Source organism: Ochotona princeps, chromosome 7 (genome assembly GCF_030435755.1).
Source record: "Ochotona princeps isolate mOchPri1 chromosome 7, mOchPri1.hap1, whole genome shotgun sequence".
Lineage (NCBI taxonomy): Eukaryota > Metazoa > Chordata > Mammalia > Lagomorpha > Ochotonidae > Ochotona > Ochotona princeps.
Genome location: NC_080838.1, coordinates 42,197,664 through 42,341,842, shown reverse-complemented (window position 1 = coordinate 42,341,842; position 144,179 = coordinate 42,197,664). Strand labels below are relative to the sequence as shown.

General features: G+C 36.9%; 1 protein-coding gene and 1 non-coding gene across 2 annotated transcripts; one reads left to right on the top strand and one right to left on the bottom strand.

The window, feature by feature from the left end:
* Positions 1-35,770: 35,770 nt before the first annotated feature.
* On the bottom strand, positions 35,771-129,770 carry DKK2 (dickkopf WNT signaling pathway inhibitor 2). Its single transcript, XM_004594272.2, has 4 exons — positions 128,910-129,770; positions 39,748-39,898; positions 38,509-38,664; positions 35,771-36,849 (listed from the first exon to the last, which is right to left on the bottom strand). The coding sequence occupies exons 1-4, from the start codon at positions 129,117-129,119 to the stop codon at positions 36,599-36,601; spliced, it is 768 nt and encodes a 255-aa protein (XP_004594329.1). The 5' UTR covers positions 129,120-129,770; the 3' UTR covers positions 35,771-36,598.
* Positions 82,779-82,894, top strand: LOC118759024 (U5 spliceosomal RNA). The gene has a single exon (XR_004995932.2). It is a non-coding gene; the product is annotated as a U5 spliceosomal RNA (small nuclear RNA).
* Positions 129,771-144,179: the final 14,409 nt, after the last annotated feature.

Genomic DNA, 144,179 nt, shown 5'->3' with positions numbered 1-144,179 from the left:
ACCGCTGACTCTCTATCAACTTTATTATTACAACCAGGAGCTGTTAACTCCATCCTGGTCTCCCACATGCATGTCACGTGTGCAAGTACTTAGACCACCATTTTCTACCTTCTCATGCACATTAGCAGGGACTGGATTGGAGATGCATTCACATATGAGAGGCGAGAGTCACAAGTGATGCCTTCACCTGCTGTGCCATGGCATCAGTTCATTCATCAATACAGACACATGATGTTCTGTTCTGTAGTCATGATTGATTTTGATGTCAGTGTGAGATGCATCAATCAAGCTGTTCTATTTTCGACATGTGCCCATTGTCTTACACTTCCTCTTAGCCAAAAGGTCAAGAAGCAATGTGTTCATCATCTTTTAGTAGCTCCTTTTATTCAGACATCATGAGATATTCCAGAATCATCTTATTATTTCTCCCTACTTCAGTCTGGAATATGCTATTTTTCTCCAAGGACTCTTGATCCTTGTATGTGGAAAATAGCTTTTGGAAATAAAAGTTTGTGCTCGTATGTGTTCTTCACTTTTGGGATGTCACTGCTCTCAGATACTTTCTGTAGACTGAGGTAGGAAATAGAAAATAGAAAAGCTTTTGTGCCCACATTTATGTTTTCATATGTATTTCTGTACTGATCTTTGTAGCTCTGTTTATAAAGTAAGAATCCCAGATCTTATTATGCACAATGTATTTACATTTGACCCACCCTCATGTATGTCACTAATCTCCCACTGCCACTATCCCTGACTCTTTTCAAACAGCCTCCTATTCTCAGCATGCTGTCATATGCTGGCCCAGTCCTCTGGTGCTACCTCTTCTACTGTCGGCATGCACATGCTGTTCTACTGTTGCCTCTTCCCCGTATTTTCAAGCATTCACCCATTGAAGGTTAAATCCTCAACACAGCCTAATCCTTGTACAAACATGTGTTCTCTGTACCACAGTGGATGCTGGCCATCCAGGTTGGTTCATCCTCACTCCAGACACTTTCTTTTCTACCTATTTGGTTCCCCAGCATGCTATGCCATGCAGTAGGTATTCCTCTTTAACTCACTACTTCTCTGTCTGCAGGCTTTAATTTCTTGAATCAAGCCTTTTTCCTAGTGGATGATTTTCTCAAACATGCTTGACTTTGACATCAAGCTATGAATAGATCTTCTTGGCAAATTCAGGTTCTGCAACTTATCATTATGCCAACCACCTGCGAGGATGCACTATACACCTGCTTGATTTCTAATACTCTACAGTGGGATGAATATTTTCTTTGGACTTCTTGACCTTCAACATCCAGACCCGGCAGTTTCTTCTGTTCTAAAGCTTCTCACCCTGCTTGCCATAAGTATTTCTATCTGCATCAACTGGATTCATTTATCCCAGTACCAACACCTATGTGTGTCAGGCTCATCTAATGAGTTTGGACTGAATTATTCAAACAAAGCAAGGAATGCTGTAGAAGACAATGTGACAAAAGGTGAAAGGAATAGGAATGTGAATGAGAAAAGGAGAATGAGTCAAAATATCTTTGAGAGGCAGACACAGTGGTGTGACAGCAAGCTAATCCTCTACCTACATCTTCGATATCCCATATGGGTGCAAATTCTGGTCCTGGCTGCTCTATTTCTGATCCAGCTCCACAATAATGGCCAGAAAAAGCAATAGAGGATGGCTTAAATCCCTGGACCTCTGCACCCACATGAGAAACCCAGAGGAGGCCCTTGGCTCCCAGCTTCTGACTGGCCCAACTCTGGCCATTGAGGCCATTGGAAAGTGAACTAGCAGATGGAAGATTTCTCTCTCTCTATCTCAATTGTGATTTTTCAGATAAAATAGATATTTAAAAATAGCAAAGAAAAAAAGTAAAATTATCCTCCTTTCAGATGATATGATTACATAAAAGAGAAAGCATTCCATCAGCAGACGCTTATAACTGATAAATTCTGTAGCATTTCAGACAAGACCAACACATAATGATCAGTAGCATTGTTATACACCATTAGTGAATCCACCAGGAAGTAATTTATAATAGCAATCCTATTCACAGTAGCTACAAAAAAACAAACTAAATACTTGGGAAAATTTTAACCAAGGATGTGAAAAACCTCTACAATAAAAATTATAAACCACTTATGAAAGAAATCAAACGGGACCCAGAATATGAAAAGACCTCCCGTGCTCATGAGTTGGAATAATTAATACTGTTGAAAGATCCATATTACTCAAAACAATTTACAGACTTCCCATAAAAATAACAATAACATTCTTCACAAAACTAGGACAATAATTTTAAGATTCAAATGGAAACACTGAAGACATCAAATAGCCAAAATAATGTGAACAAATGAACAAACATGCAAACACCCATACCACTCTTCAATATATTCTGCAAAGCTATTGTCACCAAAACAGCATGACTACTGGCATAAAAGCAGAGAGAAGAGCCAACTGGATATAACAGATATCCCAGAAACAAGTCGACATCTAGAACCAAGTTAACATTGAGAAATACACCAAAGGCATATCCTGAAGAAAGAACAGTCTCTTACATAAATGGTGCTGGGAAAACTGTGTATAAAACTGTGTATAAAATTGAAACAAGCGGTTGTACTTTTTACTCTGCAGGTATTCACTAAATTGGGTCAAAGATTGCAATGTGAGAGACAAAACCGTGAGGCTACCAAAATAAAACGTTATGGAAATATTGCAAGACTTTGGACAATAACTTTTTAAAGAAGCCATCAGAAAACAGGTTGCTAGAAGAAAAATAGGTAAGTTGGCTTATGTCAAACTAACAGTCTTCTGTACAAACAAAATAATTTATAGAATGAAGAAACAATCAACAGAATGGTAGAACACATTTGAACTTATGACAAATGAGTAATATCTGGGACACACAATTTCAATAAACTTACAACAAAAACCAAACAACACAATGGAGAAATAGGCAAAAAATCTTAACAGATACATCTCAAAATAAAATAGAAAAACAAATGATTAGCACTCCCTTGGCTGTAACCCATAAGTTTTGATATGCTGCATTGATACCTTTATTCATTTCAAGGTTTTTTTTTTTATTTCTGCTTTGATTTCTTCTATAATCACCCTTCATCGAGCAGCATGGTGTTCAGTTACCAAGTATTTACATATTTTCTGGTGTATTTTGACTTGCTGCTCTCCAGCTTCACTCCATGAAGGTCTTAGAAGTTGCCAAGACCTATTTTATTACCTATCATGCAATCAGTACTGCAGTAGGCTCCATGTATCGATGGAAAAAAAACGTGTATTCTGTATCTGTGGGATGAAAGTTTCTATAGATATCAATTATTAAATCTATTTTTGTTCTATTGTATTCGTGAACTCTATTGGTTCCTGGCTGAGTTCCTATCTCCTCAATCTGCCCACTGAAGTTAGTGGCATGTTAAGCTCCTCCCCACTCTTTGCTAGGTGTCTTGGCTTTTGGTACATGCAAATTTATTATCATTATTTCCCCCTTGCTGAATTAACTCCTTAATCAATATGCAGTGTCTTTCTTCATCTCTTCTAATGCTTTCCACACCGAGATCTATATTATCTGCTATAAGAATGGCCACATCAGCTCTTTTCCCCTTTCCATTAGCCTAGAATATTCTTTTGCTTCCTTTCACTTTCAGCTTCTGTGTATCTTTGTTGATAAGATGTGTTCCTTGTAGGCGAAAGACAGATGGGTCTCATTTTTTTTTTCTGTCGTAATTGCACTCATTGAAATGTGTTTCATCCATTTCTCTCAAATAGAAGCTAAAGAATCTTTAAAACATCTTGCTTAACTCACTTCAAAATCAATTAAAATATGCCATTCTTTTTCTGCACAGTCTGATGTGTTTGTTGAAATGTTACATAAGCAAAAGTCTCCACCTTTTAACTAATGTTTTGAAAATAACTGACATTTTACTCTTAAAATTATGTTAGAACATCTATGTCCTAGAAATAAAATAATGGAAAGAATAAAATTATGAAAAACAATAAAGAGGAAATAAAAAATTGTGCAAGAATAACAAAGTTTTACTGGAATAAAGTGGCGCTGACTGTAAATTGGATTTTGGTGGTCAAATGGATTGCAGAATGGATGATGCAATCAATGATAAATGTTATATATATAAGTGTATATATTTACAAATATAATTACTTTCAACATTCAATTTTCTTGTTTCCTTTTTATTAGCTTCATTGAAATATACATTAAGTAGCTTAATTTGTTACGCTATATTATGGCAAAATTCACTGAAATTTGGCTTGTATAAATTTCCAGTAGAAAAATACTACATTTGAAAATTCATTTTTATGTCAAGATTGTTTATAATATCTCAATATTTTTAAGGATTTATTTATTTCTATTAGAAAGTCAGACGTACAGAGAGGAGGAGAGAAAGAGAAGAAGGTTTTGTGTCCACTGATTCACTCCCCATGTGGTCTCAATGGCCGGAGCTAAGCTGTAGGCAGGTGCCAGGACCCTTTTCCGAGTCTCTCACACAGGTGCAGGGTCCCAGGGTTTGGGCTATTCTCAACTTCTTTCAGACCACAGGCAGAGAGCTGGATGGGAAACAGGGTCGATGATACATGAAACAGCGTCCATTTGGGATCCCAGTTCGTGCAAGGCGAAGACTTCAGGCAGTAGGCTACTATGCCAGGTCCTCATCTCTCAATTTTTATTAAATCAAAAATTTCAGTGATAGAATTTAGGCCTATTTTAAATTTCTTCCATATTTTTTAAAGATGTATTTATTTTTACTCGAAAGGCAGATTTACAGAGATGAGGAGAGACAGAAAGGATCTTCCCCTCAATGATCCACTCCCCAAGTGGCCACAAGAGCTGGCGCTGAACCAAACCGAAGCCAGGAGCCCAGAGCTTCTTCCGGGTCTCCCACATGGATGCAGGGTCCTGAGGCCTTAGGCTATCCTTAACTGCTTTCCCAGGCCAAAAGCTGGATGGGAAACAGGGGCACCGGGATGAGAACCGGTGCCCATATGGAATCTTGGCATATGCAAGGTGAGGGCTATAGCCGCTAGGCTACTGCACAAGGCCCAATTTCTTATATTTTTAGATAATATCTAACCTTTCTAAAAATAAAACTGTAATTTAGAGATTATTATTATCGCATCAGGCACTTGTATTACTGTATTATTTTCAGTAGCAATTTGAGGTGAGATGCTATTGTTGTCTTCGAAATTTTTCCAAGGAGAAGCATCAGTTTTAGAACAATCTATACCATACTTCAAAAACCAACAGCATTTCATGCTAAAATCCCTAATAAGAATAGGCATATTCTGCTACACAATCAATACAGTGTGGAAAACACACAATACCAGCATCATACTAACACCTGAAACTGGACAAGGATGCCTACTTTAATTACTGCTATTCCATAGTATCACATTTCCCCACTAGAGCCAAAAAAATTTAAACTGGACACCTGTCCTGGTTGTTCTACTTCTAGTCCAGCTCCCTGCTTATGAGCAGAAGATGGTCATAGCAGAGCGTAGCACAAGGCCTTGCAGCCCTGCACCTATGTGGGAGATCCAGAGGGAGCTTCTGGCTCCTGACTTGAGATTGGCAAAGCTCAGGTTGTTGCAGCCATTTTGGGAGTGAACCACCAGATGGAAGATCAATTTCTGTCTCTCCTGCTCTCTGTAAGTCTGCCATTCAAATACAAGTATGTAAGAGTTTTTAAAAATACAATAGATTATTTTTGTTCACTTTCAACTTTTTGAACTTTGTGTTAACCTCCACAATATGAGAATGAGAAATGGGAATGTTTTCATTTCTAAGTCTGGTTTGCTTAAATTTGCATAATGCTCTCCTGTTCCGTTCACTTTGTTGCAAATGTTAGGATTTCCTTTTTCACTGAGAAGTAACACTCCAGTATTTTATTAATTATCTTTATTTTTAAAAAATCAGCTTTTTGACTAATTTCCCTGACAGTTTTTATAGTTTTGAATTTTAATTTGTTTGCTTTCTTTTAATTTTTATTTCTTACATTAACATGAGGTTTGATTTTTTAATTTGGGTAGTTTATAGAACTGTATTCTTTTCTCTTTTACTTGAAACCTTTCAAATTCCTTTTATAATTATTTACTTATTTAAAGGAAACAAAGTTTTTGTATTTTATATATAGACATTGTAAAAACATAATGATCCTCATAGTCACTTTCACCTTCCATAATGGTCCATGTTTTACACTTCTTTTAACTTTTGCAATGGCATGCTTTTCATTTACTTTATACTCACAAGCTTAATCCTCCACTAAACAATGAATTCAAGAAATAGAATGTAGAAATACTACTAATGTGGAAACACTAACAATCAAATCTCAAAATGACAACTTCACGTATATTTTTATATCATATTTTACATTATTTTTGAAGCTATTTGTCATAGCAAATCAGATAAAACATAGTATGTGTCTTTGGAGACCGGTTTATTTATTTATTTATTTATTTATTTATTTATTTATTTATTTTTATTGATTACATTGCATTATGTGACACAGTTTTATAGGCACTGGGATTGCCCCAATCCCTCCCCAAATCCTCTCTGCATGGTGGATTCCTCCACCTTGTTGCATTACCACAGTTCAAACTCAGTTGAGATTCTTTCATTGCAAGCATTTACCAAACATAAAGTCCAGCATCTTATTGTCCAGATAAGTTTAACGGTTTCTTGGGGAGACCATCTCTGGTAGAGCCGGCAGAGTATCATCCCGATCAATTAAAAGCCCCGACATAGCATCAGTAACAATTTGGGCCCGGCGGCGTGGCCTAGCAGCTAAAGTTCTCGCCTTGAACACGCCGGGATCCCATACTGGCGCCGGTTCTAATACCGGCAGCTCCACTTCCCATCCAGCTCCCTGCTTGTGCCCTGGGAAAGCAGTTGAGGACGGCCCAATGCATTGGGACCCTGCACATGCATGGGAGACCTGGAAGAGGTTCCTGGTTCCCGGCATTGGATCGGCGCGCATCGGCCCGTTGTGGCTCACTTGGGGAGTGAATCATCGGACGGAAGATCTTCCTCTCTGTCTCTCCTCCTCTCTGTATATCTGACTTTGTAATAAAAATAAATCTTTAAAAAAAAATGGATTTTCTCCCTTCTTTGTGCCAACTCAATAAACCCTGTAGCTTTTAAATGCCTTGTATTTCATTATTTACAAACTTTGAAGATATTTATAATGAATTCCATGCTGTACCATGTGTGTCTACCTCTCCACACTCTCTATTCCTGGAATCTTCAACCCCTAGTCCTGACTTAGCTCCTGCTGGGCTCAGAGCTGAGCTGTATGCATGCACCAGCGCCCTCTACTGGATCAATATTTAGCATTCTATTAAAGGACAGGGTCTCATTTTTCCAAGCTCTAAAGTTAAATTTAGGAGTTATGATTATCTCATCAATGATACTTAGCAGCATCTTATAATTATAATTTTGATACTAAGTTATACAGTTTACATCTTTTTATTTATTTCATACAGCAAGTGTTAAATGGTCACATAGCTAGCTGCCTTGTTAGGAATGTTCTTGTATACATGCAATAAGTTTCACCTTGTGGTTACTTGCATTTTTTGACTTTTTTATTTGATTTAGTATACATATTCAAGATTCTACTTTCAGAAATAATAAAAATGTTTAAAGTAATTTCAACTTGAATTAATTCTGTCTCATGCATCAATATGCTTAAAGTATTATTCTTATCTTTTGTTCTTCTTTGTATCCAGTATAGACATTTGTCCAACAATAAAAGTTGGTTTGGGGGGGTGATGTCCAGTGGCTGAAAATTTCCATCCATCTAGGATGCTCCTCCAATCTTAAATTTTCTTCCAAAATCCATCAGTTGCTCACCTAAAGCAACCAAGTCTCTCTTAATCACACTGCATATCAAATAATAGCTAATGGATAATTTGAGATTTGGTAAATCATAACTTCTAAAATGACGAAGTTTTTAATTTTCTAAAGTTATATCTTAAAAATATTTCGGCAACTTACATGAAAGGAAATTTCAAGCCAGGAAATAGCTTTCAGAAAATGTTACTTTGTGTGAAGCATGTAATTATGGATAAAAGTTGCTTACTTGCTGTTATTATTTTGTTGTGTCTTTGACCGTGATTCTAAGGGCTATATAGGATGCATTGTAGAGAAGCACTCCTCTCGCTCCCACACTTAATATGTAATGTCCCTTTTGGTGACATTCCTTAACATAGTTGTTATAGTTCTATTAAGAATCAATTGTAATAAAACAGACAGTTCTGAGCCTGCAGCTTTGTCGCTAGGCCAGGAAATGATTAATGGTCTGGGGTTGGATAGCTTTCTCTTATACATGATCTTCAGTTCTGACTCTTGCAGTCCAAGCACCAGGAAGAAGATCTTGTTAACAACTAAGACAAAGGCAGAAATCCCAGAAGGACTAGAAAAGGGAATGAAATGACAGTATTAGAGCAATTTTATTTAAAAGGGTATAGAGTGGGCAGAGAGGGAACCCTTCTAATGTGACACTAACGAATTAACTAGACAAAATGTGAAGCTCCCCACACTTCCTTTGAAAATAAGGCAAATGTGAAATTAGGATCAATGTGATAGATGACTTCATGGCATAAATTACACCAAGTTCCGTCCAACAGATTTTTTAAAAATCCATATTTAGCTTCATTATGATGAAAGCATCTAAAATGTAGTGTTTACCTATCACAGATTTACAACATACTTCAACATTTCCAGAGTTCTTGGCCAAGATTAAAAAAAAAAAGCCTACTTTAAATTTTCAAGAAACTGGTTTGCATAACTTTAAAGAGAGAGCAGTACAACAGCTGTTTGATATGACCTTTGGTGCTTTAATGGGCACCTCTGGCATGTTGTGTGATGTTGCTTGAGTTTTGTGAAGACAGGGTCCTAAGGGTTAGCTTCCTAATGCAGAATTACCACCTGACACATGAAGTATTTTATTTAATAATTTGAAAGACTTTGTCATGGAAGAAGCACCATCTTTGCTGAAAGAATTCTTTTTAAAAGCATTCCATTTATTTAAGAGTCAGCGATGCATGTGAGACCCAGAGAGAAACAGGGAAACAGAAAAAAAAATATCTCCTACTTGCTGGTTCACTTCCTACGATGTCTGCAATAGCTGGGACTGGACCAGCCTGAAGCTGGGAGTCTGAAACTCAGTCCAGGGATCCTATGTGGGTGCGGGAGCCCAAGAATTGCAGTTGCCACCTGCTGCCTTCCAACATGTGCATTAGCAGGAAGCTTGTGTGTAGAGAGAAGTTGGGACTCCGATCCATGTTCCAATATGAGATGCAGTTTCCCAGGTGTGCCAAACGACTGTTCAGAAGAGACAGCATTCTGATGTTAAGGGTTACCCCAAAAGTCTAACAAGATGCTAGGGATTTATTTGTCCTTGCATTCATACTTGGCCTCCTTAGCACTTTCTTAAATAACAGTGATTCAGTGTGAGGAACCCTTAATCAGATCACCCTTGTTCTATGGGGCAAGCTCGTGCCTAAGCTTTCTATATATGCCCAGTTTTCAGCACATGGAAAATAAGGTCAAACATGTCTTTAATATCCAAATAAGCTCTGCAACATGCAGTGCCTCACACCAGCAAATGTTTAACTTAGATATTTGTTTCCCAGTATCTCCTTTGCTGTATGGATCTAGATTAGAATTGTCTGAAACAGAAATCTCAGCAAAAGTTACAGAGTAGGAGCAAAGAATACATAGGAGCAGGTAGGCATTGACAGAGTTAGAATACATGCCCACAAAGTCCAGTCTATTGTTGCTGCCCTCTGCTTCACAGCCTTCTTTGAGTCATGCCAATGAGCAGAGGTCCAGGACCAACTTCTGATACTTGCCCACAAAAGCTGGAACACCCACAGCTCGGACATACTTTAGCTGCTGCACATATCTGGCTTTTTGCAGAGCAGGTAATTCCCTCTTTAATCCTCAAACTCCATTTTATGGATCTTCATATCCAAGTTACTTCCACAATTGCCTGAAATATAATTATTATAATAAATTTTACATTGTGTCTATTGTCCAGCTGCTTCCTCAACTGAATGCTAACCAAAGCAATGCTTTTTTTCATTTTGGTGTTTTGAAAAATTGGTCCAAATTGGGCCAACTCTTTTCTCATTTTCCCATACATTTCTTCAGAGTTTGACATGAACACTTTTCAATAGTTAACTACATAACACCAAAACAATAAAGTAAAACAAAATAAAAAACATTTATGTACAATCTGATTAAGCTTTTCACTCAAAATGCTTAAAGTAAGAAATTTGTTATTCATCGATGTATATTATACTTGATTAATTTAAACAAACCGTTGAGAGAAGATAGCAAACAACACAGACATGGTCATTAATATTATGAAAATTAAAATCTAATGGTGGATTACCGGCAAATAGACAATAAGATATAATGTGCAGTGTTCCAACAGTGCAGGTATAGAGTAAGAGAAACTTTCAGACCAGTAGAAAGAGAGATAAAAATAGTTCCCAATGAACAGAGCTCTACCCTGTAATTTGAAGGATTAGTGAGCATTAGAGCAAAAATAAAGAAAAAGTTACATATTTTCTAGAGATGAAATGGAATATAGAATATCCCGAGAGAGAAACAATACCTTAGAGAAACTGAAGTGTGTTTAATCAGCTGAGAACATAATCTAAAGGAATGGCAACTTGGAGACGAAATTAGGGACTTTCCAAACTGTGTTACTTTCACAGTAAGGCAGATTTTTTTAAATAGGAGATTTATTAAGGAACCAATGCATTTGTAGTCTCCCATATAAATAACAGTCAACAACAAACATACATGAATCACAAGAAAATTATGAATAGGAATGAAAATAAGGAAAAAGCAGCCAAAGGATCACAAATAGAACCATATAGACAATGATCCAAACTAATACTATTCAAAATTTACAGAAATTCTTAATTCACTGAACATTAGGGATAATAGAAATAAAAGATGACTCCTGAAACAGGGTATAACTTGACAGGAAATGTACAAAGTGTATCTAGTGTTGACAAAGAAAAGAGAGAAGCAATGAACGAGTACAGTATTTTACAGGTTATGGATATGTCCAAGGTTATATCCAAGTGACATTATCTTGAAGACACATAGCATAAAGAAGGAAATCTTAGTAGAAGACAGATTTTGACTGTGTGGTGGACACATCCATTCTTCCGCTTCTTAGCAATACAGTATTTCTTTTATTGAAAGGAAGTACAAATGTTAACAGAATTGACTTGTTGAGCTCAAAAACTGAAAGAGTCCACATGACCCATAGCTGGCCAATCAAAGTCACAGTAGTCACAGTAAATAGTTCGGGATTTAATAACTGGTTCAACAGAAAGCATATCAGAACTTTTAGTCATGCTTTCCACTCAATTACTAATCCAGAAAAATATATATATGAAACTAATGGTGCCCACTTTTTGCCAGATATGTGAAAAACCCACCCACTGATAGTAAAAATCAGAATTCATAAATAGAATCCTGGTGGAGAGGGCAAGTTATTTCTCCTTGTCTTTCTCCATAGTCACAGCAAATCCATTATTCTGACTACTAGAGACAAAGGCATTTATGTTCATTTCACTTCCTTCCATCCTATTACTTTATTTCTTTTGTTAATTCTCCTGAAATTCTCTTCCAAATGCATAGACTTTGAACACTTACCTAAAGACAAAACCCTATTCAGGCCATCACCCTCCCCGTAAAACTTTTAGACTTGCGTTGCTGCTTTTCCCATTGGCTGATCCTCACCAAGGTTCTTACAGAGTTGGCTTTATCCATCGTGAGGAGTTGTCTCAAAGGCTCTGCATGATTCTGCTCTGCGTCTTGAAACACAACCACCATCAGAAAAAGCTCCGGCCAGCACAGGAAGCAGAGCCCTGCTTCTCAGCTCAGATATTCTGAGGCCAGCCTACACTCAGCGGATCCTCCAAAATAGGAGAAGGCTAAGACCGAACGAGCTATCTGGCAGCTAGACACAAATGTATGAGTGGGCTCAACAGCTCAAACCAGGAAAAATAAAACATCTAGATAGCCTGAAGATGCAGAAGTGATAATTAATGGTTGTAGTTTTAAGCTCTTGGGTTTTGGAATGATAAATCCATGCATTGGTCTTCTTGATTCCCTTCTTTTTCTTCTTATTCTAGGCACCAAGATAACCTCATCAAACTGTTCGTTAGATCACAACATTCTTCTACTTACTAAACAGCAATGGTTCCAAAATCAAACAGAATGAGAGCATGGATCTTTTTAGATGCTCAGAGGCCGTAACATGACCTGCCTACTGCCTGACTCTGTTTCTGTATATTACTAATTCTCTCTGTCAGTTTTTCTGCAGTTACCCCAGATTCTTTTCAATTTTCACACTCTAGAGACTTACCTGTATCGAAGACATTTAAGATCAACAACTGGATTTTTAATCAGGGAGGTTTCCTTTGTATAATGCTCTTTCTCCAGCTACCCACACACCTCCTGCTCCAAGTCCTTCCTATCAGGAATAACATAGACCTTTCTCAGGGATCTTTTTCCTGCACTAAGAGTTTAAAATAATAGTGTCTATTGTCTTTCCCTATACTTTTTCCATGCCTTAATTTTCTATCATACATGGACTTCTAGCTTGGAATGCAACTTATGCATCTTTTGTATGCTTTAAAATTACACGATGCCGTTTTTCTTTTTAGTTCACAGTCAGATCCTTTGTCCTTTAGACTAGTACTTGTAGTAGTCCCTCAATAAGATTAAATGAATGAGTAAGTGAATAAGTATTTTTTTCTGCCGTATTTCATTCAAATTAATTTGGATTCCTGCCATTGGCCTCTGACTGATTCCTGACCAAGTCAGGAGTTAGTATCAAGCAGGTGGAATGTAAAGCCAAAGGATTAAACAGAAAATCCCTGGGAGAGTTGCAGAATGAGACCGAAAGATGATGCAGATGCCTGAAGCATATCCCATTTGCCAGGAAGGAGTGTTGCAGAGCAGGAACTTAGGTAGCATGTTGCAATGTTGGAGGTCAAGAGAAGAGAGCATTCCAGCTTAGAGGACATGATAAGCAATGCCAGATTTTATCAGGAAGCCAAATAAGACATGGATTCGAACAGATGAGTTTATTTTCATACTGTACCTTCATATTTAGTATGTGACTTTTCCATTCTACAATAATTTTAACCTTATTTCTGATTGCCCATATCCTTTTTTTAAAAAAAACATTTATTTATATTGGAAAGGTAGATATACAGAGAGGAGGAGCAACAGAGGAAGACTTTCCATCCAATGATTCACTCCCCAAGTGAGCGCAATGGCCGGAGCTGAGCCAATCCAAAGCCAGGAGCCAAGAACTTTTCCTGTGTCTCCCACGTGGATGCAGGATCCCAAGACTTTGGGCCATCCTTGACTGCTTTCCCAGGTCAAAAGCAGGGAGCTGGATGGGACGCAGGGCTGCTGGGATTAGAACCAGCATCTGTATGAGATCTTGGTGAATTCAAAGCAGGGACTTTAGCTGCTAGGCTACTGTGATGGGCCCACTCATATCCTTTTTATACTGAGACTGAATTCCTCTGTGGAGTTTCTGAGCTTTGCACCATTTTCTTTTAGATAATCCATTTATATTGCACTATCAGTAGAATGGTACAATTATGGCAACTAGATCACTTCACCATAACCTAGCTGGATTTTTCACATATTTTTGTAACTTGATCCATAACCAAGAATCATTCACCCCAGCCACTAACAATAACTTTGTGAGCAAAAAAAAAAAAAAAAAAAAAGTAGATTTTCCTTTAGTAATTTTAGAAACCATAGGGACCATGTAAGAATTCTATGGAACAATTTCATGAATTGAAAGAAAGAGGGAAACCACAGAGGGGAGTAGGGAACAGTTAAAAATGGAAAGTATTAGCTTTTTAGGATGAGCAGCTGGGATTTCCATATCAGGCAATCAGAGCCATACCTCTGTGTATTAATGCACTAATGCATTCTAAAGACTTTCAAGAAGTGTTTTAGAGTGGGCTCGGCAGGCTCGCTCACTCTCTGTCTGGGAGTCTTCAGGTGCATAATTTCTAATAAAGATGACTGTGGCTCACTCTTCCTCATGCCCAAAGGAATAGTTCTGCTAAATAAAATTTCTCAGCTTATTCATCACTTCTCCTTGAGGACTCTGATTTGAAAGCTACACATGAAATCATTCTGTCTCTCCAAGTGATAAATTGTACATACCTTTATATTCCTCCCACCCCAATAGCATTACGCCTTGAGAAGAGCTGAGCCTTCTATGACCTCGGGTCAGGGTGAGAAAAGGCTGCTGACCACCACTTCTCCATGGTGACCACCAGAGTCTATTCCACTCATTCAGAGATGAAGTCTGTCAGTAGGAAGGAAAAAATTGTGTCCCCATGGTCTATTTTGACCCTGAGTCTATTTTGATAGAACAAAGGCTGCCATTTGGGCCAAAGTTGAGGTTCTTTAGTTATGTGCTGGGAACTCGAGTTCTCTGGGAATAGTGCCAAGACCACCAGACATATTGAACTCACAGCTTTTTACCATCACATCATTAGAATGAGTTCGAGTCCCTCTGGTCAGTATTGGATTCTAACCAACATAGTCAGGTGAAAGGTTACTGACTTAAAATTATATATATTCTTTTTTTCCAGTCTATTATATCCATTGCCTTAGTAATTAGCTTGTCTTAGTAATTTGTGTTTATTGCTTGCTAGTATAACTTCAAATGTCACTTTATAGTGCTTTCTAGCCTTGATTGATAAATAACTTATATTTATCACTCTCTAGTATAATTTTATTTATCACTTATAGTTGATTCCAAGCTACTGATTGGCAAGTCTATTTATTCCTTAGATTACTATTCAAGCTATAACATTTAGCTTGAAGAATTAATAACCTCATTGAAGATGATATCATTTATGGGGAACTTTATAAATAAGAGCAAAAGGCAACTTTAAAATCTCACTCTTGCTTTGAATGTAAGAAAAATTTCTAATTCTTTCTGTCTTCCCTTTCTGAAAATTAAAGACTAAATGGGTATGGTGGCTTCATTGCTTAGGCTTACTAATGTCAAAAACAGGATGATTTTATAGGACTGGAAAACAGAAGTGAGTTCAACGGTATATATTTAATTCTATAGTGATACCTACATGTGTATGAATAATGATATATCTGAAAAGTACCTTCACAGCAGATGTTATCAATTAATTTTTTGGTAGAATGTAAACTACCCACCTTCTCTGTATTAGTACATTTTTCTGCATAAAATGAGCAAGCATGAGTCACGTAGCAACTTTCTTCATTGTAGTCAACAAATACTTATTGAAGACTGATTTTGAGCTTGGAATCCAGATGAAGAACAGTTTGTTTTTCTTTCCACTCTTTTTCTTTCCCTCCACATGGTGCTGAGCTCAACCCTACTGGTAGAGTGGAAGGGGATAAGGCATGATGTCCTGCTGCATTTAGATTCTGGGGCCAGCATAAATGGGACACACTGAGCTCAGGAGGATCTCCTCAAGTAGCTCCCATGAATAACTAATTCAACTGACAGCAACAAAATGATTCAAAATGACAGGTGAGTTTTGTCTCTCAAGAGGTTATTTAGGTTTGTTGGTGTGTGTGTTTATTTTGTGTTCCTTTTCAGAAGGAGGACATGCTTGGGATTTTCAGGAGAAAGCCTCCTTCTCCTTCAGTCGCTGAGATTCTTTTTCAAAATTTCTTTGACATCACTATCAAAGATGGGCTCTGATAAACTCACAGAGACTCAGCAAAGATCACATCTGCTATGAACTGCTATGTGGGCGAACAGAGGAGGAAAGTCCAACTTGTGGTCCTCTTGACCAAATCCTTGGCGTGTTCCCAGAAAGTCCTTCCTTTTCTGAAAGAAACACTGTCATCTAGTGGGAACAATTAGAAAGTTTCTGTTCCCAGACACACTATCGAATAGCAGAGCAACCCTCTGTGAGTCATCTCCTGTGGTGTTGTAGCGAGGCTTGTTCTTCCACAGGGGAGAAGTGGAATGTAAGGGCGCATGTGCAGTGTCTGCTGGAGAACATCTTGCCTGAAAGAGGTGGTATGCTGTTTGAGAGAGCATGTTATTGCACGATGTCATTGCTTCCAACATACATTCAAATGTCAAAGAAAAATAAAGAGACAGAAAAACGATCAGATAGTGCTTTCTTACAGAGTGATGCCAAGGATTGAAGGAGAGATGCGTAGTTAAGCAGGTGATTATTTTCGTACCACTACGCTCAACTTTTTCGTCATGTCTTCCTGACAAGTGAGCGTTAAAGAATCTTTCCAGCAAGGTGTGATGTACACTGGAAATGTTCAATGAAAGAACCTGGGGAAGTGATTGGGGACCTGGAAATATGGACTTGATTTGAACCGTTGGATGAAAATCCTCTTTCCTGGGTCGTTTCCATGACTTGTAATATTACAGTGATGACATTTGCGTTCTCCAGCCTAGGATTAGCCAGAGGGGAAGGAAGAACTCAGTTTAATGGTTTTAGTGAGCACATCAACGGTGACATCTCCGGAAGGATCGTTCTAATTAAAGCATAGTAAACCCTAAGTCTATTTTCCTCTCGAAGCGGATAGCAGGATTGTACACAAGTGTGATATTTGACTGAATTGAAAGAGGAAAAAGAATTTTTTCTCGTCCCTCTGCATCCTGGTTTTGGGTTGAAAGAAGTCATAATTTTCAGATGGTGATGTCAGATCCAGTCCCACAACAGAGATTAGACAATACCACAAACACAGATTTATGGTTTCATGGGAGAAATCTCCTGTTTTCAAACATTTATCTTTAACAATGGGCTACCAATTGCACATGAAAGATGTGGTATTTTGTTTTCAATGAACAATCCACAGACACAGACGTGGTTGCTTCTGTTTTACCCAGTCCCATTCAAGACCTGCACTCCTCGGACATTTCTAACCATCATGTATTCAGCTGAAGGTTTCTTTGTGTAAGATAATTATCAAAAGGTTCATTGCAGTTAACAAAATATGATGAAACACCTAAATAAACACCTAATATTTCTCCCAAGTACCTCTTAGAAAAATTATTTGTATGTTTGAAGAGTGACAGAGAGCGTGGATGAAGGTTGGGTAAGAGAGAAGACAGAAAGAGACAGACCTTACACCTGTTTATTTACCTCTCAAATGTCCCCAAAGGCTGTACTGGACCAGACTGATGTTGCAAGCCAGAAACCCAGTCCAACACTTCAAAGTAAGTGACTAAACCTCAAGTATTTGAATCCTTATTTGCTTCCTTGCAAGTGCACCATATGACTCTAGATTAGGAGCAGAGCAGAGCAACCGGGACTCAAATCAGGAATTCCTCATGTGTTGTAGGTCTCCCAAGCGGCAGTGTGACTTGCTGAGCCACCATGCATGCACAAAGGTAATTCATACATCAAGTACTGAAGAAAATTTTAAAAATCATGTTTGATAATTGAAGATGGAAAAGCAAAAAATATTATTACTTTAATATATATGCTCCATAAACAAATACAATGATTGTGGAAGGCTGAATAGAGATTCCTCAGAAATCTGAAAACAGATCTATTACATGACCGAGCCAATCCACCCCTGGAAATTTACCAACATGAAATGAAATCAGCATATGTGTGAGTTAATTGTGTCCCCATGTTTAACACAACTCAGTTCACAGCAACTAAGATATGGAATCAATCCAGATGTCCATTAACCGAAGCTATAGAAAATTCTATATATTATAGAATACTACTCAGCCAAAAAAAAAAAAAAGAACTTGTATGATTTGCCACAAAAATGGATGATCAGGAAACCACTATCCAAATGAAATAATGTAGTTCCAAAAAGACAAATATCACATTTTCTCTGATATATGTTAGTTAATACAGAATACCAAAAATTACAAAGGAATGAAATAGCCATCCTGTGATTTGATTTTTTGTTTTTAGTCCCTATTTATATTTCTGTGAAACTGTGGTGTTGCTGCTTTTTAATTGTGAAAATTTATGGTTGGTGGTGCATTAGGCCTGTGGAAAAAATATTCAAATTGTATTTTTTGAAAAAAATTAAAGAAAAAAGACAGGAAAGAAGGAGAGTATTAAGGGAAAAGGTGAAGGATTGAAGTGTGGCTATCTTAGAATTGTGCTTATGAAATATATGCTAGATATCAAATTTCTTTCCTTTTTTTAAAAGATTTATTTATTTTTATTGGGAAGTCAGATATATAGAGAAGAAGAGAGGAGCAGAGACAAAGAGGAGGATCTTCCATCTGACAATTCACTCCCCAAAAGGCCACAATGGCCGGAGCTGCACCCATCCGAAACCAGGAGCCAGGAGCTTTTTCTGGATCTCCCTCATGGGTGTAGGGTCCCAAGGCTTTGGGGGCACAAGCAGGGAGCTGGATGGGAAGTGGGGCCATTGGGACATAAACTGGTGCCCATATGGGATCCTGGCAAGCACAAAGCCAGGACTTTTATTTTCAATGATGAAAACATTAGCCACTAGGCTATTGTGCTGGCCCTGAAATTTTTCTTTTTATAGTACTAAAAATGTTAAAAGGAAAGGATTTAGAAAGAAATTCACAATTCCTCTTAGCTATAAAATTATTATATTATACATTATAGTTTTAACATAATCCATGCTGCAAATTTTCTAATCATAACACTACCTTTAGTAATTCCAGAATTAAGAAACTGTTCTCTGCTTCCAGACATTTCATCCTGATTTAACATCCTCTTTTTATATATGCAAATGTTTAATAGCATTCTAGCTCCAAAAAGGATTTAGGAGAATTTTCTAAATACACACCATATAGTAAGCTAGAATAAAGAAAATAATAAAAGGTAAGATGAAATCATGGATGCCCTGAGTGAGAGTATCAGGGTTGATTGACAATTTGATAAAATTTACTTTGTTTTCAAGAATGGAGCCACAAATATGTATCTCACCTTTCCAAAAGATAAAAATAGATGGTAAAAGAGTACCACATTGTAAATTTAGTTTCTCTTAAGCATTAGTTCTCAAAATATAGTTTGAGAATACACAAAAGTCCTTACACCTTTGTGGAAAGTCGAACCCATTTTTTTTAAAAGATTTATTTTTATAACAAAGTCAGATATACAGAGAGGAGAGACAGAGAGGAAGATCTCCCCTCCAATGATTCACTCCCTAAGTGACCAAAATGGTCAGTGCTGCACCAATCCGAAGCCAGGAGCCAGGTTTCCCACACGGGTGCAGGGTCCCAAGGTTTTGCTCCATTCTCAACTGCTTTCCCAGGCCACAAGCAGGGAGCTGGCATCCAAATGGGATCCCGGCGCGTTCAAGGTAAGGATTTTAGCCACTAGGCCATGGCACCAGGCCCAGTCGAACCTGTTTTTGAATTGATAAGTTTATTTTTGCCCTTTTGTTAGCTCACAATGGTGTTTTCCAGAGGCTTAACAATGTGTAATAGTATTTTGTTCTGAATGCTAATGGAATGCATGCTTCATATGCTTACATTTTGAAATTTCCTGTTTGAGTTCCCAAAATAGTAAATAATAATAAATATAGATCAGATAAAAGCATCTTTAGAGTGTAAAAATGGTCCTGATAGCTGCTTTTCTAAAGTATTATTTGGTGTGCTTTTTTCATCATCCTCATAATGCAACTTCAAAAATTATTTTAGGTAAATGAAATAATCCATTTCACTTGATCATGAGGAAGATGAACAACTTTTAGATTATCGTGATAATCACATGAGTAATTGGTCTGATTTTTAATTTTGTACCTACTGCTCAAAGTCCTTAGAGGCACTCACAACAGCTACAACCATTCTTACTTTAGCATGACATCATACACACAAAAATTTTCAAAGAAGTTCATAATGTTTACCAACAAACACCTTTCATTGTTGGTTTACACTAAAGATTTCTAATTCGCCCATAAGGATGATGAAATATGCAGACATTCTGTTTTCCTATGTCTTGTCTTTTTGAAATTTCTTTAAAACAAAACTTTAAAATTTGAAGCAGGAAAATTTCAGCAAAAAATTTAAAAAGGTAAAATTTTAATTAGACATTGTACTGGCATATTGCAGTATCTTATATTACACCGTAACTCAGTCCACGCCAGAAAGGAATTATTGCTTCTGATCATGTTGTTGTACAGATTTTTTAGACACAAATTTTCTTTCTTTGATCCATAAAATAATAACCTCCATAATACATACACCTTTCTTTAGCTTACTCTAGAATTTTAAAGGTGAAATGTAAAAAAAAATCTCAGAAAAAATGGATTTTTCTCAGAAGAAAAAAAAGTTTCCTTCACATAGAACAGCTTCTATAACACAGTGAACACATACGCAAGAACTTCTGAATTCCAAGAATACCTTCTAAATCCTCTAAGATGTGTTTACTGAGTGTTTCCCAAGGGTTAGACCTTGGTGCCGTAGAAGGTATTTGGGCCGAGACTCAACTAATTTGTAAGATACAATTAATATGTGAAAACAGAATTCATGTATTCAAATACTTCTTGAATAACTGCTCATTACTTCAAGATAATCCCATTGTAAACGGAAAATACTATGAACAGAAAATGCATGTCAGGAGTTTGTGAGGTGGTGTAGAAGGCTAGTCTTCTGTCTATAGTGCTGGTATCACATCTGGGCACCAGTTCATGTCCAACCTGCTCTACTTCCAATCCAGTTCACTGCTTCTAGCCTGGGAAAGCAGCAGAGATGGCTCAAGACCTTGAACCCCTGCACTCACATGGAAGACCTGGAAGAAACTCCAGATTCCTGGTTTCAGATCAACTCAGCTCTGGTCGTTATATCCATTTGGAAAGTGAGCCAGTGGATGAACGAGCTCTCTATCTCTTCTCTCTCTCTCTCTCTCTCTCTCTCTCTCTCTCTCTCTCTCTCTGTCTGTCTGTCTCTTCTCTCTTTGTAAAATATGCCTTTCAAATAAAAATAAATTAATCTTTGAAAGAAAGATAAAATGTATTTCATACACCCAATCTGCCAATCATCAGTTAGCAGCACAGTGCAGTGGCCCACGTGACCATGGGGTTCACTGTGAGCTACTGTGTGAATCTGCTGCTGCCAGCATCTGCAGAGTTATTGTGCCCTCTATTGTTAACGAGAAAAAGTCCAAAATTCAAAGTACCGTTCCTACTGAGTGTGCATGGCTTTAGTACTCAGGAAGCCTGAAGGGTCTAAGTCAGATCACCATGATCTGGAAGCCAGCTACAGATGAGACAGTGCAATGTGCCTAGCACAACAGTAAAAGACAGCTCCAAAGCGAGAAACCTAGGAGGGTGATGGAAATTATCAGCTTTCTGGACTGAACAAATATTTCAGTCTGATCTACTGAATTTGTGTAAAGAAAGTACCTGATACAGAGAGTTAATGAAAATGTAATTGAGTAATGAATTGAAGTACAGGGAAAATGGTGTGTATAGTGTGACCTGTTCTAAGCCAATGATATTACAGCAAAGTTCTGTGGGGAGTGAGGCAGCAAAACGATGCCATATGAATTTTGAAGAGGAAAGGCTCAGTAGGGGACAAGAGGACTTAAGGGAGAGTTTGTGAAGAAGGTAAGTCTTCAGCTGTGGAGCTACTAAGTGGAGTGGGGAGTTATAAAGCTCTAGATACACCATAAATTTAAAATCTAATGGGGGAGAGAGGATCAGCCCCAATATGTGTAAGTACAAATGTCAGAAACATGGAAGGAATGTTGAGGTCACTAGGGATACACATGCAAGTGCTAAAATACAGGCAAGCACACAGGATCAAGAGTGGGTGGGAGTTATTACAATGATCGGAGTGGAGTTAAGTATATTGCAGTACTTATGAAGCCAGCTTGTTCCATTCATTCCCTCCCAAATTTAATTTCACTTTTCTCATAGGAATCTGTAGTGGGTAATGGTTCCAAAGGGAGGATTTGTCTTTTATTTTATTTATTTCTAAGGAAAGCACATCTTACACACATAGAAAACACAAACATACCCTTACCCTGAAAATAAAAATAAAACACTACAATTCCAAGTTTGTGTGTCTTTTTAGATATTTTAGCTTTTTGTCTCTTCATTGAAAAAACTTCAAAAAAAAATTTCAGAAAAGGCCTCCCAGTACAAGCTAATGGAAATATTTTTCTATAGAAATTTCAGTGATGTTCTGAAGTAATAATTTTGCAATTCTTTGCTGATTTCTTTTTAGTGTTCTTGATGGTATATCCTGGCTTTATTAGTGCACTTTTCCTCTTTTCCTGATTAAGAAACCCCATTACACTAATTGAAATAACACCATCTGGGTTTTTTTTTAAAGATTTATTTATTGTTATTGCAAAGTCAGATATATACAGAGAGGAGGAGAGACAGAGAGAAATATCTTCTGTCTGATGATTCACTCCCCAAGTGACCACAATGGCCTGTGCTCACCTATCGGAAGCCAGGAGCCAGGAATCTCCTCCAGGTCTCCCACATGAATGCAGGGTCCCAAGGCTTTGGAGCATCCTCGACTGCTTTCCCAGGCCACAAGCAGGGAGCTAACACCATCTGGTTTTAATACAATAGCTCCTATAACCCTTAATCCCATCATGGAGGCAATACTCACCGTCTGGACCATTGAAAGGTCATCAATGTTTATTCAACTTATGCGTTTGCCAGGGGATGAGGCTAGGAGGCATTGGTGCAAGAGAAAGCAAACAAAACAAAAGGCGGAAATTCCAGATAACAGAGAAACAAGTTATTACTTGTATGAGTCTTAGATTCTCCTATCAAAATGGAGATCTTCAGGCTCTAGAGAAAAAAAAATCCACAAAATGGCAGCCCTCCTTGAAGTAAGGAGGCAAGCTATTTAAAGTTAAGGTGGGAGCATATGAGCATGTGGAAACAAATCTGGAAAAAAAGAGTGAAGAGGGACAAGTCCAGTGGGGAAAAATTTGGAGGGTTCAAGGAACAAAACAAAAATGAGATGAAGAGTGGACGGAGAATGGGAGTGAGAGCAGAAACAGGATGAAGAAGGTGGCCAGACTGCATTGGGTCCAGAGTCTTTTCAGAAGGTAATAGGAGGCTCAACATATCTGGAGTTCAGGAATCATATCTGGAGTTCCTTAATGTTCAAAAAGCCCAAAGCCAATTAAAAATAACAACTATTGCAGAAATATTATCAAGTAGTCAAAACCTGAGTGTGCAAGACCTGCAGTTCTTTCTTAGCATTAGTCAATTGACAAGAAAATATTCTGGTCAAGAATTTTCCTGTGATACAGGGTTTTCCATTTTATGGGTTTTTTTTAAAGATTTATTTATTCTTATTACAAAGCCAGATATACAGAGAAGAGAGACAGAGAGGAAGATCTTCCGTCCGAAGATTCACTCCCCAAGTGAGCCGCAACGGCCAGTGCACCCCGAACCGAAGCCGGGAACCTGGAATCTCTTCCTGGTCTCCCACGCGGGTGCAGGGTCCCAAAGCTTTGGGCCGTCCTCAACTGCTTTCCCAGGCCACAAGCAGGGAGCTGGATGGGAAGTGGAGCTTCCGGGATTAGAACCGGCACCCATATGGGATCCCGGGGCTTTCAAGACGAGGACTTTAGCCGCTAGGCCATGCCGCCAGGCCCATTTTATGGGTTGTTTTTTAAAGAATCTAGAAATCTGCAATACTAGGTAATAAATTCTAATTTTGTAAGCATTTAAAAACAAAAAATATTCTTAGAGTCTATTCAGGAATGCATTTTATACATAAAACTAGGCACAACTGAAAGGCAAATGACACTCCCATCTTGATCATTTAACTTCTTTATGATGTGCAGTTTGACATTCATGGACTGTGAATGGAAGCAGTGAGCAAGAAAGGTGTTAGTCATTGGCCAGCAGAAAACAGATAAACAACAGGCAGATTGAGGAGAAACTGGCAGGAGATGATGATGGTGTCAGCAGGAGTAATAAAAAGAAACAAAGAATTTGAATCACCTGAGCAGAATAAAGATGGCAGAATAGGGTGAGGACACATTTAAACAGGGATAGAATGATTGGCTAGGGTGAAGCAGAGAGGGAACATTCTAGGAAATAGGAGAGGACAGGCTGACAGCATAGGGGCATCTGCAGACTAATGGACACAGGAAAGCAGTAGAGAGTGGAGTGGTGTTGCAGTGAATTGATGCCCTAGCAGCAGTCAGCAAGCAATGAACTGATCTCCACCTGCAACTGGAATCCATCAACAGCCAGGTGGGAAGAGAAGTTCACTGGGAGCTCAACAGGTGAACCCAGTAAAGAACTGCCCATCTCACCGATTTGTTTGATTCAACCAGGAGCAGAGACAAAGCACAAGATCCCAAACAGGTGGAGTGGGAACAGGGTGGATCTCACAGCCTAGACTCCCACCAAAACCTAATTGGATGCCATTTTGTGTAGGTAGGCAAAAACTGTGGGACAGGACTCTGCATGTACTGAGCTGGGAATGAACTCATTTTTGGCTCAGGGTATTTTACTGGTCCTACAGGAAAAATAATACTGTCTTTGGCATCCTATGTGTCATAATAGGGACGGGTGGCCCATAGACGTAATAGCAAGCAGGTTCCAGGAAATTCAGCACCACTAATAACCTAGTTATTAGAATACCAGGTGTATCCCTAGCCCTGGACACTGCTCAAAGTGAAAGTGGGAGAAAGCTTGTGCAGACAATGGCACAACCACAACACAGGATCACAGGAGGTGGGGAGTGGTTCGGAGATAGTGGTGGAAACCTAACACAAGAGCCCAGACCTGAAACTCACTTGAGCGAGTGGCACAAGTGATCGCAAATAAAGAAATGGGGACAAAACACAAGAAGTATAATCATATTGCAGTCCTGTGGGTGACACAGCTTAGAAATTTGCCCTAAGGAGAGGAATCTTTTATGCATAAATATAATTACCAAGAGCAAAAGAAGAGGCAGAAGCACAATGAATATTACTGAAGACTCCGTTGAAAGAAACAAAAGCTTCTGCTGAACTGAAAGTCAACTGAGGAATGCATTGAGGAAACGGGTGATACAGAAATCAGAAAATTTATGATAAAGTTTACTGCCAACAATGAGAAGTGCATACAGCAATTCAAGGAATCTAAGACATATGTCACACATGAAATAGCAACACTGAGAGAAAACCAAGCCGAGTTATTGGGAATGAAGGACACAATAGAGCAGAGTAACAATTCAGTAGAAAGTCTCAATAATAGAATGAAAGAGGCAGAAGAAAAAATCTCAGAATTGGAGGATATTTCTTGTCACAATGGGGAAACAATTAAAAAGCTGGAAGCAGACCTAGGTCAAGCTAAAAAAAAGTACTCAAAAATTAAGACACAGTATTAAAAAGCCAAATATAAGAATTATGGGAGTTCCAGAAGGTGCAGAAAGAGAAGCTGGCTTTAAAGCTGTATTCAATGAAATGATAAAGGAAAACTTCCCTAATCTGGGGAAAGAATTTGGAAACAACATGCAGGAGGGGCTCAGAATTTCCATTAGAATTGGCCAAAAATGATCTTCACCATGACACATGATAATTAAGCTGTCTTCAATTGAAAAAAAGGGAAAGATCCTTAAATGCGCATGAGAAAAAATTGACATATAGAGAAATGGCAGACAGACTGACTCACAGCTGGCCTCTCACAGGAAACTATAGGCCAGGAGAGAATGGAGCGACATATTCCAGATTGTAAAAGCAAAAAACTGTCAGCCCAGAATAACGTTTTCAGCAAAGCTTTCCTTTGTCTTTGAAAATGAAATAGAATTCTTCCACACTAAACAGAAGCTCCAAGAATATGCCTCTTCCAAACCTGCCCTACAAATGATACTTAAAGATGTTTTTTTGACAGAGAAAAGTAATAGCACCCACCAAAACCAAAGGCAAATGTGAAGAACATCCCAGTCAAATAACACCAGAAGACTAAATCAAACAATGAACAGCCAATTGCTAAAATGACAGGACCTAATTATCACCTATTCATATTAGCCCTGAATGTAAATGGCTTAAACTCATTAATCAAATATCATAGATTAGTAGACTAGATCAAAAATAAAACCCATGTATCTGTTGCCCACAGGAGACACAGCTCTCCAAAAAAAGATCAGCAGAAACTGTATCTCATGGGTTTTGATATTTTTGTATTTATTTTCATTTCTTCAAAACAGTTTTTTTTCTCCTAATAAATTCTTCAGTGACTCATAGGTCATTAAGTGGCATCATTTTCTTCAAGAAGGTTCTTGATTTTCTTTTTCATTTCTTCACAATGCATATTCAGTAGCGTGTTATTTGACTTCATGAAATTGTAAATTTCTAGTTTTTTTCTATTGTTGATTTTGTTTTGTGGCTTTTCATTTAAGGGAATGTACAGTAACTGTGTAATGGAGACTATCATATCCAGATGTGAGGATACTATGCACTATGTACTTCTGCTTCCAGATCAGAGATGGACTCCCAATGAAACTGTTTACTATATCTTGACAATAGGATGCTGGACTCTCTGCCACTGTACATATCCACAATAATGGACTTATAACTTTTTATGAAGAACTATACCACAGTAATAATACTGGGGAAATCAGTGAAGGTATGAGAGGAAATTTTTGGAAGTGTTAAGGGGAATTCCAGAGCCTATGGAATTGTATCATAAAATAATAATAATTTTAAAATGGAGAAAAAAGTTGAATCCTCCAAGACGAGGATTAAAAAGATGTACTACCACTACAAAAGCCTAGAGAAGAGTTAGAAAAATGTTTCCCATCTGGGACCAGTGCTCTGGTTCAATAGGCTAATACTGGTGCTGCCATCCCATATGGGTGCCAGTTCACGTCCTTGCTGTTTCACTTCCAACCCAGTCCCCTATTTATGGCCTGGAAAATCAGCAGAGAATGGCCCAAAGCCTTGGGGCCCTGCACCCATGCAAAAAACCCAGAAGCTTCTGGCTGCCAGCTCCTGGATCTGGATTAACTAAGTTCCAGCCACTGTGGCCATTCGGTGAATAAACTAGCAGATGGAAAATGTCTCTCTCTCTCTCTCTTTCTTCTTCCTTCTGTAAGTCTGCCTTTGAAATAAAAATAAATAACTCTTAAGAGAAAAGGATTCCTTGTGTCTTGTGACACAGAAATACATCCACTGTTCATCCTTCCTTGCCAGGTAAGTTCTCAGAGAAGGGATCAATGAGCTCCCTGTTCACGTAATCAGTTTCTCCTTTTGGTAAAACCAAGTCAAGAGCTAAAGATTCAAGGAGCTGTGACATTGAAGAAATTGATGTTGAAAACTCTTGAAGTCAGGACAAAGGGAGACCAACCAACTCAATCAGGTGCCATGTTTCTACAAACATAAAATGTCCAAAGATAAATGTGTGCAATAATTAGCTATGATCGTTCCAGTGTGAGCCATTTTTACAAAAAATAATCATAAACTAAGTTGTGAGAGTCAAAGAGAGAAGTTGCTTATTGCTAATAAATTGAGACCCTAAAGGGTTTTTTTCCTACCTGACTCTGACTTCTCAGGTTGATGTTTTTCTCAAGAAAATTAATTCTTGGGTCTGGCACTGTAGTCTAGCGGCTAGAATTCTTTTCTTGCAAGTGCCAGTATCTCATATGGTCACAAACTCATGTCCTGATGGCCCCACTTCCCATCCAGCTCCCTGCCTGTGGCCTAGGTAATCAGCTGAGAATGGTCCAAGGCCTTGGGACCCTGCACCCAGAGGCTCCTGGCTCCTGGTTTTGGATTGGCTCAGTTTTGGCTGTCACAACCCCTTAGTGAGTAGATCAGTCTACAGAAGATCTTTCTGTCTCTCCTTCTGTCTGTAAGTCTGACTTTCCAATAAAAATAAATAAAATATTTAAAAACTAAATTATTTTCAGGGGAGCATTTTGTAATCTGGTTAAAATTGCTCATCAAAATCCGTTGTTTTAAAGAAAATAAAGCTGAACTGATCTAGCAGTCTTACTTGCCTCTTGAGTCAAATATAATGAATGAATGATGCAAGTGAAGTACTGCTTCAATGTGTAGAAAGTAATGTCCATTCTGCTAGAAGTGGATCAATTGTTTTAGGTTATGCTAGACAGAGAAACAAGGCATAGAATAATATTGCTAAAGAACATATAGGTGAACTTGGCCCACAAATAAATCACAGGTGTGAACTCAAATCATACTAGTTATAGTTCAGGCAAATCTCCAGTTCCTTTGCTCTCTATCCCAGTGAACTTGGCAAATTATTTTGTTCAGTATGTCTTTCAGTCTCCTGGACAGGATGATTGGACATTTTAAAAAGTATGTGCAGTTGAGACCAGTGCTATGGCTCAACAGACTGATACTCTGTCAGCACAGGCATCACATGCAAGTGCCAGTATCAGTCTCAGCTCCTCCTATTCTAACCCAGTTCCTTACTAGCTTTCTGAGAAACAAGCAGGGGATAGCTTATGTCCTTGAACCATCCACCCATGTGGCGGACCTGAAAGAAACTCCAGGCGCCTGGTTTTGGATTAAGTCAACTCTGGCCATTATTGCTATTTGAGGAGTGAACCAGACTCACTCACTCTCTCTCTCTCTCTCTCTCTCTCTCTCTCTCTCTCTCTCTCTCCTCCCCCCTATATTTTTTCAAATATAAATAAATAAATAAATATATGTAGCCAAAGAATGGAGTTTTAACATTTTGCTTATTAAGTATTTATTAAGTCTATGTAGTATCTAAACAGAGATAATGTTTGGATAAGGAATGTAGAGCAGAGCATACATTCAGTGGAATCTCAAACTGGCTGTTCAACAAATGACAGTGTTTTAAGGAAATCATCTTTCTCTGTGTAAAATATTCTCGTAGCAGAATGTGAGGTGGATAATAGGGAGACTCAGTAGCTGTTTAGTGTGTTAGCCATGCTGAAGCTAACTCAGAACAATTTGTCTTATCAGTTCCAAATGTTGATATGTATTGTTTGTGTGCAATTTTTACTTTTTAACTACTTTTCAATCATCTACACATCAAATGAAATAGCATTCACACATCCCACAACCTGCATACCTGCTCGCAAGCCATTGTTAAGGTTAACTGAAATATTGATTGACGATTGAGCTTGTCCCCTGAGAGAAACCAACAAAAAAGATTATCTTTTAGGGGAGAGAGTCATACATTGATTGAAAGCCTATCGTAGTAACTGCTGTGCTTTCGGTGAAAGTTCAGAAGCTGCTTAAGGAAGTAATCAGCAAATTTCACACTGTTGATGTAGGTACCAGAGCTAACCTTTAGCTGCAACTCTGAGGAAGTCTGTAACAGCAGGCAAGACACAAAATCCTCCTGAACCACAAAGTGCTAGTTGTGTTTATGGAGACAGAATAAGTTAATGGCTGGCTGGGAAAGCTCTGATCTTGGCAGTAATGGTCACAAATCCTGACTGCACCTTTCTTAGCTATCACAAATGACATTTAATGATGTTTAAGAAGCCACAAAGGTAGCACCTGGTCCATAACAAATGTGCAAAACTAAGGAGACTTGCAATTTTATTGTAAAGCAATAAAGCATAGGAAAACACTAACTAGCGACTGGAGACAAACTAAGTGTGTAAATGCAAGACTATTATATTTGTATTTCATGAGAGAGCTCTTCGAAATAATCTTTATTGCCAATTGACAATGAGATGAGAGTTGGACTGCTACTAAGATGACCAAAAAGAATCAGAGAAGAAGAGTACCTCAACACATTGGTGACCTGATACCCTACATGGTTGGGTTAGCTCTGAAGTCACCATCCCTGACTTTCAGTTGTCACCCAATTAATCTTAAATCTTTGCCTTATTTCTAAGTTACCAAAACATATTTTCTAAAAAGAACGTTCATGTATCCTTTGCCTGCTGAATATTATCTTAAAAGTTCTCTGTCTGCTTGCCCCTCTTTTTCCAGTGGTTAATCTTTCCACCTATCCCTGATTTAACACTATGTGTGTTTTCCTAGAATCTTACCCCCCATGAAATAAATGATATTTTGAACAGAATCATATTTGTTAAATAAATCTTAAATGCTTTCAAGTTGTGTTTACTTGATTGGTTTTAAGGAAAGACTTGCACATTTCTCCATGGCTAACATTGATTTACAAACTGTAGCCTATCGCTTAACAGGGAAGTCTCTCACCCTAGGGAATCCAAGGGCCCTTGAAATAGCAGCATGGAACTTTGCTATTCATCCTCAGGAATCATGTAAGGCAGCATCACTTAATTTGAATACTGAAAAGATATAAGACATGTGTTAAACATATTGAATGTCACTGTGAGACCCCTGTAGATAATGCTTGGTTTTACTGTAACGTAAATGAGCTTAAAGAATAGCACACAAGTGAGTAAAAAAATCAATGACTACTGAATCAGACACGTGCACAGCTGGAAGGGATGATTGATGAGCCTTGAAAAGAAATGGAAGATGAAACCATCTCAAGTTTAAGATTTGTCAGAAAAGTTTAAGTAAGAGATTATTTTACACGTGCTAACTGATCTGATGTTCTCCATCTGTTACTAGGCTCTGGAGGCTGACTGGTCATTAAACACAGAATGATGACTGGTGTAGCAGGTGCAGTGAAGTGGGAAGGTGTATGGAGCAAATAAAACAAGTCCATGGCATCTAAAAAAGATGTCGACCCACAGGATATTTTAAAAGGTTGTATGCTGTGGTATTCATGACGTATGTGTGTGAAGTATGATGGCAAGTGTATTTCTCAAGAAAGTACTGCAATTACTTGCACATCGTTATTTCTTTAGAATCCCCAGGTCCTACATAATATAATTCTTAACACTCAAAGAGAGAGCTATGACCAGCTTTGGCAAATTGTTCTTTAATGCAATTCATTGGCCTAAAGTCAATGGGAGTGTTGCTTGAGCTACACGCTTTGCTAAAGCAATTTTTTGAAACCAACTGCTGTGAATATGTTATTCCATTCCCGTAAGTTTTCTTTGACACTGTTTGACATCTGTATCAAATTGAAACATCCTTTTATTATTACCTTTTGGGATTGCCAACATTCCACAAGCTACCTCTCCCTCTTGCATTCTTGATGGAAATTCTCAGTTTTTGTGCTTTTGTTCTTCTTTATTCTCTTTTCTTCTTCCCACCCTTAGTCCTTCCATTTGGATGTAATTATTTCTGTGTATACATCTAACAAGGTCTCTCTTGCACAGAATTATTTCACTGCAAGATCTCAAGATGGCAGGCTACAAGAGTTACAAAGGGCAGGTTCCAGAAGAATTGGCAGTGTTATTCTGAGGTCAATTAATATTTTATATGCTAAGTACATTTTACAGGAGAAATATATGCTTAAACTTTTCTTATCAAAGACGTCTCTTCCTGTGTTCCTGGTCATCATGGCAGAACTAAAGACTCCCATCTTTCTCTGACAACACCTACTCAATAGGAGTTCAGTTGCTTGTATCCTCAAAGCACATTATTCCAATGGCTTAGGTTTTTTTTGCCTTGCTCACTAATCCAGACTTTCAGTGTGTTCTGACTGGATGCTCAAAGCCTATTCACACAACACAAGTCAGCTCGTACTCTTGTTGAAAAACTTCTATCAGGTTCATTTCAGATGTGTGTGTGTGTGTGTGTGTGTGTGTGTGTTATCTCAGTCATACAGGTAGACAGATGTCACATGTGTAACAAAAGCTAATGAGTAATATATGACAAAGTTACAATACACGAAGCAGCATTTCCTAAAAGCCCACTTTCTAAAAGGACATAGAATCCACATGTGGATTCTCATCTAAACCTGTCATATTTAATTCTTTATTGGATGTTTCACCTATATAAATTTCAGGTGAGAGGTCCTGTGTTCCACAAACATGGTTCAGATTGGCTGGAAATTTTAGCAAAGAAAAACAAAATATTTTGCCTCATCTATTTTCAATATATACACCTTTCTCAGGGCTTTGAACACTTCAATCCTGCATGTGTTAACAGAATTTGCCAAAGAACTAGAAATTAGTTTATTTTCTAAATGTGTTAGCCCCTTGGCTTACCCTTGTGTGTCCTAAAAACTTACTGGACTTTCTTAAAGGTAAAATCAATCAGAGATTGTTGTTGAACTAACAAATCTCTTATAGATCTTATTATCCTCATATTCAGTGTAGTGTGGAACTGTGAAGGCCATGGCTGAGGAAGCAATTCAGCTCTCTCAGACATCACAACGTCCTTTGGCTAACACAGAGCAGAATATGGAAACAAAGAGAAAACTTTAAATCATCAGCATGGAGATTTTTTTTAATTTTTAATTTTATTATTTTTTACATTTTATGATATATTTGCATAGGGTCTGGAATTTCCCTACCCCCTCCCCAAATTCCCAATCCCCTGGCTGTTTTTCTCCATATTGTTATAATGGTATATTCCTTCATAAGCCATCATATGTCTATCAGTCTGTTATTTAAGTGTGTCTTGACATTGATGGCACAGGATGGATAGTTTAAACATTAATTTCTTTGGACTAATACTAGAAAGAAAGATAGCCAGACCTGCAGCAATAGCCTAGTGGCTAAGTCCTTGCCGTTAATGCTGGTGATCCTGAATGGGCTCTGTTTCATGCCCCATCTGCCCTGATTCCCATCCAGATACCTATTTGTCTCCTGGGAAAGCAGTACAGGACGACCCAAGGCCTTGGGAACCTGCACCTGCATGGGAGGGTTGGCTCCTGGCTTTGGATTGTCTCAGCTCTGGCCATTGTGGCCTCTTGGGGATTGAACTAGAAGATGGAAGATCCTTCTCTGTCTCTCCTTATCTCTGTAAATCTGCCTTTCCAATAAAAATATTTTTTTAAAAAAAAGGAAAGATAAATTTCAGAATAACTCTTTTGACTTCAATTTACTGGAGTGTTAACATCCAAAATGATTAAATTTTATATCTTAGTTTCTCCCTAGAGAATTTCCAATGGAAGATTTATGCTCCAACATGGGGCTTCTATCTCTATTGAGTTTTTTACTGAAATTTATTAATACTTTTTATCAGAAACTCAAAATATCATTTAATTTCATGGGAGATTGTCTGATAAATTGTGTTACATAGTATGTTGGATATAATTATGTAAATGAGTTAATACATAAAACTTTAACATTTATATGTTAAATAACCCTCTTCTATAACCCTTATTGTAAGTTGAATCTGGAATGGAACCATGAATTTCATTTCATTCTATCCTTCACTCACATGTCACATATGGGATGAATTTTCCAGTTTTATAGAAGTGTTAAAAAGATCCCGAGCACAATATGCGTAGTTCTGACCTTCCCATATCCCTTCTTTCGTGCTGCCTGTCAGAATAGTGAATGACATTCTTTCTGCCCATTATGGTTTAAGTTCTACATGGCATTCCACAAGGTAAAACTGGTGTAATCTAGGGCTGCCTATGATTAAGGTTGAGATTTGTCTATTCCTGGTGTTTAGTGCTGAGATATTTTATGGGTCACAGACATATGCTGTATTCCCCCATATTACTTGTATCAACCACAGGGTAATGTGTCATATGATATTATTTTTTGAAACTTTTTTCTAAATTGACCTGAATATGAATGAAGAAAAAAGTGTCACTGAGTATGTTCCCAGAAATCCTATTTTTATTTCTTAGCTTTTTAAAAAGGGAAGTCAAAACAATTTATCACATCTCAAAGCATGTCATTGAACATTATGGAAAGGAAAGACATCACCAATATGACTGTTACAGTCTAAAACTACACTAAGCTAGAACATATAAATTTCATTATCTATTTCATCTGGATAACTACTTAATAGTACCTCAAATAAAAGTTTCTTTGAAGTTTACCTCTAGCAATGAGTCTGTTTTAGCTTCATTAAATTGCCAAAGCTACACTTAACTATATTTCACTATGTCACACAATGTATTTCTTCTACATTTCCAGGTGATTAGGATTTTCTTTTATTCTATCTTCCCAGAATTCATAGCTGATGAATTTTGTTTGTCACATGCTCATGATATCCTTGGTTTCAAGAACAAAAGAAAAGTTTCACATCCTGTTTAATAAATTTGAGTTATTCAGGGCCAGGTAATTTAGTCTATCTCCATGTACAAATAAAATTGACATGTTACTTCTTTGATTCATATGAAAAATAACCAATACTTTGAATATGCTGTATTTCCATTTTGGAAACTTTTAGGCTAAATAGAAAGCTGTAGGGATTCATACTTGTATAAAGTCAAACTATGTGACTTCAAGCGTATTGAAGAAGTTTGTTGAGGTCAGAGATATCCAAAATGGTGAAGGGTAGAAGTCAAAGGTTAGAATGTTTTGGTTAAAAGAAGAAAGAAGTTGATTTTCTAACAATTTGTGCTGTCTTGTCATGAAGAAACAGTCGTTAATAACAGTAAACTGTCATAGATCGTGTCATGGTGATGTCATCAGAATGATTCCCGACTCACGCAGTGAAATAAGAGGAGGGAGGACAGAACTCTGAGAGCTGAGGGTTTTATGAATATTCTTCCCTTAAGCAAAACACAAAGAAATCTGAATTTAAATTTTTTGGAAGAGAAAAATTTAATATATTTTATCTTATTATACATTTCCCCTAAATTACAAAGTCAATAGCTGCAAATATATTCTGCTACAAAGCTTTCTGTAAGAAATATCTCTATAAGAAAATACATCTCATTAACATTTCCTGTAAATAAATTACTTCAAATAATACTTTTTGTAAGGGTGATTACAGGGGAAAAATGCAAACAACAGATTGTAAATATAATTGCCTTATAGGAACTTTGTTACTGAAATCTTCTCTTTTCATATCACCAACCTCATAGCCATTGTTTTTACAAACTTTGGCTCTTCGATAAATTAGTTCATAACTTCTGTGCTTTTCAGACTTTTGTGGAAGACATAGCTTAATCAATCTAGCAAATATGAGAAGCTGAAAGTCCTGATAGATACAATTGTTAAGATTCAATTTCTACTGGATGAACTTGAATTTGATTTCTACTGGATGAACTTGAATTTGAGACTGCAGTGTATTCTAAGTAAAAGACAATTCATCAATCATTAATGTTCTATAAAAGTTCAAAGTAACAATTATAGGATAACCTTTTTTAATGATTTAGACATAATACTTAGAATTAAGTAAAAATAACAAAACATATCACAGTGTTTTCTAAGAATTTAGATACTGTGGCTTGTGAAGATTCACAATATGTAGGTTTGATGCTACTCCAGCCAGTTATATGTTTTTAGTCTCAAAAGAAAATGCATCATTGGCAATAAAATAGCTGTTGTATAAACAGACTTGTACAGAGAAATCAAGGTTGCCTTGGCCAGTCTGAACTGGGTAATGGAACTCCAGTAATCTATTTACCTTGGGAGTCCATTTTGTGAGACCTACTAATATGAAGAGTATTTTAGAAACTCAAAAATATCAAACAAAAACTTAAAGAATAGTAAGGGCAAGTGAACTCATGCTGTACCCATCTGCAGAAAGAGTATTATACTAGCAAGTCCCATGGAGACTTTCCATTTAGGTTGTGCATTCTCTGGTTTCAATGATGAAATGTCACATTGTGCTTTAAACATGTAATTCACGTGTTCCCAAATCCTGGACAACTGGCATTTTCCATATTTCCTTGCATCTTTTAACCTCAGAACACATACCAGCCTACTGCCAATGGTTGGCTTCACCCTGCTCTACTGCTGAGTATGTAAAGAGTAAACGTATGACACTAATATTTAGATATGTCAGAAAGAATTTTTTTAATTTGCACTCTCATTATCTTTGCTTTCCACATAGTTTAGACATCTTTACTTTTTTTATGATCTGTGAAATGTCTGATCTGTGTTTATATTGTATAATCTGGAAAACAAAATCTATTCAGGATAGGGATCATATAGAATTGAAAGACATACAATATTTATTTCCTTCAAAATCTAGGACACTGTCTTATGCCAGTTTCTATTAATTTCAAGTGAAATTAAATTTCTGAAAACTGTAAATAAGCAAGCTGAGGAAAAACACTCTTGTTTTTTGCTTAAGGAGTTTGACGAAAGACCTGCCTTTATTTTGAAGGCATTTGGAAAATATTGGCTGCTTCTTTCCTTCTCTGTGAGAGCCTTTAATTGAGTTGGTAAATGTAATTCCCCCAACTTAAGAGGCGATTCTGTGTTGCAAATTAACTACTTTCAGTGTTTTTTAAATTCCTGTTTAACAACTGTTTTCATGTTTTACAGGTATACTTTATTCAACTACAACTTCGAGTAAAATATGACTTTTAGTTTATTCATGTAATTAATCACCAATTTGAAGGAAATCTCTCCCCCAACACAACCTAAACTCTTGGAAACTCGCATGGTATTCGTCGATAATTTCCACTGTGTGCTTTTGTTTAATAATAGCATTTTCACAAATGTGTACATTATTTACACAAACAAGTTGCATAATGGAAACACAGAGCTGTGTTGCCTTGTCCACCCATTCCAATTCCTTCAATTCTGTTTCTTCCTTTCTGTGATTTTTTTTTACATTCTTCACTTTAGCCTTTCTCCTGCATTCCACACCTTCTTTTCCACTATGCTCTAATGCATTAAATACACAAATTCACAGTCTGCTAGTGACACTTTTCTTCAGAGGCAATTAGATTTTCTGACACACATGGAGTCTGGCTTTGGAGGAATAGGTGGCATCTTTCCATACTTTACAAGACAGGCCTTTCGCACAGTCACACCGCTGGAAAATTTCCAGGCCATGAGAGCCTTTTTTGCGCTGTTTGGTACAAACTTCCCCCTGATGGAGCACTGGCTTGCAGATTTTGGTCCAGAAGTGACGAGCACAGCAAAACCCTTCCATGCAGTCTGACGATCTTAGGCAGGGGTCTCCTTCATGCCCTAAAGAGAGGAGGATCAAAAGATAAGACATTATCCTAACACCTCAGAAGAAGGTCTTCTTTGAAGTCAGGAGTAGAAAGAATATTTTCACTTAGACTATCCTTGCGGACACTGGAGAAGTTTTGGATTCATACCAATTGGCTTTTTCTGTAATTCCCCCAAATCCATCAATGTCTGTTTCTGTTACTTGTCTTGTACATTTCAAATGCAATTAAGGCATGGACAGCCAGGATAATACACCTCCCTCTCTTTATTTTGTCATAGTCCACTATTAGATACTTCAGTGATAATTACTTTTCCCCCCTTTCTTTCCACTAGGTCAGTGGATAAAAAGATTTAAATAGCTTTTAAATAATTTAATATATTATTGAAAGATAAAAATAAACTCCTAGTTCTGAAGTTGAAACTTTCAAGGACTGCTAGGACTATGCAGTATTTAGCATCTAGCTAGGAGAAAAATACTACAATTATTTGAAGCAGAATATGTTTCATAAAGAGAATTAGACTCACAGGTGGTAACAGAGCTGGAAAATCCTTTAGGACAGTAGCAGTCATAGAAGACCACTACTAAACTTAAACTGAAGACTCCAAAGACTCAGATAGTACCCAAATCTGGGGACTGGAATCACTGGCCATGATTAAAATCCTGACAGGCCTACCAGAGAGTGGTTAAAGCCACCAGGGGACACAGCCTTGCCAGGACCCTACTTCAGGCAACTGAAATGGGAAAATGTATTGCCAAAACCCAGACCTGACCAGGAACCCAGAAAAACCATATTGTGTCAGTTATCTGTTGATATAAAGGATATTCCTGTAACAACAAATGCACATGAATTTGACAGAAGGAAAATGGAAAGAACTATGGCTAAAAAAAAGAAGAAGAATTTTAGAACTTTAGGAAGGGTAGAATAAGGATAAGAGAAATGATTTCTCAGCCCTTTAGTACAATCTGTATAACCATTATTATTACAGGACAGACTAACAGGTCAAATAATTCATGGGGCACTAGTGCTACAAAACAGGAAAGTATGAGAGCAAGTGTCAGAAAAAAGTAACCAGGTTTCTTATTGATGGACCTCTGAAAGTCTTCAGCCCACAAATATTTTATTACAAATTTTTTAAAATTGTAAGATACATTTTACAAAACCTTTTAAACGCAGGATACATTTAGTCCTATAATGGTTAGATTTCTGCACTATTATGATGCAAGGAATGGGATCGAATAACTTTGCATGATCCCATGGGAAACCAATTATTTTGAAAGATTGGCTTTTGATCAATTAATCATCTAATTATTTAGTGAAACAAAATTTTCAAAGTTGAAAATATGAGAAAATAATTCACAAATCTAATGAGTTAATCTTATGGCTATATTTCCCTTTTTGAAAAAAAATGCATTATTATTTGATACAGAGGTGACAATAAGGTTTATATAATCTTTCTTCCAAATTCCTTGTAAAAGGAAGGCCCTGTTTAGAAAATGGCATGATTAATCTAAGTGCTGCAACTCTTGCATTACTCCTTAGGGAATCTATATCATCCTCAGAAGTAAGACATTCTTTTAAAATGTTCTCAATATACTTTCTTTGTACAGTCAACAGAATTCCCACTATTTCTTTTTGCTTCTAATAAAATAAAAAATAATAAACAGCATCTTACCTTTTATGTGTGACATCTTGGTGTGTGGTCTTCCTAGATTCTGCCATCCTAAGTCATGGTTGGAATAATGCCCATGGTTTCGATCTCTGTGCCGAGAGCCATCCAGAGCTGGGATGTGAGGAGTTAAGATGCTTTCGGTGACTGGGATACAGATGCCTGAAAATGGGCATACAAACAGAGGAACACAATTCTAAATGCTTCTGGTGTGTGGTATGAAGCCATTCACCTCCTGATCTGAATAACCATCTATCTTTCATCTTTCATATGTCTATTGATATAGTGTATGGCACACTTGACTCTGGAGTCAGGATTGGTTGATGAATATCTTGTTTTTCTCCACACCCAATAACCTTGGGTCAAAACAGAAATAAAAACAGAATTTCACTGACTTATTCTTAGTATATAAGTATAAAATTAATGTTCTCCATCAGTATTTTTAAACAATGAGACAAGGCATTCATGCCCACGATTCAGATTCTTTTGTTACTTAACAAAACAATCCTATGTTGCCCTGTAAGCTTCTCTAGGGAATCCCAGTCATGTAATGCAATGTAATTAATGAATAAATGAATATTAAAGAAAAAAAAAAAGATAGTCAGAGTAGTTCTATGCCCAGAGATCAGGAATTGGTATTGGGTATGAAACTGATTTTGCTCCTATTTCTGATTAATCATGTTTCTAATTAGTTTCTGTAATTACTCAATTTTTTTACCACATGTTGTCTGTAATTCTTCATTTCATAATTACACAAAATTGTCTGCCTCTCTTTCATTAATATCAGGTAAAGTCAGGTTCAGGTATAGATAGAATGTCTTGCCCCCATTTGGAAGAAACAGTCACTGATTCACCATCTGAGACTGGCACAGGGTGTCTCTGATGAGAGGACCAAGATATGATATGGGAAGACAGAAACATTCTTGCAATGCTAAATCATGGTATATTCCTTTCTTTGGTTCCTTTGCATTGTAAGTATTCCCTTGTATGTTTAGCAGAATGGAAACCTCTGAAAACATGAACCATTCCATATGAGTCACGAATTATGGTTATGGTTAGGTCTCTGAAAAACTAAGATTGGAAGGTAATTCAGGTAATAATTACACTACCTAAACCATAATTTAATCCCTCCCAATCCTAAAAGATCCCTTTAATTTCAGGAATATGAGCACAAAGTGAGCCTGACTTGCAAATCTTCCTCGTTACATAAAGAGAAGCCCACCATCACTGAGTGAGAATTCTTACCATTGTTGCAACGAGTACCAGGGCAGCACATGCCATCTCGGTGACAGCGCTTCTTTTTCCTGCGACACACCATGCAGGCCGAGGATCCTTGGTGAGGACTGTGGCAGTACCTCCCAACTTCACACTCCTTGTCACTACTGCAAGGGTAGGCCTGTCAGCAACCAGAGCAACACAAGAGGCAAAACGTTATGTCCCACTGTTTTTTTGTTTTTTATTATTATTACTAATATTATTATCATCATCATTTTATGACACAGTTCCTTAGGCTCCTGGTAATTCCCTTATCCCATCCCCAATCCCCGCCACCAACTCTAGTTCCTCTATATCATTACTAAAGTATAGTTCTTCATACACAGTCATATGTCCATCATTGTGGGCATGGACAATGGCAGAGAGTCCAACATCCTATTGTCAAGATATAGTGAACAGTTTCATTGGGAGTCCATCTTTGTCTGGAAGTAGAAATGCATACTACATTGTATCCTCACATCTGAATATGTGAGGTCCATTTCATAGCTATTGTACATCCCCTCAAATGAAAAGTCATAATACAAAACCAATAATAGAAAAAAATAGAAATTTATAATGCCATGAAGTTAAATAACATGTTACTAGATATGACAGTCTCCATTACACAGCTACTATACATCCCCTTGAATGAAGAGCCACAAAACAAAATCCGCATCAGGAAGAAAAAAGAAATTAACAACACCATGAAGTTAAATAACACACTACTGAATGACTAACTTGTAGCTGAAGAAATGAAAATCAAGAACCTTCTTGAATAAAATGATGCTAATGTATGATCTATGAGTCATTGAAGAATTTAATCAGAAGAAACTGCTTTGAAGAGATGAAACTAACAGAAAACATCAAAACCCATGTGATATGGTTTCTGCCAGATTCTAAAAGAAAAAAATTGTCAGTCTAGGATAGCATATCTAGCAAAGCTTTCTTTTGTCTATTAAAATGAAATAAAATGCTTCCACAGTAAAGAAAAGTTACAAGAATTTGCCTCTTCCAAACCTGCCCTACCAATGATACTTCAAGATGTTCTCTTGACAGAGAAGAGGAACAGCAGCAAACAAAACCAAAGGCAAATGTGAAAAACATCCCAATAAAATGACAACAGAAGATTAACCAATGAACAATGCATTCCTAAAATGACAGGACCAAAGTATCACCCGTACATATTAACCCCGAATGTAAATGGCTTAAGCTCGATCAAACATCACAGATTAGTAGACTGGATTAAAAAACAAAACCCATGTAACATCCTGCTATGTAAGGTGGCTATCCCAAATCCTAAATCTGTCCCTTATGAAAGGAAAGAAACCATGGTAACATTGTTCTCAACCGAGATCCTGCATGGTGACACTTACTTAATTTAGGACATTGTAAGAACTGGTTTTTGATAGTAGCACAGATTAACATGATAGTGTATCTTCATTGACACAACTTTGGAGTTAGAATTTAGGCATTTTCTTGATAGTTGACCCTGAAGAATGACTTCAAGGACTATGAAACAGTAGTAATTGTTGGATTACCACTAATGAAAAGTGCAGCGAAGTAACTTACTCTAGGTTCCATCTATTAAAGAAGAGTGAAAAGATAGTTAAATGAAACAACAAAGGACCTTGCTAGAAGTCAATCACATCCCTTACCCAATTATGGAATTGAGGAGTGACTTCTTACCATTACTGCCTGTGGAAAAGCAAGGGGGAGAACATTTTCAGAACAGTTGGAGACAGTCAACTCTTTGGCACAGAGATATCAAGCAGTATCCTCATTCCAGACTTGGTGATGAGCAGTGGCAGGGTTCTGAATGCCACACCCCTGTGTTCTCAGGAAGCCAGAACACAGCCCCCTTCTAGCTGAATGATAGTGCGTATTCCCCACCTCTACATATTCTCACTATGCACTCTGCATTTTGGAAGTCTTCAGGAACTTCTCAGGCACTGAGAACTGAGAAACAAAAATGTCTGATCATACATCAATCCTACTCATATGTTATGGTATAGAAACTTACATGTAAAGCTTTAAACATTTTGCCACAGAAGTTGATTTGCCCTGATATTCGGAGTCATCAAATGACTCCATTTTAATGGAAACATATAAATCATTAAAACAGGCTGCCTACTTGCTTCTTAGTAAGCAGCAATGATGTAATCATAACACTGTGATAAATGTTTGGATTTTTGCATAGTGTTATTTGAGTCTTTTTCGTATAGGATTGGATTTAATGGTCCAGTTCTGTGCACATTTCTTATTCCTTTTTTCCGTTCTTCTCCTGCCCATCTCACCAAAATGTGTGTCCACATCTAGTCCCTATGTTGTATTTCCCACTTGGATCTGACTATTTTCAATTAGAAAAAAGGAACAATTCTCAAGTTCATGTTGGACAAGACTAAAATTTCTTCTTTACCCTTAAAGGAACTGTATAGAAAATCACCTATATCCAAGTTTAAAAACATGATTTTGAAAGATTACACAGTGGCAATGTTTGACACATACATTATAATTAGAGCCAGGTGAAGCTATAAAATGAATTTGCCATGATTTTCCCAACCTAATTCTGTCATGTGTTTTTAAAAAAGTATAATTGAGGTTGAAGTATGCCATTTTTCAAGAATCCAAGACCGATGAAAACAAATGTCACTTCCCGCCTTACCACACTCTTTCCCCCGAGCACTTTACCCAATTTATATTTAAAACTATTAATTTTAATTGAAATACGATTCACATGTTTCTGATTTATTTACATTTATTTCATCAAATTGTTTTGCAAGAAACATTTGATGTCTTACAAGTTTCTTTCCTTCCTCAAAAAAACAGGACATTTTCTTCCAACGGAAATAAACATGCAGTACCTAAAACATCACGTGCTATTTACAGCACAAACAATGAATCATCAAGGGATTCTGAATATAGACTAATAATTAATTCCATCTCTAAAACCCAATCTGAATGGTAAAAATTATGTTTTTCGCTGAAAGAGTATAGGTTCATCATTATTAGTCTCAGTTGATGGTAAATGGAAATTACTGAAGCAGTAAATATTTGATGCAAATTGCATTAGAAAAATTAATACATAGTAATCCTTAACCTGAATGAGATCACAGGTGAATTCTCGTAACTCAATTTTTTGTTGAAAGATTTATTTACTTGGAAGTTAGAATTAGAGAGAGAGAGAGAGAGAGAGAGAGAGAGACAGAGAGAGACAGAGAGATACACACAGAGAGAAATATGACATCTTCTGTCCTCTGGTTCAGATCTTCCAACAGTTGGTTCTCTCACCAGATGGCAGCAGTGACCAGTGCTGAGCCAGGTTAGAGCCAGGTTCCAGGAGTTTGTTTCTGGTTTCAGATATTGCAATGGCCCAAGTGCTGGAGTCAAATTCTGCTGTTCTTCCCAGGCAGCCAGCAGGGAGCTGGATCAGATTTGGAGCACTGCCATCCGTATGGGATGCTGGCATTCCAGCCTGTAGGGGCTTCATTTCCTAGCCCACAAAGCCAATACCAATTTGATTTTTTTTTTAAGAATCACTTCGTTTAAAAGAATAAATAAGATATATAATTCTGTTACTCTGCAATATGTCTTTTAATTAGCTTGAACTAGAAAACACACATCTTTCTACAGAAAGAATGTATGATTTTCTTAAAATATGAAAGGTTTTGGATATTGTAAACTTGTACTTGGAATAGTATCCTAGAACACAAATACCAGAGGAAGTTCTTTGACCATTTGAAAAATAAATTGTAATAACTGACATTCAAGGTTATTTCATATTGCATCTTAAACGCTCATGAAAGTTCAAGCTGTAATAAACAACCTTTGTATATTAATTAAATCAGAAGTGGTAAAAATAAATTGATTGAAAAGACTTTACAGAAAGTAATCAAAATTTGGGGGATAATTTACCCTCTAAAATCAGCATCCCCTAAGAAAGATCTATTCACCCAAAATGGTTCCACCGGCATAAAATTTAGCTGAAAATAAACAAAAAACAACCCCCCCAAAAAAAACCTCACACACAGAACAAGACAAAATATATATTTAACCCAGTAACAGCTACACTTGATCTTAGCCAAAAGGCTGAGAAGCAATAAACCCAGTAACAGGTATTGCTGCATTTCAGCATAATGCGATTTTTCTTATTTAAGTGTTCTAAACAAGGAATTTTGATTTAAATGCAAAGGCTGTGTGACCTGCCATTGGATAATTCCCTACAAAAACCCCATTAAAGTATCTAGTGTTTGTGTCATAGTAAGAGAGGAAAATTATGCTAGTTATAAAAGACCCTAAAAGAGGCATGACTAACAATGAATTGACAACTAGAGGAAATTATACACATTAAGGAAAATGTCATTTGGCAACTTTCACATAGAAAATATTTATTTTGGCTTCCAAGGGCCCTTACCTGTTCCCATTTGATAATGATTTTGTAACAAACAGAAAGTGAGCTTGAGTACTTTAGCCTATGCTGCCATTTATCCAAGTGAATAATATATTTATTTAGAAGTTATTTTTAGGTATGAATAAGAGGATTTGTTTCTTTTTTTTATTTCTTAGAAAACACATTAATGAGCTTGTATGGGTCTTCAGTACTTTGGGTAATAGATGAATAAGGTAGCTAACAACTACTTTTTGCAAAGGCACAGTGGTATTCACTATGGAAGAATAGAAATCGGTGAAAGAAGTTGAGAGAACAAGCTTAATATGCTTGTCCCACAGAAAAATTTTCCACAATTGAATCAGAAAGCTTTGTAGGCATTCAGAAAAACTCAACTTCAGCCAGAATCATTCATTACTCAGTCTCAGTCACACTTAGGAGATGAAATAATATGGGATGTCTAATAATAGCAGATGATTGGTCATAAATTAAAAATGTATGAGAGCTATCCACGATCAGGCCATAAAAACAAAGACATTGTCTAACCCTCTTCCTAGGCTAAAAATAGAATGGTTTCCACAAATAGACATGCTAGTGATTGTTACAACCATGACAAGAACTAAAAAAAGAGTAAACACATTGGACACAGCTTGAAAATAAAGTCTATCAAAAATAAGCATTTCTTTTTCACATTTATCTGTGCTAATTTTGAATCATTGTTTAATCTTGAATCATTCAAGTGGAGAGGTTAAGTTCCTTCTGGAAGTAAAAATGTGTGCTCAGTGGCAGAAAACATGGGGATTTTGAAGCATTTCCTGGATCTCAGTTTCAATGTAAAGTGCCACAGACAAGCGTATTTAATAGTGAGAGTTTAACACACACATATATAAGGTCATTAAGTAATGACCTATTGGATGAATTTAGGGTTTAGAAAAGTCAACTTGATCACATCTTTTTGTAGAAAATTCCAGATACACACAGCTGCTGGGAAGATACAACACTGGCAGAAAATACTGACAATTCTGTGAAACTTTTCTCATTGTCATTTTTCGCAAACAATTCGTGTCCATCTAAAATCAACATAAATGAGAGTTAAAAGTCAAAGCCCACCCTACAAATAAAATTAATTCCACAATTCTAATAATAAGTACAACTAAATGTGGTTACTCCATCTTATTTGAAGTAATTGAGCCTTCTGCTTCCCAATTATTCTCAAGACCACAGGGAGAAAAATGTCTATTAATTCAAGACTTACAATTAAGGTTGAATTTATCCCCCAATTTAAATAAATCTCCATTATTAGGACATGTAGATTCGTCAAGGAAATAATCAGATCCATAAGAACAATGATATGAGAAAAAGTCAGTATCACAGTGACACTGACAATTAGGCAGACTTTGGCCATAATTAAAACTTTCGTTTGACTCCCAAGTTTTCAAAGTAATGATAGTGTTCCTGCTTAATGAGGAAGGGGGAACAGAAGAGGGAAACATCACAAAGTGTTCATGTGGGTTGGCCACCCATCCGGATTCTTGCAAGACTGTCCTAGTTTTGTTGTTGTTGTTTTAATCGGGACAATTCTTTGTCCCCACAAGCACTGTTTGCAACAATCTCGGAAGTTTTCCGGAGCCAGAAAAACGTCATCAGCTGGGCAGGCAGAAGAAAGCCTGCAGGGGATGACCCAGCTGTGAGAATGAAAAACATTCCAGGCCAGTGGACAGTGGGAGGTAGCAGAAAAGAGCTGGAAATGTAAAAGTATCTGGGAGCTCTGAAGCCTCAGCAGAAAGTTGGAAATTCTATTTGGAAGTCAGATTCCATGAAATTATCCAAAGTATTTTGGAGAAGTACTAATTTCCCTGCTTTTGACACTCCTCATGACAGTTCTACACTTTCATGAACATACAAGGTCCACTACTCTGAAGGCAGTAATTTCAAAATCAAACAATAAAATACACCTGTGGGAGGTGCTGGGAACCATAGCTCAGTCAGGATGTGTGCAGCTGTACACTGCCTGCAAAAGGCTGTGCAATCTCATCTTTTCCTTTTTGTACAATGACCCTGGGATTGAGGTGTATTAGATGTACCTTGGAGGATTTATAAACACAAGGCCAGGAAAACTATGCTATATTAAATTTGGGGGGGAAACGCAGACATTTTCTGATGCTCTGTATATGCAACCATGTTTTCATTAAGGTAGTTGGTTGGATACTCATTCAGTGTGAGAAACATATTTATTCAATTATTAAACACCAGCCATGATCCAATTACAATCATCTTGGTGGTGTGTAAATGTGTTACTTGTTATCTCTAAAATGATTTTCAAAAAGAATGTATTCTTCACATATTTGGCATCTGAAAAGTGTTATATCAATGTTATATGATACTGAGCATCCTTATGATAAAGTTCACTATAATTTGGCAAATCTTTATAGAGTAGCTTTTGATTATCTCATCAAAGCATACAGAATCTACAATCAATCAGGACATTTATTCATAGTTTTTTTTAAAGAAATTACATTTCCTGGAGTCATTCATTTAAATTTAAAAAATCTCCAAGTCAGCAGCACTCTTGCAAGTTAGACATCTAGAATTTCCAAATTTGCCAAATGTTACTTTTAATTGGTACCTGCATTGTGTCACAGCACGTTAAACCACAGCCAGCAATGCCATCACTCGACATGGGCACAGGGTTTCCTTCCAGGCTACTTCACTTCTTACCCAGCTGCCTGATAAGCCTCTGGGAAACCAGTACTTGAGTCTCAGGCACCCATATGGGAGATCTGAATGGAATTCCAAACTCCTTGTCTCTCTTCTCTCTCTCTCTCTTTTGCTCTCTGTGTGTGTATCTCCCTTTCAAACATATAAAATAAATCTTAAAAAAAAGAATTAAGAAAAAGAATGAGAATGTTTATAATAACTTTTGTAAGATCAAAATTCCAAATTTTGCTTCAGTTTATCAACTAAAAAGGTTTTTTGTGCATTTAGCTATTGTACTGTAAAAATAATTGGAATGTGTGAGGGTTTTGCCTCCGTTTCCATTGCAAACCATGTCAAGAAAAATAATTGTAAATCCATGCATAAACTTCAGTAATTTCAAGAAAATAAGAAGGTTGAAGATTTCAAAACAGATTTCTTTAAAACAGTTCATGCTTTGTACTTCATGGAGAACATTTGAATACATTTTGTATAGTTAAATAATATTCAAATAAAATGTATATTCAAACAAACTTCTTCATTTAAATACTCAGATAAAATACATACATCTTATGTAGTCAGAAAACTGAGTTTTGATACAAAGTTCAAAGCCAAGACAAAATCTTAACAAATCTGCCTGGATTATGAGTTAGGGATGATGCATTAGTTCTACTAATGTGTTCAGAAATCTCACTTAAATTCTAGAAAATAATAATTCTATGAAACAAAGGCAAGGTCTTCTCTAAGTGTTATTGCTTTACCCTGTTCTCTGCATGTCATTATCAGAAGTGAAATTCCAGGGAATGCCCTGATTTGAATACACCACACCCTCTGCAGGAACATGTACATTATTTATTGATCACAGAACAGATGTTGCCTGAATCTTGAGTATTGTTACTTTTTACCTATTTTTCCACTCATCCAAAGTATACAGGCCAAACACATTTCCTTCATGCTGGGAACAACAACAGCAACGGCATCCCAGCTTTCACAGCAGTGAGTTGGAGTCCTTCATAATCCAAAAGAAACCACGAAGTCCTTTATAAGTTCTGTGATCCCAATCAACATTGAGGAAGCAACAGTACAACTGAAGATCTCATGCAAATGTATGATTTATCAATTAAGTATGAAATTTTCATTGCAATCTTACAAATTTGCCTGACCACATGACTCTTTGGAAAGCTTACTTGGGAGGATAGATTTTGAGTTGTACTAAAATTTGAATTATCCCTCTTAAATTTTTTTTGGTGTGACCCAAAGCTAAGTTATTGAGTCTCAGTTACTTCATTCGTAAAATGGATATAATCACTAATATTGGCAGAGTCTCCCTTTGTTTCTCATGATAAAAACAAACTCCATGAAGATTCTTTACTATAATTTTTACTTTAAAATCTAACAAAATTTTCAAACTTTACACATGTATATGGTACTATGTGTTATTTATGTATACATTGCATAATATCAAAACAAGGAAAACGTTTCATCAGTTTTAAGTATTTAACTTTCTTTGTTTTTACAGTGAAAGTATCCAAAATCCCATCTTCTGGACATTTTTTAATGGAGAAATGTGCAGTCCAAGCCCAATGTCTTCCGTCATTTTATGGAACAATAGGTCCCCAGGATGCCTCACTCATTTCTAGATTATTACTTAATACCAATAAAACAACATTTTACCGTGGTTCCACCTCTGCTTCCATTCCCATTCTACAAATAAAGTTCTGTGAGATCACACATTTATCAGACTCCACAAACGGATCATATCATTTTGTGTTTGTCTTTCTGTGCTTGCATTCTATCATTTATATAGTAACCCCCAAACCAGTGCCATACATTTTATTGCAAGTAACAAGAGTTAATCCTCTTTATTGCTGAGTAATATTCCAATTGAGTGCATATGCAATTTTTAAAAATATTTATTTATTTATTTATTTATTTATTTATTTGAAAGGCAGATGTACAGAGAGGAGGAAACAGAGAGGAAGATCTTCCATCTGATGATTCACTCCCCAAGTGACAGCAATGGCCGGTGCTGAGCCGATCCGAAGCCAGGAGCCAGGAACCTCCTCCAGGTCTCCCACATGGGCGCAGGGTCCCAAGGCTTTGGGCCGTCCTCAACTGCTTTCCCAGGCCACAAGCAGGGAGCTGTATGGAAAGTGGAGCTGCCGGGATTAGAACCGGCGCCCATATGGGATCCTGGCACGTTCAAGGCGAGGACCTTAACCGTTACACTATCTCGCTGGGCCGGCAATTTTTTTAATGTCTTGACTATTGGATGCACGTTTCTAATATTTCTGTTTCTTGAATATTGTGAATAGTGATACAGTAAATGTGAGAGTACAAATGTTGCTTTATACATGGATTTCATTTCCCTGGGATATAATGCTGGCTGTGGGGATTTTCTGAATCATGTGGTAATGTTATTTGTAGTCTTTTGAGGAAATTCCACACTGTTTTCTGCAACAGCTTTATTAATTTACATTTCTATGATGCACAAGTGTTCAATTTTGTCCATAGCTTTACCAACTTTAGTTACATTTTGCCTTTGTTGTTGTTGTTGTTAAGATCCAATGTATAGTGAGGCATTGTCTTCTTGCTGTTGGGATTGGCCATAAGGTTTTCTTAAAAACTACTTAAAAGAGGGCATTGTGGCACAATGAGTTAAGTGGCTGCTTGGGATATCCACGTCCCTTATTTTAGTGCCAGTTATAGTCCCTGCTGCTATGCTTTCTGTCCAGCTTCCTGCTTTTGCAGCTAGGAAAGTCAGTGAATCATGGCCCAAGCTCTTGGGACTACGCCAGCATCTGATGGAGTTCCTGGCTTCTGGCTTTGGCTTGACCGCTTCTGACTGTTTGTATTTGGAGAATGAACCAGCTGACAGAGATTTTTCTCCCTCCCTGTCTGTTTCACTCTGGCGGTCTCTTTTCCTTCTCCCACTTGCTTTGCCTTCTTTCTCTGTCTCTTTCAAATAAATAAGTCTTATTTGTAAAAACTGCTTAATCATTGACTCCTCTCCTATAAATTCCATGTGAGAATGATAGGATCTAGGAATCTGTATTTTTGACAATTTTTGTACAAGTGACCATACGATAGAATGAAAATGATGTTTTAAGCAATTGTCTGAGATTAGTGTAGTGTGTGTTTCTCTGTGTGTCTGTGTTCTATAGGGAATGCCTTATTTATAAAAGATGTAGATTCACTATTCATTATTATCTCCAGATGAACATGATTCTAAGATTGAAATTTGTTCTTTGACAATAGCATGAGTCTAGGACGTGATTGACAACCACCAATATTCCAGGAGAGTTCACCTTCACTTTTTGTCCTTAGCCACTGTGCTCAGGGGATAGACTTCAGAATTTCTAAACTTGTCTGGAAAACTGAAATAACAGACAACAACAACACCCACATTCTTTGTGCAGCAAGCTGAGTGAACTCCAAGCTGCAGCGTACCCATTACAGCTGTGTTTTTCATATTCTCATGTGGCATACACTTGTGTCTTCCTGAAAATGCATAGCTTCTTAGTTTTCTTTGTATCTTATTCTCAGCATTTCTTTACAAAATAAGGACTTCTGCTACCCATACCTTGCATGATAAACAGATGATTGTAGTTTTATTGTTTCAGTCCCCCCTTTTCATTAGAGAGTTATTTTTTATTTACTTAAAACACAGAGTTATAGAAAGAGGCAGGGACACCACACACACACACACACACACACACACACACACATCAGAAAAAGAAAGGGATCTTCCATCCACTGGTTCATTCATTCTGCAGATGGCTAAAATGGATGCTTCTGTGCCAGGCCAAAACCGTGAGCTTTGAACTTCTTCCGGGTTTCCCATGTAGGGAAGGATGGCCCAAGCACAAGCACCAGCTTCCACTGCATTTCCAGGTGAATTAGCAGGAATCTGCAGAGCAAGTGAAACAGGTGAGTCTCCAGATACCACCCCTATAGGATGCCAACCTTGGGTTTGACAGGTGGCAGGTTACCAGCTTCACCACAGAGCTGTCCTCATGTCTCCCCTGTCTAACAACCAATTGCTGTTTAGAATCTTTTAAATTATAGAACAATCTGAGGTTGATAAATATTTCTCCACTCCAAGTTGCCAACATTAAGAGTTTTAAGAATTATGTAATTTGAAATGAGCAATTTTCATTTGATATAGGTAGTGTAACATTTAAGACATTATTTGTGGCATCTAGAGCCCATACATATCAGAATACCTGGGTTTAAGTCTCAGCTTCACTTCGCAGTTCCTTGCTCATGTATGACCTGGGAGTTAGTAGGTGATGACTCAAGTATTTGCATTCATGTTACACATGTGAACGACTAGGATTGAGTTGACTAGGATTGCTCCTGCCCCAGGTGTTATAGCCCTTGGAGAATAAATAAGTGGATTTGAGGTTCTTTCTCCCTCTTTCTTTATTTTTGTCTTTTTCTCACAAATAAATGAAATTATAAGGCAATTCATAGATTTAGACATCAGGATATGAGATTTCTATTGATATTTATGTGTATGTATATATAGATAGGTATACATATAGGCACACAGCTGTAGATACTTATATGTACACATGTATAAATACTCATACACTTGAATGTGTTATCCCACTTATCAAAGGAATATAGAGAATCACACAGAGAAGATTTTATTTTATGTGAAAATTATTCATGTTACATTTATTCCATCATTTTAAACATTTTATTATCATTTGCACTAAATGCATACCTTAGCAAATAATACTACTGTAAATATATAAACAAATAAAATTAATACTACCATAAAAAGCTTAGATGACAAGAAATAACAAAATGAAATTTGCTATTCCTTGCCTATTTCTGTCTTATGATTTCATATTAGAAAAAATTGGGAGGAATTTTGGTTTTGCTGAGTCAGGAATTTTTTGTAAAACATATCAAACACCCAAACTGAAATTTCATGATTAAATGTTTTGTTTCACAAATTTTGGTTTATTAATCAAACCTGATTATCAACACAGACACACGTGCACACACACACACAGTTCTAACCCATTGTGCTAATAATTAATTGGTTGAGCTTATGTTGATTTTTTGGGCTGATTTCTTTTCACATGGAGCATTCAAGCAGCACTTTTTCTAATCTTATGTATCCTTCATTTCCTCTCATTAGTCAGATATGACTATTAGGTTCATTTCATTCTGATTTTAAAGAAACAGTTGATGGAAGCAGATAAAATTGAAAAGATTGCTCTTTTATCTTGGAAAATAAAGAAAAGTGCAACAAAACATAACTCTCAATATTTGTTATGTATTTGATGAACTTAATATTCATGTATAAGATATTTTGCACCCTATTAAAATGGCTTGGAAATTATATAATGTTCACTTTTGTGTTAGAGTCTACACAGCATAAGACAGGCAGTAATTCATCCCTTTCAAGCATGCTGGAATGCAAAGGCAATGACTTAAGAAAAACCTGGCTGCAAGTGGTGGTCTAGAGGTGTGGGGCAACAGGCATATTCACCAGAGAGTGTCACACAGATTGAACTATGAGATTTCATGATAAAACATAGCATAGTTCAAGGAGGGTGTTCATAATTCTAATGCAGAAATTTTGGTTTCTGACCATGGAAAAAAATAAACTGTAAGTCTGTAAGGAGTTTTTGACCAGATTCATTATATCTCTATGTAAGAGATGGACATTTTAGATTCAGATTATATTTGTAGTGAGATAAAAGACTAATCCCTGAGTTATGAACAAGGCAGCTTGCCAACTAATAAGAGCAAAAAAGGAAAATCACTAATTTTACCAATTTTATTTTTGCCAGCCAGATTGCTTCTCTAGGAGTTTCAAGGCTATATTTTTTATAATTGATAATAGACAAGGATCTGTGACCCATGCCTATGTTTTCTGATGTATTTTAAATGTCAACTTCATAAGACAGAGATATCATGTAACAGTTATTCAATACACACTTCAACTATACTTACGTTGTCAATCAAATCACTTTTGGCTTCCGAATATCAGACCTAACTATTTTGAGGGGAGCATTTTAACCAGTTTCAGCTTCTCAACATGATAGGGAGGAAATATCCTGGTGGAGAATAGCTTGACATTTTGACAGATAAAATTTTACAATAGTCAAGGCTACTCATTTATTCGATATGTTTTCAAAATGATTGAGTGGAAATCACCCAGCTAATAGGGTAATTTTATTTTATTTTATTGTGTGTTTGTTTCTGATAATAACAATAATAAGACCACATGTTGTTTATTAAAATACTATTCCCCAAATAATCAATATATCAATAAACACAGGAAGTTACTTGCTCAGCATTCCATTGTCCCGAATCAATTTAAATTCTTGTTGTATAAAAGAAGGAAGGAAAGATCAGCACACAAGTGCAAATGAAATTTACGTGCAGTGAACAACATGGTGCATAGGAAGGTATCACTCATTGGCGCCTACTCTGTTTCTATCAAATATTCTATTTAAATTTTTTGAGGACTGAAAAGAGAAGGAAATCATGAGCCAGGTGATAGATGTTTTGCTTTGTGTGACCCTAGTGTTCACATATCAGCCTCAGAAATGTGGTACTTCTTGTGATGACACACTCAATGTGTTAGTAATCCCAAAGAGAACATCTTGAAGACGTTGGCCCCCACACCACCCACATCCCAGTTCGTCTGCTTTGGTGTGGTGACCAGCACATTCTCAATAGTGCAAGAGAGGTCAGGAGACTTGTTACCAGATGAGAGAAAAGAAATGTCGCCAGATTTAAGTCACTTTCCTTCTATCCCATCAACTTTCTTGGCCTTTGCAAAGAGTATGCTTCCCTATACTTCTGCTGCTGCTTTTGTTAGTTCTTATCATTATTAAAGTTCTCCAGATGGACTAGCATTGAACTCTTTAATATCTCCATGGCTGGCTGTTGTTCAAGCCACTTTTACAGCCAATGGAGGGCTTTTAAATGTGAGATGGTGGGGGATGGATGTAAAAGAGAAGCAACGGATAGCTAAGAAAGCCAAAATTTCAAATGGATCTGTATAGGTATGTCCTGCTTCAGCGCAACTTGAGTGTTGTTTTGGCAAGTGTATTAGGGAAAAAAAAAAAAAAAACAGACCGTATCAGCCAAATGGCTAACAGCTTTTTGTGAAGATGTGCTCAGGTCAATGTATAATCGTACATTTTTTTTAAGCTTTTCTTCACCTCACATTTTGATGCACCTGCAATTATGTCTGGAATGCTGTATGAAATCTATCCTACGTTATGGTTTTTGTTTTATGCAAGGAAGGAGATTGCAGTACAAAGAAGATAATGAGAAATATCTTCACTGTTATCGTGTTATCTTTGTTCTGCCTCTCAAGTGGTAATATTAAACAATCCAACACTCTGTGGCTACACAGACATCCCTTAGTCAGTCACACTCGTCCAGGAATCTCTCCATTGGTGAACATGTTCCCTCTGCCAAGATCACCCTTTAACCACTCACTTCATCAACAGAATATTTCCTACTCATCATTTAGAGAATGCATCACCTCCCTTCTTATTTAGATAATGTGGGCTGGATCCTTGTTCCCAGCTACACTGGATTCCTGTTTAACTTGCACAACACTGACATGTCATGCATGCATGTACCAGCTTATGGATTACACTCTGTTGAATTCTTCATCTATATCTATATCTATATCTATATCTATATCTATATCTATATCTATATCTATATCTTCTTGCTATATCTATCTATCTATCTATCTATCTATCTATCTATCTATCTATCTATACACAGTGGCTACATAATGCTTGGGAAAATTTAGCATTCCATAATTTGTCCATTAATAAGTTAGTGAACTTTGTTGTGATACTGGTTGGGGAGAAAAAAAAAGCTTGAAAATGAAGGCAACATTTTGAAGAAACTGTGAAATTTATTTTTTAAATCATGCAAGTCCCGTATAAGCCTTTTATAATCCTATTCTATAGCAAAGATGCAGCTTAAATCATGCACTTGCACAACAGTGGATGCATGTGGAGGAGATCATGTTAAGTGAAACAAGCCAGATAAATAATACATGCCACCTGCTTAACCTCATATGTAGGAGCTAAAAACGTTTGAGATGAGCACAGGATGTTGATTATTAGAAGCTGGACATTGTGGGAGGAAAAGAGGAAGTTTGTAAATAAAAAATTAAGAAAGCTTGGTGTGGTTCACTATTGTAATATAATATGTTAACAATAAGGGAAACGAAGAGATAGGTGTAGAGAAGTTCTCTGCAATACTTCATAATTTTTGCTCTATAAATGTAAAACTGTTTTGAAATTAAATTATTTTCCAAAATTACATTCATTAAAAAAAGGAAATGGTTGATGGGGAGTGTTCTGCCTGGGAACTTAGCTACAGGTATTTCATGTTGAGCCACTAGATTCATATTTTCAACTCAATTATTATCAGTTCTTTTACATAAGAAGTCTGTGTTTGACAAACACAAATTATCAACATTAAAAATAAGTTCTTTGATTTTTAAGCTGTGTAGATGCTAATTGCCACAGCAGTAATGATACTCTGAGAGTCATTAGGAGTAGTGAGCATTTCCCTAAATGTCCTGTGGAGATTGTTTTCAAACTATTGGCAAGCAAAGGTTATGACAACAGAAAGTTCTAAGAATCAGATGATATTGGTGATACTCTCATCCTCAATGTTCCCTTTTAACTTCCCTGTGCTTCTTGCCCCTAATTAGCTTCTTTGGATTCCATTGGATAGTGTTCTTAATAAACTTTTGTTACATTAGCTGTTATTACAAAGAAGCGAGAAAGTAGCTCATGATAGCTTCCTTTAAATATCTTGGTAATGCATAAACAAATATCTTGAGGATATTAAAAGAATCCTATTTCTTGCTATATTTTAGTTATAATACAAAAACCAGTGGTAACAAGTGAAAGACATTTTCCTGATGCTTGCCTCATGGGATCCATCAGTATTTATTATCTGCCACCAACTTTGTGCTTGATGCTTAATTGAGTTACTCAGTTCAAAAAAGTTCTCACCACGCTTGTTAAGTTAGCTAACAATCACTAGTACAATGATTTTCAACAAAAATGTAGACAGTGCTTCTGGGGTAACAATGAAATTGATTTCAAATATTATCAACAATGCTTATAAACTCCTAATCAGTTCCCCTCATCATGCTGCCCACTTACTGCAAATTCAGAAACATCTATATATTTTCACGCTTTGCTCTCAGGCTTACCAATTCACAGAAGTTTGAAAAGATTTTTTCTTCCATGTAAATTGTGCTCATATTTAATATTTACTGAAAGATGATATGAGCCCATTAACTCAAGAAAAGACAGAGAGAGGAAAAACACAGACTGTCTTCCAGGTTAAATTTCCTAAGTTCCAGTTTACTACTTTTTAAAAATTCAGCCAAGGATGTCATGTATATTAGTCCTCATAAGATTCCTGCATGGATGAACTGCACAAAATAGAGGCTGGAGTGCTTCTGTTCCCTAGTTCTGTAAGAGGGCATGGCAGCCACACCTGGGCACAGCAGGTATCAGGATGGATTAAGGTCTGACCATAACATTTTCTGGGTTTAAATGAGTTCACCAGAACTTTATTCACACAAAATAGTCATGTTGTTTCCACACTGATGCCAAGTGCAGTGATTTTTAATACAAAATCCCAGCACTAGCCAGGCTCCTGCTGAGATCAGATTAAAAGAGTGACAGTATGGTTATATGTTGCTTTTCATTTTCCATTCAAGAACAAAGAATTGTCCAAAACCTGCCTATCCAATTTGCCAAGGAGTTTAAGTAAAGCAGTTTGATAAACCCAAAAATGAGCCAGCCCTTAGAATAAGACTATCATAGTACAGAGAATTGAAGTTGTACTTTTTAAAAGTAATTATAAATAAATAAATAGCTGTAGTTAGTGGAAAGACAGATAAGATTTAAGGATTTACAGAGAGAAGCATCTTCCATCAGCTGGTTCTCTCCCCAAGTGGCTGCAATGGCCAGAGTGAGCTGATTCAAAGCCAGGAGCCAAGAGCTTATTCTGGGTTTCTCACATGGGTTCAGGATCCCAAGCCTTTGGGCCATTTTCTATTACTTTCCTGAACCATTAGGAGAAAGTTAGATGGTAAGTGGAGCAACCAGGGCATGAACCAGCACCCATATTGAATCCTGGCATTTGCAAGGTGAGGATTTAACTATTGAGCCATAATTCTAGGCCCAGAGCTGTGCCTTTATAGCTGGCAATCAGAACTTGCAACTTATAAGTGATGTTTCCAACAAATATTAGAATGACTTGCTTGAATGGAAATATTCTTAAAAATCATCAAATTTGATTAAAATGTCCAGTCTTGGGGCTTCTTCCAACAAGAAATCACAAATCTTCAAAACACAATTTTACTGCATGAATCAGAGAAATAATCTGCTAATAATTGATAGTATAATAATTTGCATTGATAATGTTTAACATCACCTGTACATAGCTTTTTCTTTTATCTTCAAGATTGTGAATTCCCTAAGTATTAGCCAGTTAGCTGTCTGTCACAAACTGCAAACACATGTTGGGAAGACACTCAGGAGAACTTTATTTAATGTCCATGTGTTCCTTCCTGCTCTGGTCTGCAGTGGGCTCCTTCCATGGTCAGATAAACATGTCTGGAGATACAGAGATTGGGTAATAATACACACCCATGCCCCAGTGTCTAGCTGCTTAACTGGTGAGTCCTCAACTAATATCCAGTCAAAGACAAAGCTGTGATGTAGCTGTATGGTTTTCATTGAGGACAAAGTTTGCCGAAAATAGAACAGAAATTGTCTGGGAATTTGGGTGCATAACCCGGGTGTGGTGGGGATGAGCTTTTCACATTTCTCACTGGAGTTCACTAACACTGCACATATCCTCAACCCAGGCCTGGATCCTTGTTCTCATCATCTCATCAGCTAAAAACACTCTTCCTGCTAAAAGATGCCATAGTTGTCAGAATCTCACAAGTGCACATATTTTCATGAGACCCTGAAAATAACAGATTCCTGGAAACTGCAGATATTTTGCAGATGTGTTTTTCACACAATGATTTCACAATTTGCCTAGGCACTTTATGTGTCACTTTACAGTTCCATGAAAGCCAACCACTGGTTTTTGTTACCAAAGTTTTAATTCTGATCATGTTTCCCTGGTAATTTCCCAACTTGCAAAAATTCAAGATTCTATTTACTGGCTATTTAATGATAGTAAAGGGTTATTTTTAATTCTTAGTCCTGATAAAACTATGACATCTATTTTTTAAAAGGTTTTCTATCACAATGAAGCCACTTTGAGGGGTGTGGATATAACAAGATCACCCAAGAGTTAAAAACAATTGAAGTTGCAGGATACTCCTTCTATTTTTGTAGCTGTGTGAAATTTTCATTAAAAATATTTTGTGCACAATAAACATAACCCCAGAACTAATCTTTAAGATGAAGCCAATTCTTCTTTCCCCCACTCCCCTGAGGATTTCAGCCACTAGGCTACCACGCCATATGATGGAATGGTGAAATTCTTTTTATTTATTTTTTCTTTTCTTGTATTTAATTTTATTGCAAAGTCAGATTATACAGAGAGGAGGAGAGACAGAGAGGATCTTCCGTCCAATGATTCACTCCCCAAGTGACCACAACGGCCAGTGCTGTGCCTATCCAAAGCAGGGAGCCAGGAATTTCTTCTAGGTCTCCCTTGTGGATGCAGGGTCCAAAGGCTTTGGGACGTCCTCAACTGCTTTTCCCAGGCCACAAGCAGTGAGCCGGATAGGAAATATGGGAAGCGGGGCTGCTGGAATTAGAACCGCTGCCCATAAGGAATCCTGGTGCGTTCAAAGTGAGAACTTAAGCCACTAGGCCACTGTGCTGGGCCCCCAACTCTTGGCACAATCTCAAGTCACTTCTTAGCTTTTCTATGGAGAACACAATCAAAACTCTCACTATATTGTATCTTACCATATTGAAAACTCTTACCATATTGATGGGCAAATAACCTTTACATATTCTCCACTCTTAGAAGTAAAACAAGGGATTAGTAAGAACTTTTAAAATTACTTTTAATGTATATGAAGGTAACAAATTCCATATATATATTTACATACTGTTTCAAGAGCTTTAAAATGTATTCATGTAAGATTTCAATAACAAAATTAATCGTTCAAAATTAATAGCTCAATTGCATTTAGTAACATGGCAATATTAGTGCAGTCATTGTCCCTTTATAGGTTCAAAGCATTTCTGTAACTCCTAAAGAAAACTTCCTGCCCAACTAGCATTTTGAGTAAACATTACTAATTGAAACTTTATTCTTGAATAAGTCTGTGCCAAAATTAATTGGCAGGTGATGAGTAAACATTGGAGCTAGCAGAAGAACCCAGACTCTTTAATCCTGATTTTTTTTTTTTTTTAGCAGACCAGAAGTCTTAGACTTTAACATCAGGATTACCTGGAGGATATGTCCAAACACAGATTAAAACATTTAAACATTTCATCTTCAACCTCTGAGCCAATGGGACTGTATCATGAAAAATTATAATTCTCTGATACAGTACTCATGCAATAGAACTTGTGAATCTGTGTTTGTAACAAGTTCTCAAGTGACTCTGATATTGCTGATCCAGAGAACAAACTCTGACAGCCACAGTGCTGTACTGAGTTGCCCATTTCTCTATTTTCTTTTTTGAACTTTTTATGGCTGTTATTTTTCATGATGCGGTTTTGTAGGAATCAGGATTCTCCCTCTCCACCTTCTTTTCCTCCCTCCTCGTTTTTGCTTCCACCATTTTCCCTCATATTATCACAGCAGTATACTCCTTTAACAACAGTCACAAGTTGAACATTCTGTTGTTTAAGTGCACCATAGCATTTAAGGTATAGGTAGTGTCAGAAAATTTAGTATACAGGTTTTGCTTACTTAATCAAGGATGGTATATATTTACACAATATGGGATTGTAGGGCTGCTTGCTTTCTCTTCTCCACAGGTTTTTTGTCCTCATGGGCATCAAAATGAAAACATGTGAGTGACAATAAACATTGCAGTGTAGAGTTTTATACTGAAAAACAATCCTTTTATCTGATTAGCAAATATGATTTTTTCAGGTTGTATGATGAAGTAGCTAACTAGCATGTTTATGGACTGGAGCTGGGAGCACCACATCTCGTGGGTCTGATGCAATGTTTGGAATACAAGAGTCCTTAAGTTCTTGTTGAGTGAATTATTCTTCTAAACAATGGAAGGTAAGAGAACTTTTTTTGGTATTACTTGAAGCATTTCCAAACAAATAACTTGGAAGCTAACTATGTGATTTGCATTATGTATAGAGCTTTCTACATAGATTGAACCTTCAGCCAATCCTTTCACATTTCATGCCAATGTCCTATCCCAATTGCACTAAGAGACCTTCGTTAACACACTGATTACATTGCCTCAGGCTGCACCTCAACTCTTGAATCTGTGTAAGCTGATGACAATGTTTTAGCCTTAACCCCAATGATTTTCTTTGCCCCTGCACCATATGTGCACTTATATACTGATGACAGACAACATGTAAAACAGCCAATATGCATTCCAACATCTGCCCACCAGAGCTGTTCATGCCTTCTTGGTTATTTGGCTAGGGGTTGGGCAAGGTAGAACATTCAGGAGAGTCCATGGTAGAGCTGACAATGTCTGGTTGGCTGGGATGCTTTAATCTTCCTTCATCCTTTGATGTCTGAGGCCCTTCTTTATGCAATGACACTGGAACTCAACCAACACCAGGAAGCTATTTATCAGCAAAGAGTGTATGTTATACAGACCTGTGGCACCCATGGATTCGGGGATGTGAATTACTCACACATTTCTAGATCTCTGATCTGTGGATCTGTGGCAATTAGGACTTTTTTTAAGCTATGGTTAAAAAATATATAGCTCTGTCACTGCTGTAACTTCTGTTTCTTTTCTACTATGCAGCAAATAAATGTAAAAAGAAAGCAAAAAACTTTGTAGCTGTTAAGTATATAGGCTCAACTCCTTGAAAATGCACAGAACTTTTCTACCAATGTTTTTTGGATTCAAACAAGACAGAACATTTTGTGATTAAATTTGCTGTGGACAAGGAGATGGAATTCTGTGTTCAACATCCAATAATCATCAATTAGCATGTAGACGTACATTCATTTTAACAATTGTGGGTTTCTGGTTTCTCACATTAGGTGTTAAGTGTTTTACACTTGATCTTAGCCAAAAGGCCGAGAAGCGATGGTGTTAAGTGGTTTATGAACATCGACTCCTACGTGAAGGCAGCTAGATAGTATATATATTTTTAATTTTAAATATAGAAAGACAGAAGAGACAGAGGCAAAAACAGAAGCAGAGAGAGAAGCATCTCACCCAACCATTCACTTCCCAAATTCCCACAATAGCCACAGTGGCTATGCCAGCTCAAAGACAGTATTCCTTAATTCATTTTAGATCTCTATGATGGGAAGCAAGGGTCCAAGTATTTGAGCCATCACTGAATAACTCTGAGGGTACACTTAAGCAGGATGCTAGAATGAAAGCAGAGCTAGACTCCACTCCAGAAGCTCCAATTGAGGAGCTTAACTACTACATAGAACATTTAGTACTCCTGTACATTGAAAAGCAGACACTGCATTACACGCCCTTCACAATTCACTTCCAAATTGGAATTATCAAATGACTCCAAAATGGTTCCACTAGGTGTGTACTTTATGAAATTCCCTGCAGTTAAGGATGATCCTTAGAGATATTCCAAATATATTATCTATGCTATATTTAAGCATCCCTCTTGACAGTAAAGAGAAAATCTGCATGGTAGTTCACACCAAAAGCCTTGGAGCCATCCTGGATTTCTTCCTTCCTTCCTTCCTTCCTTCCTTCCTTCCTTCCTTCCTTCCTTCCTTCCTTCTTTCTTTCCTTCTTTCCTTCCTTCCTTCTTCCCTTCTCTAACCCTAACTCTAACCACTCAGTCTAGAGTTCTCTCCCCATCTATGAATTCTTATATCTTGTACAGATGTTCCAAACAGTGCTTGTGGCTTTACATACCAGACATTTCCCATTCAGTGCCTAGTATCATCTGGATCTATTCTGGCATTCTGAATGCCACATGTTTATGTATACATTCACTAATATTCAGTCAAAATCATCTATTTCTCATGACTTTCCTATTAATTTTTAAACATCCTCCAAAAAGTTGAAAATCTAGGAAGGTTTGAAAGGTTTCAGAGGAGACCTAAAATTCTTATGAGTAAGGCAAGTAGAGGATACTTTGGGGAAAGGAGGGAGTGCAAGCAGTGTTCAGATCACCCTTTGTTTTTCATTTGGAGACAGAGAAGTGTAGTGGACAGAGAAAAATATAGGAATAAGAGGAATCTCCCCTGATGCTGGCTTGCTGCACAAATACCCGCTGCTGACACAGTTAGGCCAAAACCAAGAAATGGGAAATCAGTTCAGGTCTCCTATGCACATGGCAGGAATCCAGCCACCTGAGCCAGCATCTGCTGTGTCCCAGAGCCTGTGTTAACAGAAAGCTGGGATTGGAAAATACGGTCTGGACTAGAACATCAGTATTCGTCTATGGGTTGCAGGCATCTTAACTCATGCCTTAACTGCTAGATCAAATGCCTGACGCTAGGTTGCTTTTAATGATATAATTAAAAATGTTAAAATCTAATATTTTATTTTAAAGTAAATTATGGAAGGAGATTACAAACACTTAGGGAATCAAGAATTTAATCATTCACAAAATTTTTATTTTTGAAATTTTTATCAATGATAAAATACTACTTATGAAATAAATAACTATTTCTACCATTTGGGAAAACATTTGCATTAAATGGAAAATAATATTCAATTTGCTAATTGTTTCTGCATGTCACTTAACATAAACATATATTTGGAAATAATTGTGTTTTTGATGCAGTGTTGACCAAACAACAACAAACCAAAGGGTCTTAGATTTGAATGTTAAGTTAGCAGGCATTAACTCAACATGCATCTTCTACATAGCATCTTTGCCCTGTTGGTTTCAAGCTGTGACTTCCATGAGGAAATTGTGATTTTGAGGGGCTGTCCATTCCATTTTGAAAATGAATTGCTAGGTTCTCTTCCTCATATAAAGTGAAAATCCAATTCTTTTAAATTCCTATTGTTTTCCTGGTTGTTTCTAGAAAATCTACGCATGACAAACATGTATTCTTATTACACTGGGAGTTTCATTTAACTCTGTGATTAAATCTGAACTTATAAGAGAGTCTACTCCTTGCTTTTATCAATTTTCCTAACAGAAAAGAATCTGTACCCATTCTAGCTATTCTTACATCATCTAGTAAGATAGCAGTCATTGCATGTATTGTCCAGGAGGTGACAATATAATGAACATGTCAACTCAAGAGACGAAGTTTATATTCCTTCACTATGGGTGTATACAACTTTGCATAAATAATCAGATCTTGTCTCTTTCAAAATGCTTAATAATATTGATGCCAAAATATGTCATTTGAAACAGGAGTATGATTTTAAATGAGTATTATTTTAATGTCAGTATGTGTCCAGTAAATCCATCCCAAATAATGAACCAGTGTTGTGGCATAATAAGTTAAGCCATTGCCATGATGCCACCTGTATTTCATATGAGCACCAGTTCAACACCTGGTAACTTTTAGTCCAGTTCCCCGCTAATAGCCTGAAAAAAAACAGTAGAAGATGGTCCAAGTGCTTGGGCCCTTGCCACCCATCTGGGAGACACAGTTAAAAATGCAAGATCCTGGCTTTGACCTGGCTCAGCCGTAGCCATTGCAGTCAGCTGTGGAGGCAGTCAAAGAGTAGGGATTTTTATCTCTCTTTTTCTTCCTCTTTCTGTGCTAATGCTTACTTCCCAATACATACATACATACGTATGCACATACATGCATGTATACATGTTGACAAATAAATATATATAGCTAAGCTCATATACTCAATATTTAAACATGAAGAGGGAACTGAATGCTATTGGTCAACAAAAATAGTTTGCCATAAATGATCAAGAGTTTGAACTGGCAATCATGGTTGACCAGTCTACTGACATTTTTTTTTTTAGTCTTTTTTTTAAAAGCTCATTTTTGTTAGTCCAAATTCTCCAAATTTTAATCCTCATCTTCAGGACACATGTTAATAAAATTGCTCATAAAAATAATGAAAAATGTAAACACAGAATTTTTATTTTTTAATTTTTATGGAACTACATTATTTTTTATCTATTTTGCAAGTTCTTGATACACTTCTCCTGTCTTTTTGCAAGTTGCTTCTAATTTCCTGCTTTAGCTTAGTTATGACTTAGTATTCCTCCTAGGTAACCACTTTTATTTTTGTGGTATTCCCATTTGTGTTTCAACTCCTTGTTCAAATTCTTCTGTAGACAACCAGCTGTTAAGCTTAAGAACACCAGATGTTAGGGTAGGATTTGAGATGCTGTTTCCAAGGCAACCAGTACTGTGTGCTGGCCATCGCAAACACTGTGCTCATTACTCCAAAAGGGGGATTGGACTTCACCTTTCTCTATGGAAATAGACACAAACACATTCATAGCATAAGCTTAAAGAAATGGCTAGATCATCCTTCTACTGTGGATTTTATTCATATTTTCCAGTGGTCATGATTTACATACAACAGCAAGGTTGCAAGTATTTATTAAAACAAGAGGGATGGAGAGGCAGACAAGGATTTATTACTGTCTGGAGAATCAATTACATTTATGATGATTCTCAAGGTTATCAATGACTTATCTGTCGATGAACATGTAACGTTCTGAAATGTCTCACACTTTCTCACTTTCCCTGAGAAGCTTGGAGGCTACTGAGAAATGGGATATTTCTGGGCCTATGGAAACTGTGAGATTCAGGGTGTTCCCCTCGGAAAAGGAAATACTTCAGCCTCCTTTGGACACTCCAGAATCACAGAATCATGGAACTAATGTTCATTTAACACACCCCATCACCTTCTGGAAACACAATCAAGTATTTCAGCCTTCAGATTTCTGCTTATCTAGTTCATGACTCCAGTGAATTATCTGAAGCTCTGGGTGTCTTGCTTTTACATATTACAAAGCTCCTGCCTTATAAGGTGATAAGGAGATCCAGATCTTGGATAAAGTCTGAATAAAACACTCTCCAAATCCACAGAGTAAACCTCAGTTTCCCACAAATACACAATGAGTGTAATAACAACTCTTCCACATACTACAACATAGACTGGGCAAGTGAGTTAATACACTTCTTAAAGGGCAACGGAAATGCTGCTAAAGTGTTATTATTGTCATAGACTTACAAGGAACTCTACAATAGAAAACAGACTGCACTGTTGTTTTCCCTCACAGATCTAACCCCTGTGATAAATGTGTAGAAGACATTATCTGAAAGTCCTAGAACTAGGTAAGTGAATTTCAGAAGTTTTCATTGTTTTATTTTTTTCATTTTCTGATCCATAGTATTATCATTGCTTAATTATATATTCCATGTAGATCATGTGGTATGGACAGAAATACTTGGACAACGACCTGCTGCCATCCTGGGTGTGCATTACCAGGGAACTAGAAACAGAAAGGGGACTGGAGCTTGAACCTAAGCACTCTGGTATGGAATGTGGACATTCTAAACAGTGTCCTAAGTGCTACATCAAATGTGTGCCTTCAAAATATGTTTGAGTATAGGAAAATAAGAGAGGAAAACACAGGTAATTGCTTTAGTTACATTTAAATCAAGAAGACCCAGTACATTCTTCGATATATTTTTTCATTATTTCAACTATTAGGCTAAGTCAGACCTAAAAAATGCACATGTTTATACAACAGAGAACAGCAGTTCTTAGGCAGTTCATTGCAAAAAGAAGCCACCATCAATATGAACAGAAAGACCTGTCTATAGGAGCTGAAATGGAAATGTTTATGGAGAGTATGGAAAAGTTTCCCCATTGTACACTCAAGTTCATAATTCACAACACCTCTTTCTCCAATTGGAAAGAGTCTGAAGAAATTTTGAGTGACAGTATGTCACATGCTTTTTCAATGGAAATTCATCTTTTTCATGAATTAAGTAATAATGAACAAGTCATAGTGTGCTAGATATTAGTATTAAGTATATCAGCAATTTACTTGAAAGGTAAGCATTTGTTTTCTCTTTTTAATGCTATTCATGTGCAAAAGCTGAAGGCTAAGTGTGCTTTTTAATCATCTCTCTGACCCATATTTTCATGGTTTTTTCTGATGTATAAATTACATTATGATGACTTGACTTATTTTACTATCTTTATCGAAAAAAATTTATTAATAAACAATACCTTTGCTAACTTAAACTATGGAGAAAAAGTAACTCACAATCTTTTATAATGGGGTTAATCAAAATATAAACCTGTTATCTATGATAATATGCTTGAATTGCACGTTACTTATAATTCACAGGATACATGCTTCCATTCATGAAAAGGTTGATATTTTCATAGTCCTTAACTTTGTTATACCTTCCAAAATCCCCCTCATATAAACTAAATAAGAATAATCCTGTTTTACTGTGTGAAGAGTAAATGTTGTGAAGTAATTCTTAGTCTGTGGCTATGTAACTCATAACAATTGTAAAGGATATAGTTGGTAAAATCTTAATTAAGCAAGGAGGCCATAAAGTATGCAGTTGAACACAGCTGCTTGTAATTTTTGTATCCAGTTCAACCAATTTCCCTCATTCCTAACAGATTCAGCTTTTCTTTCTCTCTCTTTTTTAGTGGTCTCTTTATCCCTTAAATAAAACAAAATGTTACCATTGTATTATTAAAGTTATTATTAAGAATTTAAGAGATTTCAAAACAACATTAAATGCAGACATGTTTAAAGCTCTTTTCTTAATAGCTAATCATATCAAGCAGACAATATTTTGGAAAACCAAAAATATATGCCAATTATTGTGTTGAACTTTATGAAATCACAAGATGTCTAATAAAAGATTTTATTTGCCTGTATGGGAAAATATTCCAAACATATAAAAGGGTTTTCCTTGTGGATTAGAAATAAAATATCCCACATCTCCACATCACAAAAAATCCACTTTATTAAGCTGTTTTTATGAGTGCCTGATTGCCTCATAAACTTGTATTCTTGATTGATCTCATTCTTCCTTCTCAGGGACTCCAGAAAATTGGTCTTTCATGCCAATAAGAAATAGTTGGCTTGATGTACTCAACACACGGAAATTACCCCTTTCCCTTTTATTTAAATAGTTTCATTTATCTGGGAAGGCCATTTGATTCTCTATGTCTGCATTTTCAATGTCTCCTGAGAGGACACAAAGATTAAGTGGTACCTCAACTCCTAATTCCCGTAAGTTCTTCATTTGTGGAACAGAATAGTCAAGTTTTAAAGGGAGTTTCAACTTTCTGAATTTTAAAATAATGAATATGATTGATATTAAACAAAGTAAAAAATCAAAAATATGAGTAAATTGCTAAAAGAATCTTATGTGAGCATTATTTTTAAATTATCATTGAGAAAATTTACTCCTCTTTTACTTATTCATTCATTCATAAATTCATTCACCAAATACATTTTCCTTCTGTGTTCTCCTGTGGTATATATATCAATTATTTTTAAACATAATGAAGTCAAAGGAACTTTTCAAAAGTGACTTCTAAGTTTGCTCAACATGTTGTCAACTGATTAAATAATTTGCTAATTGGAATAACACCAAACTGAACAGTGAATACTCAGACGAAAAGTATGGAACTTGGATATTTAGATATACATTGTAAATCCGTTTTATTAACAGTGATTTATAGCTCTGTAAATGAATAATCAGGGGCAGGTGTTTGGCCTAGCAGTTAAAATGCCAGTAAAGATACCTGAGTTTATTTTTTCTCATTCTGAAATAAATAAATACTGTCAACTAGCTCTAAAACACACTGCCTAATATTTCAAGATGCTTCAGGTTACATTCATATTGCTACAAAAAGTGTAAGTTTTGCTGTGTGTTAATTATAATTTACAATTAGAAAAATGTTTATAATCAATCAAATAAATTCTTTTTCTAAGTCCTAACAATAGAGAATAATTGAACTATAAAGAACAATGAAATAAGTTGATTTATGTTGTTCTTATTTTTCTCTTTCCTACTTAATATTTTTACTCCATTTAATGGAAAAGTTTCATGGTAGGGTCAATACTATTGGTTCTAATTATACAAATGTAGGGATATCCAAGCATTTTATGTCCTTCTTCCCACATGAAATCTTCTCTTTTTACCAGTTAATATATGAAGAAGGTTACCCTCATCTAAAAAAAATCACATATTGGAATACTAATATTTGGAAAAAAGGAGAATGTTTATATTCATATTTGATTTTGTAGATACTTCTTAATTACAAGATTATTCTTGTAATCTCATCTACCCGTTGTCTAAAAAATCAAGCTCTGATGAACCTACTATGTGTTCTAAAAGAAAACAAAGTGTTTTGATTCTGATAAAAGATGATACATAATGTGGGTTGTCATCTTTGCAAAACTTTTAGCATGAATAGTCTTTAATATTAATATCTTAACATCATATTAATTTTTCTAAATTGTTAATTTTATTAAAACTTGTGAAATCTTGACATGTTCACTAGAAAATATTTCTAGAATTCTAGGAAACAACTACATAATAATAAATATTTTAACCTTATAAGAAATTTCAAAGACTAAAATTTGTAGCCACCAACAGCCTGTACACATATAGGCACACACACACACAAACACACACACACACGCACATCTGGCAGGCATGTACTTGTGGGTTTTCTCTTTTTGTGCTTCTAACATTAACAAATTAGCTAACAATTATTTGTATGCTAAATAGGAAATATTAATCACATTTTGCAAATAAATAGACATTCAATATATGCTCCATAGTTGCGCCTCAATAAAAAAGAAAACTACCGCATAGTCCTGCCCTGTCATCGCTTGCGGAAGTGTTCACGTAAGTACAAAGAAGTAGGCAGTCATTGTTCCAGTTAAAACTTCCTACAGTTTTGGAATCTGCCATCACTACTTTCAGGTCGTGTGATTTCATGTAAGTTCTCCCACCTCTCTCTGCGTTTGTGAAATCTTATCACAGGAATTTTTTGTGAAAATGATGAGTAATGACATGTTAAGCACTTAGAACAATATCTAACACTCAATAAGCACTTATTATTAGCTACTATCGTTATATACTTGTCATCAGGATAAAGTTTGAGAAGATAAATCCATAAATGATTTCCAAGTCTGAGCTGATCTGCCATTTTTTTTTTCCTCATCAAACCATGGACTGGCTTCTAACAAGCCTTTTTGCATTTGATTGGAAAAGCATGATTCTCTCTTTTTACTCTCTGAAATATCCCATAATTATGAATTCAGAAGTTCAATCACAGTGATACTGGTAGTATTAATTTACATTGTCAATAATGCAAATCACAAATAGCTCCAAATCAGTTGTTTCTGGATCGCAAAGCATGTTTCCACTTGTATCTGCTTTAAAAGTGTCAGTTTTAAAAATTCACTGCCATATTTCATTATCAGCAAATTATTAAATCACTGAATATGGATTTAGTTAGTCATATTCCAGTGAAAGTGTGTTTATTTTTAAATTTAGCTTTATATAAGCATAATTAGGGGAAAGATGTCCCAGAATTTCACCAGTCTGCAAAGGTGTTTTGTGCTCTTGACCGTCTGATCCAGTGCACAGTTCAATGGGACTGATAAAGGTGAGGCCACCTAAAGAAAAATAAACATTTAGTAAAAAGACAAGACTTTTCTAAGCTTCTGTACTTTGAATTTTAAATTACGGCTAGGAATTGAACTGCTAAAGAAAAAACAAATGGACTAATAAAGTTGGAAGTTGGTTATCACAGAGGTGGTTGTTGATGGTTTGTTTCATGTGTTAATTTTGGTAGGATAGAGAACCTGGTTATTTGGTCAGACTCTAATTTCAGTATTGCTATGAAGACTACATGCAGTTAACATCTATAATCAGGTGACTTTGAGTGAAGCAATTGACCTTCATAATGTGGGTGGGCCTCTTCCACTCAGTTGAAACTTCTCAATTACAAAGAATGACATTTATTTCCCAAAGAATACAAAATTTCTCAAGATTAGATGTCACTGGAACACACTGCATACCCACATTGAAGTATTTTTATTGTACTCCTTAAAAATATACAATTCCTACATGATAGCCCTAAACAAAAGAATTACCTAAATGAAGTCTGTCATATCATATCTATATTTACAGTCTTGCCATCACCACAATCATATCAGTGAACATATACAATGCAAGTACATACATAGTATGTGTGTGCATATGTGTGGAGGGGAGTGGGAGAAAGGGAAGAAGAGAGGGGAGGTAGGAGAGAGAGAAGAGAGCACCTGCCCAACATATGCACAAATCACACACTATTGCTTCAATTTCTGTGGAAACACTGTTTGACACAGCATCCATTAGCAATCAGGTTCACTTGATTTAAAAAATAACAAAGGTAAAAAACCAGTTTATTTTGCTTTATCCACCTTTTCCTAGTACTCCCACATTCTTCATGTTTTAATCATGGTTTATAAATTTTGTTTGTTGACATCTAAAAATCACCTAACAAATAGATTTAAACAGAATAAAAATATGCTTTTGCTTTGTTTGTTAATAGATAGTTAATACATCATATTTCTTGGAATTGTCAATATCAACTATTGTGTTTGAACCATGGCAGAGTAACCTTTTGTAAGCCTACTAGAGTGTTTCTAAAAGTTTGGCAGGAAGAGACTCCCCAAGAATGTTACAGCCAAGAGCTACAACAGGTCCTCCCAGTTAAGCATCAGTAAGAACTGAACATCTCAGGAAAAACATGACTGAGTACATGTAAACTATTCACTTATTATTGTTTTCTGATTCTTTTAAATTTTTCTTCCAAAAAAAGAGAATTGTGTGAGAATGCTTTTGATTCTATTTCAAGTCCAATAAAAATAGAATGCTATGCATAGTACTGTCAGACCTAAAAATAATTTGGGGGTGTGGTGGCAGTGTCGGGGTGAGTGAATTAAACCACCTGTGATGTTATCTGCATCCCATACTAGCATCAGTCGCTGGTCTCAGCTGCTGCTCCTCAGATCCGCTCCCTGTTAATGCACCTGGGAAAGTAGCAGAAAATGGCCCAAGTACTTGAGCCTATGTCTCCTACATGAGAAATCCAAATGACGCTCCTGAATCCACGCTTAATTTCGGCCCAGTCCTGGCCATTGTGTTAATTTGGGGAGTGAACCAGTGGGTGTTCAGACAATCTCCTCCTCTTCTCTCTCTTTCTCTCTCTCCCTTCCTACCTTTCCCTCTCTGTAACTCTTTCAAAAAAGCTAAAATTTTTAAATTTTAAAATATAAATAAACAATTTAGAAAAAAATATTTTAATTATGCGGTTTCTTATGAACTTGGGTAGGTTTGTAACAAGTCATTGATCAATTACACTCATAAGGTGGCTGAAATTCTGTAATGCAACATTTGCCAACCATTAACTCATATACTGGTTCTAGTAAAAGTTTGGATTTTCTGATATTGTGTACCTTTACTTAATAATAATGAGAAAAGTTTCTTCCTTAGGAAACAATCTCTGGCTTTAAAGAAAAGCTTGCAATTCACCGATCATTTCATGCATCTTTCACACAGTAAGATTTATGTAAGAGTGAGCACTACAGGCCCAAAATCATGTGGCAAATTCCCTGAGTTTCAGACACAACGGGTACCAACACAGCCAGTTTCTTGAATAGTAACCCACTCTCCATCTCTTCTAAATTTTCAACCATTCTAAGTTTCCCAGGAATGTACTTGTGTTTTTTATTTAAATCTCATCTGTTTAGGAAGTAGGCCGAATGTCTTGACCATTGTTCATAAAGTCATTTTTGAAAGAGCATATTGTAAGCCTCTGGTTCTTTCTTTCTTTAAACAATATGCATCCTAATGAAGGGCCTGGAAGTCATCATTCTCCAGAGGCTGCCTCAGAACTACCAGGCTGTTCAGGCACACGTAGAAGAAAGGTCATGATGAGGAACTGTCTTCAAAGAATCATCTTCATTGTTACAGCCCATTTGTGTATTACCAAGGTTCACTTTAAAATTCTTAATTTTATAATCTTAAAGAACACATTTTTAAAGCTCTACAGTGACTAACGGGAAAAAGAATGAGTGAGAATGAAGTAAATGACGCTCCTCAGAGGTTCCATTCATTCATTTAATTATTCACTCATTCCTTCAACTACTCAATCCTGAGCATTCATCAGCGGTCTTGTGTCTGGCTCTGGCTAACCTCTGGAAAAAAGACAGACACAACTCTTTCCCATACAACACTTGCCATCATTTTGGATTGGATGACAACTAATAACAAACATAAAACAAGCTTAGAAATGGACTCTGAGTAGAGGTGGCTCTGTGTTTTGGAAGTTCTTAACAAAAGAACTGGATCTAGATTAAGGGTCAGAGAAAGGTTTTCCAAACAGGTGAAATCTGAGATGAGATTTGAGGGATGCCTTTGAGTTCACTGGCTGTGGGGAAAGCCAAGCAGCAGAAAAGTGCCAGAAAGTAAAAATGACCTGTGTAAAGTCCCTGTGGCTGGAGACAGCATGGTGACAAAGAGAACAAGTTATCAGAAGAAGGATAGTAACGTAACAAGTAGTTGAGATGAGACTAGCTATACCATGCTCCAGATCCCAATCTGGACTGTATGAAGGGTAATGCCATAATCCAGTATCTAAGGTTTGAGAAGTAGTTAACGGACAAAAAGAAAGCAAAGGCAAGAAAGAGGAAAGACAGATGGAAATCTCACAGAATGAAAGCCAGAAGAGCTACAAGATTTCCAGATATCTACATCAAATAAAGCCAAATCTACTAGTGTGGCTCTTCATCACTTCTCACGCTGGTCTTCTCTCCAACATATCAGCATACATGTGTGTGTGTAGATAAGCTAATATCATCTCTCTCATCCAACTCATCCCATTGAAAGATTTAAAGTAAAATTCAAAATCATAAACCAGGCTTTGCATATTTGTAAAATTATTGTAAATATTATTTCTAGATTTCATGCTGCTATGAAATAGTGCGCCCAGCAGAGAGCAAAATTTTCTGTATGCATTAAGAGGGTGAATAATGCAGTTATCGGTTCTTCATCTTCTGTATGATGAAGGGTAGTTCAGCTTTGAATTTGTTGGCAGGCATCCTAAGCTGCTGTCACAAATGCAGCTTATTAAAATTGAGGTTCTGGCTCTGGTTGTGGATCCTTAATTTAAGGGAAAGGGAGTTAATAATATTGACTCCTCCATTCAAGAGAAAATAAAGATACTCCCTGAAGATATAAAGCCATATTCTTACTCCCTTTCCCTTGTTGCCAATTTGGATTTTACAGAGACATAACTGGTCAACTTAGAGATACTCATACTCTGGTTTCTCTTCAGATCGTATAACTCTTTTGCCTTTTAACTTAGAAATACTCCCTTACTCAAATAAAAGTGCTAAAGAAGAAATTTTACCAAAATAAATCTCATTTTATTTCTGGAATTAAGGTTAGTGCTAGATTCTTGGAGTCTAGCTGATTTATGTTTATTTAATTTCTTAAAAAAATATATGTTGAGTCCACCCCCTACCACACGCACGAACACATGCAGCTTCGTGATCTAAGCTCAGCCCTGAACCTGAACTCACTTACTCAGCTTCTGCTCAAACTTTTTAATTTAGTTTGTAACCCCTTATCCTTTCTCTCTTCTCACAAAGCCAGTGTGTATCACGGCTGCTTCCACTTACCCAGATCCATAACTGTTTTCCTACTCTTCTTAAAACCAATTCTCTTAGTAACACTAATGCTCCTTTTCCGGATCCTTCATTCCCCATGTTTCCCAGCCTTACACTCAGAAATTTAGCTTGATGACAAGAAACACATGCACAGAAAATTAATATCTAGCTTACAGCAAGTGCATTTAAATAGGAGAAAAGTGTTATAGAAGACAAGAGTTGTCCCGTATAATGTCATTTCATCCTCCCTCTGTTTGAGGTCTCCAGTATTGGAAAATTTTAATATTTACTTTTGCATGATTCCTTCCATTATGAGAAATTATGCACTGTTTTCCATATTTTTATTTTTATTAGTATCTTTATTTTTTAAAATATTTTCTAACAAGGCAACTTGGTCAAAGCATTATGTTTTCTAAAGTGAAAAGATCCTTGTCTAAAAATAAAAGCTCTTCCTCCAGCTTTCCACAGAGCCTACCGTGCTGCCTTCATGATGGTCCGTTCTGAGCCCACCCTCCTCTTGCCCCCCTATTTGTCTAAACTGAAAAGGTCCAGAAGAAAGAAAGACTCTGGATTGACTGGTGGGAGAGAAAGGAAGGAAGGAAGGAAGGAAGGAAGGAAGGAAGGAAGGAAGGAAGGAAGGAAGGAAAGAAGGAAGGAAGGAGGGAAGGAAGGAAGGAAGGAAGGAAGGAGGGAAGGAAGGAAGAAAGGAAAGAATTATGTGACCACTTTCTTTACCCATGCTGTATTCATCAAGACCATCTCTATTGGCAGTTCCTGTTGCTGTTGTATAACTTCGCATATTATTGGTCCACAAATACTCCTTGTTATTGTTCAAAATTCAGTCTCACAGCTGTTGCTCGGGACTAGTTTATGAATTGCTTTATCTGTTACTGAACCTATTAAACCTACAGAACTTTAGGATGTGTCATTGCTGATCATTGGGAGGAAAACTTCCAATTTACATAGTATAGTCCCAAATTGCATGACAATATGTAAAATACATGTAATTACCTTTACCTAATTAAGACAAAAGCGATGGGTACAAACCACATTTTACTATTTCTTAGGAAAACTGGCTTTTAAATGCAGTTGCTGACTTTGAGACCAGAAAGGTAAGGTTTCTGAAATATCAACATAGCTATTTGAAAAGAGAATAAAGAAATAAAGTTAATGTGATTGCTACATTTTAATTTTTAATGTCAAATTAGATTTGGTTTTGTTTGCCTTGCTTTACTTCACTGAAATAAACATTTGTTTGGGTGGCCATCTGAGAATGTATTCTAACATTGACTTTTGTCACAGTGTGCAAATGTTTTCTCATTTTGTATTTTCTCTATATAAATACATAGAGAATGTGATTTTATTCATGTACTCTGTCATTTGCATTGCTGTGAGGATTTGATTTGTCTAAAATATACAGTATTCATGAGTCAGTATAAACCCAGACAGTATCATTCTAAACGATATTGTGTTGTTCCCTCTAACCATGTGATTTCTTTGTATTGCTGGTTTATCTCTCTGAAAAGACAGCTATGTTCATGTTCTTCCTCACACCCTCTGTATTTCATTTAGTATATTCCAAAACTTATTAATAAGCAGCTTGTTTCTGTATTGTGTTCCTTGCTGGGAGAGCAAAGAACTCTAACAGCACACCGGTGGGACAGAGCCAAGGAACCCCTGCCCTCATGATGATCAAAACCAAAGACATGTACAGAACTACCTATAATGTAGGCCAGACCACATCAGTGCTGAGCAATGCTTTAAACTCTTCTGAAAAATAATGCCTTAACTGAGTCAAATCACTGCACATCCAAAATATGAATGATGTTGTTATTACTTATTTCTACTGTCTTCCATCTTTTTTATAGTGTCCTTTGATCCCTCCTTCACATTCCTCTTGTCTGAAAGTAATATTCTTGATATGTTTAATAAGGAGACCCTTTCTTTGTTCCTAGATGCTTTGGCTGCTGATTAACAAAAGCCATTGAGAGTCTCAATCCTTGGAGCTTGGCACCACATCAGTCTGGAAGTAGTTTACATGCAGAGCCTTTTGGAGTAAATACTCATTAGAGGTTCTGTTGGTTCATTTGGTCACCCGCATTTTGCAGTGGGTGGCCCAACTGACATCCTCATTATTTTATTTTCCACCCCTGAAAATAATCCAGATGTAACAACCTGACACTACTTTCTTTGGTTCTCTATGTTCAGCATTAACGGGGTATCCATTAATTTCTGGTGCTGATTAATAAGTGCAGATAAGAAAAGGCTGCAGGCTGGTAATGCTACAATTTATTTTTTCTACCATACCCCTTTCAGTGCACACCAGTGAAATTCAATTTAAACTCTTCCAGGATAATTCACTAATAATTTCTCATGCTTGGATTTTAGACAATTGCCTCCTTTCTCTTTTTTTAACTCTCTCTCGCCTTGTTTTCTCATGCTGGTTCCCTCTCAGTTTCTCTCATTTCTTCTCCAATCACATCTTTACACAAATGAACAACCCAATTCACACAACAATAAATCATCAAGGTTCTGAACAAATCAGAAAGCAAAACTCTTGCTCATCATTTTTCAGTTAAGCAGATCTTTACTACACCTACTTCTTAATTCTAGAAGCAGGAACTATGTGGAATATCACCTTTCTGGATTTCACCATAGAATTCTAAAAACTAATGGTTATGTATATATCATGTATACAGTATATATACATTAACTTCCTGTTAGATAAAGGAAGATAAATCCTATCTTATTCTTGCAGAGTTTAAATTCTTGTTAAAGTAAATTGTTTGTTTTTTCCAAAGTGTTCTTTCTTTAAGATTTATTTTATCTTTTACAGGAAAGTCAGATATACAGAGTGGAGGAGAGACAGAGAGGAAGATCTTCCGTCCACTGATTCACTCCCCAAGCGGCAGCAATGGGGAGAACTGCACTGATCCAAGCAAGGAACAGGGAACCTCCTCCGGTTCTTTCATGTGAATACAGGATCCCAAGATTTTGAGCCATCTTTGCTTTCTCAGGCTACAAGCAGAAAACTGGGTGGATAGTGGGGCTCTTGGGATTAGAACCAGCACACATATGGGATCCCAGCATGTGAAAGGAGAGGACTTTAGCCACTATGTTACCATGCCAGGCCCTTTCCAAAGTATTCTTATGAAAAATATCTGCAAACTGTTTGTAATAACATCTATCAGATGGGTACATATTTACGTAAGGATTCAAATCATAGACTATTCAGAGTTGTAAGAACAGTAGCTGCCTTTTTCCTGCAGGTACCAATATGTGAAAAGCCACTGTATTCTTATCCTGCAGTAAAAGTATTTAAAGGTTTTTTGGTTTTTGTTTTTTTTTTTTTACTTTATAATGTATAAACCTCTAAATTTTTTTTGTTAATTTATCCTGAATGGCAGGAAATTGATATAAAAGGAAATTTGGAGAGAGAAGGTAAAGTTACCATGTAACAGATGCTGGGCATTGTGCTAGAATCTTTGCTTCATGATCTCATTTAACACTCAAAATGATTGTGCCGTAAACAAGCCTGAAATGAAGGCTAGCCATGGTTAAGTAAAGAACCAAGATTTGAAGTTCACTTCATCTGATGCAAAACTCACATTCCTTCTATTTATTGAGTTCACATCAGACTTCTTGATATTTTTTTCAAGAGCAGAAAGAACATAGCAAGCACCCTGTCATCTCATGCATGGTCACACTGTTTCTTGGATTTTAGCCGCTGTTGAGATTTAATAACTCATGTGGGGAAAAAAAAACAGCAGGTATTCTCTTGTGTACCATAAACAGGCTACTTCATGGTAAATTATGTACTTGTGATTTATCCTAGAAGGAGTCCCACATTACTGTTGGACAGTAATGCTGACCATGGCCAAAACCATCAGGGCTTGCATGTGTTCAGGCCTTGCTCTGCTAAGTGTGTATGTAACCCATAGGCAGACACAGTTCAATTGCTAACCTCACTGCCAAGTTACACTTGTAGCACACAAGCATGGATGCAGTCAGTGTTCTTTCTCATATATCACAAAATCCAGGTGTTTGTTTATTCAGCCTTGACATTTAACCACAAAAGGCTTTTATAAAGGGTTGAGTAGATTCATAGAAGGAAAAATTCATAAAGCTAGTCATTCCAAATATTCTACTGCCATAAGTCTTATTAATTCACTCACAGAACTATACATAGGATTCCATTCTGGCTTATGTATTATGGTTACTGATCCACCAATATACATTACAAAACATTTGTTCCACATATTGTAGGATAAAAGTTCTGAAATACAGTTTTAATTTACAAAGACAAATGCTTTATAGACAGTTATGTCTCTTGTTTCATTATATTTGTTTTACTATTATTTTTACTTGATAATCAAAATATTTTGAGACACTGAGATTCATTTCCATTGAGCATAATTAGGTCCATCTTCATGATATCTATACCTATGGATATCAGTACGTACTCCTAAACACACACATATATATGTACATGCTTGCACATGTTTACAGATGTTTTCAAAAAACAGATGTAAACTTTTAGGCTCAAATCTTTCAGAATTAAATAAAACTGTAAATATTTTAGCATATTACACATTCACAGTTATATTTTGTGTATATATATGTTTGTAATATCCGTAACATTCATTTAAACACAAAGCAAAAGCAGGGGAATGCACATGATTTGCCTTTTATTCACTATTGTAATTTATTTCTCTTTCAAGAGGATAGAAATTAATAAATCTGTTACAACTTTGTTCATTTCTTTAGTAAAACAACATTTCTATTCTAGATCATTTATTGTGATTAATAAGATCATTTACACTGAATTTTTTTGAACAGTGGCACGTAATTGGCTTGCCAATGAACTGATAAAACATTGCTATCTGTAAAGGCAGATAAATAAACTGTGGTATTGTCACTGTTTTCAGTAATCCTACTACCAGTAAATCGATACCAGGTGTAGAGGCACACGGAAAATGCCAGGATTTTATAAGTAAAATTGATCACAAAGTTCATTATCTAACAATACAAGTTTTAGATTAAAGCTCTGCTAAGTTTTTTAATGCACACAAGTGGCCTATTTTATACTTAGTACATTACAAAGGAAGCAATTATCATCTGCCAACTCAAAGGTGACAAGTTACAGGAAAAAATGTTTCAATATAGACAAAGAAGTCAACTTTTGAACATGCTGTCCAGTTGAGAAAACAAGAAGGTATGAAGAATTTCGTCCTAATTTTTCCTACATGACAAGTTTAGATGATCCCCAATCTACAGTTTTTGGACTTTACAAAAGTGTGAATATATATGCATTCCATAGAAACCATATGATACCTCACATTTGAGGGCTTTGGATGCTTTCTTGGGCTGGCCATCTTCTGTAATACTAATGCCCAGTGAATTTTTGGGATCATAAGGCTAAATAACTGGCACTCTACAGTGCACTGATTTCAAGTAGACACAGGTTTAAATTAATTATATGAGATAGTAGGTACTTTGTTTTAAGAGAGACTTTGCCTCAGTTGATATTTCCAGTGGTTGGTTAATGAGATTATCTTTGTGTGGTTAATGTAGTTACAATAGGATAGGCACACTAAATGCATTTTCAACTTGCAATATATTTATTGGGATTTTATCCCATTATAAATCCAAACACCTGTTATGTGTGTAAAGAAATCCTGCAAAAAGTATTTAAATTATTGTCTCTGCTATGCCAGTCTATATAGGGAAAATAGATGGAATTAGGAATTAATTACAACTAAATTGTGCCCTAGGAAGACAAAGAACAGGTCAAAATTGGAGGAAAAAAACAAATTTTCAATAAAATTATTCTTATTTCCCTTCAACACGTTATACAAGTAAATATTTCTAGGGATAATTAAGAAAATAAAGAATAGTCTTAAGGAACATTACATCTCACCCATTCTTTAGTATAATAATTCAAAATCAGATAAAAACAGAAGTCTTTTTATATCCTATTTAAAGCCTACATCTTTTTTTTTGTGGGGGGGATAGATAGATTTCTTTGGAAATTCTTGTGAGCATTGCGACCCAAGTACAAATAGGTTTCTCCACTATCATGGAAAATATACTTCCATGTACTATCCACTTTATCTTTAAATCCTTCCCTTCTGGACCATAAGGTCAGACTGATCTTTCTATAGTCCCTGAAACAATGAGCTTCCTTCTCTCTTCATGAGGAGCCCTTTCTAAGATCTTCCTTCACTACCCTTTGCTGTCTCTTCTGTATTTGAGGTTTTGTGATCCAATCTACTCTTGAAGATGTGTTACAAAGCCTAACTTTTTGAGGCGGCTCAGGGATATTTTCATTAATCATTTCAGAGAAAATGGATTTACTTCTTCACCAAACCGTCCTTGTTTTAGCTTTATTTTATCATTCATCATACTTAGCCTACTGCTTTCAATGTTCCTGCATGTGCATCGTAAAATTTCACTTCTGAAAATCTTTTAAAGATTTTATTTATCTTTATTGGAAAGACAGATTTACTGACAGAAGGAGAGACAAAGATTTTCTATGTGGTGATGGTTCTTTCCCACAAAAGGCCACAATGGCCAATGTTGAGCCAATCCAAAGCCAGGAGCCAAGAGCTTCTTCTAGGTCTCTGACATGGTTACAGGGTCTCAAGGTTTTTGGCCATCCTCCACTGATGACTCAAGCATCTAGCACCTAACAAGGATGCCGATTCTGACCATTATAATCCAGTTTAGCTCTGGAAGTTTATCCAGAGGTATTATGCAAGCAAAAGCAATCAAAAGGCATATAAACAGGAAAACAGGCAAATTATTCCTGTTTTCAGCTGATATCCTATCTGTAAAAGAACCAAAAGACTTCAACAAGAATTATCAGAACTCTTAACTGACTTTGGCAAATTTGCTGCACACAAATTCAATAGCATTTATATAAACAAACAATGAATGATAGAGAAGGAACTTCTAAGAACACGCTCATCCACAATAGCTACAAAAAAATTAAATATCTTGAGTTGAATTCAACCAAGGATGCAAAAGATCTCTACAAATACTCCATGCTCATGAATTGGCAGAATGATATTATCAAAATATTCAGACTACTCAAGGAAACGCTTACAATCACTGTTAAAATCCTGAATATACTCTTCTTAGACCTGGAAAGATGACCCTAAAATTCTTATGGAAACATAAGGGACTCTGATTAACTAAACCAATCTTAATGAATCTAAATTGCAGATTTTAACATATGTTTCAGCGTAGTTATAGTTAAAGCATGCTGCAACTACCAGAAGATTGAACATAGCAAACAATGAAACAGGTTGAGAGCCACAGAATTTAATGCATGCCATCCAACCAACTAATCATTGGCAAATGAGGTAAAAACCATTGCATCAGAAAGGGCAATCTTCTTGACCAATGCTGTTGGGAGAATTGGATCTCTGCAAACAGAAAAATGAAACCCAAGATCCCTGCCCTACACTTTATAGAAAAATAAACATACATTGGATCTTGAATCTAAATCTGAAATTTTAAACCATCAAAATACTAGAGGAAAACATAGGGAAAACGTTCAAGATATTGCTGCTAGCAAAGTTGTTTTGAATAAGATGCACAGAAGCAAGGGTCATAAGAGCAAGAAAACAGACAAATGGGAGTAAATCAAGCTAAAAATGCTTATGCATTGTATCAAAAACATCAACGAAGTGAAAAGGCAACTCAGAGAATAGGATAAATATCTTCAACCTATATATCTCAGAGAGATTAACTGCCAGGATATATAAGGAGCTCAAGAAACTCATCAACAAAACAATCCAGTTAAGCAATGGGCTAAATGTCAAAGGATAACAGCAACAAAAAGAAACCTCACAGAAACATTTAAATCACCAGATGTCGTGGGAAAAAAAATCCACAGTGATGCTTAATTTCACACCAGTTAAAACTGCTATCCTCCACAAATCACAAAATGACAAATATTGGTGAAGCTGTGGAAAAAATAATACTTTAATACACTGGTGATGGGAATGTACATTAGTACAACCATTATTGAAAACAATATGGAGTTTCTTCAAGAATCTGAAAATAGGTCTATCATGTGAGCCAGCCATTCTGCTTCTGGGAATTTGTCAAAAGCAAATGAAAGCAATCTTTTACGGGACCATCTGCTTCCATACCTACAGAAGCTCAAGTCATAATTGGCAGTTTGACACCATTATGCTCCATGATATAAGCCAGTCCCCCAAAGTCAAGTATGCAGAGTGCCAAAAAAAAAAAAAATGTAGAGGGGTAAAGTTGAGATTTTGAAAATTTATAGCCCTGTCTACAGCCTTGACTGAGAGTGATTTTTCTACTCTCTCTTCTTGAATTCTTTAAAGGAGGATTAAGCTTGTGACTGTAAAATAAAACAAAAGTGTGTCATTTAAAACGTAAAAGAAAAATAAAAACAGAAGGGAGAAAGGGTGCAAGTGGGGGGAAGCAGGAAGTATCATAATGCTCTTAAATCTGTGTGTAAATTATATACAAGTCATCCCCTTATATAACAAACAAATAACAGGAAATGCTGTCTGTTGAGTGTATCAAGACTGATATCCTGGTTGTAATATTGTAATGCCGCTTTGTAAGATGTCATCACTGGAAGAAACTGGCGAAAGCATACATAAAATCTCTCCACATTACTACAAATGCATATAGGCCTACAATTATCTCAAAACATTTAACAAAACTGATGGACAAAAAGAGGGAGCAGGGAAGGAGCAGGGAAATGAGAGAAGAGGGAAGGAAGCAGGGAAGTAAGGAAGCAAGGAAGGAAGGGAAGGAGGGAGGAAATGTGATTGATTTCCAGGAAGCAGATAAATCCCAGCTAGTCAAGCCTCTTCTGTATCATCCATCATTCGTGTCTCAGATGTGTTATGTAAAAAATTTCAAAAGGGAAAGTGATTACTCAGATTTATTTGAATACCTAGAACACTATATTGTGCATAGTATAATTATAAAATGTCACAAATTTAATTTCCTTTGACTCATATTTATTTAGAGAATTCCCTTGAAAGTTTGGCAGGCACTACCAGTATATCTTGACACCAAATGGCTTCCATCCGTGTGGCACAAGTTTCTCTGACTTGAGACATGTTACAGAAGCAAAGGGCATACTCTGGCTTCTCTTCATGCTGTATAAATATTTCGCCTTTTGCTCAAGATTTCCAAGAAAGGGAATAATTTTGAGTTTAACTTTAATTGCTAAAGGCTTTGCTTTGACAGGGCTGGTTGTTTAGTTTTAATGAAAGACATTGCCTGTTATGAAGTGAAAGCAGAAGTTTTAAATTAAAAAAAAAAAACTTTTAAGTTCTTGGTGTTGTCATGCAGTCCATAGGAAATTTCAGACCAAGTATTAAATAAATTGTCTCTTTAAAAAGTTACAAATCTCTATGTTGACTGGCAATCTTAATGTGAAATAGCCATTTACCACAGCATAATTCTCTGTAAACTAATAATCCAGAGAAGTGTTCTAGATGTTCTGTTCACACATAACTGTATGAGTTGTTCTCACACACACACCCCATCATCAATGAACTCATGTCAGAAGAGTCTATAGCCTCCCTAATTTGAAGCAGCTGGACTCTTCTAAATATGGAGAGCCCAGGCTTTTAAAAACATCATTAGGAGTGAGAATCCTTGCATGTTCCTTATTTTTCTCTCTGTAGGAGGATTCATATCACATTGCTGTTAGCTCTCCCCACATTGTTCTCAGACTGTCATGCATAAAATGTCAACAAGAGTGTATTTCATTCATACTCTAAAATTACATCCTTTATCCCACAATTAGCCACAATCATGACCACATACGACTATGATTTACCATAACTAAAATAGATGGTGTGAGATTTATTGTTGGCTTATATTTGAAACAGCAAAGCCAGACTTTTGTACTGAAAAAGTGCATGCTAACTATTTGAGACGTCACTACTACTCAGCTTACTTTCTGTATATCTCTCTCCCTGCTTAAATGGCAAATTTTTAAAATGCCCTCTTAGTAAACTTGTAAGTAAAAGCAAAGGTGCTATTCTGAAAATATTGTATATATAGATATATGCATAAATTTAAATATATATATAGCTTTTCTATCTTTATTGATAGCTTCTCTGTTTTGCCAATGTGTGCCCCAACATATTCGACACCATTTCAGCAACATAATGCTGTAAATACGCAGTCTCTAAAACACTTCTGCTCCTTCTGCTTGTCCATTTCCTGTGTCTCTTTTCTGTTTCACCAACCCAATACTTCATTTGAAAAGTTGTCCTCCAGCACTGACCACAGTTTGACAGTGCTGTCAATCAGGGCACCGTGCCTTCTCCTGTCCTCCCTTGATCAAGGAGGACATACAGTTGCCTATTAAGCTTCTTTCTGAGGAGTTTGTGCATCTTGACTAGAGAGGTGTAAAATACAATATGATCAGCTCTTTAATTCTAGCTGTGGCGCCTAACACCTCTAAGTTCCCTCTAGCTCAAAGGGTGTCCTATATACTAGGAGCCTCACTTCAACCTTACAACAAGTTCACCTAAAAATAATTATTATGGGGCTGGTACTGTGGCAAAGCATACTAAGCATCTCACTGAAGTGACAGCATCCCATGTGAATGCTGGTTCAAGGCCTGATTGCTCCACTTCTGATCCAGCTCCCTACTAATGTTTCTGGGAAAGCAGAAAAAGATTGCCAAAGTATCTGAGTCCCTATTGCCCATGAGGGAGTCTCAGAAGAAGCTTTGCTCCTGGCTCTGACTTATCCTAGTGTCAGTCATTGCAGCTATAATTTGGTAAATGAATGAATTAATTAAAGAGTCTCTCTCTCCCTCTCTCTCTCTCTCTCTCTCTCTCTCTCTCTCTCTCTCTCTCTTTTCAGTCTCTCCTGCTCGCTTTGTAATTCTTCCAAATAAGTAGACCTATCAAAGGGGGCAGGCCTGGTGGGGGTTATTGTGGGTCGCCCCGACTAGGCTGCAGCTCCCACTGGTTGATGGAAGGGCCGAGTATGTGCTGGGCAGAACCAGATTGGACTGCAACACCCATTGGTTCCAGTGCAACTCGGGACTGAAAACAGAACCAACCCAGCAATTGAAACCACCAGTTGATCGGGGTGATGGACTGTGCCGAGCCCTGTGCTTGCTAGAACATACAAGAATCTGGTCTGGGAATACCTCAAAGTTTCTTTGGAGATCTCCCCAATCAAACTGCTGAACTCAGAACTCTAACCAAGAAAAGACAGAAGACAGAACAGGTCAATCGTTCATCTCAGCTATATGTTGGCAGCGAAATATGGGGCAAACGGAGACTTTATGATGGACCATATCAATCAGTGGACGACCTCATCGAGTGAAACTGGCAGTGATTCATAACTGGAGAACTATTAAAACCACTTGAGCAAATATCTCAGAGTATGCCCCACATCCGGGACTTGGGGTGGGCGGGAAACCGGGTGGGGCTTCTCCCTCAATATCCCCCTTTACCTCAGATACATGATGGAAACAATATGGACATAATAGTATTACCCACGGGCCCGGCGGCGTGGTCTAGCGGCTAAAGTCCTCGCCTTGAAAGCCCCGGGATCCCATATGGGCGCCGGTTCTAATCCCGGCAGCTCCACTTCCCATCCAGCTCCCTGCTTGTGGCCTGGGAAAGCAGTTGAGGACGGCCCAATGCTTTGGGACACTGCACCCACGTGGGAGACCCGGAAGAGGTTCCAGGTTCCCGGCATCGGATCGGCGCGCATCGGCCCGTTGCGGCTCACTTGGGGAGTGAATCATCGGACGGAAGATCTTCCTCTCTGTCTCTCCTCCTCTGTGTATATCTGGCTGTAATAAAATGAATAAATCTTTAAAAAAAAAATAGTATTACCCACTTCCCTATACCCCCTGAACCTTTTTTTTTTTTAACCGTAATGAACTACGTAAAGATTGTCAACAACAATACAACAAAATAAATTAAAAAAAACTGCTGCTCATGGTTGGATTTCAGTTGCCTATTCCCAAAAATCCTAACTGACATATTATACTCTTCTTGTAAATGAAGAAATAAAGGTGTACAGAGGGCGATAAACAAGTCCGACTCATTCAGCACTTTGGTAACACAGCAACACAGCTGAACTCAGGACCAACTGATTCCAAACTCTGCTTTTAAAGACTGGGAGACATGACCTCTACTTTCAACTTCAGAAAACTTATGATGAGAGGATAAGTGTGCGGTGACACAGTAATATTAAATAACAACACAATATAAAATACCAATGGGAGGAGTCATCCCTTGACTTTTACCTTTAATCAATCAGTGCTTATTGTGAACTCAGAGGGTTCCTTACACTAAATAAGGGTCACAAAACTATGACCAATTTTTCAGTGATCCTGGAGTTTCCTCTCGCTTGCCTTTTGATTCTTAATGGCACACAGCTGTACATAATTCCAGGATTAACATGAGTTCCAGTATAGGGCCTATCTTTGTTTTAAAAATATTTTTGCTTCACACCCATTTAGCAAGGAAGAATACATGAAGTCAAGTACAAGTGCTAACATGTGCAAAAATATCATTTTAAAACTCCCATAAAGAACTGCAGTGCGAAACCAGAAACAAATGCAGGAGGGTCAAATTGCATCAACTTTGAAAATAAGAATTTGTCCTAACACTGTGAAGTCTTCAACCCCAAAGTCAACTACTGGGGTGCCGTTTGTGGCTTTTCTACAGTTTTCATCATTAAGCCAGTGATTCAATCTATTCCCAGTTTCCTAAAAGGTAAAGGAGAGTATCTTGCAATCCACAGGGCCCTGGGATTATGGATGGAAGGCAGGGTGAGTTAAGACTGTGAGCAATATTGAGCTCACTCAGCTGAACACAGGATGCCACCAATGAAAGTAAAACTTTTCATGGTGATCTGTAAGCTCTGGTCTTTCTTGGGTCTCATTCAAAGGTGTTGTTCCCAGGGTCATGAAATTAGAACAACGAGATATGAGGCATTGATGGGGGTGGGGAATAGGGAGGTGGAGAGGGGAGAGACAGTGTAATATAGACCACCTGTATCTTGAGTAAAGTTTCAAAATTAGTATCTAGTAAAGTCACTAACTTTTATTCGTAAATTGTATTTGAATGCCTTGGAGAAAGGATTATTCACTGCTTGGTATGCTAGAATGATGCTAGATTACAAAAGGCAAGCAAATCTGGTCATCATTTTGACCTCCGTATTTACCAGTTATATGACGTAAGCAAAACATATCATCACACTTTAGTTTGGTGGTTTTTAACAAGAGGGCTTCTCAAACTATTTTTGTCTCCTAGGACTTCTTGGGAAAATTAAATTATTGCATCCAAAAATTGTCTGGAATATGATAGCTATTACACAATGTCAATGCTTTGGTCCATTCTGGAAATATTTTTGGAAGAATATTCCACTAATACAATGATAATTTATAAATTGCTGAGGAAATTTATTAGAATTTTATTAGAAATTTATCAGAAGCCAAATGCTGTTGCCCTACTAGTGACAGCCACTGAATGCATCTTCAGGAAAAAGCCAACTTTTTTGCTCTGAAAAATTATTTGATACTTTGTCAGAAAGAATAAAGTTAATCATTTGTAGTAGATTGTCACTTTTGGTTAGTTGGTTGTGTCTGAGTTAGCATCAGAAGAAAACAAAAACATATTCTTCTTGTTTGTTTAAGGATGGTGTGTTAAGGCACAACTTGGGAAAATTTTAAAGCAAGACTTTCCAGAAACAGAACCATACAGTGATTTCAAATGTTCTAGTAAATGCATATGAAAAGTTAAAAGAAAACAGCTAACATGACTCAATGGTACATTTGTTTTAACCCAACATATCCTAAGTATTACAAATATATAAATACACACACACACACGCATATATATGGGTTAGCAAGATAATTTGCTTTCTATATTACCATTGCAATCTAGTGTGTTTTGCATTTAAATATTTTGTTTCTTTGGTTTGATGCTTGCTTGAGGTCTCTTATGTGAGTAAGGGATATTATCTGCTGGCCAAGAAACTTAAGAGGAAGTCTTCACAGATCATTTTGTTCTGCCCTTTAATTTCCTCTGTCTTCTTGTGCAAGACTATGTTAGCATATTTAGAGATCAGCCTCTTCCTTCAGCATGTGCAAGGGACTGTGCTAAGTTTGGCTCAAATACATTCTTTTTTCTTTTATTATTATTTTATTGTACAGTTCCATGGGCCCTGGAATTTGTCTTACCCCTCCCCAAACACTCTCCCCACACACACACTGATTTCCCTTACATTATTACAGTAGTATAGTCCTTCAAACACAGTCACAAGTGTGTCATTCTGCTACTTAAGTCTATCCTGACATTGTAGGTATGGACAACAGCAGAGAGTCAGGCATCCTATGGTGAAGATATATTTGACAGTTTCTTTGGGAGGCCATCTTTGGTTTTGAAGTATAGATTCATACTACATTGTGTCTTCACATCTGGATAAAGATCAGCCACTCGACAGAATAGCAGAAGCCAGAAAACTGATCTGTTGAATGTTTGCTGTTTTCACCACTTTCTCTCTTTGAACCCACTATTAGAACCAAAAGCAAAATAAAGAATGGAGAGGTTGGAATGAGAGGCAATGAGACACATAGAAAGAGCAACAGAAAGAATTATTTAAATTATAAAGAGACAAATTTCTAAGGTGTGTGCAGTGTTATTTTTTCACTATGCATACTCACCTCACAATTCTCTAACAATGCAAGTACCCCAAGAAAGACACACTTTTATTTTTATTATTATGGATATAGTTTCTAATCAAAATGGCCTTTAAATTATAAATACAACATGTAAAACCATTAATATTTACTACTGATAAACATTAGTAACAGCAATATAAATAATAAATCTTGATAGCTGAAAAAAGTATAAAGATTCCTTTTGGATTCCTTTGTGAATAGAATTTTAGTAGACAATTACTGAAATGTAATATTTTACAAAAATGATGAGTTAACTTACATTAGTGGCTCAGTTAATTCTTCCAGTCGCCTATGAAAATGTGCAAGAATGTGCACCTGTATTCCTCACTAGTTACTTTCTGCCTCACATCCAACAATCCTTCAGAACTTTTCACTTAGTTCTTGTACACTGTGCTATGAATCCCAATGTTCAACCCACAGCGCTCCATAGTCTACCTTCGGTATACCCTCCACTTGTTCTGGATTCCCCAGATAGCACCAATTTACTCTTACTAAGATCAATTTGTGTATCATCCTACTCATGAACTTCCAGGGACACTCTTATTCTACCAACACAAGTCCAAATTCCTGGCCCACCTTCAGAGAACCATGCTTCAAGTTTAATTTCCATCTCTGGGAACTCCTATCAGGCCAGACATCTCAATTTGGCACATTGTTTTTATTTCCTACTAACTCCTTTTAGTCTGGCTTCTAATGCATACACACACACATGCACACACACACGGAATGTACACAGAAACACTTAGTGAGTGCACACACCCACACAAATCTACAGTTTGAATACCAGGTTTCTTTTCCAATATTTTGCAAAATTCCAAAAATTTGTGATGCTCAACTTTTTTTTAAAATAACCTTACTTCCTCTATCGCCCACAAGCTTTAAGATTGTGACAACTAACTATTTAACTCATTTTGATTGTTGTATTCTCACTCTAATTGTTCCCAAGGCCTCTTTTCCTTCATTCCATTTTGTTTCTATTCTAAAATGAAGTTGTAAAATTGATCCATATGTATTGTAAGGGTGATAAACTTTTCTTTTTTTAACATTTATTTATTGTTATTGCAAAGTCAGATATACAGAGAGGAGAGACAGAGAGGAAGATCTTCCATCCGATGATTCACTTCCCAATGGCCAGAGCTGAGCCCATCCAAAGCCAGGAGCCAGGAACCTCCTCCAGGTCTCCCACATGCAGGTGCAGGATCCCAAGGCTTTGGGCCATCCTTGACTGCTTTGCCAGGCCACAAGCAGGGAGCTGGATGGGAAGCGGGGCTGCCGAGGTTAGAACTCCTGCCCATGTGGAATCCCGGCGCATTCAAGGTGAGGTCTTTAGCCGCTAGGCCACCTCAGTGGGTCCAGTGATAAACTTAAAAAAAAAAATATTGACAAAAAACTAATAAATTTCACTTGGTGCATATTGATTACTTAAGAACATAATGATACTTCCCACCCTACTCTTCCTCCCTCAATAACCCCACCCACTCACTTTTCCATGATACAATTTTGAATAAAAGTTAAGTACTGAGTTTTCCTCAGAGTTCTGAGACAAGCAGTGAGCTAGAAATCTCAACAATTTCTAGAGATAAATATAGCAACATTGCTCATACACGTTTCTCCTGCAGTTAGTGGTTATATATGTGGAACCACTCTGAGCGAAGTCCTGGAATGACTAAATTCTTAGAGGAACAATTCTCATTAGGATAAAACAGACATGCTAAAGGTTTGAGTTTATTAAATTGGAAGTACAAAACTTTCCTCATGTTTCCTTCTGCATTGGCCAACCATTTTCTGATTGTAAGGCGGTATGAAGTTTTGGTCACCTGAGCCCAGCATCTCTAACATGGTGTGTAAAATTGGAGCAGTCACACTCAGTTGCTACAGTTCAATTAAGTGGCATGGTTCAGGCCACCATCTTGTGGTCTTATTTAAATTTTACTGATTATTTGGGGGCCATTTATCCATGGATAAGTTGTTCATAGGAATTACACAGTAAATATTTAAAGTTTAAATAATAATAATAATAATAATAATTCAATAATCTCTCTGGATTGTTGTCAGACATTCAAAAGAAATGTATGTGACATTGTTATTTCCTATTCCAGGTCATAGAATGCTCAATAAATGGAGGATTGCCACTATTCCACTGATAGACTTATTTCTCTAGTCTATTGAAACTTGCAAGCTACCAGCTAATCCTGCCTAGGTAGTACGCAGGAGGACCAATTTATCTCACATCTAAAAAAAAATATTTAGTTAATGCACTGGAGACTTAGGCTCTTACTGATGGGGTTGTTTGATTGGACTGGGAGACCTAATAATGCTTCGTTGCAGTCAGAATTTCAAGGGACAAAGCACAACAGCTCTCAGTGACCCCTGCTCTGGGCACCCAAACACAACTAGATTGCACATGATAAAGAAACAATCTCTGGTGCAACCCTGGTGCTCCTTTTATTCTTAAAACCTTTAAACAATTTCTACAATGCATAAAGGTGTAGTTCCCAGTTCAAAAAAATATTTCAAAATTCTTGCTTTGATTAGGAATATTGTGAATAATACTGAAGTTATTCACAACCCAGGAATCAGAAGCTGTAAGAAAACAGAATTTTAATTTTAGATGTTTCATGCAGCATTGCTAATGTTATCTAGCCTGTTTGGGCAGCGGAAAAAACTGGCAGGAGTCATGAGATGGGGAATTTATGTGAGTTAATGGAAATGTTGTGGCTGACCAACAAAGGAACTTCCCTAGCCAAAATCAAAACAAAGATATTAACTTGGAAGGGTGGGGTAAGCCTGCAGCATAATAATATCATGCATTGTAACCTTAGCTAGTGGTTAAAGTAATTTGGTTTGAAGAACTTAAAGAGCATTTTGTAGTTTTTGTGAACTGCCAGCAAATGCTGTATTCAGCAGCCTCTCCACTATCAAGTTTACACACCATCCTTGTGTTGCACCAAGTTAGGCCATGTAGTTTATGTAGCTTTATCTCTGAGTTGTTTTCAATCTGTCCAAGATCTCTCAAAGCCAAAGCCAAACTTCCACCGTTTGTAGGCAATGCCCAAGCATTGCTGGCTCTTTGTGAAGGCCAGAGCAGCCACAAGCCATCAAAAGTTTGCTTACCTTAACTTGAGATGATTTTTTCAGAGTCTGTTTATACAAGTTTGGTCTAGCATTCAGACCAATCTCTCTTTTTTCAGAAAAAAAAAAAAACTATTCCAGAACAATCATAAACACACACATGATTCTCTGTTAAAGCTCACGAAGTGTATACTGTGAATTAAATAATTCAAAGTATGGAGTTATACTGACTAAAACACTATGAAGGAAAAAAATTGCAGATGTAGAGGTACAGTCCTTTTTTCTGTTTAGAACTCAATACCATAATTTCCTTTGCATAAATAATATGACAATAACTAGCAAATAGAAAGAAAACTTTGCTGAGGGACTTGCCACTTAGCTCCTTCACAGCTAATGCTGGTCCATCTGGCCCCCAGCTGCTCTCCTTTGAAGCACTGGCGCCCCTCTTGGAGATGTCCCATGCACCTCACACGGGATGAAGTTTTGCAAGGGCACCTATTTGACTGAGCATGCATTTAACTCAACTAGAATGATTTTAGAGACATAGTAGTACTCATTTCCTCATTCATTTTTTTAGAATAAGCTACCTCATAAAATTTTCTAAGACTTCCATAATTTTTAAAGAAAATGTGAATTTATAGATTCATAAAAATGATTCTTGACAGCATGAAAAATTATAAAAATAAAGCTATTAAGACACTAACTACTTATAATCCTACTTGTTCCTTTTCTAGATATTGAGAATAATACTAATTCTATATTCTAAGGCAAACTGATTTGACAATTAGAGACTCAGAAATTAAAATGTACAGTTTTTGTCAACCTCTTTATGTCATTTATTTAATTCTATTTAGCTATAGACATTATGAAAACTATGCTTAATAGTCTCCACTTTAGTAAGAATTTATAAATTATAATTAAAATTTTGTCTCTGAAGTTTTACCAATTGCTATTTTTTAAACTTTCAGATGAAATAATAATCTAAATGGAATTATTTTGCTTGTCATGAAACAGAATTTTCAAAATCAATCTGCCTATATAAATTTACCTAATCTGTAATAAGAGGGAAGGGAAACAAGACATTCTCATGGTTATATCGAAAACACTGACAGAATTCTGTTTTTCTCCATGAGGAGTACAAGAAAAGTTTTACTTCCATGTTTTTTACTTACTAATCCAAAAGAATGAGCTGTGTCCCAAGCTATTAAGTCTGATTTTGACAGCCATAAAGCGGGTGCAGGAAATGATTCTGTAGAATCTTTTTAAAGAACCTATTTCAGAAATCTGTCAACTATAAAGAAAATAAAAAGAACGCATGCTGATAATGTAAGATTTTTACTCTGGATCTTCAGAGTCCCAGCATCTTTTAAATTACAACAATGTTCAGGCACAAAGCTGTCCAAGCTGCAAGGATTTGTAGATCAGATTTTTAAGAATAGCCAAGTGAATTTATGTAAATCCTATAAGATGCAATGACATGGGCAAACGTAAAGACAACTTGAGGATTTCTTGTTTCAAGTGTTCTGCTCAGTATAGCACCCTATTCCCAGGAAAGGTAACTAATAGCTCTCAAAGGCAGTAGTTTTAAAATGTTTATGTTACCAAGTAAAACTTCTGAATGTTCTTTTGAGCCCCCATTAGTAAGGTAAACTACTAAGAAGGCATGTAGATTTTGAATTGACAGGTCTTGATGACCGCAACTACCTTCATGCCTAAGACATCAAAGATAGGAAAGTGTCTGGTAATTTATCTCATGAACACAATTAGAGGGTCAAAGTGTGGAGACAGGTTTTCACAATTCCCATATGGCCTTTTTTTTTGTCTAAAAACTAGCAGTACTCAGAAAAACAGTTGTACAAAATTAGCTTTCCTGCTTCTTTGAAAAATATCTAACACCTAGTTTAGTCCTTCTCTACAGCCAAAGTTAACTTTGAAATCTAATTTTAATTTGACCAAAAATAAGTTGCATACTATATTGCAAATAAATCACTGAGATGAAAGTAAACTTTCATGCATTGTGCATCTCCTAGAAACTGACAGGATACTCCTAGAGAGTTCTGGCATTCAAAGCAGCTCATTGGTTTGTTGGTTTGTTTTGTATGTTATTTGCTTTTTTAGTTTTGGGGGTTTTTAGCAGAAATTCTGAAATTTAGAAACTTCAACTTTATGCAAAACCAGTTTGAATTTCTGAAGTAGTCACCCATTAAGGTTCAGCTCTTCCTTCAGTTATTAAGAATTAACTCTATCCCCACTCCAGGGAAGCAATGTGCTAAGGGCTTTCTATTTCCTAGACATACAGCGTGGGGCTGGACATGTAATAGGCTCTCAATACATATTGAGTAAATGAACAAATGCATGACTAAATTAATAACTACTTCATGTCAACACTTCAAATGGTGCTAGAAATTCTCTCCTAGTTAAAAAGTTTAAATTATTTTGTCCTTTATAATAGCATGCAGAGACAATTTGACATACACAAATCAAATGTGTTACAAAACATCAACAAACTGAAAAATAAAAACCATATGACCACCACAATAGATGCAGAAAAGGCATTTGACAAAATCCAACACCATTTCAAACTAAAATAGCTAAGCAAGGTGGGCTTAGAAGAAACAGTCTACAACAAAATCGATACAATTTCTGAAAAACCCAATGTTAAGATCATATTAATGGGGAAAGACTGGAAGCTTTTCCACTAAGATATGGAACTAGGCAACGATCTTCACTTTCACCACTGATATTCAACATAGTATTGGAAGTCTTCACTAGAGTTATTAGGCAACAAAAAGAAATTAAAGAATTAAAGAAATTCAAATTGGAATGAAGAATTAAAAGTATTCCTGTTTGCAGATGACATGATTCTATATATATGAGAACCAAGAGTCACATTAAGAGACTACTGGAACTCATAAGACAGTTTGGCAAGGTTGCAGGATACAAAATTAGTAAACATAAATTGATAAACCTAGTGTACACAAACAACTCTGTAGCTGAGAAAGAACTTGTAAAAACAGCACTTTCAAAATAGTGGAGAAAAACCTTTAACACCCCTAGCATAAACCTAACCAAATAAACGGAAGACTTGTATCATGAAAATTATAAAATATTAAAAGTGGAGAAATTCACCACATTCTTGGATCAGTAGAAACAATATCATCAAAATGTTTTTATTACCAAAAGTAATATACACATTCAGTGTGATTATATTCAAACTCCCAGCAATATTCTTCTCAAAAATAGAAACGATGTACAAAAATTGATCCGAAAGCACAAGAGACCACAGATAGGCAAGGCTACACTGAAAACTAACAATAAAACTGGAATAACAATTTCCAACCTCAGGACATACTACAGGGCTATAGTAATCAAAACAGTCTGGTTCTGATGCAGAAACAGAGAAGCAGCTCAGTGGACCAGAAGAGAAACTCCAGAAGTGAGCCTACAAACATGTGCAGCCAACCGACCTGAAGAGAGAACTGAAAATAATCAAGGGAAATATATTGGTTTTTTTTCAACAAATGCTGTTGGGACAATTGGACTGCAGCCTGCACAAGGATGAAATTACACCCCATCTCTCACCTTATACAAAAATCACCCCTAAATTGATTAAGGGCTTAACTCTGAAACCATCAAACTATAAGTGAAAAAAACAGGAAGGATTCTACAAGATATAGGCATTGTTAAAGATGTCTTAGAAAAGTCACCAAATGCATAGACCTTCAAAGTCAAAATAAACAAGTGGGACTAAATCAAATTAGGAAGCTTCTGTATAGCAAGGGAAATGATCAACAAAATGAGGAGTCAACTGACAGAATTGGAGAAAATCTTCACATAGGATACAACAGATAGAGCACTAATATCCAGGATTTACAAAAATGTTCAGAAACTCAGCAACAGCAAAACAAACATCCATGTTAAGAAATACAATAATGAAACAAGCCAGAATTTTTCCTTTCTTTTTTGTAAGATTTTAGTTATTTTTTTATTGGAAATGCAGATTTACAGAGAGGAGGAGAGACAGAGAAAGATCTTCTATCCACTGGTTCACTCCCCAAGTGACCACAATGGCCAGAGCTGAACTGATCCGAAGCCAGGTACCAGGAGCTTCTTCTGAGTCTCCCATGCAGGTGCAGGGTCCCAAGGCTTTGGGCCATCCTCGACTGCCTTCCCAGGCCACAAGCAGGGAGCTGAATAGAAAGTGGGGCATCTGGGACATGAACTAGCGCCCATATGGGATCCAATCAGATGCAAAGCAAGGAATATAGCCACTATGTTACCATGACAGGCCCAAAAGCTGGCATTTTTTCAAAAGAGCAAATTCAAATGCCTAACAGACATAAAAAATGCTCAGGCTCTGTAGCTATTAAGGAAATACAAATAAAAACCACATTTTTGGGACTCTATCTCTCTCTATATATGTAATATATACATATATATATAGCATATATATGTATAAAATCACATTAGGTGAGCATCCACCTAACTCCAGAGAGATTGATCTACATTCAGAAATCTAATAATAATACCTGATGGTGTGGATGTGTGTTGGTGTGGGTGTACGCCAGTGCAGCCACTATGAAAGTCAGTATGGAGACTGCTAAAATTGACCTACCATATGACCCATCTATCCCACTCCTGGGAATATAACCAAAGGAAGTGTATCTGCAAATGAGACAGTGTCCTGAAACTTGTATGTGCAGCAGCACAACCTAAAATAGTGATGATGTAGAAACAAACTAGATGTCTGTCACAGGAGGAGTGAATAAAGATACCATGACACATCCACCCCATGGAATACTACAGAGCCATTAAAATGGATGAAATTTTATCATTTACAACAAAATGGTCCCAACTGGAGATCATTATATTCAGTGAAATAAACCAATACTCAAAGGACAAATATCATATGTTCTCTCTGATGTAAGGTAAAATTCCTGCAAAATATGAAAGAAATAGATACATAGGTGAGCAAGTATAAACATGTATTCTCATAGATGAACTGCATAATGGAGGCTGGCATATTGTGAGGTGAAGATATCTTGCAGTATGCATTTCTACTCCCAGTGAATAGATTAAATATACCTCAACAATATGATACTAGATTATCTGCTTTTGCCTATAGCTGCATTGCCATGTGTATGTGGGTAGCACAATGTTGAATCTGTAACAGTTGCTTGAGGACTATACTGCTGTAACAATACTGGGGAGGGAATGTGCAAAAATAGCTAGAGAGAGAGTGGAAGAGGGAAATGGTGAAATTCCTATACCTACAAAACTCTACCTTGGAAAATAACAAAAATAATTTTAGTGAGTGACTTAAATAATTTTTATTACCCAAGAACATGTTTTAGGAGTACTCAAGTGGTTTTCAAAAGGTTCATAGAATGCATATTGTTAGAGACTACATAAAGATGCTAATATTTTTGACACTCAGGTAAAGCTCTTTTAAATCTATTTACCTGCAAACTTCTGAAGCACAGTAGTACAGATCATATTTATGCATGCAATTTAATGTGCAAACAGATCTAATCCATCTCAAAGTATAACAGATCATTGCATGTGTCAACAAGATTTTAGGTGCCAAAAAGCTATCCATGTATCTTCAATCTCTTCAGAGTTTAATTATTTTACAGAATCAACTGAAAATTTTCCTGTCAATTTCATCCCATTCTCAACATAACTAATCAAAGACTGGCACACAATAAATCCATGATAAAAATTTTGCATCTTCTTCTTAAAGACCTTTTAGACTTCAAGTGCATTTTGCAATAGTCAGGTCCTCAATTATGCATGTTTGTGTAATCAGTTACTCCAGAAACTCTTTAATAGGAGTGTACTTGCCTTCTCATTTGAAATAGCTTCTTTTTCCTCTTTTATGGTCTACAAAATTACAACTGACTAAATATACCTATTTAGTGAAAATGGATTCCATTAGAGTGTAATCTTACCCAACTATTGTTCTCCTCTGGAGGAAATAACAGAGAACACGTGCAGATGCTTAACATCAAGCTCCTGTTTCTACAATTACAGTCTTAAAGCTGTCAGAAGTGTTCACGTGCAAGGATGATCTGGAGCTCCGTGGGCATATGAAACACCCTTTTTGTGAACATTTAAGTAGGTGACACAGGAGAATGCTAAACAACTGGCATAGAGATCTTGAAATAGAGAGACTTTTTCTTCTTAGATGTCAAGACAGCTTTTTTTTTTTTTTTACAAAGTAAATGATTCATATTGTTCTAATCTATTTTGAACGCGCTGGGTTTTTCTAGTTCATTCTGTTTCAGGCTCAAAATGTGGCAACCTTCAATATGGCCCCAATGCAAACCACTTTACTTGACTTTCTGTGCAGGAAGTGAATCCACATGTCTCTGTCAAATTGAACATATTGGTCATGCGAGGCCATGAAGTTACATATGTGCACCTTCTTTTATTACAATAAGAACAACCAGTCAATCCTTCCAAAAGAAATTCTTGGAATGTACCACCAAGAAGTTAATAATAGTCTAAATTCAGTAGTTCTAGTCAAAAGAGTATTGATTTTGAAGTTATAATAATTCATTATTTTATCAAAACCATAATGAATTTTTATATAAAGGAAATAGCTCTATAAAATGTTCACAGTACTTTGAAACAGTGCATGTTTGATAGATTTTTCCCAGATTTTCTCAAAATGAGTAATATCTGAAGAGTTATAGCTATTCAGGGGGAAAAAAACCTTTCCATGCCTTGTCTATAAACAGCAACTGGTTTATTGATGCTAATTATAAAAAGGGTACTTCTTCCTATAATACTTCCTACGTATGGGTAGCACATCTGAATAGCTATATTTGAGGCAATAAAATCCCAGTAATTTCTTGCTAACTCATAAATGATACTGTTAGTGTGAAATTTTGTAACTGATAAAAATTATGTTACTAATTCTACAAGAATTTTTTTCAGAGTAAAACCAGAAACATTTAAAATGGGAATCAATAGTAACAAATATGCATGTAAAGTCATTCTTTAAAGCTATATATTTAAATTTTTTAAGGAAAAAAAACAAAACAAAACAACTACAGAGACCAAGAATTGGCTTCAAGGAAACGTAGAAACTTTGAGGTCAGAAAGACCTGGATTAGTAACCTGACCCCAGAGTTGAACTTTTCTGTTCCCAGACAAATCATTTTACTTCCCTGGTATCTTTATTCCTAGTATTTTCTGGTTTCCTTTAACATCATAATTGAAGAAGACAAGTCATTCAGCTAAAGACCTTGGTCATTGTAGATTGTAGGATTGCAGGTTTTTTAAAGCACATTAGTATTAGTCCTACTTCATAAAGAAAATCTTTGTAAACCATTATGTATGTATGTATGTGTATTATTTGTTAAAGTGAATTTTTTTAGTTAATTCAATTTTTCTTTAGTTAGGATATGGCTACATAAGACCAAAACAAAGAGCAAATTAAACCTAAGCCGAATGTTTGCATTATTTCATCTTTTTCACTTGATATTGTAAGGACATACAAATAATATAAACTGGACTGTATAAGTTAAGACTTCAACCCTTCAAACTGTAGCAGAGAAAATAGTCCCTGTGAAAGGAAGGCGACTGTTTTGAAATCTTATCAGTATGGAAAAGAATAAATGTGATAGTGAAATATGTAATGTGAGAAGAAAAGCACAAGAAGTGATAAGAGCATATACAATTGGAACAGAGGAAAGCCTGTACAGGTGTGATAAAATAGAAATAACAAGAATCCAAAATATTGAAAACAATGCATAGCTTAAGAAATAGCAAAAGATAAAAATCTACAAACATTACTTAATGAACTTGAAAGATGTTAAATAAAGCCAATGAATTTTTTGCTTTCAAGTAGCTTAGCCTTTGATTAAAGCCAGTTCTATTTTTTACTATAGATTCTTTGTGAGTGTTGTAGCTTTAGAATCCATTATTCAATAGTTCTGAAATGGTGTTAATGACTGAAGATTTAATTGGAGTGTTTCTGTTCAAGATATTAACAATGCTGTACTTATTTCAGTTATAAAAAAAACATTGCTTATAATACTTGGACAAGATTATAGGTTTTCCAATCTTGTAAAGTTTTTTCTCACTAGACACTAAACTTAGTTTAACACCTGAAAGACTCCTCATGATAAAGACTTCTATTTAAAGAACACAGGGAAATTTTAAGGCTGAAGATTTTAATGTGCTATAAGCATTTGTTTAATGCCTTTCTAATCTTTCCAGGGCTAATTTTTTCCCCATTTTTCTATTCATTTCTTTTGGGATGTAAAAACTGAAAAATCCCTGAGCCAGGACTCCAAAACAGTGGCCTCTTGGATATAGAGAATATCAGTGTGAACCAGAAGACAAACAAAGAAAACTTCTAGAGGTCCTCATTTGGCAGCAAAGCAATCAGATGCCTCATGTCTTGTCCTACAAAATCTATGCTATGTTAGGGTGCTGGTGTGACATAACAGATCAGGCCATAAGCTGCAATTCCAGACTCCCACTTCAAAGCTTTACTTCAAGTCCTAGCTGCTCTATTTCTGATCCAACTCTGCTAATGCACCTAGGAACACATTAGATTATAGCTCAAGAACTTGGGCCCCTGCTATACATGTGGGTCACATGCGTGAAACTCCAGTCTCTAACTTTAGCCTGTCACAGCCCCAGCTATTGCAGCCATTTGAAGAGTGAATCAGCAGGTGAATTTTTTCTCTGTCTCTTCTTCTCTTTGTATAATTCTGACCTAAAAATAAATAGATCTATTTTAATGTCCCTACATAATCGCTATTATCTTCCTTTTACAAATGAGGAACCTGAATTTTTTTACTCCTACTGCCCATTTCTATAGTCATAGGAAGTTCGGATCTCACTGCCTTTAAAAATCTGTAGAATTTGAGAGAAATATTTTAAACTTCACAATTAATAGAACTGTACTGACTCTAACTGGTTCTAAGTTCGTTGATTCCCTGGAAGGGAGTTAGGTAGGTGACCATGTATATGACAGGCTGGTGCATAGATTTCTTCTAAGGTCTCACCAATTGTGTATGAATTGGGTTTTTCTCTTGACTGACCAAAATTTGAAAATGTACCCTTACACTCAATTCAGAAATCTAAAGTACTGATGGAGACAGGTGCTATAAATTCTCAGCATCATAAATCTCTACAATATACAAGGACAAAGGGTGCCATGAGTTGCAGAAAAAGCTATGAAGAAACAAGCCAACTTTATACTAGACTTCTTCCCTCCAGGCCTATGAGTGAATACGTTTTGTTGTTTAAACCACCTAATTCACAGAACTGTGTTATGACCACCCCAGGAGATTACTGGAGGTTTTCGTAATTCTAAAGCCTTTCTTCTCTTAAATTTTTTCTAAATAAACAATTTAGTTCTCATATGATGATTCTTACTTTCAGAAATAAATTTAAGGAAATAGCTTTAATAGGCAACAGTGGTGTAGTTTAAATCAGTTAGTACTGATTATTGTGATTCTTAGCCAAAATCTGTGATTATTTGTAAATTTCAAGTTCTGGCTGGCAGAGACCTTATTTTACCTTTTCCCACACCGTTTAGTATGTTGTCTTGCTTATAGAGTGTATCTGTTGTGTGTTCAAAAGAAGGAACAATTCTAACTTAAAAGAATGGAAAACTGATTTTTCCCCATAAGGAAAGGCATGTAACAATGCATTAAGCACAATTTCTTGAATGATTGGAAAAAATAAACATTCAGAATTCAAAGTAGAAATAAATCATTGTCTTTTGGAACTTGAATGTCTTATCATTACATTACCTTCATTTAACCAGTACAAACCTCAACCTTGGGAAACTCATTGATGTTTGCTGACAAAAACACACTCACCCAATCAAAATGACGAAGGAAGTAAAATGTTATGTTCCCTGAAAATCTTACTCTGAACTTAATTTTTTGCACTTGGTACATAATGACTTTTCCATCTTTCTTCAAAGAAAAGAAATCTTTGATTTCAAAACCATGTGTTGTTGGGGGGGAGAGAGAAAAATCTGTCCTGAATTATATCATTCTGAACTAGCTGCAAAAGGGTTGGTTAATAATGCCTGATTTCACAGTGCAAAGATATGCAAACAAATTGTTTAAATCTTTTTAAGTCTACATTTTCACATAGTTGAACTCTTTAGTATTAGCATGTGGCTATAAAGTTAGCAGACCTACTGATTCTCTCTGCCTTTTACTTGCTTTTTCCATAAGCAGAAGCTGGATCTAATTTCCAAATGAAAGACCTCTTCACTGAAAATTTATTTTTATGAAGGAATGGCTTTACAGTGTTTGCCATTTGAGTTTTTATTTGGCTTTTTCAGTCTCTACAAAATGTGAATGGAAAATGTTTATCTGCTAGAGGGCTTTGCATACTTCTGCTCTTCTGGTTCCATGATTCTCCATTCCAAGAAGTAAAACAAGGAAGAGAAAGCCACTACTCCCTGAGCAGAGGTTAAAAGCAAATTTATTAAATTTATGTGGTATAAAATTTAAACTCACCCCAATTTTAATATTCTATCTAATGGTTCTGGGTTTGTAGGTCTACACACTGTCAGAACAGTTAGCAAAGCTCATTGATTAAAAGTCCAAGTCAGTGAATATGCTAAACGGGTTTTACTTCAACTATGCCACTTACAAATGCACTTGACTTCTCTCATCTTTCTTTTCTGTCAGATGGAGGCAATGTTCATGTCTTGGCAATTCTGTGGGGACCAGATTAGCTAACACACAAAAAGCTTAATATAATGTTAGTATTCCCCCAGGATGATTAATAGCACCAAATTCATGGTTCCTCTTGAAGGATTAAGAATGGACTGCAATTGAGACTCCCTTAGCTCAATCCCATTAGGACCTTATAAGCCCACAGGTGGGGACAGTGTTTGTTCCATCTGAAGTTGCTCAGAGAGAATCCTCAGTCACATTCTTGTCCCCTCCTTCCTGCTGGCTTTTTGACAATCTTTGATGGCCGCTGAAGTGCAAGATGGGGTCGGGCATTTGATATAATGTAAAAATTTCATTTATGATACTTACGACCCATATTGGAGTGCCTGGATGTAAGTCCTGGTTTCAATCTCCATTCTAACCTCCTACAAATTGAACAACCTGGAAGTTGAGGCATCTGGTAATGGCTCAAACGCTCAAAACTCTGCCATTGAGTGGGAGACCTGGATTGAATATCTGTGTCCTGGCTTCAGGTTCGTGTGACCCCACCAGGCTGGATGGAAGGTCTGCTTCTCTGCCTCACAAATACAAAACATAAATATTCATAAGTTCTTAAAAAGAATGCAAGAGAGAACATTTAAATTAAGCCACTATTCCAGACCAAACAATAGGAATGTGTACACATGCACTATGCTGTTCTTCCAGCTCAGTTTCAAAACACTTCTCAAGCTATGAACATCTCACTTCACTGTGATTCAATGTTTAGATGTGTATTTTTGTATATTTTCTACCACTTCTGCTGTTCAACCAAATTTCCATTCTAGTGATTTATACTGTCACTGAGGAAAACCTAATGAACCAATGCTAAGATTTACAATGATGTCTTCCTAAAACGTTGTTCAAGGGTAATTAGAATCTATTCAATCACTAACTGAAAGTAACATTAATTGTCTTAAATTCACTAAAGTTTTCAGAAAATGTGTCAATGATACTTTTCAATATATCTCATACTATAAATTCTAATTCTGTAAATAACAGAATTTGAGCAAACAACATAGCTATCTAAAGGATATAAGTGTTGTAATAGACAGAATAATGCCCCTTTCCCTTTGTTAATACTGGAATTGAGCTTGTGAATTGACCTTTAATAGCAAGAGGGACTTTGTAGATGCAATCAAGTTAAATAGTTTAAAGTAGAAGATTATTCTGAAATATCTGAGTAAGCCCAGTCATATTACATTAGTTTTTAAAACCAAACAAGCATTCAGGTCTATAGTAAGAATGAGATAGCACCACGGAAGTACGGGTGTAGAGCTATAGTGTGAAAAGACTTTGCTGTTGCTGATTTTTAAAATACAGGAAAAGAGCCCAAGACCTGAGGAAAGTCATGACTTCTATAAACTGGGAAAGGTGAGAAATCAGACTTTTCTCTGAGAATCTGCAAAATAGGTTTGCCACAGTCTTAGAAGTAACTTTTACTATTTAAGAAAAAGTTGAGAATAAAAATAAAAGTGCTATGAAACACTCAGTAACGTGACTTATTAGTAGGTAGACAATGAGCTAGAATATAAATGCTGGGAATGAGAATTAAAGAACTGCAGTACAGGGTAATGGATTGAGGACTCATCCTAAAATAATTTAAAATAACTATTCTCATGCTGTTAATAAGCAACATGTTTTTTGTTTTTCTTTGTTTGTTTTTAAAGATTTATTTATTTTTATTGCAAACTCAGATGTACAGAGCCGAGGAGAGACAGTGAGGAAGATCTTCTGTCTAATGATTCCCCAAGTAACTGCAATGGCCGGTGCTGCACCAATCTGAAGCCAGGAGTCAGGAACCTCCTCTAGGTCTCCCACGTGGGTGCAGGATCCCAAGGCTTTGGGCAGTCCTCCACTGCTTTCACAGGCCACAAGCAGAGAGCTGCATGGGAAGTGGAGCTGCTGGGATTAGAACTGACATCCATACGGGATCCTGGCACATTCAAGGCAAGGACTTCAGCTACTAGACTACTGTGCTGGGCCCATAAACATGTTTTAATACATAATTTAGGTAATGTGGCTAGGATATTACAGCATAATTCAAAGGGAAGACTCTCCTGTACTCAATGGTCACTTCAAAGCAGTAGAAATTTCCGTACACTTAACTCAGCCCCAGGAAAGCAGTCTGCCTTGTTTTCAGGACCTCTTTCCTTTCCATATGAGCTCCCAGCTGTGGGAGAAAAAAAAAAAAAAAACCTTCAATCAACATCTTTTGATAACCTGAGAGTTTGTTTATCTGGGTCAAATTCCTTGGACTCATCTTCAGTGAGTCCAAGACCATTTAACTGCAGGTGTTTGCCAAATGTTAAGTTCTATTTGACTCAGTTGATGACTGAGTTAAGTTGGTTTCCACTTGAATTTTTCCTTTCTGTTCACCTGTTCCCCATACCTACAGTATGTACATCTCAATCTGACTCAAAGGAAAGACATGTTAGAGGGTAGCTGAGAAACCAGCTTATAGTCCCATGTAAAGGAAATTACATTGAAAATTATGGAAATGCATAACTCTTAAAAAGATAACCTTTGGGTTAAATGTTGTTCTCAAATTTCCAAGGGGGATTACATCAATTGAAATAAAATCTTAACCTTTGATTGTAAAACATGTCGTTTTAAAGGAAAGGTAGCGAAATAGGCAGTATTAATATAAAAATGCGTCGTATATTTATAGGAAGACAACTTTTGAAAGGAACAGTGTTTTCGATGCTATAAAGAGAAGATATTCGTTAAAACTAGAGTTTACATCAGATTTTTAGAGATAACAGATAAAATAAATGGTAAGGTATAACTTAATAGAGCAAGTATCAATTTGCTTTTTTAGATTAATAACTTTTTTCCTTTAGTAGAAAGATTCTGAATTCTTAAAGCACAAGTGATACGTTTGTGCTTAATTTTTATGTTTGCACTAATTGAGGCTCCTGTAAAGGATTTTAATAACCTCGGTGAGTCAACAAACCCAGGAGCAACACAGGATTTTGTCTCTTTGCAGGGTCATGGAAAGTTTTTCTCTATCATCAATGACTTAAGGAAGTTGGCACTAAGAAAACAGATCTTTTTAAAAATGAATACACTTTAAAATTATAACACTATAAAAGAAGAAATGATCTGAGACAAATCAAATACCATAGATGTGGCGGTGCTAAGTGTCATACTCATGTCATTTTCTAACCCAAAGATGGCTTTCCTTGAACATGACTGCAGAATTGAATGTGGTTCCAAATCAGCAGTCCTGTTGTCCTGTTCAAGTGCACCGCATTACAGTGGGACTGCATGTTAAAATCATCTGGAGAACTTTAAGAGTTAATCGTATCTGGATTTCATAGCAAGAGATTTGACTGAATCAGTCTGAGGTACATCCTGGCCATCAGGCCATGCCAATGTCAACCTAAAAGTGCAGGTATTACACCAGTGGCTAAAATCCTGCTACATGCTAAACATAGACGTAACATATCGTACTTGATATGACTAGGATATGAGGTAAATGGCAAGAGTCCAGTTGCTTGTGCTCCCTTTGGAAACATCAATTCTCATAATGAGAAAGCTTCCCAATGAGACCTTGTATCATCTTCCGATTTTTCCACTTTTCCTGGCTTCTGTTTGATTCAACTCCAAAGGTCTCATTTATGCGCCTGCTCATATGTCAGCCTATGTTGAAACAGGATTAAAACGAATGGAGAATCACTGAGCATCATCATTAAACCTAAGTAGACCCATGATACAAAGCATATTCTATTCTCATTAGTGTTAGATCTTGAGTAGTTGATGGCTTAAAAAAAAAGATATGCTTTTTCAGTTTGAGAGGGAATACAGAGTGAGGATCGATACCATGAATATTTAATATATCAATAATTACAATGAGGGCAAATAAAAGATGCAATTGGAGCACCCAACAGGGCGATTTATTTTGTTTTAAAACGTGAAGAAATGCTTTGTTTAGAGAAATTTAAATAGAATGCTACAATAGAGGATAAGATTAAGAGTCATTCAAATACAATTTTTAATTAAAAAAAGAAATGCACCATGTGCCAGGCAAAGATAAGTCTTGTAAATGGTGGTTTTGTGACTGATAATAAGACAGGTGAATTTCATGTTAAGGGAAAGAGACCATCAGATTTGAAATTTTACATACTTCAGCCACAGTGGACGATAAAGGGAGAAAATCAAGCCCTGTCCATATTTCCTTCATATAGGGTACCTTGTACACACACACACACACACACACACACACACACACACACACTCAAATTGAAACTATGCTAGAATTAAAATTATTTAAGATCTAACTAAACTTGTACTTGTTTCCAAGTTTTTAGCGCCTGATAGTATAAAATGTTATAAGTCAAATTAAAGTATTTTGGTAGCACAGCAATAATGACAAAACTTTTCCTAGACTTGATATTTTGCTAAGCAGAAATTTTCAAAAGCAGGCAATAATGTGAAAAACAAATACGATTCAGCTGTATTTTTAACAGAAACATGTTACTTTTTTCTATGATTGTTGCAGAATACAACGGGGTGTGGGTGGCTGAGTGACCAATCAACCTAAGCATACACTTCAGGGTGAGTGGGCCTCATTAATGATTAATGAAACACTAGAATTTCCTAACACAATGTTGGTGCCTTTCAGATTCTAATGAAATAACATTTTGCGGCTAAGTATCAGGCACAACATCCTGTTATACACCCCTATATGAAGATCAAGTCACTAGCTTCCCTTCCGCATGTTTGACAAGAAATTGAATATTTAAGAGTTAGAAAAGAAATCCCTTTGCAAGACCTGAAGCCAGTTTAATTGGTTGGCAGGTTATCCAGATTCCTTACTTCTAATTGCCTTTGAAATTCTTCTTTTTTAAAAATTTACTTATTTTTTATTGGAAAGTCAGAGAAGAGGAGAGACAGAGAGCAAGATCTCCCATCCCCTGGTTCATTCCCCAAAGTGGCCACAACAGCGGGAACTGAGCTGATCCAAAGCCTAGAGCTTCTTCTGGATCTCACACGCAGGGTCCCAAGTCTTTGGATCTTGGGTCATCCTTGACTACTTTCCCAGGCCACAAGCAGGGAGCTGGATGTGAAGCAGGGCTGCTGGGATTAGAACTGGCACCCGTATGGGATCCCCAGCATACAAGGGGAGGACTTTAGCCACTAGGCTACCTTACCAGGCTCTGTCTTTGAAATTCTTAAAACCATGAGTCAGCATTGTGTTGTGGCTAATAAAGCTACCACTTGGGACTACAGCATCCCATATGATTTTGAGTCCCTGCTGCTTCAGTTCCAATCCCTCTGCCTGCTAATGTGCACAGGAAAGTGGTGGAAATTGGCCTGAGTGATTGTGTCCCCATGTAAGAGACCCAGATGGGGCTCCTGACTGTCAGCTTTGACCTGGCCCAGCCCTGGCAGTTGTGGCCTTTAGGAATAGAACAGTTAAAGGAATATGCCTCTATCTAGTCTCACCCTCTCTTGCTATAACTCTGCTTTTCAAACAATTTAATAGCATCTAAAAAATAAAGGAATCATTAACTCAGGAGGATGGCAGTTGCTTCCTTTTGTTGACAGAGTACTAAATCTTTTATCCTCAGACATGTCTGGACTGTTGGTAACAAATATTTGATTGTTAAAAATACTGTTTTATAAACTACTGAATAATGACGAACTTTTCACTTGCAAATCCACAAGATAAAATAAATTTTAAAAATCTAAAGAGCTCTCAGACTTGAACCAATCATATCTTCTCAACACCTCAAGTGCTTTCATACACTTACATTTTATGCAAAGTTATTATTAATCTTATGCTAAAGGACTAGTTCATAAATTAGGTTGCCCAGCACCTTCAACCATACAAAACAATTGCTTTCATTTCAATATTTGAAAATTATAACATGCACTAGTTTGACTAATGTGTATGTAATGTTTGGGGGATTAGAGAATTCAAAAATAAAATAAAAATAGAGAAATTTAAGAGTGATGTTGCCAAAGAGGAAGGGCCTAAACTTATCTGCACTGGCAGTAGTCAGAACCACTGGGAGTTGGCACAGCAATGCAGGCTTGGAAAGAGATACTGGAGAATTTGCATTTTTTCTATATTTATGAAATATTGCTGCAAACAAAAATCTGAAAACAAAATGCAAAGTAGCTAGAAATCTGCAGCTGGAGGGTAGAGGAGAAAAGATGAGTCCTTATTTTAAACATATGTATTAATTATTGCACAAAACCAGATAGTAGCTTGCAGCTGGAAGGAGGAAAGCAAAGGAAAAATGAAATTTTATTTCAGGATAAATTTATGAAATCATACTTCAGCAAGGGAACTTGCAGCTGGGGGAGGGCAAAGGGACAGCAATATTTTTCAAGTAAGTCACTTTAATAAAATACACAAACCCTCACTTTGACATAGCATTGGAAGGGACATTCTTGAATCATTATCAAAGTGGAATCAAGTGTTTGGTTACGCAAAAGCAATTTTAGGTTCCTTGGCTAACAGAGGGTTTTCTTTAAATGAGTACTTGCTAAACAGTTTCTAAGTCTCTGTAATTCTGTGGGAATTATCCTCAAATTGCAGAAAATAAGAATTTGGGTCCAGGTGGCTAGTCCTCCTCAATTTCTCAAATTTGTACTTCAAAAGAATTTTATTTTCCTCTTGGGATCCCAAAGATTTTTGCCATCTGTGAAGTTTGCTATCACTTTATAGCTTTAGATTAGCTACTTTTACATGTAAAGAAAAATTGTGGACTTTTTTCTTTCACTGAAGTGATTTTACTTTTGACTTCGGCAGGCTCCTTTCCTGAAAGGTAACAACAATCAAGAATGTGATGTATGTACTCAGGGCACGTGCTGTAGATCACTGGATGAAGCCTCCATCAACTGTAAATCACAAAATGTTCAGTGATCCCCCTGAAAATAGAACTTAACCTTTAATTAGGACAGCTAAGCATGAAAGTCACCATACAAAGAACTAATACATTGATTCCTATTTTCTGAAGAAGTAATCTACCAAATAAGCATCAGTGTTTTCATATAACATTTTGCTGTTACCAATTTAACCTAAATCCAATACTTAGTTTAGATATCCCTCTGAAAAAACAGAGATTTTTATTGTTCTGTATTTCTAGTTCCAGGTCAATACTTGCTGCAGATTCTACATGAATATTCATTAACAGAATATATGTGGGGTCCCAACTTACTACAAGGTGCTAAGTCTGAGAAACCCAACATCAACAGGAAAAGGTTGGATCAAAACGCCTCCTCATAATCCTATTAAATTCTGAAACTCTGGAAGTTTCTACTTACGTTGTTCCTAATCACTGGAAAAGAAAGAATACAAATTTGCCTGAGGTAATTATTCACAAACTATCATCTAAAACCCCGTTATTACTCTTTAAAATTATTTAGAGTCCTGAGAAATTTTGTTTATTCTATCCATAGTTTCAGTGAAAAAATATATGTATTCATTGAAAAAAGTGTTCCCATTTTATGTCAACATAAATAACATACTTTATTAAAAATTATTGTAACTTCAAAAGTAAATGTACAGTGAGAAATAGGGCACTATTTTACATTTTTGAAAATCTCTTTAATGTCTGACTTAATGAAAGACAACTGGATATTCTTATCTACTTCTGCGTTCACTAATTTGAAATGTTATTGTAATTGAAATAGTTACAGAATATATAGCCATTTATAGACATCTCATTGGAAAGGGAGGATTAATAGATATTTTAAATAATTCTGAAAAGTCATTGATACACTGAAACTTGACAGATGATAATTTCTTTCTTTTTTTTTAAAGATTTTTTATTATTATTGGAAAGCCAGATATACAGAGAGGAGGAGAGACAGAGAGGAAGATCTTCCGTCCGATGTTTCACTCCCCAAGTGAGCCGCAACGGGCTGGTACACGCCAATCCGATGCCGGGACCAGGAACCTCTTCCGGGTCTCCCACGCGGGTGCAGTGTCCCAAAGCTTTGGGCCGTCCTCCACTGCTTTCCCAGGCCACAAGCAGGGAGCTGGATGGGAGGTGGAGCTGCCAGGATTAGAACCGGCGCCCATATGGGATCCCGGGGCTTTCAAGGCGAGGACTTTAGCCGCAAGGCCACACCGCCGGGCCCCAGATGATAATTTCTTTTTTTTTTTTTTTTTATTATTTTGCTTCATTAATTACATTGTAGTATGTGACACAGTTACATAGATACTTGGGTTCTCCCACCCCTCCCCAAACCCTCCCACCATGGTGGATTCCTCCACCTTGTTGCATAACCACAGCTCAAGTTCAGTTGAGATTCCCCCATTGCAAGTGTATACCAAACATAGAGTCCAGCATCTTATTGTCCAGTCAAGTTCAACAGTTTCTTAAAGATTAATTGCATTATGAAATCTGAAGCCACACTAATGTGCATTCTAAGTTCTATGACCGTTTAATCCTTCGTTCTACTTTGCAATATGATTTTGCAACATCTTTCATCGATCATTTACAAAATATTGATTCCTATAATCAGGTAGGCCTTAAAAGTTCACATTTTATCATGTAAGAAATAATGTGAATTACTCTCATTGAAGGAACAGTTACACCTTATTTCTGTGTAAACACTTGCTAAAAACCCCAGTCTAGGTATTTCTTCAATTGTTTGTCAATAATTAGCAAGTAAGAAATGCTGTTACAGATTTGAAATAAAGCAGCTAATTCATCTCACGCTTCATGCATCGTACAATCATATTTTCATACACAACAAAACCAACATGGCTTTACATTTTGTTACTTTTATTCAACACACAAGTATTTAAAAGACATATATTCAGGGGCACGGCACCACAGAGTAGTGATTAAAGTCCTTGCCTTGCATGCTTGGGATCCTATATGGGCGCCAGTTTGTGTCCTGAGTGCTCCATCTCTCTTCCAACTCCCTTCTTGTGGCCTAGGAAAGCAGTCAAGGATGGCTCAAACCCACAGAACCCTGCACCCCTGTGGGAGACCCATAGCAAGCCCTGGTCATTGCAGTCACAATGAGAAGCAGTGAACAGAGATCTTTCTCTCTGTATCTCCTTCTCTCTGCAATTCAGATTTGCTAATACTAATAAAAACTTTTTTTAAAAAAATGATGTGTAACAAAATTTACTTTTGTAGCTTTATCAACAACCTTCTTAGGGGAAATTGGCATACATAGATATGTGGATATAATTTTATTAAGAATGCATTAGTGAAACATACGCATGCAATGTCACCTTGATTTCTAAGGCATCAGCAATTTTGCCCATTTTTTATTTGAACTGTCAATGCAAATTTTAATGCAGTGGGAAAACGCAAATAGTATCTTAGTACTTATGCAAAGAATTTTGACTTTTTAAAATTTTAGAAAATGTGCTTGATACAGCCAAGATACTGAGAACCACTGGCATACAGCAACAATAAATTAGAAAAAAATAAGTTTCTGATTTTCTTCTAAAGCACAGCAGCACCTACCCTATAATGAAGACACCAGGAAGCCTTTAGCTAGACAAAACTTTTAATTTAAATCACAAAAGTTATTTTAGCTGCACTCTTCAAGCACAACAAGCAAAAGCTGAATTGCTGGAAGATCTCAAATTTTTTGTATCTAAAATTGCCACTGGGAAAATATAATTTATAGATTTTTAAAGAGTGTTCAATCTGTTTTACTGCAGCTTATTAACTATTCTATGCTTTATTCACATGAAACCCAAGGAGCCAATAGCTTCAATAACATTCACAGAACATTTCTGCAGCATTTCTTGTAAATATAAGATAAATCTCATCAATATTTCTATGTTTCATAATTGAGAAATCAGTGTTCATTTTACTCCTTCATTATAAGTAGTGTAGTGTTTATCCAGTTTCCTAGCAAGGCACATTAATAAGATAGAAACACATGTTGCATTTTCCTGAATGATTTTCTAAAAGAAAGCTGGTGACAGAGGTTTAGCCAAGGTGAAGACACCTTTTTGATGACCATATTTCACTTAGAGTACCTAGGTTCCACCCTTAATGCTGGCTGCCTACTCCTGCAGGGAGTGAAGGCTAAAGCAATTGAATTCCTGCCACCACACAGATGACCTGGATGAGTTTCTGGCTTCCAGTTGCAGCCTCTACCCAACCAGGTATTAGAGGCATTTGCAAGTAAGTCAAACTCTTTGGAGCATTTGCAAGCAGTCCAAATGGATAGGAGCTGTGTACCTCTCAAAGACAAATTTTACAGGTTAGAAGAAATCTGTTTCTAGATTAAGCAGAAAATACTCAAAACATAGTGTTTGATATACAAGTTCATATATCAAGGTAATATTCCAAAGGGAGAGTGGCTTTAGAGGTTCATTATCAATTTGGGAAGAAACTCATAAAACTTGAACCGCATTCTCTGAGGCCCAAGTTAAACTTTCAATATCTGTCTCTAATATATACATATTAAACACATACATATATAGGTGACATATTAGAGACACACACATATGTGACATATTAGAGACACACATGTATATTCCTTTGTTTTACTCTTTACATGTTTTGCTGCACTATTTATCTCCCAAATCATTCCTTATTTATGAGATTTTTGGCATATTTTGGACAATATTCTGACAACATTGTGCTGGCCATACCACCACATACAACTCCCAGCAAGTACTCTGGTTTCTACTACTAAATATGACACTGGATAAAACAGTACTCTTACTTTTAAAACACCTTAATCCATTTGAGTTTAATTTTATATGTAACACTATCTGAATATCATGTGTTTTGCAACATGGATGCCCAGTTTTTCTAGCATCACTTCTTAGATAGTTCTGTCTTCTCTCAATGAGCTATGACTCTAATCTGTTTGGTTATTTAATCTGTCAATGCCATGGCTATCTAACAGCATAGCTTTGTATTTTTCATCTGTCCTTAAGACATAAATACTAATTTCTGTAAATGTTATCACAAAAAGAACAGAAATTGAGGCTAAACAGAAGATTTTGGTTGATAAAATAGAGTCCAAATTCCTCATATATTTCCATGCCACTGAAATGGATGAATCATCTTGTAGGTAGTACAAGAGAAAGCTAAAGCAGTGATATTTCATGCACATTATAAAATTAAGACCTATCATAAATGACGTGATAAGAATATTCTAACACCTTATCATGCATATTATCATTTTCCTTAAACCTAAACAATAAACAGGCCTTGACTTTCCAAAGATTCAAAATACAACAGTTCCTAAAGTCCTAGTTTTGGGAGCCGAGTTATATCGTATCACTAGAGAACATGATACAAAACACTAGATATTATTTTCTTGCCCACTTAGTATCCATTACTAGCTATCTGTATACCACAACATAGAAGAAATCCAAAAATTAATTGGAAAGTATCAGGAAAGTGTAGTGAACTCTTACATTTGGGTGTTAATTTTATCTGATCATTAAAACTTTAACTCCTATAAGAATAGATTTGTGAAGTAGTTTTGTTTTAAGGTATAACTAAATACTGCAACAATATTGTTTTCTGACCTGGAAGTGGTATAATTGATTTTACTGTTTCTCAGAATACCAATTTTTTAATGTTCTAACATAGATAGACAATACAGAACCTAGACTACAAAATAAAGATATCTATTACATGTGTTTGAAGTTACTTTTTTAAGAATCTCTACTCTGCCTTGTTTCGATCCTACTTAAACTAATTTAAATGATTAATTTTTTCATCAGCTGCTATTGATTCAGACATTTAACAGGGATGCCCTTCATAGGTCTGTGGTTATATTTGAAGATAGAGCTAAGTGACTCAGCTGATAAATGAATTATGAAATTCAGGGAGAGAAAACTTACAGGTGAATCCATGCATCTTATTTGAGCAAATTGGAAAGTACTTTTACCCATTATGTGAAATGAGGAAAACCATGGGCATGGAAGATTTGGAAAAGGAAAAAAAGAGGGGGGGGGTTGGATATGGCTGGCATAAAGTATCTATCAACAGAAATGTTAAGTATTTAGATAGATCAATTCAAATTTCAAAAAAGTAATTTTTGCCTACAGATTTAAAAAAATGTGGGAGTTATTGGCATCTTTAAGGGCTGAAAACTATTAAATCACAAAGGCAGTATTAAAAGATGACAAGGACTATCCAACACACTGACAACAGTCCCCATGTTCAAGAAATTACAGAATAGTTTTCAGGAAGCAATAAAACCAGCTTTGATTCTTGTGTTGCACATCTGAATAACTGGTTTTGGCGCCTGGTTCCAGTTCCTGACTCCAGCTTCCTGCCAATGCAGACTCTGGGAGGCAGCTGGGATTAGCTTGGGTAGCTGAGTTCCTTACAGCGACACGGAGACCTGGATAGTGTCCCTGTATCCTGCTCCAGCCCTGCCCAGCTGCACTGTGAATCTTTAGGGAGTGAACCAACAGATGGGAGCCTAGTCTCTTTCTCTGTTTCTCTGTGTGAATATGTCTGTCTCACAAACAAAATATAAATTTTAAGAAATTAGATTAGCATATCATGACTTATTCTGAGTAAGCTACACTGCTTCTTCAGTATCTCTATTTTCTTACATATTTAGTTTTATGACCTCCCAATTTAATCTATAACCAATATCTAAAAGTAATTCTATAGAGTAAAGCTTCACTTTCTGAAGACACAGAGACAGGGCAAGGATACAGTCTAATGCTCTAGAGCATGGCCCACTCCAGTTTCTCATTTATTTTCACTGTTATTTTTATATTTAGTCATATTCATTATAAGCAGTTGTTACAAGCAGCTGTTATGAAGATGGAGTGGAATGGGAAAGTTCTTAAGCATCGCTTTCCGTATTAAAAAAAAAACTTTCAAAACATCTGTGCTCTGAGAAATATTTTTGGTGAGACTGAATGATTCTGTAAAGGATTATGCAGAACGAACAGCAACTAATTTTCTCTTTGTTGCCTACATTTTGAAGCTTTATTTATTTTCACAGTATTTGTCAAATGCTATGTCCAGTTTAATGAATTTGTCTAGATTTCATCAGTTTTAATCCTGCAAACACTACTTAAATTTGATATGTGGTTGCTCAATAATTACCAATTATTAGAAAAGCCACCCAAATTCGCTGTAGTTTGTACTTTGGTTGCTTGTATATTTGTTTGATTATTGCAGCACTTTTTTCCCTCTACAGGACATTTCCACCCTTCTGAGAAGTACCCAAAATTCTAAGAGGTGAAGGGAGGAGACGTGGATGACAATATTCAATATACAAGAGGAAATCAAAACCAAAACATTGGCCCAGACTTTTAGAAAAAAACATCCTCCCTAAATCCCAGCTCAATATGAATCAGTTATGTTATCACCTTACCCAGAGCTGTTATTGCTAGGCCAGTATATCTGTTGTCACTGGAAAACAGCACCGCCAAGTCATACTTCCCAATGGAAGAGAGTGTGGTGTCAGAATTTCAAGAAGATCCAAACCAGGACACCTGTGTGCCAGATCGGCTCAGCTGCAGAGAATAGCCGGCCAGTGCTGCCGAGCGCCATCTGCTCAGCACATGCGATGCCAGTTTCACTGAAGATGGGTTTGAAGGATGGGATTCTTTAAAGAGAAAGCCCACAGCTCGGCTGTGACATCCTTAAACTTTCTCACATTTTAAAATAAACAATTTTAGGAAGAAGGGATTAAAGGCTTATGTCTGAGAGATGACAAGTAGAGTACAGTGCTAGCTGCAGAGGAATTGCCTCAGAAGTCCTCCTTCAGATCAGCATTTGGCTTTTCATTCTAGTAACTGATGAAGTATGGCCATGACTCTTACAAAATTGCAGGTGTTAAGCATGTGCACATTCCCAAAATCTTCTGTGTTCCTATTGCTGGATTTGCAACAATCAATCCAGCAAGAGAGTAGTTCCCTTCCAAGCCTCTCTAAAACACAAGACAACCGGTACACACCTTGGCTTCCTAATGAATGAAAATCATGTTGGAGATTATATGGAAGAGAGTCCAGACTGTATTGCATCATTAGTAGTAACTGCTTCTTTTCCTCCACTAAAATTGATGTCTAGAAAAGTATAAATGAATATTCACTTCTTTGCAATTGCAGAAGTTGTGTTTCCCACAATCTTCTGGATCATGCTTATCCATTAACGATGATCAAGTATTTAAATGTTGCTTTTTGTCAGTGGTGATTATTTTTTCTTTTCACCTATTCCCCTTGAGGATCATCGAAATTGCAGTAATCTTGAGATTTCTCTTTGTAAACCAAAGTACAAAGAACTTCACCAATGTTTGCAGAATGTATGAGCACAATTCCACAAGGCTTTGGAACCATCTAAAACAAGACAAAATAAAATCCCAGGATGGGGGAAATATTTTCATTCTTTATCGTAATTGTTATTGTTATTAACAAAAGGAAAACCTAAGTAGTGTCATTCCACTTAATGCATCAAGGCCAAACTATTTCATTAATAAGTGTAATCAAACAATTCTAAGTTTGAAGTGGAACCAGCACAAGCCACGTGTCTCAAATGCTAAGCTGGTTTTGAATGACATAGGTTAGTTTTCTCACATTTTCCTTCCTACATGATTGCGTCTCTCAAATATTAACTTAGTCCTCTGTATATTGTAGTAGTTCACTAGCTACAAAGAAAATTGAGTCAACCAATTCCTGCATAAACAGGTGCTAAACAACTGTTAGCTTCCCTCATCTTCTGTAAGGATGACATTATGTATTGCAACCATGTAATCCTGGAGGCAGTACATTGCTGAGAGTACACTGTAGCGATGAAATCAAACTGATTTTAAGACTGCATTATCTACTGATCAGCAATGATGGTGAATTGGAAGTCAGCCTGTTAATCTGACCCGATTTTGTTGAATCATAAGCAGCTATCGGTCATGGTCCTCCTTTCCCTCCCATCTGCATCCTAACCACAGAATCGCATCCCTTCACATTGGCATGTTAACTCTTTTTTTTGGCACTCTGCTGAGTATACACTTCTTAAATCTGATAGGGTAGATACCAAATCAATCATTGCTATGCTGAAAAATCCCTTACTTTTCTAAGATATTTGAAGTAGGCCTTGAAAATCCAAAGCACCCTGGACCCATCAACAGAGCACATTTTCCACTCAGTTCCTGACTAACCTAAAAAGGGACATTTTCACAAGACAGAATTAGTGGTAAAGTTCAGTTTTGTTTCTGTTTATTAATGTTTCCCAAGACCCAGGGTTATATTTTTAGGTCTTACTCAATTTTGTATGTCCCAGGCAATCAAGCCTAGTTGTTCTTTTGTGTTGAAAGCTTATGTTTTCTAACAAGAAAATTCGTAGTACGCACTCCAGTGCAATTTGCAATCAATCAATGGATAGCTGTGGCACAAGACCTGAGAGTTGGTCACTTTCACAATGAGAACCAACAGAGAGGAGGATTCGGTTGCAATGCCTTGCAGCTGCTGTGGCCAGGACACCCCCTTGATAATATAATTTAAAGAGCATTTTTCTTGTTAAAAGTCCATTTCCTTTTGAAGAGTGTTGGAAAGATAACAGCAAATAGGAAAGCAAGGGAATCTAAATTAATTTCTAAAGAGCATTTTGGAAGCATTATAACAATTTGACCAATGGCATAAACATTTTTACCGTGTTAGAAGTTCAGCCCTCTCTCCTGAATTTTAACAGGATATGCTTGCATTAAAAAAGAATAACTTTGGACAGACTTATTTTTCTGTCTCAGTGCACGCACTTTAACTAAAAAGACACACATGAAGTAAAGCATCACCAGAATGGACCCTAGGGCATTGCTTGGATATGATTTGTCATCCCTTCTCTTAGTAAGAGTGGGTTTGGGGCGGGGAATATACTATTGGTCTACACTCATTAATTGCTTCTGGAAAACACGATTTCCTCTAGAATAATAGTTGTGTTATGTAAGCTGTGAGCATAATCTTTTAAGGAAGACCGGGTTAGACTTTATTTCCTTCTAAAATGTTGAATTAAAACAAAAAGGGCAGACATGGCTCCTATACATTTTTAGCATAATGCCCAGAACAATGGGACCTTTTAGTGACTTTATGAGGACAGTTTATGCCTCTGATGTTCTACCAAAGAATCCAGAGGATCATCTTGAAGAATGAAACAACCTGACTTTACTTCTGATTAATGAAGAGATTTTGCATAGAGATTGACATCAACTTTTGTATTATCCAAGCGTTGCTGGCAGCACAAAGTAGAATGTTTACATTCTTAATATAACTGAAGTTAGCAAGATAACTTAAGCAATGCAATGTAAGTGTTCACCCCTCAGAAACAATTAGGGGGCCCAGCATGATGGCGCAGTGGCTTAATCCTCACCTTGCAAATACTAGGGTCCCAAACGAATGCCATTTCATGTCCTGACTGCTCCACTTCCCATCCAGATCCCTTATTTGTGGCTTGGAAAAGCAGTAAAAGATGACCCAAAGCCTTAGGATCATGCACCCTCACGGGAGCGCCTAGAAGAGGCTCCTGGCTTTGGATGGGCTCAGCTCTGGCCATTGTGGCGAGCTGAAGAGTGAACCTGCAAACAGAAGATCTTTGCTCTGTATCTCTTTCTTTCTGTGAATCTGCTTTTCCAAGAAAAAATAAACAAATCCTTAAAAAAGAAATAATTAGTGAAAGAGAACTCACCAAGTTTCCCAGCTGTAATAATATATTGGGAATAAAAACAGATCAATTAATTTCTGGGAGCCTATTTGTGCCTTAAAATTTTAAACAACCCCTTAAGAACACTACACTTGGGGCCCAGTGCAGTAGCCTAGCTGCTAAAGTCCTCACCTTGAACATGCCTGGATCCCATATGGGTGCCGGTTCTAATCCCGACTGCCCCACTTCCCATCCAGCTCCCTGCTTGTGGCCTGCGAAAGCAGTCGAGGACTGCCCAGTATCTTGGGATCCAGCACCCGCGTGTTAGACCTGGAAGATGTTACTGACTCCTGGCTTCAGATTGGTGCAGCACCGGCCGTTGTGATCACTTGGTGAGTGAATTAACAGATGGAAGATCTTCCTCTCTGTCTCTCCTCCTCTCTGTATATCTGATTTTGCAATAAAAATAAAATAAATCTTTTTAAAAAGAATCAACATATGAATCTAAAATTTATAATCTTTGATAATACAGTGGAGCTACACAGATTGCAAGTTCTAAGAAAGCTTAATTTGTCTTCCATTAGCTTTTTAATCAACTCAAGACAACTGAATTTCATTCTTCCACTGAGCTTTACTTGTATAGATTTTACAGAGAGCATTGCTTTTGATTTTTACACAGGCTTGTATTAGCAGCTAGAGGGACCACGTTCTAGTGAGAACTGTATTTGTCGCACTCCACTCATTATCTAGAGTACATTGGCAGATCGGAAAACATATTCCACCCTGGTTCCCTTGTGGGCAAACTGAGGAAGTTACTCTAGATGGTTTTCAAAATGTTTCCTAGAGCTAACTGTTCCGAAGGTAGTTTTTTGGATATTTCTTTTTTTAAAAATGAAAAAAAACCTCCTGGCATGTTTTAAAAATCTTTTCATATCAAATAATAATATTTAAATAAATTTGAAAAATTCTCTTACTTGATGATTAGATATTCACACATTTTAAGGTGTATCAATTTGAAAGTAAATCTTAAGACTTTTTATGAGAGTTTACAAGTGACTACTTACCAAATTGTATACTCTGTAGTACATAATTAAGGCTATAAATGTTAGCTAATATATTGTTAACATGTTTAACTATATAACATTTAGTGGGCCCTATGTGAGAGCCTAGTGGCTAACTCTTCGTGTTACATGCACTTGGGATCCCATTTTGACACTGCTACATATCCCATCTGCTCCACTCCCCTTCCAGCTCCTTGCTTGCGGCCTGGAAGAGAAGTAGAGGATTGCCCAAAGGTGATGCTGCACCTATGTGGCAGACCTGGAAGAAGCTCCTAGCTCCTGGCTTTGGATAAGTTCAACTCTGGCTGTTGCAGCTACTATAGGAGTGAGCTAGTGAATAAAAGATCTAGCTCTCTGTCACTCCTTCTCTACGAAAATTCATATTTCATATATATATAAAACATATATATAAATTTTATATATATATAAAATTCTCATCAGCCAAGTTTCTTTAAAAGTCCATCATGGAGAAAAAAAAATCAAAGACCATTTGAACTTCAAGAATTCAATTGTATAAGACTAAAAAAAGTACACGACACACTTATTCTGATAGAAAACTGCAAATTTGTTACTTACCAGTGAATAATAATATAGAACTGATCAATGGAAGATATTTGAACAATCAATACTTTATTCTTATAGCCTACATTAGTCTATGGATGCCTTTAATATTTACAAGAAATTTTGATTGCCTGATTACTGACCATTTGAAATTAGATTTTTAAATGATTCAATTTCAGGTAAACAATTTAAATTTGCTGTTTCTGGTAAGATTTCCAAGGAGCTGAGCAAAAAATTAAGCTAAGAAGTTTACCAAGCAAAAGATACATTTCTACCTATATGGCACATGATTCCAAAGAAGGAAAAGCAAGAAGTCCAACAGAAAGAAAAGAGAACTTTGGAGAGAGCCTGAGTAAATATCTGTGTTGATGGACACAGGTGTAGAGGAATCAGTGGAGGGAAAAAAATGGAATGAGTAAGAGAATAAAATAAAAATAGTACAGTATTTGAGAAGCAAGAAAATAAAATAGCCTACAAAGTGCAGAGAGCAATTTCTGGATAAGAGACTTTGTCTTCAAGAGACGAACATAAAGCCAACCTGATCCAAATTCCAAAAGGTTCAGATGAAGTTAGAATAAGCAAATAAAAATCATTTTTTCAATATGGCTCTAATTTCAGATGATTTAAAAAATTTGTTCCTTTGCCCTACCAGCTAGATGAGGTTTTTATAGTCCATTACCAGATAGAAAAACTATTGGAAAATAGTTGTGAACACTTTAAAACACATTTATCACACACTTCCGTAAAATGCTTTGTACTCTCAATTTAGTGCCCTTAAAAAATTCTCAATTTACCACCATGAAAAATCACTGAAGATAAGTAAAATATGGAAGCACAAAGAATTGGAAATAATAATCAGCTCCCAATTTCTAAGTTTTCCTAGTAAAGATAGTTGATTTTCAAGGATGGTGGTCAGTCTTCCAAATTTCCAGCAAGCCACAGGGCTCCAATACTATGCAGAAAATGTCAAGAGCTTAGGCTGTACAGAGGCAGCATTGCCCTGCAGAACATCAAATTAATGTGTTTGTTAGCAGATTCTAACAGGTTGTTCTGCTATTGGTTAAATAACTAATATCATCTTGGTTGTTAGGACTTTCATTCCTTGTGATTTCATTTTTGAAGATTTAGTGAACTTACTGCTCTATACTTTCAATTTTTCATCAATTTCCCAGTTAAGAGCTAGAATTTTTATTTTCTACAAGACAATACTGACTTACCATCCCTCTTATGGTTAACATTCAAAATAAGAAATGTAATGACACATATTGTGTGTATGTTTATATTGTCTTGCTTGGTTTTACAAATTTTAGTTTTATGGTAATTGAGTTCACTTGTTTCTTTCATAGGAATCATGTGCATTAATTCAGTCATTCATATCTCATTTGGTAGGAAATCCACTCATTTGGTGGAAACCATTGAGCAGCCACTTCTCATTTAATGCATCAGCACTCAATATCCTTATTTCTGTAATAACAAATTTAATAATGATGTCAGGATAATAATTAAATACACTGTCCTCTATGTAACTTTTTATTCAAATGTGTCGTTTCATGTGATCCTCCCTGTCATCCAACAACTCAAGTGTTATTACTATTATGGTTGATGTCATTATTGTTAACCCCATTTTACAGATTTAAGAAAGGATTGGAAGAGGTTGGGTGATTTTTCCAAAGACATTAAGTTGGTCAGTGGTGCGCTGAAATTTAAAACATGTGAGCAAACTTTATATCCATAACCTGATACAAAGCATCTGATGCTCCAGTAGAAAGCAAGGAGGAGTCAAGGGTAAAGAAAGCCCCAAATAATAGATTCCAACCCTATGCAGTTTCCTACTTCGGCTCTGGGTACAAGACATGCCAGCAGAACTAATCTGAGACCCCGTAAAGAAGCCTTTCAGCGGCTTTTGTCTCCCTGGAATCCGTGTTCACTCAAATCCAAAGAGATTGGAATAAAGTGTAGTTGTTTCCATGAAAAAAGAGAAGATAGGGTTTATCCAATATTTCCTTCTATTAAACAAACCATTATTTAATAAGAAAGAGTAGGAAAAAAACCAGAGTATATGTTTCCCTTAATAACACAGGTCGCTAGACATGGAAGCAAGGAGAATCAGATATGAAAACAACAGACTGTTCTTATGACTGTTTTTGCATCCATAAAGTACTGACATGATTTGGGGATGCTCAGAGCAGAATTTGGCAGCAATAAAGACTTTGGATTTTATTGTGTTTCTTACTATGACTTTTAATTAAACCAGGGTTATGCTCATGGCATTAGGAAATACAAAAGAAAAGAGAAAAGGAAGAGTCGACACTCCTTTTAAATTTAGGATAATCCTAGAGAATAGTAACAGCATAGGGTAGTGATCCAATAGACAGCTCCAAACATTAGATTGCTTAGAGTTGGACTTTAATTTTCCCCACTTACTGCAGTGTAACTTGTTTAAATTGCCTAACTTTCCTGTACCTTGGGAAATTACTATTTTTATCATTGAGATTCTATTTCATCATTTATAAAATGGAGGAATATAATATGACTGCCTTGAGGACAAAAAGAGCTCATGCAATTGGAACTTCTGGAGTTAAGCCTGGCAGAGAATGAATTATCAATCAATGGTAGCTCTTACTATAATTCAAAGTGCACCATAACTCCTTGCAAGTCAATTTAAGAAAACGTGAAGATCACTCAAATCTTCCAGCCTGTAAAAGATAGTGTATTCTCATTCCTTATGATGAAGTATAAAGCGGGGAGCTAATATCACTTAGGAAAGATTTTGGTAGTTATTTCACTTTGAGAAATTTCTCTCTACAATCATAATGTTTTGATCTAATTTGCCACTTAAATTACTGACTTGTTCAATAATTTATATTTACTACACAAAGTAGAGACAGTTAAATGTATGGCCATGATATTTTTTTTAAGTTTAAGCTATCCTGTGTACAAACTAACAACAATATATTGAGAAGAACCAAATTAGATAATGCAAAATGCTTCAAAGGACGCCTGATGCAGGAGTGTTGTTTTTATTTTACTAGAAAGAAGAAATAAAAAAATCCTTTTAAAAATGTACTTCTTTTGTGCCATAGTTAACCTGGTTTCTGCATCTATGTAAATCAGTTTATGGTCCCACCTATAATCTATTCTATAGCTTCAGTAGGCATACAATAAGTGTAGCAATTAAATGTATTTTTGTTCTACATAAGCAATTATTTAAATTTAAATACAACATGTTAGATATGACATTGAATTATATCTGCTTAAATAGATATGATATTGAATTATATCTGCTTAAGAGCATTCTCAAATTCAATTTAGCCTCACAAAGAAAATAATCTTTGGGATTAAACTCTCCAGGAAGACATCTGGTTAGATGTTGGTGTTATTCGTGGCCTCCCAACCAGAAGTCTGAACCCAAAGTTGGCAAATAACCAAAGTTACAAGCATGAGAGACTCATTGGGAAGCCACTGCTTTAAATATTTGGATGGTGACTTCCTGTAGACAGATGTTCCTATTAAAAAAAAAAGCCTCCCAAATTGTATATCAATTGACCTCTTTGTTAGCCAGAATAGTTTATATCTGTCCTAATACAACTAAAAACAAGAGAAAAACATGACATGCTCTGCTAGTTCCTGGCAAGACAGCAGATGAGAAAGACAAAATTGACCTCAATTTACCTTCAAAAGCAATACCAAACTTTTGATAATGCATTCCATACTTACTCTTTCTATGTAATGTTAAAGTAATGCTTTAACATTAAAGTAATACAGCACAAAAGCAATCTTGTTAACTGTTATTAACCTTCTTTATTTTTCAGTTTTGCTTCAGAATTTTATGCGACTTTGTAAGAGTCTCGTATATACATAAACATATAAATTATTTCATTGATCAGATCAATAACTAGAAGCAGGTTTATTTTCTTATTGTAGATGATTACAAGCAACTATACATTTAATGCAGTAAAACAACTTTAACAGGGCATCAGGGAGTTATAGATAAAAATATGACTGTAAATTCATTTCAGTGTCATCCCAGTACCACAGGATGAAGAGCGCGAGACTAAGAATGGCAAATTATATTAATTGTAAAGTTTTAGGAAATTTAACATGCTGGTTTAATATGCAGTAAAAATGACAACGAAGAGAAAAGAAAAGGAAATGCCAACATTCACCCTAGAACAGACAGTACTGGTTACGCTTTAAGGGACCTTGTGCTATCTGCCCTAAAACCTGTAAGATATGAGACATCCAGGGAAGGAGGAGAGAGGGCAAACGTTTGTACCATAGGGGACACTAAAGACGAATGTCACAGGGTCAGATTCACAGCTGGGGGGAGTTTAAGTAAACTTGTCCTCTTCCTCTCTCTAGGGTGAAAATAAAATGATGAATGCTCAAACTTTGCTTATCATTAAAACAGTTTTCTTGCTATTGACGATATAATCTTTCGCTTATATCAGTAGTCAACCTTCTATGGTTCACAGTGAAAGAAAATGAATTTTCATTTAAATTGTTTCAAAATCTTTTAAATTATTTGATAAACTTAATCTTTAAAAATGCTTTGGATTTCTGATTATACTAAGCATCTTAATGTCTAGAGAGGACAGTGAATTGTTTATTCTCATAAAAGCAGTTTGGTCTGGGTTTTTGCAAAAAAAAAAAAAAAAAGCAATGGACAAGTTTAGGAAGAGATTGTCTACAGAAAATGCAAAGTTTATTTCAGAGAGTACTTTCATGAATGTTCCTGTGTGTAAACAGCATTTTCAATAAGGACAGTCAATAAATATTAAGATTTGCAAACACTTCTTCAAGTATCTGTGTCACTGTTTCAATTATTCTTTTTACACAACCTAACTGCATCTATACCCATGTCCAACTCATTTCACAAAACCATGAATATCCATTAATGCTAAGACAGTTTCAGCTTCTTTTTAAAGACACTTCCAAGAAAATTATTTCCACTTAAAATACAATTATTTGTCACTGTTCTAGGCATCACTGAAAACATCGAAACTCCTAAGCATTATATTTAAATTAAAATCATCTTGTATTCTAAAAAAGACAAAATAAGAAGAATAAAAATAAGACTAAAAATGCAAATGTAAAGTTTCCATTTTACACACATAAAATAGTCGATAGGAAAAGCAAATTTAATTTTTAATTTCTGAATTTTCTTATTGGTTTTGAAGGTGAAAAATAAAAACTCATACCCCCAACTTCTCAGAGATGTTGAGCAACGGCACACTTAATCTAAATACATTTCTCCATAGGATGTTGAAGGTGTTTTTAGTTATTGCTTTTAATAATGGAAATAGTCTCCTTGAGAACTGAAATGTACATAGATTTGGATGCATGTATATTAACAGAACTCTTGGAATTTAACTCACTGCATCTATACGTGGATGTTCCACCCTTTAAAAATCATACATGATATCTACAAATGCATAACCAAATTAAAACATCATTATGAATAACCCAGAAATTTATTTTTGCTAATCCTATATCAAATAACTGAATGTTATCACGCTCTCAAATTTTCATGTCAGTCTCCATCCTAAGCCGCAACTGAGTCTTTGAAAGGAACCCTGAGAATGAGAATGAACAGAATCTCCAGCGCACACCTCTCCTAACCTTCAGCAGCACATTTTCTAGGAGTGATGTTACCGATATACCACCTTGCCTATAAAACAAGTAGAATCTGTCTAAATAATATTACTCTTCACATTATACCAGATCAGGTCAAATCAAGATAAGTTTGGAGTCCATTTAGTCTCATTTTCACTTTAGTTGATTAATGCATGATTTCATTAATGAATTTTGTAGACTAATCAATGTTTTCAACAATCATTTCTGCAACAACAAAATTTTATTTTATACCTCTATTTTGAAAATTAAGATAGATAATTATAAAATTCATATTTAATACAAAGAATACCAAAAACGAAGTTTTTCATGCATCGTTTTGAGGATGCACTGCAGTTTCTTATCCGGTATTGCTGAAGGGTGTATATTTCAACATCTTCAATCAAATTAAAGAGGTGGGGAGAAATCAAACCTATTAAGCATCTGAAGATCACATCACTAATGTTCTGGTCAGCTGGTACGTCAAAGGGTTCAAATGTCTTTTCCTACTGTGATATCTAAGAATTCAGCCAACTACACTTTGAGAGTTTTCTGTGGAAAAGGAAATGGTAGATCCCCTCCCAAACAGTGTTTCTAACTTCCGTCATGTCTTGGAAATTAAGAACACTGAGAATTTCAGTGAGCACCTAAGTAGGGGATAAGGAAGATTAAAAACCCGTATTTGGAGTCCCTCTTTTCCCATCAGTGATATGCTTGTACTACCTGCTTCCTTATAACACTACACATTTTAGATCACCTGATAAACAAGTAAGAAGTCAGAATAGCAAAATATAATTCTCTCACTCACCAGCTCTCCTCCTGTCATTCAACCATGTATTTCACTTTGTTTTACCACTGATTCCAATATGTTGTAAAGTTCTCAGACACCTATTAAACTTTAATGATGCACAGACCTGCTAAATTATATAAGTAACACTAGAAATTCAATTCAGTTTTTCTTTGGTAAATAAATGAATGAATCTTCAATTTGAGGAGTTGCAAGCACAGTTGCAAACTCTTTAGGAAACATAGACAAATAGATATTTGAAGGAATATTAAAACAAATGTGTACATTCACACCTCTTTATATACAGGTATACTGTCAGGGCATAAAGAATAAAGCATGCTAGGAAGGTGCTGATCTGTCTACTTTGGGTGAGGCTGCGTGGCTGGTGACAGTGCTGACTTTCGTAAACAATGATCTGACCCAGCCACGTCAGGTGTCTTGGCCCAGCAATGTGACAGACACAGAAAGCACTTTACAGAAGCTCCTGGATTATACATGGATTAGAATCTCAGGAAACCTGGAAAGATCTCTGCACACCTTCTCTGTCCTTGACTGGCGACACAGTGAATCTGTTACATGGATAAGGCAGATTTTGAAGTCAATCACATTAGAAAAGTCTTAGCATTTGAACTGGGTGGGAACATTCTTTCTAACCCTTACAAGGGGTCATAATGGACTTGAAAAGCTTGTTTATTTCTCTGCTAGTGCCTGTTTCAGAGTGCCTCCCAGCGAGAAGTAAAGCGGGCGATGTGGTCACACAAGCTCAGAGGCAGGTGCAACCTGTGTGAAGACCTGCAACAGTGCTTATGTATGAACGTGTATGATTCCAGTTTATTTTTCTTTAAAACCTAAAAAAGCACTCTTGATTGTAGACCTTGTGATCCTTTGAAATGGCAGCTGAGGTGTATGATATTTTAAAGCAATAGGAAATTGTCTCAACTGTAAAATGAGCAAAATGGTTTCAGTGAGAGGGCAGCAGAGGGCCAGGTTCCACCTGAGTCCTCGCTGGATCCCTCACTATCAACCAGTGCTCTCTTGCCTGCGCTTTGGGCAGGCAAGGTGCAAGACGATGAGAGAACTCAGTCTCAGGCTGTTACTGGGTGGGGAGATGGGGCAGGTGGGGAAGAAGGGGGGGAGGAAAAGTGAGAGAGAGAGAGAATTCGGATCCAACAACACCGGTAGGCACGTTGGACTGACATTGCAGAGTGAGAGGTGTTTTTGCTAAGCGACTTTCCATTCTGGCTGCCAACCGAAGGGTCAGAAGGTGGTGCTGTGAGGATTCCCAGTGCCCACAGAGCCCCCTCTCCTGGCCGCAGCGCGCAGGTCACAGCTGGTACCCAGTGCCCGCGCTCCTGTCTGGGTCTGCTGCTCGTTTGTGTAGCTTGTTTGCCAGCGGCTGTCAGTCTATCTACGTGACACTAAGACACACCCGTGGAAAGTTTCGCCCCTCGGAAACGCCCCTGGAGCCTAGAATACTGCGGCTGTCATTGTCACTTCGTAATTTGGCTTTCTCATGGAGGTTTAATTTACAGTTCTACCGGAGAGAGAATCAAACATCTACTGGGGTGCTTTTCTGTCTGCGACCCTTCTTCTTTGAAGGGAGACCGTGCTTAGAAGAGAAAAACCTGCGAGGCGCAGATTTCTCCACCAAACAGTAAAATATAACCGACGCCCGGCCCAGACTGAATTTCCCTGGATCATGGTCCTTTAGCTTCCGCGACTGGCTCATTCGTGCGCTCCTCCGTTACTTCACTTGCAGAATGGTAAAGCGCCTTGTATTAAAAGTTGCGAAAATTAAAGAAGGGAACACGTAAGACGCTAAGAGCAGCGCTGGGACCCGAATAGTTACCATGGGTTAGCTGTGGTTAACATCTCCATTGGCTGCGTGGAAGAACCATTCCAGTCATTCCATCCCGACAGGAACGCACTCGCTCTCCAGCCGTGCCCGCACCCCGAAGCGAAGGTGAGACCCAGCCCTAACCCGTCCTCCCGGTGCAGCGCAGGACCGGCAACCACCCAGGCCCTACCCGGACGCCCAGTTGCAGGGACCCCCTTCCCCAGCGACCGCACCGCAGGATTCCTGGGGGCTGCTCTCGCAACTGCAGCGGAGCGCCCAGGCTAAGGGCGCCGCTGGAGCGCAGGTTCCTACTCCGCTGGCTGAAAGGTGCATTAGGGGGTTTTTCCTACCTGCCCCAGGTTTTTCCCCTTCTTACTGCCGCTGAAAGCCAGTCCTTGGTATATGCCCGCAGATCGATTGGCGGCCTGGGCGGGCGTCTCACCGCCCAGAGAGGACTTGATGGAGTTGAGTTTGGCCCGTGAGCTGCCAAGCTGGGAGCTCTCCACCATTAGCACCGCGGCCAGGAGGAGTAGGCAGCGGGACGAGTCCTTGCCAGCCATCTCCAGGCGAGGGATTCCCCCAGAAACGCGCAAAACTCAGAGGGATGCGGATGCAAGGGAAGGGACAACCCCAACAAGGGGTCCCTCACTCGGAGCGAGAGTGCTGGCAGACACTGTTCACCCAACCCTTCCTGGTTCAGGGATTCGGGATCTTAGGAAGTCAGTCTCACGCCTCAGGCCAGGAGCGAGACTCCTTCTCCACCAGGACAGAAAATTCTGCAGTAACTGGAAGTAATCAAAGGCGAAGCGCCTTCTCGCCAAGGAGGCGTGACTCAGGTGTAGGAAAATTCAGTCAGGCGAATCTCGCCACTTGCGTTGCTCCTCACCGTGCACCTTCCTGGTCCGACTTGGGTCACTCCTTTTAATTGGGCAGGAGATTCTCACCCGCCCCTTCTCCTTCACTTCTCAGTTACTTTCTCTCCTACTCTGATTTTTAACCTTGGCAAGACACAGGTCTTCCTTTTCTCAAGGTTGCTGGAGCAGTAAGATGAGGTCCGGAGCTTCCCCGCTAGCGGACCCGTGGCGAACCGCGTTGCCCCGCACTCGCTCACAGTTTCAGCCAAGTGCTTGCGGTGCCCTGGTTCACACGCCGCAGCGGAGCGCAGCGGGCGATGCAGCGATGCCCAGCCAGCAGACTTGCGCCCGGCGCGCTCTTGCGCTCTCTGCTCTCTCCCCCTCCGCCCTCCTGGCTTTTTATAGCTTTCCCGTAGTGGGTTTTATCCTCCGCCCCCATTTCCAGAGTGACAAAGAGTGAAAACGTTTCTCTCACTACCCCCACCCTACCCCCGGCGAGCTCCCGCCCCCTCCTCTCCTTCTCCGCTGCCCCTCCTGCTTCTTCCCTTGCTCACCCTCCCACTCGTCCTTCATCCGAGAACTGGAAAAAATAGGATTCACCTCCAGAGGAATAATGCGGGGCTGGGGGGTCGGAGGGGTTAGGGGAGACTCCCAATTTCTGTCTACAGCTGCCAGGAGGAGAGGAACTTTTGGAAACCAGCCGAAGGCAAAGGTGAAGATGGAGAGGGGCGGGAGGTGTCTCCTGCGCCACTTCCTCTGGGGAAGCTCTGGGGAAGCCCTCCAGACTTCGGAGGAATGAGCATCCGCTCCTTAGAGTTACGTTCTGCGTGCGCCTTCTGGTGAGGAGTGGAACCGGTACAAGTGAGGAGCACCTCGGTGTGCCCAAACGTTCCACATGGAGCCCCTGGGGAAACATGAGATAGCCAGCGCTCACCCTAGGCAAGTGTTTGGATCTTCTCATTTTCTGCCTCTAGCATCGCCATACACCTATTGTATGCCTATGTCTAGAGACAACGAGAGAGAGGAAGGAGATGTCCTTTCCAAGAGTGCGCTCCAAGAGTGTGGACCTCGTTACCTCCATTGGGCGTCTTTATCGTGCCAGGCAACTGTCCGCGTTGCACAGAGGAGATATCATACAGGAACGAACGGGTTCAGGCAGCCTTTGACGTCCTGCTTTCCTAGGCTTCCTGCCTCAGTCCCTAGAGGACTCCTAGGGAAATTCTTCCTGTCAGTCACCCAGGATCCTCAGGTCCCATTCTCTTCTGCATAGGTGGCAAGCCCTTGCAAGGATTGGAACGCTTGGGGGCGCCAGTGGCAGCCGCTAAACTTGGCGCAGAAGCGCGGCAGAACAGCACCAAGACATCCATGGCAATACAGTGCTGGAAATTTGTATTTTTTTTCCCTCCTTCACAAACATGTATGCTCTGAAATAGTGCAAGTCAATGCATTGAGCCACAACTTGGCTTTTGGCAAGGAGGCCAGCAGAGGGCCCAGGATACCAGTAATATACTTTCAAAAAGTTTCAGTCTTAACATTCCTCAGCTTTCAGACCTGATCCTGTGCCGCATCAGCACGCCCAGCAGCACGAATTAGACGTGTAGCAGAATGAAAACATTTGTGAGGTCTTTACTTTTCGCCAAACGACACTGGGTTCTCAGTGTGGATTTAGAGCTAGTTTTTCCCCAGAGAGCTCGAGTGTTGCACGTCTTTCTGTTCTTAACATGTAAGCCGGTCTCAGGAAACTCTTCGTTGTGGGAAAGTTTTGTTTTGTTTTGCCTTCATATGCAGGTAAACAGAACTAAAATGCTACTAATCCGCGAAATATTTTATTACTTTTGAAATGAATTTTCACATTTAAAAATATATAGAGATTTATATATATATATATATATATATATATATATATAGAGAGAGAGAGAGAGAGAGAGAGAGAGAGAGAGAGAGAGAGCTCTGAAAGACAAAGTGGTGGAGAGAGGGAAAGAGAGAGAAAGAGAATCTTTCATCAGCTCGTTCAGTCCCCAGATGGCAACAAACGCCAGGGTTGGGTGAGATTGAACCAAGGAGCTAGCAGCTTCATCCAGGTTTCCCATGTGGAAGGTAGGAATTAAAATGTTTGGGCCATCTCTAATTCCCTGGTGCATTAGCAGGGAGCCAAGTGATAAGCTGAGTAGATTGTCAGGACCCAGATTGGCACTCCAGAATGGGGTATAAGCAGTCGTTTAACCCCCCAAGACCCTGTTCCCCAATTTTTCTCATTGTAATAGCTTTTATCTACGCTTTTAAAAATATGCTTGGGAATAATCCCGAGAATGACACTCGAAGACATCATGCTGAGAGAAACTAGCAAGTACTGTTCTACTTACATAAAGTATTTAAAATGTGAAATAGATACAAAATTTTAGTTCCAAAAAAGGCGTTTGACTGAACAGTTAAGTTCCAGGGTTGGGGTTTCTGAGTGCAGCCCCTAATTGAAATCCATAGCTTGTCTCTAAAGTCCAGATTTCTGTTAATGTTCACATTGGGCGGCAACAGTAATGACTCAAGTGATTGTGTTCCCACCACACAGGTGGAAACTTTGTATTGCATATTGGCCTACCAGCCTGGCTGGGTCCCTACCATTATGGACATTTAGGGAGTGAACCAGGGGAAAGTTTTCACTTTCTCTCTGTCATAAAAAAAAGCTTTTAAAATTCTTTTCAATAAGTAAAAAATTTCAGTTAAAAGACAACAACAAACACTAGAGTTCTGCTCTCCAACATCAACCTGTTGTCAATAATATGTTACACACTGAACAATGTGAGAGGGTGAATCTCATGCTTCTGGGCTTTGCCACAACACAATTACATGTGTAATATAGAAATACAGTTTTATATATAGTATAATTTATATATAACATATATAATTTTATATGGTATATAGTTTTATGTATAGTAATTATGCACACACATAAGTAGGAATGAATTTGTAACTTTATAAGGAGAAGCAAGTCTTTCCAGGCACCAGTGGAAGAAAAGGATGCTGACCAATAAAACTCTATGAAGAAGCCCTTGGGATTCAGCCTTTAGACCTTTCAAAAGGGTCGTCTTTTGCTTTCATTCTGAATCGCTAATCAAGAAACATTACAGCTACACAGAAAATGGAGCTGGGAATTTGCTCCATTTGGATATTTTTAAACACTATTTTAAAGCAAAAGGGAAAGAAAGAAAATATAACTGATTATGTAGGCAACAAATCACCCAATATTTCTTTTGAAGAGTATAGATACAAACCAGATGTGGAAACAAAAATCAAATGAGACAAGAGAACAACTTGAAGATGTTGTATCTGTTTCTGTATCATCCCCCTCTACTTTAATTCCAACCAAAGTAATATCTACCTGCATAGGCCTAACTGTTCATTGGCACTACTACATAGAAAAGTGAAGTAAAGTGCAGAATCTTCAGGCCCAAGCAACTATTCACCTTAAGAACTATAATATAAAGATTGTCTCAGAGGCTCACACAGTACCTTCCATGCCCCAAAGCAAATGATTCTGGATAGTTAAAATCAAAGCTCAGGTAAAATCTGTCTGCACAAATATTCTTCCATTCTGGAGTTGGGCGATCAGCACAGCAGCTGAGATACCAACTCAGAGCACTGCACACTCTTTTAGAGTGCTGGGATTCTTCTTCAGTTCCATTCCCAAGTTCAATTTTCTGCTGATACACACCCTAGAAGACAAAAAAAAAAAAAAAAGTAAAAAAAAAAAAAAGAAAAAGAACAGTAACAGTTATGTCTTGGGTGTTTGGGCAGCTGCTAATCTGCATAGGAGATGTAGACTGAGTTAACTCAGTCCCACCCAATATCACACATATGGAGTCAAGTGCTAAAACATAGAGCATTGACTAAAACAGTTTTAAAACTAACTCTATTCATAGCCCAAATGTTTTCTGAAAAATTGTTTGACAGGAAGAAGCGGATACATACAACCCATAGGTAGACACAGAGAAATGTATCGTAAAATCAACCAACTACAATTAAACATAATCTTATGAATTACCTTCATAATCTAACATTATTTTTCTCCTGTGGATTTTCCTCAGGATAGAAGCATAGCTTTATATTTTGTTTGGAAAAAATGCTTTCTATATGATTTGTAATAATATAATTAGAGTGAATATATAAAGAACAGTAGTGTTGACAAGCCATCTTGGTAAGGAAAAATGTGTCCCAATGTACACTCCTTCCTTTGGATGGTGGGTTATTTGATGAGGTGCAATAATTTCCAAATGCTTTCATTTTTTTGGAAAAGATAGGATTTTGTTCTTTTCTTATGGCTGAGTAATGTTCTATAGTGTATACACACCACACTTTTTCGTTACATTTCTTTTCTTAGCTATTGTGAATTTAATTGCAATAAAATGAGGGTACAGATAACTCAGATGCTGCTGTCTTATCCTTTGGGCATTTTAAAGCTTAGCAGAGCAGCCATATTTTCAATATTTTATCTAAACCCAGATGAAAAAGAATTACTGAACACATCTTCCTCTGCTGCATCCAACCAATTAAAATGCAAATAATGTTTTCTGAAATTCAGGTAAATAAACTTCCAGCGACAGAGTCTGAATTAGAAAATCCCTAGTTGTTTAGCATCACATTGTTCCTTATGATACGTCTATCCTGGTGATCCTTTTATTTCCTCTATTGAGTTTGAACAAGCAGTTTTATGATTCATCTTTGGAAACAGCAGTGATGCACCAAGCCATAATGGGTGGTGACAGGGAAATATGCTTCATTCTTGAGTGAGATTGGATTGTAAAGAATCTTCTGGAGCCTGCATTGTGTTATGGTGAGTTAAGCTACCTATGAATGCCACTTCAAAACTTGGTACTCTACTTCTGATCCAGGTCCCTACTAATACCCTGGGAAAAGCAGTAGAGGATTGGCAAGCGTCAGAACCCTGCTATCCATGTGGGAGACCCAGATGAAGCTCTTGGTCCCAGCTCTGGCCTTGGTCAAGCCCAATCTGTTGGGCCATTGTGGGAGTAAACAAGCAGATGAAATATTTCTTTCTCTAACTCTCCTTCTAACTCTGCCTTTCAAATTTTTTTAAGACAAAAAAAAAAAGAAAAGAAGAGAAAAGGAAAGAAAAGAAAAGAAAGGAAATCTCTAATCCCAAGGAGCAACAAAACAAGATTTGAACCAGTCTCAAGGTTTTTAAATGCCTGTTTTTTGTTTTTGTTTTTGCCTTGGGAAGGATTGTGTTTGTCAGTAGATTAGTTTTAATCAACTGTTAAATCCTCAGATTTGGAAGCCACAGTGAGCTGAGTAAAATCTCTATGAACCTACCACTGGCCAACAAGAGGATATGACATCTACCCTGTAATTATTAGTTATTTTCAAAACAAGCTTTATTGAAGTGGTAAAAATTATTCAAAAGCTGGCACTTTATTTAGACACAAATGCTTTGGTCATTTGAAGTGCGGAATTTTTTTTTGAAATTAAAGGTCAGTGTAGCTAATTCAGTCATGGTGCAATGTGTTTGTTCCCAGTCAGTTATCAGAAACTATGACTAATGAATATGGAAAAACTTTAACTACACTCATACCACACATAAAGAGGATTGTGGCACAAGTGGAAAAATAATAGAAAAACTATTCTCAAAAAAAAATAAGGAAATAGATTCTGAAGTGATGACTCAAAAATCTGTATTTGATTTCTAACAGCTTGGTAACAGCAAAGAAAAATGTTGTTATCTTTGGAAGATTATTTTTAATAACATCTAATTTTTATATTTTAAGAATATCCTATAATATCTAAGATCAAAAATAGCTTTGAGTATGAAAAATTCAGGCATTGAAATCAATTTAAGGATTTTTTTTTGGTAACTGACTCGAACTGTGTAGCAATAATAAAGCTAATGATAATAACTAAGTATGTCGAAATAAATAATACAACTGAGTATACTAAGAAAATGGGACTCCATCATAAGACATAGGAAGTGTTTTAGCTTCCTTGTGAAACATGCAATACTGATTCCTCTGAAGAAGTCAACATTCGACTCCTGGGAAAGGGCAACATACAACACAGCGATCCATCTAACTGAGGACATGTATTACAGTGTTTCCAAAAATGGCAAAAGTCTTGGAGCTAAAAGATACGGGACAAAACGTTAAAGGCCTCTGCCCTGAGGATGGTTTATTAGATTGCTTGAGTGGCCATAGCAAAATACTAGAGATTTGATGTATTAAACAACAAAATTTGCTTGTTTCACCCTTCTGCAAGCTGGAAGTCCAAGAGGAAGCGCCACATTTGGTTTCTTCTAAGCACTCCCTGCTCAGCTTGCAGATCTCTCCATGTTCTCATATGGCTGTCCCTTGGTCTATGGCCAAAGTTCCTCTTCACAAAAAGGCCCAATTTATACCAAGGCCTAGATTAAAGACCTCTTTTTAATCTAAATACATCTTTAAAGAGCTGATCTCTAAATATGAGGCCATTCTGAGGTAGTAGTCTGTTGGAGCTTTGATATAAGAATGGTGGCAGGAGGCAATTCAGCCCAAAATAATTGACTGATGAGCACAATACTAATTAAAACATTTTAGAAAAGAACAGTTGTAGGGCTGGTGCGATGGTTCAACCAATCCTCCAACTGCAAGTGCCAGCATCCCATAGATACCGCGGCTCATGTCCCAAACCCTAATGGGCTGCCTGCCTGTGTTATGTATCCCCTTAAAATATTATCTAAGCCTTCTCTACCACTATTTTATCTATGAAACTGTATTAACGACAGGTTTCTCACTTTCCTTATGAAAGTGAATTATGATTAAATTTGAACTCTCACAACGGAATCTGATTGTGATTAGCAAAATTCTTTGGATCCTGAAAATGGCAATAATTCAAAGCTATTTGCCAAGAAAATAAGATCATATCTCCACTTTTTAAAAAGTACCTAGTTAATGAAAGATGGAAATAATAAAACGCAGGAGTGCGGGATATAAAAAATGAAATCTTTGTAGATCAAAGGAAAAGGATGTACAAATCAGAAATTGAGTAGCCTAACAATCAGCAAGCTCTGTTGCTAACTCAATTTGTCCATTTATTTAATTTGATTTGTTCAATTTGTTCAGTAAATTAATCGTCACTTGGAATCACAGTACCTTTACTTAATTCAAGGCAGTGCTAAATATGTGAACACTTGGGGAATATCTAATTTCACTGGATTTGTTCATGAAATCATTTTTTAATATATGTGCAGTTGACCACTTATTGTTTAAATTCTCAAGGAATGTGAGGTGTGACATGTCCAAATTTAGCTTAATTCTTTCTTTATTTTTCTTTCTGACATCCTTAATAGATTTTCATTGTTATTGTTAACAATATGTGCACATTTGTATTTGCCTAAGATCAAATAATGCTTTTTACAACTGCTTGCATGTTACAGATAAAATTGTATTAGCTTTTTTTCTTCAGTATCAACGTTGTGTTTTGATTAACAATAATATAAAGTTCTTAAATCTGATCAATTTTCTTAATATCTAAACATATTATTTAATGCAATCACAGTATGCAATAGGAGTATTCGAAGTTTAAAAACTATCTTGAATATATTTTCCCCAATTTACACAGAATGTGTTAGTACTTGGAGAAAGAATGCACAAACTAGGACCATTCATAACATCAAAATAGATAACAGATTAAGAATCTTATGAGGGCTATGAGCAAATTCACTGAGTTGCCCGGTTCTTGGCCCACATGCTAGCAGGATTTCAGGAAATTCTCAGTTAGGAACTTTCAGAGCTACAGGGTCTGACCCAAAGTCATCATTTGTGAGGCTGGCACAACAGCTCCACTGGCTAATCCTCAACCTTCAAATATCATAGTGGTTTGTGTCCTGCCTGCCCCACGTCCCATCCAGCTTCCTGCCTGTGGCCTGGGAAGGCAGTCAAGGATGGCCCAAAGCCTTGGGCCCAAGCATGCACATAGGAGACCTGAAAGAAGCTCCTGACTCTTAGCTTTGGATTGGCTCAACTTCAAGCTGCTTCCGTCTTGGCCATTTGGGAAGTGAAGCAGCAGGTGGAAAATGTTTCTCTCTCTGTCTCTGCTTTCTGTCAACCAACCTTTACAATGAAAATAAATAAATCTTTTTTGTGAAAAAGTTATTGTTTGTTACAGTCAAACATTCTTCATGTTCTTCTGTCAAGTGCTCATAATGTTGTCTAAGACTGCTAATTATCAGCCAATTTGTAGAGTATCAGTTTCCCACTTGTAAAACACTTTCTGCCTTAGCAGCAGACATAGTTATCTGATTTTCTATTTTGGTGGTCACTTAAATTTGAAACAACGCTGAGGAAAACATTCTAAGTGATGCTTCCAAGGAATTTCTATTTGTAGGAGATGGAAATTCAAGCTCATCAAGGTATTAATTTCTAACAATATGAGTGACTTTTAGTAAAACATTTTGGATTTTCTTTTAAAAATCAGTGACCTGGGGCCTGGTGTGGTAGCCTGACAGCTGAAGTCTTTACCTTCGATGTGTCGGGATCCCATATGGGTGCCGGTTCTAATCCCAGCGACCCCACTTCCGATCCAGCTCCCTGTTTATGGCCTGGGAAAACAGTCAAGGATGTCCCAAAGCCTTAGGTCTCTGCACCTGCATGGGAGACCCAGAGGAAGCTCCTGGCTCCTGGCTTTGAATTGATGCAGCTCCAGCCTTTGCAGCCACTTCGGAAGGGAATTAATGAATGAAAGATCTTCCTGTTTGTTTCTCCTCCTCTCTGTATATCTGACTTTCCAATAAAAAAATAACAAATCTTAAAAAATAATCAGTGATCTTACAGTTACTGTGAGTTTGGAACATTATGAAAGGTGCAAATTCATCCACGTAGGCAGTAGTACACACTCAACAGATGAAGAGCTAGAGGTCATGACAAACTAATTTTTGTAAAAAAAAATAAATTAGAAAATTATAATACTTCTCAGAAACTGCATTGCCCAAGTTTTATAAAATAATTCAGAAAGAATTTCCTCATTCAACTGCACAGAACAGGCTGTCTTGCTTAGCCAGGGCCTATGTAGAGGCTTTTCTTATGGTGTTGAAAATTCTTCCAAAATTATTCAGAAATAGTGGAATGTCCATCATGTTGTGTTGGACCAACAAATCTGCAGAAAAGGCACTGCAACTTGTAATTGTATTCTTTGGCTCTTTCTGAGTCTCTGAAAAGCAATTATAGCTAAATTCAGTGATCTCACTATGCATTCCATATTTCCACATTTAAATTTCTTGTACATTTTAATCTGATAATTTCCAAAATGACTACATCAAGCTGTTTTTTACAATTACTTCATAAAAATAATAAAAGAGGAAGTGCCAAGGACAACAAAGTTCAAAAAGTCATTCTGGGTCAATATTCTTTCTAGTAACAAAGAAAAATTTGTTTGACTTAAAAATGGATAATTAAAACTGACTGTGTCCCAATCTGTATTAATTGTATATAGGAGGAAAAAGAGAATAATGGCTAAAATAGCACAATTACAACAAGCCAAAAAGTAATACCAAAAGAACATATAAGAATAGCAACCTCATCTTTAAAAATATTCAAAAAATTAAAAAAAAACATTGAAATTATTAAAGACAATTATAACTCATTATTAGAAATGCTATAAAATATTTTTCGAAAAGACATATTTAAAAAAGACATTTCACAAGAATTTCAAGATAGAAAAACCAACAAGTAGTAACATAGGAAATAAGAAGAGTTCAAGAAAAATATTTACGACAGAAATTAGGAAAGAAAGATCCAACATACATGTAATAATTTATTCAAAATTTGAAACTCAAGCTATAGAAACAAATAAATGTTAAAGGTAATAATTTAAGAAGCTTTTCTAAAACAACAAGAAATAAAAAGAAATATTTAGAAATACATGTTGTGAACTCAGAACAAGGGAAAATCAATGCATGATGGACAACACCATATCAAATTTTAGTTACATTGGAGCCTATGAAACTGTGTCACAAAATGAAATAAAAAAAAATCCTTCGACAGTGAGCAAACACATGTATTACCTACAGGGGACATTTCAACAGACATGATCGGAAGACACTAAGTGACATATTTAAGATGAAAGAAAATGTGAACTAAATGGTCCTCCTATGCAAAGATTCAAAATAAAACACTTTGCAAAATGAATGTAAAAATCAGACAAACGCTGCAAGGTCATCTTTAGAAATTCATCCAAAAGAATATTCAGACACCACAGTTTTTGAGGAGACATTGAAAGAAGAACTGGTATGAAGGTCCTGGAACAACAAAATAATAGGCTAATTCTCTGCTTGCGGAGTGAGCATCCCATTTGTGTTCCAGCTGCTCTCACCTCTGATCCAGTTCCCTGCTTATGACCTGGAAAAGCAGAAGAGCAGGGCTCAAGTTCTTGGGTCCCTGCACCCATTTGGGAAACCAGGAGGAATTTCCCAGCATCTGGCTTTGGATCAGCTCTGCTCCAGCTGTTCTGGCCATTAGGGGAGTAAACCAGTGGATGAAAGATTTCTGCCTCTGTTTCTCTCTGTAAATCTGCTTTTAAATACAAATCCTAAATAAATATTTAAATAAGAACTGAGAACTGGTATTAGACATTCAATTACCCTGCAGGTAAGAATAAATCATGGTCTTCAAAAATAGATATCATATTATTTATTTGGCCATTTAAAGCGACAAGTTGTGACAGGGAGAGAGAGAGAAAACTAACAGACCAACCTTATTTTGGATATTGATGCAAAGGAATATTAATGTAGTAGGAATGCAATACACTTTAAAATAACGCCGCAGAAATGAGATTTATATAGGAATTCAAATTTAAGAAACTTAAGAAGAAAAATTTAAGAAATTAAATTAAATTAAGAAATTTAAGAAGAAAATTATATACTGTATATTATACTTCTCTAAGTGCAAAATATGTATTTGGCATCATTCTACCAATATCACTCACATTAAAACTATCTCTTACGAAATAGTTGTACCTTTCAGTATGCACAAATGAATTGCTGAAAAGTATCTTCATAGAGAGGTTAACATAAAAATAAATGAAAGGATTAAATACCACCATTTTGAAATCTTAACTATTGACACCAGGTAATCATTATCAATGTTCGGTTACATTAGAGAAATGCAGAGAGCTAGCCTTTCCGAATGTACTTCTTTGTGGAAATGGCATACACATTAACACCTTCTAGGAAATTGTTTTAACAATTGAATATGGATTTGGCATAGCTACGGAAGTGAGGTACTGGTTTTCAGATATACAAGGACCTGAGAAAAGTGTTTCACGGCACCTGAATGACATAGTTGCTAGGAAGAATGACTGCAAGAAAAACTGCAAGGGGAGGGATGATTAAGAAAGAAACTTGTCAATTATGAGATCATTAGAGTGGGCATTTGAAGCAATCGTTGCTTGGGGGATCTGCACTTGTTTCAGTGGTTAAAACACAGTTTGGGACAGCTGTATCCCACATTAGAACATCTGTGTTCATACTTTGGCTATTCTTTTTCCAAATCTAAATTTTTACTAGTGCGCACCCTGACAAATAGCACAGTATGACTCAAAGAGTTGGGTCCCTGTCACCCATATGGGAGACATAGATTGAGTTCTGGGCTGTTGGCTTCTGCTTGGCCCAGTCTTGGCTGATGTGGGCATTTGGGGGAAGTGAACTACATAGATGGAAGATGCCTATCTCTCTATATCTTTCAAGTAAATAAATTAAAGGTTTCAACTGAAAGCAATATGAAATGTATCACAGTTTATAACCCATGGATCTTACATAGATCAGATTTGTGTGACTGAATTGAAAAAAAATGATATGATGGTATATTTGATAGGCTCAGAAGTTGTTACTAGTGTTTAAGACCAGTCACCGTAATTTTTGAAAAAAGTTTTTAAAAGAATTTTTATGTTTTAAAGAAGACAAAATCATTTTAAATCTGTGACTTGCTCAAAACAACATAGGGGAGGAATGAGTTTGGATGTAAGGCGGGATTGATCATGAATTGGTAATTGTTAAAGCTAGGTAATGCTTACATTTTTAAGCTATCATTAGAGAGGCACATTTTTTGGCTCATCTCCAAATCAAATAGAAGTATCTGACTGGTGATAGGATCCATTTGAAAATTAGGGATCTGTCCTGTGAAAATGGGTCCAGAAGGCAGGGATCATCTTTGCAATGGTTTTATATCGTGATCAAAATTTTAAGGAGTTTACATTTAGGTAGTTTTTTTTTTACTGAACTGGATACCCAGATCACCACTGGAGAGAACCTATTTCATTGTCTCTCACTGACCGTCCCCACAGCTGCTGAGAAAGATTTTTGTAAAGGCCATGTTCCCATCAAAAACATCTGTTTTCTGAGAGCACTAAATGGATTTGTGAAAACCGAACTGGTGAAGCAGAATGGAATAGATGAACAGAAGGAGTGTGAAGGAATGATAGAGAGGGAGAGTCAGCGAGGAAGCATCAGAGCTGATGGAAGAGACGGATATGCAGGTAGATGGGCAAGCTCAATAACAAGTTTGCTGAGCATCTACAGCATTCTGTTTCATGGTGCCATGAACATGCTTATGTTCACACTAGTTTCAGAAGTGTACTTTAGGAGCAGAAAAAAGCACATTAGGCAATAAGCCCCAACACATGGTTTACTTGAGTGGTCCTAGCACACCCTCCTTACAGTTAGGTTCAGTTCAGGCTTGGGTTAGGGCTCATTTTGGGGTTCAGCTGCAACTCACTGATTGGATTAGTGTTTGGGCTAGGGTTAAGGTCATAAATACATAGATACAGACAGAGATAGTCTTATATAAGCTTTTATTTGTGAGCATGTTAGTAAAATACAGACTCGAACTGTCTAAAACTTCTACAGCTAATTTCTATTCTTGTTTCCTTTATGCAAGCCTGAAGATCCACTTATATTCAGATAAAATTTCAAAATTCTAATACCCTGAAAAATGCTAATTAACTCAAGTCCTTTGGGAAGCTAATCGCTAATAAAGAAGACCTAACATTCTTTCAAGTGAAAGTAGTCTACAAAATGCAAATTTATTGCTGAAAGTTGATTCATGACCAAATTGATTTCCCTTCATGGGCCTATTTTCTTGTGTTTAATCAAGCTAACATTAAATAAACTGCTATTCCCTAAGCATCCATGTTGCCATGAGAAAAGAAGTGATAGGTTTAGGAATAAATATTCTGCATAGAAAGTCCTAATATTGACTCACTCTTTTTCGTGATTTTTCTATAGAATGCATTAATCTTATATACAGAGTTTGATATTTCTAAATATTTACCCACTAAACATAAACATTTAATTTAGTTGCTAATTGACTAAAACACATAGTAAAAAGTCATCTCAGACATAATGTAGCATCAGGTTTAATATAATTCACAAGGACACAAGCAAAACTCTCTCATTTATTGAAGATTCTGATGAAGTACCTGAACAACAGTTACCAAGTCATCAACAACAAGGCCCAGGCTGAACTCTGTTCTACCACCTTCCCTCAAGCTATTTCCAGCAAATTCCGTTCAGGTTAGATTTATACATTTTCCTTCTTGGACACTAGAGGGAGATTGTTTGCAGTTACTCATTTGTAGGTGCATCCTACAACAGGGCTGTGCCTTATTCCTCATCCACCCAGTCTGTAGCTCTATAAGTCAACTATGGCGGCTTTGCAACCCTAGATCCTATTACGAGAACCCTTTTCCCCAAACATTCTTTAAACATTTGTGGGTGAAGCATCAAGTTAGGAAATAGGCCCCATTCATCTCTAAAATGAGAGTCTGGGTTGAGGAAATTTAAATAGGTGAAAGCCACATCTCAGCAAAGCAGACCGTAGCTCAGATCTCATTGGTCAAATCACAATGACAAAACACATCTTTGAAAAGGTAATGGCTAAATTCAGTAAGCTTACAGGATACAATTTATCATAAATCACTTTTATATGAAAGTAGAATTAAATTTCTGTTCATATCTCCCTGCTCTCTTTGTTCATTCAGTCCCAAAACACCAACTTCCTTGCTGCTCCTAAACCTCCAAGATAACAGTGCTACTTAGCACTTCTGCATGGGCTAATCCCTCTTGCCAGTATTTTCCCAGTTCCCTGCCTCACCAGTTTTAAGTCTTTGCTCAAATGATATCTCTCCAATTAAGTCCACCTTTTCAAGGATACCATTGCAACCCCACAGCACTTCTCATGTCTTGTAACATGCTTCCTATTTTCCCACATGGTGTTTATGTGTTTGGTTTTTCTAAGTATTTCACTAATTTATGGTGTTGATTGGTGGCCCTCCATACAAACAGCCAGGGTGAGGATTTTACAATGTTTTTACAATTTATTTGTTTGCAAGACAGACACAGAGACATACTCATCCTCTGATCATTCTCCAATGCCCACAAAAGCTGAGACTAGGTCAGGGCAAAGGTCAGGAGTCAGTAATCCAACCCAGGTGTCCTAACATGGTGGCAGGAACCCATTCACTGAAGCCGTCATGCAATCTCACTGAGGCTTGAATTAACAGAGCTGGAATAAAAGGCCTAACGCTGAACGTCAAACAAAATACTCCCTTATGGGGGGAAGGTATGTCAATCATTGGGCAAAATTCCCACAGCAGAGTGAGGAGTTTAATCTGTCTTACATAGTGATGTCTACCAAACAGATCAGTACCTGGCATGTAGCAGGTACATGATGTTAGAACATTTAATTAAAGTGTTCTTATTTAAACTCAAAATATTACTTCTTGGAGGTT

Coding starts and splice junctions, on each gene's coding strand:
- DKK2 (XM_004594272.2), bottom strand. CDS start 129,119: ATGGCTGGCAAGGACTCGTCCCGCTGCCTACTCCTCCTGGCCGCGGTG. Junction 39,899..128,909: donor AGGGGAAAAACCTGGGGCAG/GTAGGAAAAACC, acceptor GGTTGCTGACAG/GCCTACCCTTGCAGTAGTGA. Junction 36,850..38,508: donor CAAGATGTCACACATAAAAG/GTAAGATGCTGT, acceptor TCCTCTCTTTAG/GGCATGAAGGAGACCCCTGC.